General features: G+C 43.2%; 3 protein-coding genes across 3 annotated transcripts; 1 reads left to right on the top strand and 2 right to left on the bottom strand.

The window, feature by feature from the left end:
* The first annotated feature begins 38,811 nt into the window (after positions 1–38,811).
* LOC128713473 (protein tweety) lies at positions 38,812–58,018 on the top strand. The gene is made up of 5 exons (XM_053808332.1): positions 38,812–39,583; positions 49,025–49,549; positions 49,617–49,721; positions 49,786–49,889; positions 57,422–58,018. The coding sequence occupies exons 1-5, from the start codon at positions 38,812–38,814 to the stop codon at positions 58,016–58,018; spliced, it is 2,103 nt and encodes a 700-aa protein (XP_053664307.1).
* Positions 58,019–59,562: 1,544 nt separating this feature from the next.
* Positions 59,563–68,863, bottom strand: LOC128714673 (puromycin-sensitive aminopeptidase). The gene is made up of 5 exons (XM_053809549.1): positions 68,791–68,863; positions 67,357–67,970; positions 60,540–62,183; positions 60,185–60,462; positions 59,563–60,124 (listed from the first exon to the last, which is right to left on the bottom strand). Exons 1-5 carry the CDS (start codon positions 68,861–68,863, stop codon positions 59,563–59,565), a joined length of 3,171 nt encoding a protein of 1,056 aa, XP_053665524.1.
* A 6,185-nt stretch (positions 68,864–75,048) lies between these two features.
* On the bottom strand, positions 75,049–141,750 carry LOC128713704 (cyclin-dependent kinase 14). The gene is made up of 9 exons (XM_053808566.1): positions 141,673–141,750; positions 107,631–107,825; positions 92,125–92,321; positions 84,497–84,588; positions 78,469–78,643; positions 75,852–76,113; positions 75,564–75,776; positions 75,311–75,490; positions 75,049–75,217 (listed from the first exon to the last, which is right to left on the bottom strand). The coding sequence occupies exons 1-9, from the start codon at positions 141,740–141,742 to the stop codon at positions 75,144–75,146; spliced, it is 1,458 nt and encodes a 485-aa protein (XP_053664541.1). The 5' UTR covers positions 141,743–141,750; the 3' UTR covers positions 75,049–75,143.
* Positions 141,751–144,179: the final 2,429 nt, after the last annotated feature.

Raw genomic sequence — 144,179 nt, 5'->3', positions numbered from 1 at the left:
GGTTTGCCACTTCCGTTTGACCCACCTGCACCAAGGCTGGTCGTCGTTTAACTGCTCCGATGCTGCCTGTCATCGTATTTTTTTTCCGGTGCAACTGCAGTTGATGCAAGTACATGTCCATTCTCCGATCACCGTTGTAAGTATGGAGGATCGCAAAACCTTGGCATAGACATAAGGCAGAATCGGGTAAACCAATCGGTTTTCGATTTCGCAGATACACGGCGTAGATTTATTTATGCGTTTTTGGAAAACTGTGGCAAGCGGCCGTGGTATGGGTGGGAAATTCCGTACGCTTTCCACGCGTCGCATGGCGGGACGATGGACTAATAAATCCGTTCGCATATACTCACGCACCCCAGCTCCCTTTGTCGCGTGTTGGAAAGCAACCCTTTTCCTCCCTCACATGCTCACCCTTCATCCCTCCCCTCCCCCCGTTCACGGAACCCCTTCCTAGGTCGTTCTCACCTTGGGTTTATTGAGTGCAGTACGGTGTTGCAGCTGCGGTGGCACCGTTGCATCGGCCATTGCGATCGGATGACGGGTGTGGGACGTACGGCAAACGCTACCGAGTGGTGCATCGGGTGCAAGAAATCAGTGCAAGCGTAGTACTTGCAATACTGTACGAGGCTCCGACGAGGCTGCTGCAACCGGGCGCGTTGCAAAAGGATTGCCACCACCACGGTTCCGTTCCGACACCTACCGACAGACACCGAGGACTAGTTTTATGGCGTATCGGGTCTGTACCGTACCGAAAGAGTTACTAGCCGCAACCCGCTAGTTCACGCGCGGAGGAAAAGCGAGCGGACGGTTGGTTTGTTTTGGATTTGTTAGCTTGGTGCGCCCGTTCACGCAGCATCGATCGTACGCAGCGAACACAGCACACACACAGAAAAACCTTCGGGACAAGGTGCTAGGTGGTGGACCAACATAACCTTCCGCGCTCCGATAGTTATGCTGGTGCGGTCACATTCCACCCGTACGGGAAAGAACGGAAAAGGGAAACGATACACCGCGGAATCCGTTGGTTCCGTTATGGGCGAAGGGACACTTTGTTTCAACGTTTTGTTTGCACGTTCTTAAGGGCAACGGTGCACTACTGAGCTACGCACGCGGTACTAAGCCGACATACAGACACAGACACACTACGATCGCACGATGATCGCACGTCAATCGACCGATTGACTTTCGTGCGGGAGCCTTTTGCTGCTGCTACTCGACCATCGAGATACCGATCGTACGGACGATTGCGCTGATTTAATTCAATCATCGGCATGAACTGTTGCTGGGAGTATCACCATGCCGGGACTTGCTTCTTCCCTTCCCAACCGGAGGGTTCTTTTTCTACTTAAAATTGATTGCAATTTGTTGAATTGATTATGTTCATTTTGCAACATTTCGTGCGGCGACTCTGCACGGTGGCACAATCGAAGGGGTTTTTTTACAAAATTCTATTTTATTGGAAATTAGGGCATTCGTTTTTTTAAGTAACAAATTTTAAGTGTAAACTGAACATTTAGTAAGAAATGCATCGAGAAATTATCGAACAATTAAGTTGCTCTAAAAGCGATTAACATTGCTAATGGCCATAAACGCTTTAAGCACCTTCAATCGTACCAACAAACCACATGGATTGCTGTATATTCTCTTGGTTTGCATAAGTTCCCTCCGAATGCGCGCCCCAACGGGCGTCTAAACGAAGGTCAAATTTGCGCCAAAGCCATTAAGCCTTAGATATAATTATGCATCATTTCGCTTTCAGGCAGGTGACTAATACTGTGCTGGCCAAAACAAGTATGCTGAGGAAAAATCCCTGCAAAAAGCACAAGCACGCGTGGTTGGTTGAACTGTGGTACGGAAATATACGGCACGATAAAGACATCATTCTAACCCGACCACAAAACTAACCCAACCTACCGCTAAATGACAACTCAATGTTAAGAGTCGCTCATGTAATTAAAAGTGAAGCAGAAAGATAATGGCCACATTCGATCGTGTGTGACTTCCGCTTTATGCCGGTAAGGTGATAAGGCAAAAATGGGAAGTCCGAAAAGAAACCCAAGATTAGCACCGTTCGCTCAAACCTGGTGGGCCAAACCACTGCCCTCCGAGAAGAGGACAGTCAACCATATTGGAGCAAAGCAGCTAATTTTCGAAAGTGCCAATTTGGCCAATCAAGATGTGGCGTTGACCATCGAAACAATTAGCCGCCCGTGTCCGTGACATCCATCGCCGGGTGCGTCCCGTCCCGTACACACCTGGTGTCTGAGCGGTGACTAAACATTGCCTGCCGAACACCGATGAAAACGTTCGACGAGCATCGATCAATGGAAATTCGACGCAAACAGCGGACGCACGCGCGTAGAAAGCAAACAAAACGGGTCGCCCGGTACCGGTGAAGAGGATGCGCGCACTGGGCGCTGTTTGTTAGACGATGTTTGGTCACGGTTTGGCAGAGACCTTGACGCGTGTACGTACCGTGCGAGAAGATGTACCGTACGGCACGGGGTGGTTTTGGCAGGGGTGGCGCACATTTATCTCGCGGATGTTCCCACCCCAAAGCGGACAATATGTGTGTGTGTGGATGTCGTCGTGTTGGGAACATCTTATGCCGGATTTTATTACGTTTTTGAATATCAATATTGTTTGACTTGCGGCTGCTACGAGAGGTCACTGATAGGTTGCGTTGCGGTGGGAGAATCGTTGTTGGGATGTGTGAAAGTCACAGCGGGAATAAGTCACATGAAATTACAATTATTACCAAACGTCGCGATCGCTCTTGAGCGTATCATGAGGATGGAGCTGCTCTGTACGTTCGAGAATGCCTTTATTAGAGACATGTTTGGTTCACAGCTCAGCTAAGAGTGACATCAAGTGTGCACGGTGTACATACTGCTAAGCTCATTTACGACCCACAACCACCGTCACGTTCTTAAGCCGTCCGGAACTGTCTGCCAGCTATATCTCCACCGAGCGATCTAACACACCACAGCGATCATCGAGTGGCGACGGTAATAATCATGATGGATTCTCTATTTTATTTCTTCCTCCTGTCCCCCTCCAATTCACCTGATCAACCCCGCCTGAGTACCGGCCACTGTTTGCTGTTTGCCAGCAAACGCTGCACGTACGTGGGGGATTCTCTCGTTATCTGCGGGAGCGCAGATTTTGCAGTGCACCGAGCCATCATTCGACCCGGGGCAGTTCCATCCATCACCGCGAAGGTTACGGAACGGTGGTGGCTTTCACTTTCCGACCGAGCTGCGGGACCTCCGGTGGGCATCAGCATTAGAGAACTGCATGGAACTCTACAACAGCAAACAGCACGCGGTATATATGGAGATCGTTTGGAGCAGCGGAGATCGGACGGCGCAAGTGCACTGAATTAGACCTACCACACAAAACGGTTATGTTTGCATGGCCATGGCTTTCCTTCCAATCCTCACGCGGTTCGCTCGGAGGGCTCGGTGTCCGTAGCGCAAGGCTCTAATTGAATCAATTACGCTACGATGTGCGCGTGTGTCCTTGCACACTTTTCGGACTGACAGACTCACTCCATCACGAGCAGGTGAGATGAGTTTTCCTTACAACTCCACGGTGGAGTTATGGACGAGCGTAGCCTTCGTACCCTTGTTCGATGAAAACGTCAATAACTTCGCCCCCCCCCACCCGTTATTGGTGTATAGATTTTTCATCTACAGCAAACCAATCCACTTCGGGCGCTCTACCTCACATCCCGCTCCATCTCCCTGTCACGAAACAGTTATGAACACTTCTGTTCGATTTGTCGAAGGTGAAGGAGAGTATGTTGGCCACCTTGGCCAACACAAGTAGTGTACCGAGTCCTTAGGCCGGTGACAGTGGTAAGTACGCCGCCTGGGACACACACACACACGCGGTCAAACCATCGCGATGCCGTGGCGGGTCTGCGATGTGGATGATGCGGTGTATTCATTACCTTCAGATTCCGTTGATGTGTAATTGCACCTTGGCGAAGGTACATTTTCTGGCGACGGCTCAGAACGATCACATGCAGATGGTTTCACGCACTCGCACCCACCGGCATTGTCCACTGGCCGCACATTTTAGAACACATCCAAGCACGCACGACAATGTTGAGCGGGTTCAAAAGTGGACTGAATTTTGCAAAACCCCGTTATCCATTCGCCGGCAGCCTAGATGTCGCCCCTGCGCGAAGCATTTCACAAAACGATGCTAATTACTTTGCCCAACTCTCTAAGATCAGTTGTGCTTCGGCGTTTTTTTTTCCTTACGCAATTGCTTTCCAACACACACACACGCCGACCTCCGAGGGCGATGCTTCGGGACCATCCACCAACACACGGACACATGCCGACTTGACCAAACGTCGTTCAAATTGGCGCATTCGTAGGCGCAAACCATCCGATGTTCCGTTCGGTTGGGTTGGGCGAAGGGTGAGTTTTATCAACATAAATATATGGAAACGATAGCTTGAGACACACACTCACACATGCAACCATTCATGGGACAAATAATGTTCGGTATCACAGCTACCGCAGGTGGCCAGATCGGTATCAGATCAGGGACCATTTGCGCAAACACTTCGCGCCGTAAGGTCAACCCGTCCGTTCGGCCGTTATGTTTGGTCAGCGATCGTCGTGAGTCCGCGGGCAACAGTGGCGCGAGGATTTTCGGACGAAGAATTTGCCGACCACGCGGCCCCACCTAATGGTCCTAATGGGGAGCAAATGCCCAAGGTTTGGGGGGATTTCCAGCTCCAGCGCGTGGACATTTGGTTTGGCGGTGCTGCTTATGTTCAACACTGTTGGGACACTTGATCGATCGCCACCGTTGGCAATGTAATAAATGCTAACGGCAATGCAAGGCCGTATCATTCTTTGTGCGCAAAAGAACTTGATTTTGTACTCGTGACGAAACTGTACTTCGAGGAGATCGCCTTCAAACTGCCCAGGGGAAAATTGGGCGCTACTGTCATGTTGAGAGATCATGATTTTACGGTAAGAAATGTTAATATCTTGCCATTTTAGCCACGCTTTATTCGCATCTTTCAACTGCCGGAAGTTACTCTCGAGACAAATTCCTTCACGCATTACACTACGTAATAAAAGAAGTAATCTTCAATCGCTTTCTTATCGCTGACTGCGCTTTGTTCGATTGTTTGCTTATTGTGTGCATGATCGTCTTTTATTACCATTATCTCTTAAGCTCGCGTTCACACACGCATAACACGAAAACATCCAAAAAATCAGGGAGCCATAAAAGATCCGACCACTTTCGTGGGCAAATGGGCGGAAAATTGAGTCGAATTTATAGCACCGTGCGGTGTCGGTGGTGAATTGTGTCGTTATTTTCAATTCTGTTTGTTTTGGGGTTTTTCGCAGGTTCCGCTGGTTTTGTTGTGATTTGTTTCTGTCTGGTTTTTCTGTGATCTGTTTTGGTTTGACGGTTGGTTGCACATTGGGTGATCATAGCTTTTACAGGGCTTTTCCGTGCGCGGAAGGATGTACTTAGACGAACTGTTTGAATCTTTTGAGCTCTTTTTTACAACATAGTTTTACAATGTTTACTAATTTGGGGATCATTTAAAGATGAATGTGTTTCATTTATGATGTGCCAAGAATTACAACATCTGCTATAGAATCAAAATTTCAATCTTTCTTAAAGGCATTCCATTCCATTCTCAATAATATCCTTCAGTTGGAAATGTAAAATGTAAGCGCACATTCATGACCGCTGGCAACCTTCCACCGTACGGCAGCTGAATGGACAATTTATACGGTGACAACGATCGGATTCGTGGCTTTGTGCAGCCGGATTTTCCTTCCCCATTGCGCAGACCAATGCAACGTGGTGCACATGGTTCGGTGAGCCGTAAAGATGAACACCAAACACCGGGAATGGAATGTGTTTGCGCTTGGCGTGTATGGCATCTGCATCTGAGCTCCCCGTCCGATGCTGTTCCCGCTGCGTACTCTCCGCACTTCGCCTCAGCTCATAATTCGTGGTACGAGTTCGGTTACGAAACGTCACAGCAAAACCCGTATTAGTACTTGCCGCCTGCTAATAACCGTATCGTTACCGTACCGTTCGCAAAACGATTCGCTGCTTTGATTATGTTGTCTGTTGGCGAGTCTCTGCGGTGTCCCATCATCATCGGTTGGATGCTAGCTTAGCTTTTGTTTAGCGAATAGGACGCGGAAAAGCGTTTGCAGTGACAAGCGAGTGAAGATAAATCCATCTGCACCGTCGTGTATCATTTACACACGTGTGGCGGATCAAATTACAACAAAGACGCACAGAAGCAATGGGATATGTTTGCGGAAAATGTGTGTCTAAACGGGAGTGAAAGGGTGTTTTCATTTTCATTTCGCTGGGCGAACCTTGCCGATGAAAGGGAAAAGTGGTGAACACGCCGCACAGACACGGCAGTGTGGGGCATATTATATGAGGTTAAACCATTTATCTGTTTTTTGTTTGAATTTTTGCTCCACCAGCGTCTCGGCCTGGTGTAGGAAGGTGGGAGGTACTTGAACTCAAGACTCCGGTGGCAAAGAAAAGCTCAAAAGGACGTAGTGCCTGAAGAATCAGCTTGGTCCACAAACCTGCTGACTTAGAAACCTGTTTACCGAGCCCGTTCGTTTTCGGCTCAAGGTGGTTGGTGCACTATTGCAGGGCGCCATGAAGAACCCCCTAGCCGATGGAGGGCCATTGGGTGGACCTGGCAAATGTGATTCGCCATATGTTTTTTCCCTTTGGATTTGCAGTTTTGCTCAGTGGCAATCAATGCATTGCGCAGCAATTAAAATCTATTTAAGACTTCTTTGAAATGGACCTCGCACGTCGCGTAGGGAATAGAGACGATATAAATCAATCAACCATTAAATGTGTTCGTTACACTGCAGCTTTGCAGTGCACTCGAGGTTGCTGTATTGTATGAAAATAATTTTCCGTATTTTAAAAACGTTTTGCATCGAGCGCGTAGTCTTCCGTTGAGAAAAATAAACAACCGAAGCCCCCTGGAGGAGTGCCCGGCCGAACTGCACACACTCCTCTTCATTGCGAATTCATGCCCGAAGGCGCGGAAAATTTTATCTGACAGATCTGAGCGCAATTCGCTTGCCGTGCTACCGATTTTCGTCATCCTACCGGTGACACTGTCGTGCTGGTGAGCCCGCCAGTGTCGCCTAATGTATCGCTGCCGGGCAGACACGGGAGCCAGCCTGCACATGGATGGCATTCGGGCATACCGTGGATGTAGCTACGTACGGTGCTGTGCACCGGCAGCTCCTGCGGGCTTATGCAATGCCGTTAAATACTCACCAATACTGCCACTCCGACGCAGCGCAAGTGATTGCACTTTATTATGCTTCTAATCGATCTTGTTTGCAGCGACGACAGTGGCCACAAAACAGCACCACGGTGGCGACATTCTAATCCGCAGGCGCACTCTTCCAACCCGCCGACGGACTTCGGCAGTGGCTCTCCACAAACGGGTTTGATGCAAATGCGAACGACAATTCAACAAACGTGCAATCGTTCTCAGTGCTGCGGTACTTCAAACCCCCGCTCAAGCGGGTTCCAACACCCGAGCTGGAACGAAAGACTTGCAACCGGCGGACGGCGTGCTGAGTGCAAGCGACGAACCCGCTGCGTTTGAAGATGGGCAAGCGCGTCGCGTGTGAAGGGTTTTCGGGCTTTATCATGTGGCCGGGCGTAAGCATTTTCTTCTGCTCGATTGTACTTAGCGTGTAATACTTTGAATCGAATCGTTTAATGCATGGGTGTTGTGGCGCTGTGGTGTTGCACACATAAGGAAATGTACGCTCGATGATGAAATTACCGATTTTCTCATCACGCGCGAAGGATCGTTGACAGTGCTGTATGTGTGTTAAGGTGAAGTATGAAACGATAATTGATCGTTAACTTAGTTTGCTAAGGAGGTGTTTAAAGATTAGGAAATTGTGTCAATGTTAACTGTTGATGTTAAACAACATTCTTCTGATTTCGTAATATTTTAAAACGTTTGCCAAACAATCTAATTTTCTTGCTCCGTTTCTCGATGCGTAAGCCCGTGTTGTTATAATGCATGAAATCGTCACCGTATGATGAGTTCCCTGTTCTTCATTAACCTTGACGCTGTGTGCGGAGTGAACCTTCTCGAAACTTTTTCGTCGTTGTTTTAGAAATAAGATCATTTCAAGGAAAAAATGTCCCCCAATGGATGCCACTGATATGGAACGTTTTTTTTTCTTCGTTTTGTTTTGTCAAAACCCATTTCAATACAGAATGGTACATCACCACGCGTACCACGTACTTGTTCTCGCATGTTCTCCCTTATTATGTTGTTGTTTTGTCGTGCCCAAAACATTCTGTCTAGACCAATCTCTGGTGTACACGGCTTTTTTTTCTTGTTGTGTACGGGATGAAAAAAATGATCTTCTTAAAGAAAAAAATGTACTGTTAACAGAACCTGTTTTCTAGCACACATTATCATAATCTCTTATCGTTTCTGTGCTTTTCTTGTTCTCTTTTCTGTGCTGCTTTCATAATTTTTTAGCGACATTAGGAAATGTGTTCGCAGACCACTTTATGTCACTTTATGAGCGTTTCCTTCGACCTCAAAAAGGGTAGCGGAAACGGGTGGCAGTATGGCAAATAATACGGTTGAATTCTTTTTCTTTACGGTCGTTTGGCGACGGATGATGATGCTTCCTTCGCGCAGCACCGCCAGCCCCTGGCCGGGAACAGACAAAACTGTCGCTCGGTTTGTTTGTCGATATGTTTCGAAGTCATTTTACTAATGACTGTCATCATTCGGGTGTACAATCAGTCAGCGCTGTCATCGATATAAACGGAACGCGATGACCTCAGCGTGTTCCGTGTCGCGAACCTTTTGGGCTCCACCCTTTCGAGTGGGGTGGGTTCTTTAAGAAAAGTCGTCAGCAAAACCGTTTCCAACCTCATCCCATCCGCCTTCAACCGATACGACCCAGCGATGCTGATTCACGGAGGAAAGCTTCATGAATGAAGTTACTTGGCTTAACATAACATAATGCGAATGATTCTAGCGCATAACTCATCCAGCAGCATGTGGCCAAAACAATGCTGAAGCAATTACAACTGTGCTGATTGAAATATTAAGATTTATTTTATATGCACCCGTTACACATGTTCGTGACCTTGTTATTTCTTTTTAAATAAGTACCCTACAAGCTATTAAGAAACGCATCCCTCATGCCTCACAATGGGGTATGAAATATGTTGCTTGTTGAAAAATTAACCCCGCTTCCTACACACACTATCTTAAGTTCTCCTCTCAGTCACTGCCTTTTAAGCGGATAGGTCAGTGTGTTATCGTACCGATTGCTCGATCGGAGACTTCATTCATTCAAGAAACAGCAACGTTTACAGTGGCGACGAACCTTCCTTGATGTTTTTTTCCTCTCTCTCTCTCTCGTTTGCCGTACACTACACTGCGCCTTGTTGGTAAGATGGGAAAAAAAATTTCGTCGATTCGCTGATAAGTTACGACAGGCAGAGCAGATTGCAATGGGAGTGAAGAAAAAATATAAGTGAGCTGTCTTGAAGGAGGCACTCTACTTAAGAGTCTTCGGATTGAGACGATTGCTACTAGAAATTATTCAAGGGCACTAAGGCGGTTGGAACGTGGAAAAGTTTTCCAAAACAAAGAGGATTTTGTTGGTTTTAGCGGTTTTTACTTAAACTTTTAATTGACAAATTGAAATTGTCCTGTGAAAACAAAATCTGTCACAATTTCACTCGCTTGAATGTCCCTATTTCAAACAGGTCTAGAAGTAGATGCACCCCTAGATGATCGTGGTGTGGTCTTACAGGAGCGCAAAGCTGCCTTAAAGAAGCAATAATTCAACAAAATACATAAACTCTTGCTCGTACTGGACGGTACGGTTGGCAACGGTCAGTGTAAAGAAGTTACCTACTTCGAATTCAATTATCTCCACCCATCTTGCGTTCGGAACGGATCGCAACTTAAGTGATCCTTGGATTGTGGTTGGTGCGGGTTTTACAGTATGAGCTTCTTCGGAACGATCAGACCATCCTCTGACCCGGTTATTGCAGGACGTTCTTTATGTACAGCGAAACGCCCAGAGGTTAAAGTGTTATGAAACAGTCGCGAATGTTGACGGTCAGATGGTCGGTCGGCTATGTTTGTGGTGCAGTAGAGAGTGTTCATACGTGACCGTAAGACAGGTTACCGTAAGAGAAGCAACTGCGCATGAGTCCGACGCATGAGTCAGGGAAATGCGACCATTAACTGACCGCTACATAACCGCACAGGCGATCAAACGGATCTAGGGGATGTATGCTGAGGTAAGATGCTGTAGGTGGTCGGCGTTTACCAGTTGACCTTGGCGAAATGGTAGATGATGATGAAGTATGATTTGTCATCATCAGAAGACCCACTGACCTTCAGCTTGGTCAGCCGGAAGGTGGTTTTTGGAATGCGTATATTCAAATTGTGTCCCATATTCCAGTTTCCGGACACATTCTGCTACAACAAGCCAAAAAAAGAACCACAAACCGGCCAAGCAAGATGTCCGAAATCACAAGTTCATTGAACGAATTGGCACGATACGGGTTTTTTTTTGGTTGTCGATGACTGGTTTGGGTTTACTGTAAACAGATACTTGATATTTCGGGACTAGGCGGGTTGACTAGCGCGAGCAGGAAAGAAAGTAAAAGTTATTTATTTTAGCAAAACCGGATGGTACCAAAGAAGGCGTTTGCTAAACAACGATCGCGCTGAAGGTCAGTAGCGTGTCTAGGAGTTCGGGACGTGGGTGATAGGAAATACATGTCAAACCCGACTTAGACGAAGCTACCAAAAAAAGAGTTATTAATGATCATTGTTTGCTTTACCATTAGACTACGTCCCAACGCTAACGCTCAGAGGTTATTGAACATGCTAAGGTCGTGCTAAGAAGACGAAACGTATGCTTAATATGTCACCATTAACGAAGTTAACAACAATTCGTAGAGTTTTGAGCAAGATTTTGTTTGCACCTTATCGTATTTTGCTAAAATTTTACCTTGACGCAACGCTAGGCTAGGGCCGGATGCTTCAGGCATGTACCATCCCGTGCTCGTAACGGCAGTGCATTCGATTAACATAAATTGCCCAAGCGAATGCAGCATCGTGAGCGGATCTCATCCCTTCGACACTAGGAATGTGAACCACCGCATGGCGGAAGCATCGGCCAAGTGGACACAAACAACACGTGATAGGACCGGTTCCTGACCGTCAACGTGATCGATAGCGCCTCCCGGCCCCGATGCTTTACACGTTTGGGGAATTTCGATTAGTACAATTTGTTTATATTTGTCGATTACTCAGACCGCCCTTTGAGCGGTTCCGGCATGCGGCCGCCTGCTATAGGCGGTTATTTGGGATAAAATCCCACCGAGCGATTTGTCCCAAGGTTTTGGGGTAGCGTATGGAGCAAACTCACAAAATAATAAAAACTACATCCCCCGGTTGCATCGATCGCGTGCCGGTAGTGAATCAAATAGCCTCAGCCTGCTCCATCTCCCGGTCTCGTGACTCATGAACTTGCACTGTCGCACAAGTTGATGGTTGAGATTTAGCTCGCCCTTAGTCGCCGTTGCACATCAGCAAACTGTCGTTTCGGTTTGTCGCGGTAAGTGCAGTAAAGTACCAGTGATTAACCTTGGCTAGAGTTTTCTACTCTCACCGTACCGTACCCGCCTGGCAGTTGCGCAATGGTGCAGATGGGGCGAGACGACTGAGCCGAGGCCGGCTGGTTGACAAATCAATCAAAAGCCCTCCCGTTTTGTGTGGAGGTTGCCGCTTTTGTTTTTCTCAGAACAGTTAAGTTTATGAGTATGATTGATTATTATAGATTAGGAAGGTTTTCTATTGCTAATTACTTTTGGTTAGTCGTTATTGTGCGATGTAATGAAACTTAGTAATGCATGGAAATTGAAGGGCTCAATCTTCTACATCTATCTGGAACAACCAAATATTGTTTCACTTAATGAAAATCTATTTAAGCAATATGAATGAATATTCATGAACTAAAATTTTAAGCCATTAATCTTTATAAAAAAAATAATTTAAATGACTTTTAGTTAGGTTTAGTTAATGGAGGGGAATGATCAATTATTTAAATATCTGAAGAATAACTTTTCATAACTTAATAAGAGAGAGCTTGTAAAGAAATTGTTTGACGATGGCTTAATCAAAAATATTATTTTGTTTCTAGTATTGTTTTCTTTAGCATATAAACCATCATCATCATTTCAATTAATCTAGGTTATATAACTTAAGCACATACCTTTGATTCTACACCTCAGAATCTACAATCTGTGTAGTACACAGCCTTTTTTTGGGAAATTTTCTCTTCCGTCAAGTCACTACCGTTCACGGAAGAACACGAAACCAACCACCAAAACACTTTTACTTCACAAAAACACTCTCTGCACCCGCGTTTTGACTAGCTTTTTTTATCCCGATGATCTATTTTCAGCCTTTGCGTTCCCGACGAAATAGGAATAGCTAGAAATCGGCAGACAAACACTACTTCGCAGCTTCGTCGTTTTATGAAATTCGAATCACACTTGTACTTGCTTCTACTGAAACGGTTGCACCCTAAAAGTAACTCTGGCGAACTGTACTTGATCTCCCTGATCGTTACAACTTCCTATAGTCAACACTGTTTGCAGCATCTCACACATTAGCACCAGCAAACCACTAAACCGTTTGAAGCGAAACAAGGCGAGCGATGAAAAGGCCTCCGGATCCTCCTAGTTGTGGCACGTTCCATTCAACAATGGCTACCTCACTACCGATACTGTTTGGGACGATGCAAAATAGGCGAAAATCCTGCACAGCGTACGAATTACACACGAAGATCACTGGTACGGTCGCTTCCCGTATGTGCATCGACGACAATAATTGACAACAGTGCGTTCAGAACTCGACTGGGGTCTACGAGCGGAAGTGATCCTGGTTTATATTCCCTCAATCTATTCTGGATAGATGGAAGCAGTATGCATCACTTCATCCACTGTCGCCCTTTTGGCCTTTCGGTTGGGATTTCCCGTCTGCCAAATATCTAGCGCCTACCGACTGGAGCGCACTGTCGCGATAAACTGTGGCACTCGACCTTCGCAAACATCCACTTTATAATAAACGATGTTCCCAGATGTTCTGCACCTGTTTGCCAGATGGATGATCCTGGAATGGGTCGTTTTCGATCCACCGCGAATTCGCGATTTGCTAATGATTGCGTCCACTCGGCGAAACGGCAAACGGTTGAATGAACGTATCCGAGATCCTGTCGTGCGTCGGATCCGCGCACAAAAAACCCGAAACGCAACGCTGCTCGCACACACTCAAGGCTCCAGCGTCTCGGCCAACGTCTTCGACTCGTCCAACGCGCAACGGCTTACCGACTGACGATCGAGCAGTAGTCGGTTTTGATGGGCCGTTTTCGAGGTGGCTTCACGTACCGAGCATCGGCGTCCGACAGGAGAGGGAGGCAAATGTATGTGCTTTCGGGCACGCCAAAGCTCACAAAGCTCGGCTCGTCAGAACATGACGCGCGTTGGTGTGAAAGGGAGCGAAACCGTGCAGCGATCGCACCTGAACCAGCGAGTGTAAGCGAAATGCCTGCGAGTGAGTGCCATCCCGCCCCACCGCCACTAAGTAGTACGAGCAACGACAAACAAAAAGCACTGCACAGCAATTGAATCCGAAGTCGAAGTACTTAGAGCTTTAAGGTGAGTGGTGCCCGTGGTGAGTGACTGCTCCCCAAACGCGGGAAAAAAGTTCAATGAAAAATTCATCATCCTCCGCGATGAGTGGTCGGCTCGGTGTCGTGAGCGACCGCGGTTTCACTCGTGGAGGCGCCGAGTTGTTTCTACGCCCGTTCTGCCAATGCGCGAACGGTGAGAACAAACGCGTGCGGCACGATCGTGTTGCCTGGTGCCGAATGGCGTGCGTCAACCGATTCGGCTGCGCGGGTGGCGGAAACCCATTATCAGTGTGTGAAACCAGTACTATCTATCGCTTGTTGATTGATTTCGGATAGCTTTTGGTGTCGGGTGGGGCCACAACCCCGCTTACCCGCTGGATGGGGTGGGTGGGAAATTTACTGTCCACCTTGAATTGTTTGTGCAGCGGGGGATTGCTTCCGGGATGGCTAGAAAGATGCGAGATGCCGTTACTGTCGCGGCGGTGGCTTACCGGGGGCGCGGTGGAAGATGATCGGGCTTTACGGTGTGCGTTGCGTCATGGTTCTTTTCTAACGTCTCAAGCACGTTGGGTTCGGTCGGACGTCGCGATGCGTACCGCAAAGTGATCGGACAGCAATCGACACCAGGACCAGCCGTTTCGCATTTGATGTGGGGTTTATTTGACATCTCGGCCAACCGACGTCAGCGAGCGTTTTGTTTGTTTGCTCGATTGTGGATGTGAAGAGAAATTTTCCAACCGACTGATCATCTTGATTGCCTTTGTTTGTCTAGCAGCTTCTTGGGTGCCGTACCTCGCCGTAGGGTAATCCCAACGTCGGTAATTATACTTTGGTGTTGTTACCGGGAACGATAAATTGTTTGTTCGTTTGAACTCTTCTGAATAAGGAGAATCACTACGAGAAGAGTATTGATTTATTAGTCGCTGATATGGATACGGAAAGGGTCCGATATGATCGTCAAACCAGATGCATAATAATGGAAAATTTATCTACACATTCTGCCGTTTTTGTTCACGTTACCAAGCGAAACGCATTTCTGATTAATCATGCTGTATGATAAAGCCCAGGCGTAATAGTTAGAACATCGCATAACGATTGAGACAATTGTTTGATAACCCGATAACCTAGTTGATCACTAAACAGGGGTTCAAAATTGATTATGATCTTTAAAATGTAATGGTCAAACATGACAACGTAATAAATATAAGTTCTTGACAAAATGAACCATAATAACAAATGATTCAGGGTTTGGTCTAACTCACCGAAGATCGAGAATAGAATCTCTTTTGGAGGGGATCGTTTGATAAAACTTAGTCAAGTAAGGCATTGTAAGGCTGGACTCTTAGTTCACCTGTTGGTATAGAAGTTTGGAAGATATCCTCCTGGGTGAGATGACTCTTTGCTCATCCATTCATACAGAAGTTTGCTCTTGAGTCAGATGACTCTTAGGTTATGTATTCATATACAAAGCATTGATTGGGTCTATGTACCTTACGCCTGATTTAATTCACACGAATTGCCAAATCGAGAGGAAGATCTAGTAGATCGAAGCCAAGAAGAAATATTTCCCCAAATTTTGACGACTGAATACACGTGAATATAAAGTAATTACATCCTTTTCAATCTTAATATTTTCGTAATATGAAACAAATGTGAATTGATGAAATACTTGATGCACGTCTGACGATAGCTCGATAACGATAGCTCTTCCGTACGTCAATCATGATTTGGTGATAATGTTAGTGAGGAAGTGAATTCTTCATCTATTTGCATCGCGTACGATTGCTCCGGGCGGGAAAGTACCTTATTCCCAGCGCCCATTCATTGTTACGGAAACTCCCACTTAACGCAAGGGTGGAAGATCAATTTGCTTCCAGGCACCAGCAGGTAGCGACTTTGCGTACGATCAATCTGTTGCCAGCAGCGATAGCGCGCCGTCGTGATGACGCTAAGCCGGAACGATAAGGGCAATTAGTGCAATGCATTTAGATATCATTTTCCGGACTGATGATTCCGTAGAAGCATAGCAAAAAAGGTGTTTGTTGGTTGTGCGTACCTAAGTACAGGTGTAGATGATTTATCTTTTAACCACTTCGATTTATCATAGACTTTGTATATTCTTCATTTAAAACATGTGGAAGGTAAGCAAACAGCTGTTCATGCGGCACGCAATGGAGTTGCAACTTCTGTTCTGATTCCAGTGCAGGACAGGATTGCGTAAGCGTACGCATTAGAGGCCATGGCAATGCCGAAACAGAAATAGGGGAGCTTTGATGGTACTTTCACGTACTGCACCCGTCCCGGCATCCTTCATCTCCGTCCCGCCAGACAGCACGATCCGTGGGGTCAGTAGGACCACCGAGCGCAATGTGGGTCAAATGATCTTGCGCGGAAAGTTATCTAACGCACCGCATCGACGATGTTGCATTTGTCAGTCAGCGAAAAATGTGCGAAACGAAAGGTTGCATGCGTTCGGTCGCAAGCACGAACCAAACGCGGGTAGAAGGGGAGAATGTTTGGTGATGCAAGGTGCAAGTGCATATGCTTTCGTTTTTGCAGTGCGCCGCGATCTGGGAAACAGTGCCTCGGTTAGGAAGGACGGTCAAATGCTGGCAAATGGCCACCCGAACGGTTTGCACGGTGACGACAAAATACTGGTTTTCTGGAACGGACAGACGGCGTCATCCGAATGTGCAGCTGGCAGCAGCATCAGCAGCAGTGCACTAGCGGCGTGATTTCTGTTTTATCACTTTACAGCCCTCCCTCTAGGTGGCCTCTGGTGCAGTGATAGAAATGCATCGATTAATGCAGTCGACCGCCGGCAAGGGTAAATGATTGACGAATTTTGAAATGTTTGCGCCACGGCTTTGCTGCGATGATATTAATAAAAGCTACAGGAAACGTGTTGCAAGGTTTCCTTTTGCGACCGACTTGGAAAGTAAAGCAAAGCTTTCAAAACTCTATTTTTAACAGGGTAGCAAATAGCCGTTAAGGAGACTGTACTAGAGCATAAGTGTTTTTTTCTTGACACATATTTTTTTATCCAGAAATCAGCAAACCACAAACGGAGATCAATGCTCACAACCGGTATTCTATCGTACTGTAAACTGGTTTACTGATTGACTGATTGTGCTTGTCATTGTTTGGTGAGATTTTCGTTTTGATCTCTTTTTTCGTTTCCTCTTTGCCCTGTCAGCGGACAGATGATGGATTAATATATTTTAATAAACGTCAACGCCTTTAATAATTAATGATAAGACTTAGTGCTCTTTTGACGTATTTATTAACTGGAATTCTTTGAATTCTTCTAGTAGATGAATTTTTATGAAAATGTTATCCATAAGCAACTAAAGCATAATTTATGCTTTTAAATAAATCATAATTCGATCAATATGAATACACCCCTTAAGTACTTGATCCTATTTCGTTCTGATTAAACACACACACATCAACGAAATAAAAAATCATCCGGAAGTAGGTGTCTTGTCAAGTTCGTATCCTTGAGGACACTCACATTCCGTTATCATATTTAAATTTCAATTGTGTTTCTTTTTTTATTCGGCAAACTCCTCCGGGTACGGGTCAGGTGTCAAAATCCAGTTCCATGGTAGAATGGTTACGCCAAATGGAATAGAGTGTCGCGAAAGGCAATAGATCAATGATCGTAATGCGAGAAGGGTATCCACGCGATCGTAAAGTATCAGGAAGGGATTGTGGGTTCAACTTTTCCTGTTCGGTCAATTAGCGAGTGAACGAAGCCGGCGGTGCGATGCTGAAGATTTGGCCGATGCTAACAAGCATACATTCTGGCAGTTGTGTGATCGATGGCACGTTGGGTGGCAGGAAGATGATCTCATCTCATATGCGTACGGTTGCAGTTTTATTTTCGCCTGCTGTCCAATCGACGCGACGGTGAAATATGGACGGTTTTCTATTTGATGCCGGGCAATAGTGTCATCAAAAGTCTTCCTCGTTTGTTCCGCCCAAAACGGATGACTCATTAGATTTTAGGATGTTTTAGTGTGACAAAAAAAGGAAAATGATTCTTTATACCTTCTGATTTTTATAAACCAGCAATTTCGAACAATTATCAACAAACGGCATGAACAATCCACAATCAAACGCTTCACCCAAGTGTGGGGTCATTGGCGATGCAACGGTGGTGATGGACGAACGATCAAAGTAGCCTTAATCGGTCACACCCAGCGGCTCATCTTTGCTTAACCTCAAACAACCAGGCATACAAACATGAATGGAGCCCACCCTTTTGGTCCGTTCGCGTCTGCACTGTGTGTGGTGATATAATGTACGCGAGCGCGAGTACTTGCGCGGCAGCACACGCCACGGATTGTGCCCGGGTCCGGTCGACGGGTCGGCAGTATTAATCCAAATGGATCTCCAACTCGCACCCCACCCAACCCCACCCGAGAAAGGTTCATCGCTTCGGCGTGATCGTTGTTAGGCGAGACGATGTTGGGTGGCACGCGCGAAACCACTTGCATTAGGAGGAAAATGCCATTACGGGCCGTTCATTACTATGGCAACATTAACCATAGCCAGCCGGTGATGGTGGTGGTAGTGTCGAAAGTTAGTGTGCCTGGTCGAAGTGTGCCGTATGCCGTGCACAGTGTCAAAGTGTTGAGCAAAATCGGTACACTTTGCCTAGTTTGCGGGGCGCACTTGTTTTTATTTTCTTCACCCGGGTCTTTCGTACCTTTGCTGCGCTGTTGGGTTACTTTCGATTTCGTTTCGGACGCTCTTTGGGGCATGTTTGCGACATGCGTCATACGCCTGACCTGACACCTCTGTAGCGCATGCAAAAACGAGTGCACGGCCACATGTCGTCCGAAGCCATTTAATTGAGAAATTGGAGATCCGATGTCAACTGATCCTCCTCCGCGATACGGTAAAGCCGTTGTCTAAGCTTAAGCTCAGTATTTGACCTTTTGCATGCTGGCGTTGAGGCTTGTCTTGTTTTAACGAAAGCATCAGCCGATTTGGGCGAGTAACGAGGGTGGAAATAATCCTTTTTGTCCACCGAACAGTGGTCGAATAGAATTTATTCCAACTACAACAATTAATTCCATAAAGTGTTCCTCCAATAAAAATTTTGAAACTTTGCATAATTAAATTGTCAAATAAGTAAGAATAAGAGTGATAAAAATAAAAGTTTATTAAATATTAGCCTTGTACTGCTTGTAGTAGCAAAATCTCAACGATTGCTATAATCAATTAACTTCGACTAATGCAGTTACTAATACATTTTTAAATAGTCATAAAACATGGAAAATTTAAATAAACAATGAGGAATTATAAGGAACAACCTAAAAATACCGAATATTAAATAACAAATGGAATAAACTGTTAAATAACAACAATTAATAAGACAATATTGCAATAATATCTACACCGTCATCAACCGAAGGTAAAAAAGACAAAAAAGGAGTGTGACACGTATGATCTACAAATACCACATAAATTAAATAACTTTACCAGGGAGTGTGTACCAGTGGCAAATCTTACCCAGGAACGCACGCCCAAAGTGCGTCCTTTGCCCGCGTCCAACGCATACTGTCACACGGCAGTTACCTTGGAAATGCCGCCGAAAATACTCGCCGTGATCAACCCCAACTGCTGCTGCGTACTTCTCGTGCGCCAAAGTTCAAGAGCATCTCATCTCCGGTTCGGTGGTGCAAGCTCCGGGTGGAATGCCGCGAGGTATTGGGCGCGGGCGGCCAGCTTGAACAGCTTGTACGTCTGGCAACTCGACAAACCGCCGGACCGGTTTCGGTCGCGCCACGAGCAAGTGTCTTCTCCTCACTTAGCGTAAACCTGCTGGTTATTGCTTGCGCATTGTTCACTTTCGTTGGGGGTTCCTCCACCGCTAAGCCGTTGAGACTGTGCCCCAAACACGATCCCTACATTAGCTTACCGTCCGCACGGTTGACGATGATGCATGTGTCATTTTCCTGAGCATTTGTTTGCAAGCTCCGGGTAAATATCGCGATCGTGCATCCGACCCGGGGTTCTGTTGGTGGGAGATTGGTGACAGATTTACGTCCCATCTAAGCATAGGTCACGTTGTGCTACGGGTCAGGTTGTTAAATCGGGTCGACTCTCTCTCGCCCTCACACGGACTTCCATCGGGCCCACTGTCGAGTGCCCAACGTTGCCCGGAGGTTCCGTTCGGCCGAAGTTACAGCTGCTCGAGGAAATGGTTCACATTTCATTTTGGGCGAGCGTTGCCGGTGGCGCTCGCCAAGGTTAGCTGTCGTTGATGTGCGTGCGTGAGTGGATCGCCGGCTTGTACACGTGCGGGCGGCGTACTGCTGCCGGTGATGAAATAGAACATGCTTCATTTGGCTTACTACACTCCCTGGTAAAGTTATTTAAATTGATGAGCGTTTTTTTTGCTGTTGTTGTCTGTGTACAGGTAAATGCAAAAGTAAACGAGCTTTGCAAAAGAGGGTGTAGAAATGGTTTCGCCACGATGGGCACATTCGTTAATGTTTGGGGCCATAGTTTCCGCTGGTTGACACATGTTTCTAGTTTGCTTACGAGGCGAGGGAAAGATGTTGCAGGGTTTATTTCTTACATGCATTCGGATCGACACTTTGCCCATGGAGATTGAGAAGAATGTTTAAAAAATTTGTCAATAAAAAAATTAATATTACCCGCCGAGGCACCCCATTTCACATCCAATGTGCCAAATATTTTCTCGTTTTGCAATGTTGACTTAATAGCTTGCATAGCCCCCTGTCGGTAGATTACGCTGCTGGTACATTGCGCAAAGACGATGTACCGCACCGAATGTATCTAAAACACTCGGCCGAATCGAGACAAGTAATTGTGAAAATTACAACGAAACCGTCGCTCATCACGCAGCCACTCATCAGCCTGCACTGTACAACAATGGTTTCAAAAAAGCTTACCCTAATCACATTACAAGCGCAGTTTAGCAAAATTACAATACCGGCCCCGGTTGGCCGGCAGTACCAAACCAGAAGCATCCGAATTTCCTCACGCACTCACGGTCGCAAAGCGCAAAGAGCGAGAGCCACCGGAGCGAGCGCGCTTCATTAATCATCTAATCATCCGCAGCTTACTGTGTGACCTACAAAAGGGGTATTCCTTGCTGGCTTGTGTGGCCCGTACGGACATTCGAGTGTGGCCGTTGCAATAAACGTTAAATAAATGTGCTCGATACACATCTGCCTAATCTCTCATTGCGCGTTGCGTAGTGAATTTCTTCAGATTTAACTTCACGAAACATGGCCACAATGTTGGGACGCAGCCGAGTTTTTGCACTCGCGCTGCTTGCTATCGCAATCATCTCCGGTGTTTGTGTGGTGTTTGGTAGAAGGAGCAAGAAAGAAACATTTACCTAAATTTGTCATCAATAAAGGTGGTAGCTTATGTTTATCCAGGCTATATTTGTCCTTTGAGAGCGATAAAAATAACCCCCACAGGTCCCCCCTGGTGGGAGCAAAAACCATCCCTGGAGGTATAGTTAACTCATGTTGAGATTATGAAATGGAACGCTTCTTGTTTTTGTCTTGCTCCAAACAGCTGCATTAACGGTGGGTTTTACCTATCCTGCGCAAACATGAGCTTTTATGAGCTCTCCGCCGTCAGCTGGATGAAGCAGTAAGCTATCATGACTCCTTTTTCATGACTCCACGCATGCACATAAACCACTCATGCTCTTTGCGTTTGCAGCCAGAAGATTCATTGCAATTTGCTGCCGTGTGTTTGCTTGATTTGCGAACTACCATCCAACTGCAACGGCTCAAGCCGCACGCCTAGCGCCGGCAAGAAAAGTAGCCTACCGATGTGCGCCGGTGCAGCAACAGGTGGAAAAATTGGTCCAAAATGGAAAGGGAAATAACGGCGAAGAAGCGAAACATAGAAAAAAAACAAACCCAAACCAACATGAAATCCATTCCTACGGGGGAGTCACCACACTTTGTGCGGCAATTACTTTTTCGAGGTTAGAGCGATAGAAGCGAGCTTTTCGCAATGACACATACCGTTCGTGTGGTTTGCTGTGGACCGCGTCTAGTCCCAACTGGATCAGGGACGGAAGAGTTCCCTAAATGAAAAAAAAGGAAAACTTAAAAGATAATAAGAAAAGCACATGCACAACATCATGCTTGCGATGGGAGTGCACACGAAGAAATAAAGGTAACAGCACGAAAAAAAGGACACCTCGCCTGAGCATGGCGAGATAATTAGAGAAGAAAAATGTACGTTAATCACAGCGCGCGTGGTCAATCCAATTGACGGCACCCGGTACGGGATCAACCTCCCGTGCAATTGGAAGGAAAGGTGGAATGGGTACCGCCAAGGGTAATAGGGTTTTGTTTTATGCTGCACTTTCGAGACGATTAGACGACATGTTTGCGGTCAAATGGGGTTAATATGGTAGCAAAGAGAAGGGCCGATGACGCGTTGCTATTATTTGCCGAAGTCACCTTGCTGTGGTTTCTATGAATGGACATGGTACTTTTTTGCTTGCCATGTACAGCAGGTACTATGCTCTTGGTCAATCTTGGCTTTATGCGCCGGTCTACACTAACAATTCAGCACACTGCAAAAAGGCGCCCTTTCCAAATGTTGGCTAAATTGGCTTCAATGGAGCTAGCGTGTTAGGCATCATGTTGATTGAGCAGTCAATTCGTGTGCGGTTGTGTTATTTACAGGAATGTAAAACGATACACCATTGCTCCGGATGTGATTATAATTTTGCATTTCTAAAACACTCATTCGATTTTCGACAAAATTTGCCCAAACACAGTGCATTGACTCTTTTGAGCAAACCTTTTCTCGCAAAACCCTCAAATCCACATCGTTCGTGTCCTTCCCGCAGCTAAATCAAACACACATTTGCGTGTGTCACCTGCGCGGAAGGTCGTCGGATCGTGTGGCCGTTATGTTGCAATACGTATTTGTGTTTGCAATTTGTTTGTTTTTTTTTGCTGCGTTCGCGCACTAACGGAAAACAGTGCCAAATTAATCGAACAAACATGAAGCACCGGCTAGCGGCAGCCGGTTCGAGTTGGAGAACCTTACAGTACCGTATGTACCTTACCTTGGCAGTGATCGTCAAGCGGAAGCTTTATGTTTACTCATGCAAACCTAATGGTACAAATCTGATTCGCCTTCGGACGGGTTGTCCGAGGCAGGCTAGCTGTAATGTGATATTTTTCGGCATTGTCGCGCGGGAACACTTGACCGTGAAAAGTTTGGGAGCTGGAGTTACAAATAAATTCCACAATCAACACGATGAATGTTGTCTATTCCAGAGATTTTATTTCAATTTTTGTGATCTGTTTACTTGTTTGGTGGCGAATCAAAGTGAATAGATCCAAGAAAAAGAATTATTAATATTGATATCAATAGTATCTGGTTTTATTGTAGCGATATTACTGAGTAATAACACACAATCGAGCTTAAACATAACTAAATTCTGTTAAGCTTACAAATAAACATTCAACTTCATTCGGAAGTCAAGCAATCCCTTTACCGCACATTGTAAGTATTTGCCAACAGCGACACCAACACTGGGCGCATACATACATTACACACACAGCATGAAAGCTCTTTACACGTACCAACAGAAACATAAAACAATGAACCTTCCCCGTTCCATATGTTGTGAAGCGAAGAAAAATGCCATTTCCCAGCATCCATTCCTGCAACAGCGCAAACGTTTCGAGTGGTGTTGGGTGAAAATTTGTCAAGTGAGAATTAATTGGGTCTGCCGTCAGGCGTCACAATTCGTGCCCGTTTAGATCGTTTCCGGTTACTGACTTCGTTAACTCACCCATCCCTATCCCCCACTCTCCCGCGGGGGCCTCCCACACACGCACATGGACGACTTTTTTTTGCAGGATGCTGTTGTGTTAATCCCATTTCAACCGTTCCAGCTAGGAACAAAAACGAACCAAACAGCAATCGCTTCAAATCGTGGAGCGTGAAATAATGGATTCGTACGAAACTTTGCCTCATGATTCGAGAACGTACCAACGTGTGCAGTATGGCTGACGGTTAAAAAGAATCCCCGGCATGAGAAATACACCGGGAATCGCATTTTTCCCCGAAACGGGTTCGCAATGTCGCACGCAGCTGATGCTGTGCGGTGGGTGCGAGAAGTCGGTCCCGGTTCGCCTTGGGGTTGTATTTTCACCAGCAAACCTCAGTTTGGAAGCAAAATATTTCCCCCCCGAAAAAAAGGGATACCTATCGGTTCATGAAACATTGGCGAGGGTGCGACACTGGCCAGAACAAACTGGCGCTGGTACGGTGCGGAAAAAGAAGGCGTCCACGGCAGCAGTCCGGGTCCACACACATGTCCGCCAGGGGATTGAGCTGTCGTCGTGGCAAATGATGAAACGCTTTGATGTTTCACCAACGGAGGGTGACTTTTTGGCGTTTGCCTAAATTTCGTCCCCGGTAACCGTTCGGGCATTTTGGGCAAGCGGTCAGCATTGAGGACTCGACCACCTGCCGGGGGACATGCGTGTGTTTAAGGTGTGTAAATTGCAGCCATGTGCGAAACGGGTGTGAAATGGGCGATGTACGGTAAAACTTCCATTTTGTCCCCGGAACGGGTTCGTACGCATGGTTGGGCAGAAAATTGGTTTTAGTCTGTACGGGCAGATTAACGCACGAGCTGGCAATGATTGCAGTTTATTTATTGGAAATTTTTATTTTTATCTTTTTTTTTTACAAATTTTAAGCCCTTTTCTGTAGTACAAAATGTAAGAAATACATTAAGGAAAATTTGTGTATCGTAACGGGTTGCCTCTCACGTTAGGTGGAAAAATTACACGCGAGTGTACATGACAGCTTCATCGGCTGAATAATTGTGCGTTTGTATGACCCTTTCGGGAGCAAATTCTGTATGCTGTACAGTGTAAGAAGGGTAAGAGATCGTTTGTTTTTTTTTTCACGGTGCTATTTTTCCCTCGATGCAATATGTGACTTCTCGTGTTGGACTTTCAAAAGAAAAGTCATACCATTCCCCCGTTGGTGATACTCCGAGACAGGCCGTCAAGGAAAATCTTTTTCCCAAAAATCTAGTCCATTTGTACCTTGAAACCCCTTCCTGTCCCCTGTCATCATCTCACAAAGCAGCCGTAAAGTGCACACGGTTCGTTCCCATCCAAGGACAACACTAATCGCCCGCCGAAAAGAATGTAACGACAATATTTTGACAAATTAAACTTCGATTTCATTCATTTCAAAGTGTCGTAAAACTTTAAATTTATGACTTTTCACATTTATGCGAACAGGGCCAGGCAAGCACAGGGAATCACGGTGTGCTTTTTTTTCGCCTCTTCCCCGGCCAGTATCGATCAGCAAAGAGCTAGTCCCGGGGCATGTACCGATGTCGTGCCGATGTTTTGGGTTTGATGACGGCGGAGTTTTCCGGTTTTGTAATTGGTAGGTGCCAGCCAGTTGAAGTGCCTCTAGCTTCAATAATAAGCAACCGGTAACACTGTTTTCCCATACGTCCCACTGGGTTTTCGGGATTGGTGCGAGGTTATTCGGTGTAATGTGATGTACCTTTTTGCGAGCCCTTTCCGGTGCCGGGGTCTAGCCGAAAGGGGGTTCAGTTAGTTCGGGAGTGAATTAATAAAGCAAAATTAGTTTCCATCTATTATGATAATGGGTTGTTGTTAGCGTTTGTTGCGCTGAGGGCTTTTGTAAAATGGTTAAATGTGTTTAATAAATCGGCAACATGAGCGCTGGAGCGGTGTGAGAGTGATAGCCTCTTATTTATTGTGAGCTGTTCCGGTTTGGTAAGAGGGTAAGTGTTCGATTAAGGTAAAGTGTTGTCAAAGGCGTTATCAATCGAAACTGCAAATTGGAGAGGTAGTTTTGTTTGATTCTGATGGAGATTTTAGAAACGTCCAATATTGTGTAAGGTTTCATCTTCTTTTTTTAAACTTATTTTATAGTTCCCATGAAACAAGAAACATTTTTCCTACGGTTATTTAAAGTTTAAGAGACAGTTTAATTTTATCGTTTTAATGCATTTATATAAAAAAATTAAACTGTTTAAAAACTGTTTGAAATTCTGTTAAAATATTCCAGAAAATTCTGAAAAGTAAGATTTATGACATTATTGTTAACAATCAACACTAAAAAGCACAAGAAGTGTACATAAAATATAATTTATTTCACCTCCAGGGATCGGTTCAGAAATACAAAACAACATTGAAAAAAAAAACAACATTATACGCAAGCCATCACATTTGTCACATTTTGTGTGAACATTAGTGTTTTGCAATGGGAATCAATAAAATGTGCCAATCCAGCCCCTAACACAGTTTTTGCAATATCGGAATCGCAAAAAAAAACATATTGCGCAAGGGCGTGTACGGTAGGACACATAAATTGATGAAGCACGGTGACAGTGAGTTCACATTAGCACGAGTTTATTGAGCGTTCGGTACATTTGCACCCGGGTAGGTAAATCAATTTCCCGGACTGAGAAACCTTTGTGAAAACCACGAAACGATGCACTATTTGCACGTGCAGTGTGTATTGTGGACGGTGGGCTGGATGAGTTCTCACTCCAGCCGGAAGCAGGAGCCGATCTAATTGAGAGGGTTTTAGATCGTTCGCTGTGCTGTGCATGCTTCTAATTACTACTCCAATGATTCTCGATTTGTAGAGCGAGCGGTATCGCCGATCGGATCGAGATGTGATTGAATGCACCTAGACGCACCTACCATTCATAAATTCTATGCTTGTGAATGCGGAATCGCGCTGATGGATAAGCGGAAATTGACGTGGGCAATGTTCTAACCAGTGGAATTAGTGGCGGCAACACTCGCGCCTGCTCCAGTTCGTGTGCAGATGATATTACAGTCATTTTTTATGATCATCTGTTGCTAGAATCGTTTCGCGTCTCACTTGAAGACTGTGAAGACGCACTTCGATACAGGCTTTATCAACAACAGCGATGGTCTCTCACCTACTCGATGCGAACTGTAGCTTCCTTCGTGTGTGCGTGTATTTACCCAACGAATTACAATCTGCCCGAATGTCCGGTTGAGTTCATCACTCGAAATTACAAATCCGAACAGTAGGTAAACACCACCGTACACGTAATCTTGCAACCGATTACAAATGATTCCGGATGTCAATTACAACGCAGCATCGTGTCCTTGGCGTGTTCTGACAACTCGTTTGTTCATTGTTCGCCATGAATTATGGATATTTCGATGCTTGCCTTCCGCCCAAATGCTCACGACGGCTTTCATGTGTCAACAAAACATTAACTTTACCTTCCCGAAAGCTGCTTCCAAGAGGGAATCAGGCTCTGGCTCATTAAAAAATGACACAATGTGTTTACATACGGGTTTTTTTTAACTAATAACGCCAAAACGTGCCTTCAAAAGGGGTATCAAGGGTTAGTTGGCTTAGTGAATCGAACTCGCAGCTACATCCACTACACGTCGCAAAAGTCCCGGGAGACTTCCAGCGAAAGGTGCATCGCAAACATGCCACATTTACAGGGCACACCGAAAGTGACAACAAATTAAGGGTAGTTATGCTTGTAATTATCCGGGGTTCCAGCACATTAGGGGTTCGCCCGGGGTTTGATGGGCCAGTTGTTATGGAAATGCCGCCCGATATATTGAGCACGGTTACATTCCAGTGTTCGGCCGCGTCTGTACGTGTATCTTTTGTATTAATTTTCCACTAGTTACCCTTTTTTTTGTCGCCCAATGCAAACACGATGCTGGTCGCGCGAACGAATTCATGGAAAATTCATGGAAAATCAAATAAAATCAAAACATCGCTCTATTCGATGGAGATTTATGCTAATTGAAACCGTCTGTGTTTGCGTTCGGGAACGAAAGGTTCGTTTGGCACGGTGTTTGTGGTTCGCGCTGGAAGAGCACACGGCCAACGGAGAAATTCGGCACCAAAATATGAGATTCGCTTTGAATGAATTCTCCGACGCAAAGCAGGGCGAAAAAAAATACATAACCCGAACTGCAGTTGACGTTTGATGAGCCCACAGATGGACAAACAACATATTTGACATGTTCCGGATGGAGTGGTATAGAGAAGGGGTGATGAATACGGACCAGGGGCACGGAGAAGAGAAGCGTTCAGGTTGAATCCTGAAAGGGATACCCGTTTTGCAAACATGCCAGTCCTAGGAAAAAAGCCCCGGGACCGTTTAATGGTTTGACTTTACAGATCGGTGCTGTTTTCTTTCCCTTCTTCGATCATTCCTTCGTACGGCAGGACAATTCCTTTTTTCGTTCGATATCGATCCCATACCCGGTGCGGGCTTTTGGAAATTAGTTCCCAAATCAACCCCACCAAATGCTTGCTTTAACCTTTACACACCGAGAAGTTTTTCTGAGCTGGAAAGGGTGCACTATTGGAGATTAAGAAAAGAGACACACAAAAAACCGCCCCATGTATCCTTTATCTCAGGAAGAGTGCCGAAAAGTTGATCTTGACTTTTATTAAAAACCCACACCGAAAACTCTCGTGCTGGGCCAGGCCGTGGCGCTTAATAATAATGTTACGGTGGCAATTAGATGCCGGGAGGATGCTTTTCGCTCCCACAAACCCCTTCTTTTCCCCAACCCTTTCCCAATCGTCGTGGTCAATCTGAACGAGTCAAAATTAATTAATTTTGACGCAAAAAACCTGATACCACACCGGAACTAATTTTGTGCGTCGTGCGAGCGGGACGGACAGCAATCGGGGCCGGAGATTATGTTTTTGGCTTTATCAAATATGAAACCTTGGATGGAAAATTATTCGCCGTGTCTTTCCGGACGTGTAAACCGTTGGCCACGCTGACACCCTTCAAGGCAGATGAGCCAGCGGGATCTCAGTGCCCGCAGTGCGAGAATGGTTAGGATAAATGATAAAGCAGCATAAAAGATAAGGGTTTTTTCATCATCATTCGGTCTAGTTACGGGTAGCGGGATGGATGTCGGATGACTGCTGAATTTAAAAGGGGGCCAAACGAGAACCGGATCCGTGGTGCTGTGACTTTTCCCGTGCAATTGACACGTGACCATAACTGATTTGTTTATATTGAGCTCGTATGAGCTGAACGGATTTGCGGAAGGATCTGTTTTAAAGGAGGGAAGTGTGGCTGTTGAACCGTTTGTCCATATACCACGAAGGGTGTGAATTGTTTGGTATTAGCATCCTGAATTTCTGATTTGTTATTTCAAGAACTCTTGTAGATTAAAGTGTTTAGTTAAGGTACTATTTAAAATAAATGCTCAAAACAACATTCTTCTCAAAAATTCGATAAAGGAGTAGAGAGTTCGTTGATAACTGCCAGCGAGTCAGCAGATAATTGTATCATATTTTATTGCTGCCTAATTGTTTCAACCACCCCAGGCTACAACGGCCATGATAATTGGACACAAATGTGTCTGAAACTCCGTGCAGAATTGTCAAAGCTGCATCACTAATGTCGATCGTCGGGATGCTCATCGCTGCGCGCAATATTACGCTTCATTATGCTTTATTAGTCAGGGTATAATTCATTGCAGTATCGCCATCGAACAGGCGAACGGGATTCAGACCAAACCGAAGCACGTGGTGTGGTAACGGACCAATAAAATCCAGAATGGATGAGACATTTCGGCTGCGGCACAGTGTGGCATCTACTTCAGCCCGCTTGTACGTTTGATCCTGTTAATACGGTTCGGTGTACAGGTTTCCCATTTTATTATTATCGTTTTTTTTTTGAACATATAATCTTCCCCAGAAAGACCGATCTTCAAACGAGACACTCGGTACGGCGACGTGTGCCACATCAGTTGGTGCAATATCCTTTCTTGCACCCTAACTCCCTATTCCACGTCCAGCCGCTGCCGGATGCTGAAATGTCATTTGCAAGCGTCACACTTTCGATTTCACTTCAAACTGTGACCGACCGGCAGTGTGGGTAGATGCGGGTAAGAGTAAGAAAATAATACGGCCTGCAGTGGACGGACGACGCTTGGTGGGATGGGTGGAGAGAACTGTTACTGACGTTTATGTTGAACGATGTCATCATGACAGTTGGACGGCGAGGAGGATGCGGCGGTCGGAGAGACATATTGGAATAAATGACACAGATTTTCATGTGTTCTCGCAGGCAAGGGCTTGCTTGGCATGCTTAGGAACCGTGGACACACAAAAATGTGTCCAAGACAGCACACGGTGTTTATCGAGGGTGAGTACGGGAAATCAAACGATTTTTAATTTCTGATGACAATTGATGCGATTTGTTGCCATTTGTGTGTGACAGGATCATTTCCGTCGTGTAGTTAGATTGGATCGACCAGGTGCGGAGTTTGAAGCTGAGAAGAAAATGGAGGAATTCACATTGATGAATATTTGGCGGATGTTTATCAATCACTTATGATTGCTACATAGTAGGAACAGTTCAAGTATTTGTTGGCTCCGAGCGCGAAATAATTAAAAATATAATATGCAAAATGCATTTAATCAGCGAGCAGTTAGAGACTTCACAAAAGGATATTATTTTCACCTAACATTGATATCAAGAGTATTACGGTGGTGAATATTGTCTTCCAGATATTCTCCCTAAAACTAAAAGATCGACTAGTCCCATTCATTGAAATCGGATTTTTGGAGGACTCTTGGAGTTCCATTGCTTGCACATCTTCTTCAACTTCAATCTTCAATTATTGCCAGACGTACCAGACTTGTAAGATGGACAGCAGACTCCCTTAATCCTAGTGCTAGAGAACACAATCCACGACTCGGTGGTGAAAATTTCGGGGACCATCTTCTGTAAGTCCATTTAAAATCTGGTATGATGTCATAGACATTACCGGTTTACGACATTCTTTCATACCAGATACTTACAAGAGGATCAAGTGTTAATGTGTTTGAAGCCCAATTAACAAATCCCACACAAAAGAACTGTGGTCAAAACTGGGATTGTGTACAACCGATATGATACTGTTACTCTCATATACCTCAGAGAATGGATTTCGTTCGAAATTCGCTTATAATATGCAATTCTCACAAATAAAATCGACCAACACCAGTTAAATTTCAACAAAAAAAAAAAACGAAATAACAGCATTGTTCAGCAATACTCCACAAAAAGCGAACCAACCACACAACCTCACGTTGCAATTTTCGATGCAGTTTTGTTTTCTTTTGCGATGCAGTAAAATCGCACCATGCCGAAAAACCACAAACTACCCCACATTGTGGCTGGGAACGGGTGGCATCATCCGTTCCGAGTGCTGGACCGAAGGAATCCGGCTGCACAAAGGTGAACCCACATTTTCATGCACGTGTTCCGGCATCTTTTCGTGTGTGTGCTCTCTGGTCGAATGCAGATTGCAATAGAGTAGGCCTACTACGGTAACATTTACCATTTGTAGGAGAATCATTATCCAAACAAGCGTTTCATCGTGCTATGGTCGAAAAGATAACAACGATCGGTATGTAAAAGTGTCTATCGTTCAGGAATATGAACATCCGGGGTGTGGTTCTTTTTTTCTTGCTGATGCACCACATTGAGTTTTATATGTTTTTGTGGCAAAACAAAATCGTTAAGTGCTCCGATAATGTAAGTGCTCCACAAAGGAGAAGAGGAAAGTTAAAAAAAGGAAAAACATGATATTTAAAAATTGTATTTTTTTTAACTATACTTTTTTCCACGTGATAAATTCATTTTCCATTGTCCCGCACACAGAGATGCATGGAAAAAGAGTCCGGTGTTTATTTGCTCCATTTTCGCAAACGGTTCTGGGGGTATTGAATTTTCATTTCAAACCGATCATTTGCCAGCTGAAAATTTGTCAGGTGGCCAATGGTTTGTGAAACGGGTTTTTATGCCCCGTTTTTTCCCCCCACTCACCAGGTTTTCCATCCTCACTACAGTCTGGAAAATGTGCAGTGGAGCGTTACCATTTAAGGTACTATTTTTCGGCAGTCCATCGATTGGATTGGGCGCCGTTTTGCGGTGTTCATATTTGTGCCTCACCTGTGCAAATGTTAAAATGATTTTTTTTATTTGACTACAGTGGCCACTTTCAGTGCAGTTTTTGGTTTCAGTTCAAGTGTGCGTTGATTTGTTTTTTTTTGCCTTTGGACAAAGGACAAATGAGTGCACTGAAATATGGCTGCATATGCGGTTCAATTTAACAGTTCAGTTAATACTGCCGAAAATTGTTTGCTGTTGGCTTTTGTACGCTTTTGTGCTCGTGTTTTTACAGCCATTGGGCTTTAATTTTCATTTTGTTTAATCGACTTTCCATTTCGTTTGTCACTCGTTTTATTCATTTTCCAGCGTCAAAAATTTGGTTTTAACTTAAACCAGAGAGAAGGAGGGAAAGTGTATTGATATATTTCGATGAAATTGTTTGTTTTTGATTACGTTTTGCTTTGAAGAATAATTAAATGTAATACCCTTCATGGAATAAACCGGGACGATCGGGACAGCAACATCGAGCACATTCGTTACTAATCGTAAGCTGAGTACCATAAATATGTCTTTACGATCCACTGTTGCTATTTTCGTACTGAAATATTCATAGCCCGATATCATTCCCCCTCTAGCGCAGGTGCCACCGAGCTGCTCTGAAGCCTTATTTACCGTGCCACTTAGCACTTCTTATGAAACATCATTCTAGCTTCACTGATCCACACCTTCTCGATCAGGGGTGGATCGATCAATCGAAATATCTGTGGTGGAAGTCACTTCTCACAAGTGTCCCTCTTTCCTGCGAAGGATTACATCGAAACAATGCGAGAGCAAACTTGTAATTATTTCTTAGAAAATATTGCCGCTACCGTGCCGTGATAGTTTACTCGCAGTTGGGTGTAAATTTGCGTTGGACATTTCTTATAGATGTGTTACAACACAGGTCACATCGCCTACAGTGAACTGTAATGAAAAAAGAAATAACCCGTGTATGTGCTAAATCTCGATGCATAAGGAACACCACAAACACACACACAATGTGCCAACTCACACACGGCCAACAACGGCATGTCTGGTGTGTCGTATGCCTCACGAGTCCATAAGGGTAAGGGACTGTTTTTCTTTGATGATTTCCGTCCCATTGCAGCTATCTTCCAGCGACCCTGACAGTGAACCCGGGTGGTGATCATAATCAACACTCTTCTCGACATCGTGCCAATTTTCTAGCGTGTGTGTGTGTGTGTGTGCGGAGAGGATATAAACTCTCCCCGATTCGGTGACTTTTGCCGTAGCGCTAGAATTACACCAACATTCGGTGCACAGCGTTTACGAGGTACTACGGGAACTAGGGGACTTGTGGCTCAGACACCGCATCACCGCACCGAGACGAAAAAGCATCTGTTACACAGCCATTTAGAGGGAGCTAATAGATCGAGCCAATTGTACCACGGTTCTTGGTGGAATCGTCCTTTTCATCCCTTCGATGTTACGTTCCACGGACAAAGGGAGTAACTCGAGGTGTGAGTCGAGGCAGAACGCACAAAGGGTGGACTCGCTCGACTGGAATCAAATGAAGAGTTATGAAACGAATTATGCTAGCATGTATGAATGAGTTTTATTAAAAAAAATATCCGTTTTTCTCCCATTGGCCTTCGGTAATTGGAGCTAATGATCAATTTCCGATGGGCTTTTGTAGGTGAAGATAATTAGCTTTTGCGAAAAGGGACAGCAGAACGCATCCCGAACATCCTTTGCCCGCCGTCTGCCACCCGATTGCAAGAAAATGCGTCATTAACGGCAAGCTGTCAATCGCTGCCGAATGCTGCCAAAAAGCCTTTCCAGGGCAAAACTTCCACAACCGCAACACTAAATTAAGATTCATTTGCGTACCACCGCCGCATGCTGGGAGTTTCGGAACGTTCTTCTCGAAGAATAATTACCATCCTAAGCACTTTTCTGTGATGGTTTTGTGCACGATGCGCCGCGATGTCCTCGAGACCGGCCACCACCTTTGGCAGTCCGTCAGGGACAGCTCTCGCTCTATCTTTCTCGCTTTCTTCGTGCTTTGCTCACGCTCACGTAAAACGCTAATTAAATGCAAATTTTCGGACGATCAATTTCCATTCAATACCGTAACGGGTATTGTTTTCTTCGTCGGTTGGGATCGGGCATCCATCATTTTTGACGCCCGACGCCAGATCCGATGTCTGCCTCGAGCAGGGAAAACAGAACGGCCGGGCCGGCATTGTCGGGTGGGGTGGGTGACTCCGCATATGGACGCCCCTTAAATATTTCTCCTGTTTTGTGACCAATTTCCCAATCTGTGGACGGTCTGGAGATGGGATGGATGACGTGGGTTGAGTTTCTTCTTGGAATGAAGTGATGAAAACCAAATCGACACGATTTGCAGTGGACAATAAAATGGGCTTTCTCGACTGTGGCAAATATTGTGTGTTCCTCCCTGCCATTTCGGCCATCGATCATCGACAATTGGAAAGCAAACATTTTAACCCAAAAACCGAAATGATCCGCTGGATTTCGGTTCAAGCGGCATGAGTAATTTTCACTATAGCGAGAAAGGTTTTTGCCTGATTGTTGGTAACAATAGATTTTTAAGGGGAAACTGCATCCTGCAGCAGTTGTTGCAAATAATGCACGTAAAGTAATGAGATTGATGATGTAACGGTCGTCAAATTAGTGATGATGTGCAGATTTGGTAATTAATTATTGAATTTATGTATCTGTTTGTTAGCAGCTACTGCCAATTGACAATTGAGGTACGAAGCATCTTGTGACAAATTCTATACTGATGTTAGGACTATGAGGAGACAGGACTTTATTCAACAGACATGCAGAAAACTGTATTAATTAAAACTTACCTTAGCTAAATAATAATCCATTAGAATACATGGACAATCTTCCTGTCATTTAGACGATGAAATTGAATGTTAGTACATTATAAAGTCTTAAAATGAGTAAGAAAATAAAAGAGTCTCTGGACTGCCTCAGTTATACTCAGGCAACCAATCTTTGAAGAAACCAATCAGTCCTCATATATTTGTTTCTACAAGCACAAAGTAACGTAACTACAAGTTTAATGGATGAAAAATAAATCATTCCATCTATCAGGAACACGACCGGGCATAGATTGTACATAAGAACGTTGCGCAAAAAACGAATGTCTCACTTTTATGAAGTTTCTTTTTATGGGACAATTAATTTCTTCCTCGATACGTCAGCGGGGTGAAAAAAAGCGCTGAAAGGCATCTCGTTTTATGGTTCTGCCAAAGCCTTTCCGCGCTACACATAATTTCACCGTTTGCCAACCCGTACCCGGTTTGGCGAACACTCGAGGCGCTTTTCATTTCGCAACCGTGCGTCTTCGCATGAGTGGATGAAAGAAATTCTATTAAAACACGGCACCGGAACTTTTGATGCAAAAAAAAAAAAAACATAAAAACCCAACCTGACAGGAGTTTTTTTCCCCCCCCCGACATCCATGCTACTCCCCTTGGAGGGTGGGCTACCATAGCGAAAGCAAGTGCTCGGAAAAGAATCGCGAAAGTGAAATTAAATTATGCTGTTCTTCATCACCATACTCGAGTGACAGTGAGTTCTCGTAGCATGGGTGGAAAAGCGAATGACACACAGTGGAGTAATGGGGTGGTAGGACAAAAAAGGGGGAGGTTTGTTTTTCACCAGGTATATAAATTTGCTGTTGGAAAATTTTGAATAGAATTTTTTTCTTCTCGCTCGCTTACTTGCATGTCAAAGTATGTGGAAAATACGGTGCCACAATTTTCCAAGCAGCTCGCACACAGTAACTCAACAGCAGCACTAATACAGTGGCAAGCAGAAGCGAGAATAAACCGGAGCGTTGCGTGTGTGTGTGGGTGAATTTTTCCCATTCGTTCCTTTACTACAGTAAAAGTAACTTCTCCATCCGGAGCTGGGAAGCTCAATTTTCTCTTAATGCCATCAGTCAGATCGTTTCGCTGCGATTCCGTGAATTCCACCGGCCCACCAACCAATTTCCCATCAACCTCACTGTGTATCGAAAGAGCCAAGCATACGGCACCATGATACCGAACCGTGCAGCAGTAACCGAAATGCGAAACGGGAACGGAACCGAAACGGCGAAAGATTATACGGCGACATCTGGTTTAGACATCTTTTAATAAAATTTTCATTTTTATTGCTATTTAAGAGGGATGATAAAATATATTATTATTACAAAAGTTGAAATAATAATAACGTCGTCGGGTACGATGACGATGGCAATAATAATAGGTTGACGAGCTTTTGGGCGGGCAGGCCGGAAGCTGGTATACTTTCCGATTTTCCTTTTTCTCTCGTGTCCTTTTGTGGGGTGGGCGCGCGAGTCGGTAGCTGGAAAATCGGGAAGAACCTGAACGGCTACGGATGGAGAAAGTAACATGGTATTCCGAAGTTTCCGCTATGGAAAAAAGAACTGTTGTCCATTTGCTTTGTTCTGGGTTTGGGGCAAAATAAACACATATCTATTCAATATGCTTCTCAATTGGACGACTTATCGTGTATCCTTTAGCGGGATTTATTTATGATTTAAAAAAGGATGACAGAATTAACAGGGAAAAGAGAGCTTGAGAGCCATTAAAACCCCGATTTGTTTGCTGATAGAGTGAGTCACAGATTTTTGGGGTAATCGAATGTTTTACACATGAATATTGTCCTGTCTTTTTAAATTTTATATTAAGAGATTTATTATACTAAATTCTGAGCTTTACACTTAAAAACTTTGGCTAAGTAAAGAATGGAAAGAACAGATTTCATCATGACTTCATAGGCTAACATTGTAAACCCCAACATCCGGCTGTTCATTTTGATGTTATTTGTGGGAATGGCGGTCAATAATACCATCACACATCGTCGAAACACTCTAAACCCTTACCGTCCATTATATGTCGATGATTGGGTATTATTATTTCATCCCTAACCGAACCAACCCGTCCTACAATCACATGCGTCACATGATATACGTACTCGGGCAGAAATAATACATAAAATTCATATTATTATTCTCTTCACCGTGCATTGTTCGGCCTCAAGTGGAATATTCAAAATGTGGGCCACATACACACAGACACGCGCATAGCTTAGGGCAATAAAACATCATGACAACCGGTAGGACACTCAATCCTCGATAAATGCTGACAACAACTGTGATAACGTGGATGAGATTACGATATTTTTCAATCACCAACATCCAATGTTTCCCCTTCGGGGCTCGCCCCCAACACATGCATGATGGTATGTTTTTTGCGAGATAAAAATAATAGACATATTTCTATTCTATGTATTAAAACCGTACCAGCAAAGCAGAAGTTCCGCTGGGGATGCAGCAAAAAAGCATGCTGTGTATGTGCGTGCGAAGAAGCGAGAGGAAAAACGGGACGTGAAAGAGACGGCACGTGCAGTGATCCTATCTCGGGCGGATAAAGTTAAATGAGATTATGCAAAACCCTATCCCGAAACGTGCTCAAGTGGGCTCCACCAGAGCGCTGAAGTGGATGACAATCGAATGCGGTGGAGAGAAAATGGCGAGTGCGCGCGGAAGTGTGACGCCATTTCTCTTTTTCTCCAAGTATCTGCTACCACAAAGCGCCGAAAGGATGAATTCTAAGTACATTAAGGCGTGCATATGCGCGAAGCGAAGAGGGCGAGTCGCAGGGTGGCAAAAAATGGCTCCCAATATCGATGGCAACCCCATCCCCAAAAGGCAGTCCGTGGCGCATGTTGTGCGGTCGTGTGTAGGTTTCGCACTATATTTCATCCCGATTCCATTTCGTGCAGCTCGTCGTAGGGACAAAACCGACAAAACAGCAAAACAGAAAAAAAGAACTGGCAAAAAGGAACACGCTATTTTTGTGGAAAAATTCCTCCAGATAAGGATGGAACTCCCCTGCCCTCCGTAACACAACCAGAAGGTAATAAGACCAGGGGGTAAATAAAACGCACCGACCCCGTACGAGGGAAACAAAGATGGCGCCGCTTACGGTGGAGACGAAAGGTTCCTTCACGCGCGTTTGCTTCCATTTGACAATGTTTGTATGCTGCACGGGCTCCTGTTTTTGTGGAGGAATTGCTCGGCGCACATAATCCGGCTGGTGGAAAGCGCAAGGAAAACAGCCGGCAAATGCCGATCAACCATAGCAGAATGAAGTCCTTCTGGGAAGGGGTTTTTTTCTCGTTTGTTTACTCTGGTGGAAAATTGCGGGGAGTCATCATCTTCCTTCGGCAGGAGTGTGTAGAAAATAAAAATGAAATCCTTACGAGCAAAGGATGCTGTGCGGTGATAGCAAGGCTCCGCCCATTTTCGTTCCTCCAGCGCACCTTTATGTACATACATAACGCCAGGATATTCGACGGATGCGAGAGAGATCGATTTTTCGCCCTTGTTCCAACGATCAGTCGTCCTTTTCATCCCTCCACAGCCTGCATATGGAAAAGGAGGTGGGGATTGAACGAATGAATTCTGATGACGATGATGATGATGCCTGATGGGCTTGAAGAACGAATAAGGATAATGGTAGGGTGAGAGATTGTGCATAACGTTCGCAGGACGACTGCTTCACAAGGGTGATGAATATGAATTGAGGCGTCCTTTTCGTCCTCGAAGCGCACGGCGTCATCATCATTGCCGTCGTCATCGACGGTCTGTAGGCACCTTGGTCGAATTGGAAACGAAATGCAACCGGTGTGGCCTATAGGATATGGTTGTTACACAAACCATTCGCTAGCGTGGAGTCGTCCCGTTCGGTGCGCTGTACAATTACGCGAAACGTAGAAACGCAGTTCTTACAAATAGATGGTGATTAATCTTTGGTGGAAAAACAATCCGTTCGTGGGTGAACGTTTTGCCAGCATTGTGGAGGTGATTGTGTTTCCTTTTAAAGAAAAAATGTGCAATTTTATGATGTTTAAGAGCAAAGAAAAATAAAGTGCAAAAAAGTCCTCAAGCGAGTGCGAAAAGAGAGAATAATACAATTTCCATGGTGAATTGATACGTGCAGTTCTGTGTTGTTGTGAGCAGTAGGCCTTGAAGTGACACGAGTGATCATGTCCGCTGCTATGTCGACAGCATTCATGGTGGACAGTATCCTGCAGGATAAGGACTCCCCGACCGAACAAGTGACCCGCTGTACGGAAGGTTCAAGTCCGGTCGGAGTTCCACCCGGTGCCTCCAACGGGGACGCTGGTTCGCTAGCTTCCATCTCGGACAGTGACGAGTTTGACGAGCCCAAAGACTCCAGCAGCCTGTGCGACTCGCCGAAAAGTTTCCACAGCCTGCACCATCACCATAGCCATCTGCATCACCCATCGGGTGATCATCAGCTGCATCTGCATCACCATCATCACCATTTGCTTTCCCAGCATCATCACAATCACCATTCGTCGTCGTACTCGGACGACGAGGTACCGGCGGGACCTCCGTCCATCAATGGTGGCTCGATTGTGAGGAGACCGGCCACATTCCGACCCCATCCGGACGATGGTGGCGTTTCGCTGGTGCAGATGGATTACTGCTGTGCCAAGTGTGGCCACTGTCAGGCGGAACTGAACCCTGGCAGCCGGGCCAGTCCAGCGAGAGCCGGAGATAGGCGGAGTTCGGAGGGGGAGCATAACAACAACAATGGCAGCAGTAAGGAGGAAAGTGTACCGGACGCTGACGGTGGCAGTGAGTACGAGTTTCGGTGCGAAAAGTGCGGGTTCGGGGAGTACGTCATTCCGGGGAAGCAGACAATCCTGAAGGAAAGCAGCAAACCCGTGCTCAAGTTTAGTGTGTCCGCAATTCTGGGCGACAAAAAGGATTGCGTTAAAGTTAGGAATGGTAAGTTGTTACGGGCTGTGCCTGGGAAACGTAGTGGCATGATGTTGTATGTGGAATATCCGTTTGATAAGTGATTGATCATTGATAGACAGTGTTGCCTAAATGAATATCTGAACTTTCCAATCTCCAAATTATTGGAAGCTAAAGTCTTAAGGGTTCTCTAGCTCAAGAGTGCTTTGATTGAGGGAGTTTCATGACTGATCATCTATAATGTTACAATACCTTAATACTTTCAATTAATTCTGTACTAGATTAATAATGTCAAGTCCTAATTCATGAGAATTCATGAAAATTAAAGCATGACCTTCAACCCACAAAATGAAATATCTCTCTTTAATTCTTTCCCTCACCTTGAACACATGTACTGAGCCGTGATGCTACACAGTGTTTAACACAAAAAGCAGATTGTTTCTCGCAGAGCACGATCATCATCAGCCACTAGTTTGATTTTCCACCGGATGTGCCTGAAAAAGACGCATTTCCCGTACCAGTGGTTTCCTCATTGTCCTGTATCCATGGATAGAGCCACGGTCGGCTCCAACTAGAACGCCAGTGATTATAGCAAGCGTGGCATGAGGATATCTCTTTTGTCCCGAAGTGCATCCACATGTGCTGTGGAAATTATCAGACCCGACGGGTGGGTCGATCGAACGCATTATCCGATTGGTGTGGCGTAATTATTATGATCTGATTTCATTTCCCGTCCGTCGTGGACGTGGCGTCTGTGGTCACGTATGTGGATACGGTAAAGGATGCACCTTTGCTTATCCCATCCCAGTGAGCAGCAGTGGCATCACCGTCAGATACGCGTGTAAGCGTAGCTGATGAACAAGCAGCCCAAGCACATACCGGCGCACTACCGTCTGGTCTTGCAACGTTCACGCTCGGAGTACGCACCAACGAGGGAATCCCGATGCGTCTGCATCGGGCTGCATGCGACTGGGGGCCACTACCACCGGTTGCATCACAATTTCAATTATGTCCAACGTTGCTCATTTATCGATGCACTACTGCTTGAGGTACTGGTGACCGCTTCGGACATTCGTCCGGGGACGTTGCACGGGAACAATGAAGCAGTTTATCATCCATGCGGCCCATTGGTGGACAAGCTTCCAGTTGTTCTCCAGCGGTTTTTTTTCTGTCACCCCTGCATCGGCAGAACGCACTCCGAGTTCTCCGGACTCCGGTACGGACGAGAATAATTTATATGCAATTAACACCTCATTTATACAAATAGATGAACACAGCGCACTGCACTGCAGTCGATAATCAGTTGAGTGTGGTGTGGTTTTGACCAACCGGTCAACGTTTTGTGGGATGCCGACAATTGGCGAAACGTCAATTGGTGGTATTGGTTTGATTGGTTCGTTTGATTTTTATCGGTTCTTACTCATTTCCTCAAATGTGTTGCGCATGGAAAATGCACCGATGCGACAATGGAAATCAGAGGTGGAGGCCGGAGGTTCAACATTATGAGCAGAATACTTTGCTGTTGGGGCGGGCATTGGGAGGCTACCGGGGACGCGGGAATGTTGGAAACAAACAGGATACAATCAACGTCATCCGGAATGGATGGTTGACGTAATTCTCGCTTACAGCATTCATAATTGTTTGAATTGTTACATTGCAATAAATATTCTGCTGAGAGAGTAACTTTTATCAGCTTTTCTGAAATATTTTTCAAATTGTAATTAATGATTGATTTAATATTCTTTAAAATCTCCCTAATAACTAAATATTTCAAGTTATTTTATGGACTTCGAATATAAATCTTTTAGATAAAAAGGGTTCTTTTAGACATAAAGGGGGTTGAAAAAGGTTTCAAATGAAATAAAAACAATAGTTTTCCTCCGCTATGTAGCTATAGTATATATGTTTTTAATTAATTAGAAGGTCACATATGTTTCAAAGATAAAAATAATTTTTAGTCTTAAGTTAGTGTTTCATTTAAAACTTATAATGTACTTATATGAACAGTGCTTCTGGTAGTAAGTGCAACGATGATCTTAAGGCAATAGAAACAATATCAAATCTTATATGGAGATGCGTTCGCTCATACGCAGAACTGATCATCTATTAAAATAAAGAATACCCAATCCAGTTGTAGAGATTCATGAAAAAATATTCACATGAAACACCTGTCTTGAAAAATATCAATTCGGAATGAATAAGTTACAATTACTGCCTTGAAGGCCTTTAACCTTAAGGCCTTCAATAGCCTTAACCTCAATTAATGTATCGTATGATTAGTGAAACATAATTATTAATTTACTGAAGAGTTCTTCAAATTCATCTCAAATACAAAAAAAGTGACAGTATGTATAATGCTAGAGCAACTTCGTAGAATTTTTTCAATAACTTTTTTTCTTCTTGGATGTTTGTTATAAAAATAATCAAGCGTAGACGAGCAATAGAGTGAAGTATTTAAACTGCTTATGATGTCTCTGACGGAAAAACACTATTAAATCATACCGTACGGTTCTTATAATAATGTTCGCCAATCGATAAAAATTCATATCCATCACTTACTAGTCCATCAACAAACGATTTTCTCTGCTGCGACCAGCGATCGAACAAACTGTGCTTTTGGAAATCCATCCACCACTCCACCAAAGCCACGTCCATCCAAGCTAAACAAGCCACCAACGCGCTGGCTCAGGCACTCAGGAAATTGATTATGTGCTACCGATAATTTATACCACACTTAGTTCCACCTCCAAGCATCCCGCTCAAACGCCGCACCCGTCTCGGTGTAGCATTAATTTCTTTGCCCAAAAACCCATCAAAAGTGTCACACCGAGCACGGAGCGGTCGGAGGCTGGCGAAAAGCTAATTTATATCGCTTTGATTTTCATCCCAACGCTGGAAAAAGGTGATGATGTTGGACTGGCTGGCTTTTGGTTTGCTTTCTTTTTCACTTCACGCCAAACAATTTGCTTTGGGCGCAAGGAGATTTCGGCCTTCGTGGGGTTTGGGGGTAAATATGGATTCAATGATTCTTATGCGCTCGTTTATGATTATGAACGTCTGCAAGTGACAACCGACGAGGGACGGTCGAGATCGATTTTCACACACAAAGGCGAAGGAAACGCGGGGAAGAGCAGGAAAACCGACCATCATCATCTTCGAAGCTGGCAGTTTTCGCTGATGGTGTGTACCTTCCATGTTGGGTGCCTAGCGTTTCCGTTGGTCCTGGTAGGCTTTGCGGACGTTTTTCCGGACGTCGTACGGAAATGTGTTACATGTGTCCTTAGACGTGATGCTTGGTGCTGTTCTGGTTTTTGCACAGTGTGCGCGGGCACATGAAATTATAAACACATCTAGCGACGAAACCCGATGACCACATAATGGCTTCGTCCGAAATTGAGTCCGTCTGGCACGGACCGATTCGAAGCGAAAGGGGCTACCGAAAAGGTCGAAAAATTGCTCACTTCTTGGACCCAAAAAATCCACACCCACAGTCGCCGGGGCTTAAGAAGCAACTCTAGGGCACGGTATTTAACGTGCCGCGCTGGGGTTGCAGAAAGGCAAAGGCGGTAGAAAATCACATCCGGCGTATGAACATGTTCGCACTGCTAACGAGCTGTGTGTTTCCCCCCCCCTGAATTTTCCTCGCACGGGACCCCTTCGAGAGGTTTCTCGTTCGTTCCTCATGTGCCCGGCACCACGACACGAACACGATGCCAATTTCATCGACAACTCAACTTTCCCGCCATGGACGCGTCGAACGATCCTCTAAGTGAGCTGCCAGCTGACGCAAATTATATTATTTTCCACCCTTGACGACAACGGGCGCCGCCCGGTGCTGGGTTTCGGTCGGAAATAAGGGAAATCTTTGCCACCGTTGGTCGTTTGTTTTCGGCACTCTCGGTGTGTTTGCTTTTTTCTTCTACCTTCTCCTTTTGCTGGCAGGCAACCGAAAAAGGAAGCTCACAGAATTTCCCAAACCCAGCCACCCAGGGGGATTTGTGGGATCGAACGCATACGGCACAGGGTGGCGGGACCGACGCGTTACGGAGTAAGGGTTTGACTTTATGTCTTTTGGACTAGCGCTGCGGTGGAGAATGGGCAAGCGACTAAAGCCGATTTTGTGGAGTCGAAATCTGGTACAGTTTACGTGCTAAGTGTTTTTCTCGTTTAACTCAATTTAGGACGAGCATATGTTCCACCCCAGCCAAAATCTCGATGGTGGAAGCATCCTTCCACTTCGGTTCCCCATCCCGTCGATGTGTGCGCAAATAGAGAATTTGGTTTGAATATTTGAAGCCAACGGGAAGAAACTTAAAGCGGAAAACTTGGCAATGGCGGTAATGATTACGACGATCGTTGTTCCTCCCTCTCCGTTTACTACTATCTCTCTCACTTGCAGTCACTTTTGTCACACAATAACGTAGAAAAGTGCGCGGAACCATTTTTCCCGAGCACCGAGATCGATATTTGGACGAGACACAACACCGCTGGAAAATGGGAAAAGTTTCATCTTGCCGAATGAAAAGTTTTTTTTCCGTCACGAAACAAAATGACAATATACATTCAAGATTTCCTTTAGCTGAGGGGCCCGGGGGCTCGAGAAAAGTTTTCCTCCCAGCCGAGAGATTTAAATGAGTAAATGATCTGTTTATGACTGTTTGCAAAGCTGTATCAGTGTATCAACATTTACCGTGCCCAAAACATTGCAGCAAATAAAATACGGATTGTTTCGGAACACCAAAGCAGCGCATTAAAGTGTACGATCAGCGCCTTTAAAACTAAATCCTCCCGGCGTGGCAAAACGCGACCGCGCGTAAAGTGATTTAAATGATTCAATTTATCCAAACCTCCGACCAAGCTCGAAACCGAGCCCACCGTCCAGTTGTTGCGGTTTTTGCATCCGATTATTTACGGTGGTGTAAAAAGAGGAATCAAAACCAATGCTTGTAAATGCCCATTTGATGGAATGCTGATATGGGAGTGATAAAAACCGACCGTAACTGCTGGAGGATGAGGTGTTGATGCTCCCGGTTCGAGCCTACATGATTGTAATGAATATTTATAACGTGGCCGCATGTCCCTCGGGACAGTATGACATGGAGCAAAAATAATTCATTTAAATTGTTCTCTACTCGGGTTTTATTAAAAAAAAGTAACTGTTTTCCAAAGCTCTTATTGTTTTTTTTTTGGGCTTTGCTTTTGATAGCATTTTTGATGGATTTTTAAGAGACTTTTGTAGGTTTTGTTTGTTTTTTTTTTGTGTCATTCATGTTTTAATTTGCTTTTGCCATTTTTTATATGTTCTTGTTTATGTTATACGTTTATATTGTTTTACTCTTTACTATTTATGTTTTTTTTTTGTTTTTAAGTTTAATGGTATGTTTTTTTCAATTATTTTTGTCTTCTTTCCTTCGCTTTGGTTGTTTTCATGCTGCTTTGTATTTTGTATTACAATAACAACTTCAACTTCTAACGAGATTTTAATTTTGTTCATTTTGTTTGAATACATTTTAGTTTTTTACCAATTTTTTAAACAATTAATACATTGAAAGGATCTCATTTTACTTTTGTCCTCGTTAGCTAACCCCTTACTACGAACGATTCTGGAAGCTCTCCAGGCTGCGGCATTTGTTGTACACGTGAACCAGAGCACACAAAAAAACCAGAACAACACTTTGAATGATGTTCTCCGAAGTGGGTAACATGGGTTGTTTTTTTGGGTTGTAATTTTTTCGCCAAAAGTCATCACATTCCACCGCCCATTCCCCGTAGCTCGGCAACCAATTGGGCAACAATGGGTAGTTATGTAGGCTGTTGAAGCGTGTTGTTTGGCTGCGATGCGATGCATATAAATTATATCACTGTAATTTGTTATTGTAATACACGCCGGTCACCGGGCCGGATGGGCCGGTGGAAATGGGAAAATGTGAAGCACATACATTCCACGGCAACAGTGTGGTTTTTTGGGGAGAAATGAAGACTTCACACCGGGTTTAAAGGGGTAAAGAGAAGGGGGAGCGAACCGGGAACGTGCTGTCAATTTGGTCCACGAATGAGACGCCATTTATATTGTCCACCGGAAAAGGGGAGCTGGGAGGGGTGTTTCCGCACACAAAATGTCTCGTTGTGTAGTTTGTGGTCAACCAGCGATAAAAACACGGAAATGATGTGCTTAATTAATTGCATATTAATTATGCTATGAATGTGCAAACATTATGCTGGCACGATGTTGAAGTGCATTATGTGCTTAAGTTAAGGATGGAGGACTCCCCCATTTGGAGTCAAGTTTCCATGTTCGGATTGACGTCAGAGAGTGGTTGACATTAGTTCTTGTTGGGCAGAATTTTGGGGAATTTGTAGATTATTTCTAAAACTTGCTTAAGCGACGCACGGACAGGTTCTGAGCATGCGAAGGTCTTTCCCTTATTCATGGCGACTAAAACGGTCAAGTAAATCATACCTGCAGTACTTCAATTTATCATTCAGTGGGATTAAAATAACAATTTCCTGTAGGCTGTACAGACACAAAGTAATGCTCGATTATATTGTGCCAGCATAAAAAAAAAACATAAAAATGGGGCGTTTATCAATTGATCATATAACTGCTTTTAATCACCTCGACACGCCACATTGACAGTTTGGTCTTCGATGGTTCCGTCGGTTAGTCTTTTAGCCCTCCGTCGTTCGACACTTTCGCCACGCCTTCCCGTGCGTCTGAGAGGATATTTTTTTGTTGCGTAAATCAGTAAAAACACTAACGAACGCTGAAGAACAATAAAAAATATGCCACGCACACGGCCCATCAAACAACAATAATCGTTAAATCGTTGGAAAATGTGCAATAAACCGAAGGTGCGGAAGTGGTATGTACCGTTCCTGTCGGTCGGTCGCCACCACCAAACATTTGATTGAAGACCCTTTCAGGGCCGTCGCTGAGCCAGGCGGGATCATCGATCGAACCGAAGCGTGCAGTGCCGTACCCGCCCCGGTGCGACCAACACACCGTCGGTTAATAGCGGGCTCTAAACGACCCGAACCGTACTGATCGTACAATAATAACATTTCAGCAGCCCAGCAACATCCTCCTGCTGGTATTTGCCCGCAGACCGAGGAAAAACACGCATCCCATGGCGGCAGAAAGAAAATCCCTTTCGGGGTTTCGCTGCCGTCGGAGGGTGAATACAGCTGGAAAGGACAACAACTCACCGATGGTGTGCGTCTATTGGCATCGAGCAACGATTGGCAATGTTTCCGGGCAATAGAGACAATAATTTAAACATGATTATAATCCAATGTTTTTACAGCCCAGCTCAACCTCCCGGCGGGTTGTTCCGCTGGTTACACTCACTTACTTTTATCAGTGGCAGTTCGGGTTTGTGTCTAAGTTCTCGGTACGATCGTTAGCCAGCAAACCCTGGCTTCACCTGGCCATGGTGGCTTTTGTTTTTGTTACAGATTAGGACCAGATGATGATGGAAAATTGAGCAACTTCGGTACCATCGGGCACAGGAGTTGACGCTTGGCGGAGAAAAAGGTTCTCTAACGGGTTTTTTTTTCTATTGTGCAGTATTGTGTGATCGGTTGGTGCCTACAAAAGTGGTCTAAATGCGGTATTTTGAATGCTTTGTATGTGAGTTAAAATACAACGACATGGAAAAATGCCTGTTTTCTTGAATATGGGAAAGAGGTCATGCTCATTATTTACACAATATTTAGATCAAGTAATCATATTCTTTATAGTTATCACTGTATTTACAAACAATTCTATCGAGATTTGAATCCAGACATTGAGCAGCAATAATTAGAACAGCCTCAGATTTATTTCAAATGTCAGAATTTTATGTCTTGCCCTGCCTGTCTAAAGTATAATCTACTCTTGAATGGTCCAAGTTATTTTCTCTTTGTACTTTGGAGGTCTATTAGAGACCTTCTAATCTTTACAAGTCCAATCTGTGACTTCTCCAATTATACTTCATGTGGTTTAAGCAGGATGAACCATTTACTCACGTATTTAGCTCGTTTGTTCAGCCTTTAATGACACAAATATGACAAGAAAACTCTAAAGCAAGTATGAAATCAAATCCAAAAATATCTCCCAATGCGTGTCAGTCCTCTTCAAACATTGCACCCCGGTTTAGAGGCAATTTAAAAAAAAAAAAAGCTGACACAATCCTGAAGCGTTCATTTTGTATTTGAAACATGTTAATTTCTTCTCGCCCATCCCCGCAAGTTCCCGAGATGCCGCCACTTCGCATCCTGTTTGACAGCAACGCTCAAGGCAATAGGAGCGAAACGATCGTTCGGCACGATTCCAGTGCTCCATATCGGTTTCCAAACACGGGGTGAAAGTTATCCGACAATGTTTCCAACAAATCATCTGCCGACGTCAGCCTCGAAACATCACCTTTTGATGGAATAGTCAGGGCACTGGCAGGCAGGTTTGTTAACTGCCTCAAACCTAACAGTTGGGTTTTTGGGAGGAAATTTAGCGTAACATGCAATAACAAAGGTTTGTTGGATGGGAGCAGCATGTCAGCGCTATCCATCTGTAACTGTCGGTGGACGGAGAACATCCTGCCGGGGTGTAAGTGTTGAAAGGATTAGGAAGAAAACTTGGAGGTGCTCCGACCGTGCGAAGTGGATAATTGGAATGTTTGCCAACAAAACAAACTCCACCTTCTTGGAACACACGCCAACCAATGGAAATGCTGCCCAGTGTGTTGCGCGTTGATGGAGTCCCGAAAGATATGAGCATATCAAATTCATAATCTACCCATACGAGTGCGAATCACACGCACGTGCAAAGGAGAGTTCTTGACAAACTCACGCCACGCAAGCCGTATCTTCGAGCGTGTCTCCTAAGAATGGGGAAGCAATTGCGTTGCTTCGTCGCTTCCCATCGGCGGAACGGGTTGTCGTGGACGGCTAAGACGGATATGAGGTCTTCCGTCAGGTTTTAGCGCGTCCCCGACAAGGTGTTAACGCGGAAGTTTTTATGTGAAAACTTTGCGCCAACCGTTAACGTGTCGCGTCGCGCACCCAACGGACTCGTAAAAGGTGGACGTTAAGCAAACCGGAGCAGCAGTTACCTTCTAGAAGTACAGCTGCACATGGTCACCGAGACATGTGGGATAGTTAAGATTCGGGCATACACAACATGCGAAACATTTCCGGAAACATTTAGCGCAATGGTGGCAAATTTGGGGCACAAAAAAAATCTAAAGCACCGAGCAGATGTGTGTCACATTTGTAAGGGGAATTAATTTCAGTACAAACAACTCGGGGATTTCCTGCATGAAGTTGTTATGAACGTTATGAACCGGCGGAGATTTCAACGCACTTTGAACTTGGTGCGAGGTGCTCGTTACCGGTTCGTAGGTTAAATTAGTCCACCAAGCAATCTTCTAGAATCGTTTATGAACCAACGGAATGGGACCTCATCGTGTATCGTACGCTTTGCTTCCTTTGCAGAATTTATTCAACCACAGCACCTTTGGCCTTACATTCAGCAGAACCTGATCCAACAGAACCACTTAGCGAACCCGGCCTTCCTGGGTGCCCATCCGCACCACCCGCATCATCCACACCAGCAGCATCCCCATCATCACCATCATCATCCTCACCACCCGCATCATCACCAGGCTGGCCCACCTCATCCACTGTCGCCTCATCACCCGCAACAGCAGCAGCAGCAGCAGCATCTTACCGTCGGACCGAACGGCAGTCCGACCGGGCATCCGGTCAACAGCAATGGGGCCCATCCGCATCACCTGAACAATAGCAGCAGTAACAGTGCGAGCGAGTCTGGCAGCCTACCGAACAGCCCGGACCTGCAGGAACCGTCCGCCCAGGTGGTGGTGGCACTTCAACAGCCGAGAGATAATAAAATCATTGCGAAACCACTTCCGAGCCGACCGACACCGTTCCTGCACCACAGCCTCAACCATCCGCATCTGCACTCGCTGCTGGCCCACTGTCGCAATCCCTACATACCGGGTAAGTAGTTTAAGCGGATCGCACCTTACCAAACGCGTCCCATCTTACCGAGATCGTCTTCTTGCAGGTGGACCACAGGTTTTCCCACTACCGCCGGGGCAAGGTTTTCCGTGGGCACACTCCACCCGAGGGAAACCCCGGCGGGGGATGATGCGTCGGGCAGTATTTTCCGGTAAGTTACAGTCACCGTCGGACGGGAAAGCGCAACTTTCAAACTTTCGAACCTTCGTTCACAGACTCCCAGCGGAAAGGGCTGGAAAAGCGATTTCAGCTGCAGAAGTACATCAGCAAACCGGATCGGAAGAAGCTCGCGGAACGGCTCGGTCTTAAGGACTCTCAGGTAAGCAGGTGGATCATGATTTATTCATGCCGGTGGTTGGTCTCGCCGGACTGCCCCACTGCTGGACGGGCCCATATTAGTAAACCACAAATAATGGGACATTTTAGCAAATCACATCATATTCGATGATGGGAAATTTAAGGCCACTTTTCTTGCTTAGGGAAACAGTTTGCTCCGTACACAGTTTTAAGCTCCGCCCTGGTAGAAATCCGAGATGGAGAGGCGACAAAAAAAAAAAACAGCTCCAAATCTACGCACGAAAAAAGAAAGATGGTAGAATGGAGGTAAAAGCGGGCGCCTCGTTATGTACTGTGGAGATGAGTCTTGGGAAAATTTTCGTATAAAAGTTTTTCAGATGAAAAAAAAAGAATGAAGCCAGAAGCAAGCGAGATAAAGAGCGTGCAATGGTTTCGAGGTAGAAAGGGACGAAAAGCCATTTTTCAGCTCCATTTCCACACACCATTCAAATGCGCAGACGCCTACGTAGGAGGGAAAATCGTGGGACCGCTATTCGTCTTTTATGCTCTCTCGCTCCCCACGAAAACCCTGACGAAACACACCGAAAAGGAGTTGCTGATCGTTGTAGTTGCTGTTGTGTGCAGGAGTTTTCAGGGTAAAACTTTGAACCTTCCAATGGAGAAAAGTTTGACCGAAAAAATGGTGGAGTTTTGTGTTCTGTGGGTATCGCTATCGGTCTCCAACTTGAACGGCGCACTGATTAATGGTCAAAGGCAAAGGTTCGTGTTCGGTTGTTAATGGGTTTTTATCGCCATCGCAGTAGGCGGTGTGGTAGGTAATTAAATGAACTATTTTTGAAAGATTCAATTTGGTTGTAAATAAAATATTTAAATAACAATAATCAATATCGAGCTCTCGATTTCTCGATGAGATTCTCCTCCAGACGAAGCACGTTGCATGATTAATGATTTTCACCGTTGATTTCGGTGGCCACTTTTCTCTCCCCGAGTCTGCTAAAGACTTTGCTGAAAAATGGACCACCTTCAAGGAAAGTCCCAGCGTGACCACATTCACGAAGGAAAATCTATTCCGCCTTTTTTTGCTTCTGCATCAGCCCACAAACCCTAACACTGCTTTCCCGTGCGCCTCCCGATGATAATCTGCACCGTAATTCGGTTGGCACTCGACTGGAAAAAGACCAGAAAACCAAAAGCCATTAACTTCATGCACCGAAACCCAACACGGCTGTGAAAACCGGTGGAAGGAACCGAAATTGAAAAGTTTTGCCCTGGCGTGGTGTGGAAACAGGGAAACCCTGGTGGAAGCGGGGGGTGGTGGGACAACAACAGCAACAACAACAAAAAAAAAACAATCAACCAGTGTACGACATGACAAATAAAGAAGCGATTATTTCCTACTTCGCTTGCCTGCAAGCAGGATAAATCTCACTGTGTCCGCACAAAAAGCAGGGACGATTTTCTTCTCCTTTTTTCCCGTTTTGTTTTGGGCCGGTTTGCTCACACGTATAGTCCATGTGCATGCACACACATACAAGCCGTGCGCACGCTTCCGAAGACTCACACACTCGTGAGCACTCCGCGTCTGGAGATGACATTTTTCCAACTTTGATAATGCTTTTCCGTTTTTTCTTGTATTCCTTCGCCGCTTGGGTGGCGAACACTAACCCCCTTTTTGGGCGGAACGCTCGCAGAAGAAAAACCCGCACGGTACGAGTCCTTATGTGCTTGAGCAGGCTCAGAGAATAGCAAGCGGGAAAATTGATTTAATCCGATTGTTATCGGATAGAAGCGTAATGAATATTTTCCGCAACCATTTCCTTCCAGTCAGATTGTTCTCTTTTGCTCTCTCTCTCTCTCTTTTTATCTCTCCGGTTCGATTGCATTGTGTGTGAGTGCGAAGAGGAATGATCGCTCGTGAGCCCGTTTTCTCTCACTATGTGCTCACTGTTAGTGAGTAAAGGGGTGGCAAAGAAGATGAGGGTGGAAAATGAAATAATCTCATTGATGATCATGATCCGTGAAATGATTCCAGAAATTACGTTCCGTTTTTTTTTTCTTCAGCGCCGTGTGATTTTCTTCCACTGGAAAAAAAACAACTTCTCTTTTCGATAAAAGGAAGATGAAGGAATGTTTCAATAAATTCATGAATATCTGCCCTTCCGGCCATTAGGGGAAGGGCCCTGGGGCTCTGGCAATGGTGCCGGTTGTGGAGCAACGGAAATTATTCGTTCATTAATTTTTCAATCTTTATCGCTTTATCGGTCCTCATGGCCTTTCCGGTTAGGGGTTGAAAGTTTCCTTATCTAAGGAATGGGAAATTCTTTTAAATAATTATTAGTGGAAATAGTTTTTTTTATTAAATCGGTAGAGGTTGAATTTGGTTTCATTATCACTACGGAAGAAGTAAATATTTGAATTTACGATAAAGAATTGAATTTAACATTGTAGTAAAGTATGCTTTGTATGCAAACAATTAAGAAATAAGATCCGTTTTAGTTTTTAAAACTTATCTTATTTTTAAAATATATTGGAAACACTTTGATAAAAATATTATCATACCAAGAAATTCATGTTTGAAATATTTATGATATACTTTTTGAAGAGTTCCCGGAAAAATTTCGTACACTTTTGTTGAATTATTGAAAAGATCTCTTTAATAGTGTACGATTATGGTGTATTTGCTTCGTTTGGCTTCTTCACGAGCGAGTAATCTTAATCCTCTATCTATTATAAGGTAAAGTTCAACCGCAACCAACAATAAAGCAAGTGATTGTCGATTAACACACCACTGGCGAATATCTTGATAACAAACATCGGTCTGCCCTGGAGACAGATTAGCCACTCCCAATGTCCTGATCGACAGCATACGTTTCTGGCATAACAAATTTATGCTTAATGGACCATTTCCATACGCAATACGTTGCCGCACGTGGCGGCAAAAGAGCCGCTTGCTGGAAATCTGTACCGCAAACCAAGCAATGAAAACAACAGGACAGGGAAGGAAAAGCCAACAACAACAAAAAAAAGGAGAAAACAACCACAAACGTCTGTCTGGATGAGGATAAGCATCACTGCAATTGATTACCACCCTCGGCAATGGCAGCGAGGGTTGAGAATTCTCAAATATTTACTTGTCATTGCCGTCGGGCGACGACGTTCCGCCTGTTCGGTTCCGATTGTTATCCACAACACCCTTGCAAGCGAGTGGTTAGAATTTTCACCACCTTACCCAGGGGGGGTGTTATGCGATGTGTGTGCGTGTTTATTTACAATAGTAAGCCCTGGCGGAATGGTTTAGTGTTGAAGGTTTGCAATGTAAATTTGACGAGCGGTAAAGTGCTCCCGAGATTATCTGATTATCCTTTTTCGAGTGGAAGTTCCTTAGCCTGCCCGTACCTTGTTCCTGCGATCCCTGTGGGAAACGGATTGCTCCGTGCGTCGTTAACGCCGTCCCGTTGATGCAATGATTGATTGGCTGGAAAGAAACCGCTGCAGAAGCGCACCGAATTGCAACACAGTCCCAGCAACCCGGGTGACTCCGTGGAACGAATGTAATTGATTTTCTCATTGCCTTGGCGATGACAAATGAGACCACAAGGTGCTGTGACATGAAAAAAGGACTCGGGATGCAGCTGAACGGAGCCCGTGCTCCTTCATTCACTTGGTGGGCTCGATAACCACGATGACACTGCAACGGGACATCCTTTTTTCCTCGGTCTCACTCCACACGATGCTTCGGTTCCACGTTGTCTCTGGGTGGAAAAATGTCATGTCATCGGATGAAAGGGGCATCACATCACTAAACAAAACATTAAACTTTGTCCAAATTCATCGATCACATTTGCACACTGCGGTGCAGAGAATTCACGTCTTCACGGTTACGTCACGGTTGGAAAGTGTTGTAATTGGGCAGTTGAGCGTTACCATTTTGTCACACATTTTATTCCAGCCGGATGCGTTTGAATGCCGGCGGAGGTAATGCTAGCAGTTGAACAGGATGGATGAGAAATTGAGATGTACATGGACTGAAGTGTCATCGCTATTATTTTGACTAGTACAAAAGAAACAGCATCATTTACAGAGGATGTAACACTAATTCTTCGTTGGTATTTCAGAATAGGAGATCTTCTACTTTAATACGCTTTACTCTGGAATTCTTTATACTGGAGACTACTTGGATGAAATACTACCGACGGAGATACCTTGAGAATTCTTGTCGCTTGTCCAACACATATCCACTGTCTATCACTCTGCTGTGTCCAAGACATACCTCAGAAGGTCCTCAATAGTGAGTCTTGAAGACACTAGAATAAACTTCAGCACAGGGGCATAAGCAACATCATACAGGAGAGGATCGTCCACTATTCCGGGGGGAGCCTCGAGAAGTAAGGAGTCCCGTGCACATATAATACCTGAAGAACCTGCTCCAACCTCCAAGTCCTAAGAGCCATTGGGCTTGGAGCCTTTAAGGAGCTCCAGATATCCATTTGTTAATAGCTATTTCTAGTGAGATTTCATTCCAATTGGCTATCTACGAGATCAACCTATTTAAGATATAGAGACTAATAAGAGTTCTACCTTACTCACCACGCCATTCACCCGATGTAATCATGATGTGATCTTCAGTTTTTCTAAAAAAAACCCCAAATCCATCTTCCAAACAGAAAAAAAATCCCTTAATCCATGTGCGCAACAAGATCGCTATTAGACACAAATTTCTCCCCCAAACGACCAGTTTCATGGTTCGGCTTCCTGCAAAGCAAACATAGCCATCCACCCATCGAGCATCATTAATTGTGACGCATCATACCTCCTACGAAACCTACCGACAGCGTCCGCATGAAGTGGAAAGTTTGCGAGCGGTTGATTCGTTGTACAGTTTGTCAAACCAATCACGGTGAAATCGGTACAGCATTTGCGTCAACTTGCGATTGTCGGGCTGGCGTCTCAAGGGGGCTTAAAGGAGGTCCGCATGACGTAGAACCGCACCGTCCGAGTTCATCGCCCAACGCAACGAACTCCAACGCAAGAGAGTTATGAGGCTGTGCTTGCTCGGATGCTGGCTGATTAAATCATTCTTAATCGATGTGGGAAGGGCTTAAGTATCGAATTGGTTGTTAATTAAATAACACAAATAATTCTCACGCTTTTAACAGTTTCGTCAAAACAAAACGTAACATGCGAAGAAGCGATTGACGAGGTGTTAAGAGACTTTGGGTGTTTAACTGCTGCTGTATTTATTTGAAGAAAAGGACTTTGTTTAAGTCCGTTCGTTTGCTGTAAGTTTTCCACAGTCTGTGAATTGTCCTGTAAGATCAGAACGGTAGAAAACTCTTCGAACAAATCCACCCTGAACGAGGGTCATTAGTGAACCGAATGGACAAATATAATCTAAGCTCTCGCTTATGATGCTCGCCCTACTACGCCGCCGGTCGGTCTGTTTCGTTTACCGGCGCCTAGTCCACAACGAGCAACCCCCGCCACAACGGGGGATGATGCCCTTGGGAACGGACTCTGGTGACGGTGCTCCGGAAAGCGTAATTGTCACCCGGAAAAGTGTCTGCCGATGACAGTTACGAGAAAAGGCGGGAATGTATTGCTTTGAATTATATGCGGCACGCACGCATTTACACCTCGCGCGTATCCAGCGCCCTGAAATTTCCGTTTTTGGATTTGCAAACTCGCCCACCCCACCCCGACCCGGGTGTAGTAAAAGTGTCGCCCCTGCCCGTCGGGATGGTGTACTGGGCCCACTGGGGACAAAACACCACCACGTTGTGCCATGACTCTCTCGTTCCAGTCGCTCGGCCTGTGCGGAAGCAGCATCGTTTGTGCCCGAAGCCTTTTTCACCACCGGCCACCAGGAGCGGTAGTAGTGGGCATGTTTTTCTACACTGTATCCGTTCGCACCTCGAGGACCGAACCGTTTGCTGGGAGTTTTGCCAGGCCGCTGTCCGGCTGGTACGGGGTTTGTCTTTGCACTGTCGTTGTCGTTTAGCTTGCGTGCGAACGGCGCGCTGGGAAGCTTCTTCTCGGAGGCCGGCGTGGGATCCACGGGATTTCCGGATCTGTTTATGAGTAATTGCAATTTCCTGCACCCCTTTTGCTTGCAACCATGTCGCTGACTTTTCGATGCAAACAGTTTTCGGGTGCGAACATTTGTGTTACAAAGTGTAAGATAGCCGAACGCTGTCGACATAGTCATAGAGGGTAGGTTGTGTGTGTGTGTGTGTGGGAGTTTTTTCTATATATTTATCATCCACCACAACCGAAGGATAACATTTTAGTACACAGTATTGCTGCACTAAAGTGTCTCGCCAACACGTGGCCGAGAACGAAGCGAACGATGAGAAGAAAACGGCTTTGGAGTGAGTAGAACTTGGGAAAAAAACAATCGATAAACGCCAGATACACACCCAAACCTCTCCGTTCTGCCCTTAAATGTGCAAAAGTTTCAAGTATGCACCCGCATGTGTGTGTGTGTGTTGGTGTGCGGAAACCGAACCCATCATCCCCATCCCGGCCGGAGTTTGATTTTGACGTTTTGCACGGGGCAACTCTTGATTGAATTTCTAGCAAAAATGTAAACGGACGGCAGCAGCCCAGCGCCTTCCCATGTGCCCATTAATGGAGCGAACAAATAAAACCTGGCAGCAGACCGAGCATCGGTAGAACGTTCGGTTACAGTGCCGCATGAAATTTGAGCGCGGTTAAATAAAAGCGAAAGAAATGTGGAAACAACGAATCCGTTACCACAAATGTGCAATTTGCGAGTGTCGACGATGCGGTGTGGAGGACCGTTGGAGGAAGGGTTTTTGGGGGTTAGCACACAAATTGCCAAGTAATTTGATGACCTATGGGAAACGGTCGATAATGGCAAAGTCAAATACACTTAAAGCGCACCTACACACACACACATAATCTCAGCTCACGGGTTGATAACTTTGTCTACGGGAAGGACACTGTGGAATAGTTAGGGTTTGATCTAATTTGTTCTTTGTGGAGTGACTTTGATGGATAGAGCAACAAGAAGAATATGGAATGATGGTTTTTGATGCTTATTTAATATGATTTCAAAGTAGAATCTCATTATTCTATTCCTTTAAGTTGGGTAAACAACTAAATAGTTTACTTGTGTATTCCGCCAGAGGGCAGAGTGGAGTCTTCCAGAGTCTTCACATCCAAGAAGAAGGCAATGAAGAAGAAGAAAAATAAGAAGAAGAGGAAGAAGAATAAGGGAAAGAATACGAAGAAGAAGAATAAAATACAGAAGAAGAAGGAGAAGAAGAAGAGGAAGAAGAAGAAAAGGAAGACGGGGAAAAAGTAGCAGGAGAAGAGGAAGAAATTGATCCTCAACGCTATTTGTATAAGGTCATGTGAGGCACAGCTCAGAAGTTCTACCAAACTTACTTATCGCGGTCTTGGGCTGGTGGTGGAGTCCTCTCATAGTCGTGCCCTTTTGAAATTTTGAAGAAGTTTCTAGGTTATGACACTACTCAACAACGCACCTTAAATTAAATCTTTCACAACTCTTCTCTCTCACTGCTTAAACAGGTGAAAATATGGTTTCAGAACCGACGCATGAAGTGGCGCAACTCGAAGGAACGCGAGCTGCTAGCGAATGGCGGCTCCCGGGATCAAACACTCCCGAACAAAAACAATCCCAACCCGGACCTATCGGATGCGCGTACCGACCGACAGACTTCGCTTTCGCCTCCCCCACCCGGATCGCCGCCACAAGGCTCAACCCCGCTAGATAGTCAACCACCGCCGCCCGCACATCCACCCCCATCGACAACCCCATCAGGCTCACCCAAACCCGCCCCGCCACCAATGCTTACCTTCAAGTCCAAATTTGAGCTGCTGAAACCATCCGCCGTCGCCGGATCGGGGGGAGATTTTAAGTTCGATTTTGAGGAGCAACCACAGGGAAATCGTTCGACCGGTGGTACTGGAGGACATTTCCCGATGGGTGGATTCTACCCACCGCTCGGAGGGGAACGGGGTGACTCGGCCGCTGTTGGAGGTTCGGGACGCTCGAACAGTAGCGCGTCGTCGGATCTACAGACGGGACCGACGCCCATGTATTACGATGAGTACGAATCGGCCGGCGACTCGGATGACAGCGACGAGGAAATCAATGTCACGTGACCTGATACAAGTGACGATGAGCTAACGATCGATTGTGAGAAGATGTAAATAGAAGGAAAGAATTTGCATAAAATGTACGAGTTGTGGTGGAGTATCATAAGAAAACTAACGAGTGCAGGGTTTTGCAAGGCCAGAGGCAGCGAAGGTGCCTGGACGTAGGCGGGAATCTGTCAGCCGTAACTAAGAACCAGTCTTGTAGTTACTAAGTATTTATTGCGACCCTTAAACAAATTGTACATGGTTTAAAACTTCTTTCAACCAATTCAATCAATCACAGCATACGATTCGGTGGTCGGTGGATTGCCGATGGAAAGAATACACAGTCAAATATATGTAATTCCTGCACTAAGTCGAACAAAAACACTCAACCAAATGGGGTCAAATGTTGTCTTGTGCTGAAAGAAACATTTTTATCAAAAATACTTTCTGCATGTGTTTAGGGAGCACATAATTCTTGAAGGAATTTTTGAATGATTGAATGCGTACTGTGGTCTGATGTGATCTGACATAATTGTTTATATTTTCATTTTCTTCCATACTTACGCAATGTAAGCCGGTTTTGTTGTGGATAGAAACAACACAATTCAAAAATGTGAACGACCAGAACGACATCTCACCAGTAGGTGGCGCTGCCTGCAACAACGGTCAGTTGAAAGATAGATGGCGCTAACGAAAACGTTAGACTGTGGTGATTTCCGAGGACATAATGCAAATAATGTACATTTAATTACACGAAGCTAAAAATTAACTTTAAATGAATGGAAAGCACTTTAAGCTGTTTCTGTGACGTAAAGTAGTTTTATTGCTTATTAAAAAATAGATACACAAATTAAACATGCCCAATTGTCCAGCATTTCTGGGGGATCATTCTATTACAAAACAATCTAACGAGTCCTTTAGGATATTTCATTCACCGCATGAAGGACGAACGAAAATGGTCCCTAGTCCCTAGAGTAGGCGATCTTGTTCAACCCACCATCATAAGGTTTTACATAACGTGGTCAAAGTCTTTACTTTTATTGCTTACGTTATCGTGCTGCGGTTTATTGAACGCAAAATCATACAATAATATTTCCTTAAGCATGTGTTATTCAGGTGTTCTCCCTAACATTGTATTCTACTACCGTTGCCTGCGGTTTCGTGATCGCTCAACGTACACACTCTCACACCTAACTTTGGCTTAAATGCTAAACGAGGACAGGGACCACGGGACGTCGTGCAACACCGTCGTCGCACAGAAACATCAATCCAGAAAAAATGAATCTAGAGGCAAAAATGCTCCTACTACAAAAACTACAGATGCATGAGTGTATGCACAACGGAAAAATGGTCGAACGTAACATCAATAAAGAACAAAGAAAAATAAACAACATAACAGACAAACAAACGATTATTTAGTACATATTGTACTAGCACATATAAATGGCACGCCTTTCATCGTGTCCGACCGAATCCCTCTCTTTCATTCCCCCCATATCTCTCGCTCCGATGAAATCGTCGTCCTTTTTCTGTTTTTTGTAAGCTCGCTAGAGGAAGTCAACAACTTACTGTTGCTTCTGCTGTTTCAGATAGGCCGAAATAGCGTCCAGATCACGCTTCATCCAGTCCGCGTTCAGTCGAATGGTTTCGATCGACTGTGACACGGTACGCTCGGTACCGGGGAACTCGTGCTCCCGGAAGAACCGTTCCACCTCCTGGGCCCGCTCCTCGGTGGAGAAGTTCTCCGTCAGGTACTTGATCAGACGTGCCAGCAGGAATCCGCCCTCGTACTGGTTTAGCAGCACCTGCCAGTGTTCGCAGAAGTAGTCCCACGCCATGTCGCGTCCCTTCGGGTTAAGGGCAACCGATACGATGACGAACACGGCGTCCTGAGCGCGCACCTCCTCCGACATTGCGAAATCGATCACCTTCCGCAAGATGTCAACATTGCCGATCGAACCGAGCGCGCGCGAGATGCGATCCTTTTCCTCGTGCAAATCGGTCGCACGGTACAGTCGCAGCATTTCGTCATATGTTGCGAGATCACCGTTCTGTAATACTGCCCTGTAGCAGGTGCTCCGAAGATCCGCTGGCAGGACGCGCTTGTTTTGTGCGTGTTCTTCAAACCTGACGATGGAGTAAAACGAATAAGTGACTGTACAAATACCACATACTACTCTTGCATACCTTCTCTTAGCTTCTGCAACAGTTTTCGTACATCCGAACGATACCAGTCGACCGAGGACGAGCGAACGAAGCAGCGTATCGAGATGACTCTCGCCGGGCTTTACATCCCAGCCCAGCTTCTCGGCGACCGGTTGATAAAGACGCACGCCGTACTCGCCAAACTGCTTCTCGGCAGGTGTGTGGGCCAGAAGAAGCTGCAGTTTTGCCAAACAGTTCGAAATTGACGACCACACGGTGTAATTGTTTTCGTTCCGGTACGCATCGATTACCTTCAAGGCCTGCGAGGAAAAGAGATTTAAAAAAACACTTAATATTAGTTGCCTTCGTAACGATCGCACTGTTGCTGCATACTCACATCAACGGTGGCACTCTTTCCGGCCTGCACCAACGCAAACAGATCGTCAATCAGTCCCAGCCGGTCGAGCGGTGGCAGTGTCATATTCTTAATGGCTGGTAGAAACTGTTCCAGCATCTCGGCTGGATACTGCGTGCGATAGTATCCGATCGTGCCAGGGTTGATCTTTACCCAGTCCTGTTCTCCAACGCCCTCGACCGTGATTTCCGCATTGGACGATTCCAACACCGTCGTGACGGCATTTACCGATGACGGTGTAGAAACGTTTATCGGAATAAGCCAAAGCGATTGTTCCGGCGCTTCACACCCATCAGCACAGAACTTCGATTGAGCGATGTTCAGCAGGCGACGATTTCCTTCGAGCTGCTTGGAGGACAGTACTTGCACCACGGGGAAACCCATTCGCTGAATCCAGGTCGACATGACGGCACCGACCGGTTTGCTGCTCACCTCTTGCAGTGCGTTCCACAGGTCTTCGGTTTTCGTATTGCTGTACTGATGCCGCGTCAGGTACAGATGCATGCCCCGCTTAAAGTCCTCATCGCCGATGTAGTGGTGCAGCATCCGAATTACGCTAGCACCCTTGTTGTAACTAATCTCGTCGAAGATCTCGTCTATCTCGGATGGGTGTCCTACCGGTACCTCGATCGGGTGCGAGTTCCGCAAACAGTCGTGCTCCAGCGCTCGCGTATACATGTCCGTCACAAACTGCGTCCAGATATCGTAGTCCGGGAAGAGATGATCGACACACAGGAACTCCACGAACGAAGCGTATCCTTCGTTCAGCCACAAGTGCGTCCACCACTCCATCGTCACCAAATTACCGAACCACTGATGCGCAATCTCATGACCCACGGTTAGCGCGATCGATTGCTTCCGAATGAGGGACGTGTTTTCCGGATCGACCAACACGAACGTTTCACGGTACGTGATCAATCCCCAGTTTTCCATCGCACCCGCGGAAAAATCCGAAATAGCAATCAGATCCATTTTCGGCAGTGGATAGGCAATGTTAAAGTAGTCCTTGTAGTACGGCAGCACCTTCGTCGCTACGTCCAGCGCAAACCGGCCCTGTTCACGCTTGCCAACGGGTGTGTACACTCGCACCAACACACCATCAGCCGATTTATCCTCGACATAATCGTATTCGCCCACTACAACTGCCACCAGATAGGTGGACATGATCGGGGTCCGATCGAAGGCTACCAGTACGGAGTCGTCCTTGTCTCCTGAGGGTTGCTCACGTACAACCGGCATGTTTGACAGGGCTACCAGATTTTGCGGCACAACCAGCGAAATGTCGAACGTGGCCTTAATGGCCGGTTCGTCCCAGCAAGGAAAGCATCGCCGCGCGTCCGTTGCCTCGAATTGCGTTACGCCCGCGTATCGTTCTTCACCGGTCGGTGAGAAGTATTTGCTGCGATAGAAACCCTTCATCTTGTCGTTTAACTCGCCACTGAATTCAACCGCCAGTTTCGCCGTACCGGCCGGAATTTCCGTACCGAAGACGAAGCACGCCGTTTCTTGGTCCGCATTGAACTGTATGTCCTGGGCGGTAAGTTTATGTTCGTTGAAACTAACGTTCGCCGTGCTTATCTTCAGATCCAGTGCATTTAACGTGATGCGATCCGTTGCCGATAAAACCTGTAAAGAGAGATAAGATATAAATAAGCGATTAATACAAAGTTCTGCTATTCTTCGTGAGAGTTCTTTGAATATTTAAATTTAAAGACAGGAAATTTGAAAGAAATGGATGAAAGGGTTTAAACGTTTTTGCTTCACCTTGCACCCACAAATTGCCAAACCAAGACGCCACCAAGGAGACACTAGACTTGACGTGTAACCGCCAAAACGGTACTTGCCGTAAACAAACTGTCCCAAACAGTTATTGCCCTATCATCATATGATAGAAAAGAAAAAAAAAAACATTCCATTCCAACTCAGCAAAGCAGCTTAATATCAACGGTAAAAAAGTGTCATTCCTTGAGGTGCATTGCAGAAAAAAAGAATTGGGAGCAAACGTCCCCGCAATTTGGTTTCATTCTGCACAGTGCACATCGCGTATAATGACAAGTCAACAATTTATTTTCGTCCATCCGCTAGCAGTACCAAATGGGGTGGTCAAATGTTTGCGTTGTCTGACAAGGTCGTTTACCTTGCCGATTGGCTCCACCAACGCAACCGTATCGCAACAACCAGGGGGAAAAAGGTAGAGACGACCATGTCGCCACCCGGCGCATCGCCCACAGGAACATCATCACCCAAGCTGACGAAGGAAAATGGGGTGTAATGTGTAATAGGAAAATGTAATTTAACGGTGAAAACAGCAAACTATCCTATTTCATTTAATTTTAATAATAATCGTATTTCTTTTTTTCAATCAAAACAGAAAATTCTGTTTACCGCTTGGTGCTGCATTACTTATTTTTCTACCCAACGCACAGGCCTGATCTACATCAGGTTGGTTGGCTACGGCAGACTTTTGCTTTCGTTTCATTCATTTAACTTTTTTTTCGCTTGTTCATTTCATTCTTCTCTTGGCTACATCGTTCTTCCACTCAAACACAGCCGTTCTGGGCCATTCCTGACCGTGTCGAGCGAGGGACAACAAGAAGAAACACTTCCAAATTTACTGCCTCGTGTTTTTTTTTGTGTGTTGTGCCGCTGTTTATTGTCGACAATACCTACACACATACGCACATGGCGACTGCTTCATTATTCCCGATTCACCTCATCTTGCCTGATTATTCGCGGAGACACAATCGCCAAATGATATTACACAAAACCTGTTTCGGAACGAGCGTCCCGTCGTAATGCCACGACCAGTTGGACGTTTTTCATCGTGCGTTCGGTTGCGAGCGGATAGTGTTCGAGGTTCGTAAGAATAGCCAGCAACAATCTGCAAGATACTGCTCGTTCTCTTCATTGATAATCCGCGATCGCCAGTGCTTCACAAGTGATCATAAGGAAACGGAACTCAACAACTCAACTCAGCATAACTCAACAACTAATGACAATAAAACCCATACACCAAATAATTATTTACAATTACAGGCTGTTATCCATCTAATTTGGCCATTTTTTATCAGAATTCGTTTGTCCCATTATTTTTTTCTCTAACGCCAACATCTTACAAAAAACACAAGATGAACATATGAAAAATTCAATTTCTCATGATTTTTGCTAAAGATCGAAGAGGATTGATCACACGAGGCGCACAGCGAAGAAAGATATTTTATGATTAACAAATTAGGCGGGAAGTAAACCATAATTTAAATCAGCAAAGGTTACATTCAGCCCCAAAGGTACCACGGTATTGAAGAAGCGCCAGACTTTGGTGAAAGTAAAAGAAGGAGAAAGGTTTGATCGGTCTTTGCTTGCCGAACAGGAAGTGATCTTTCCTAGAAACCTACCATTTTGCAGTGGAGAATATACCCCAGGTCAAACAACTTATAGCTAATAGGCCAATAAATGAACCTTTCAAGGCACTTCAGATGTGAATGTGAGGAAGAGTTGTCTGCGTTGTTTGCAAACCAACAATTCCTATTGCAAACGTATACAGCAAACATGCTTATATAGCAAAATTACATGACAATAGCGCGATAAAGGTATGCAAACATTTTTTTCATTAAACTAATCGCAGATGTTGTAAAGGGCATCTACAAAAAATAGACAGGTTCATTAATATCTAAGGAATGGATTGGTGATCATGTTTGTGCCTAAATTAATGGCGACTATCTCATTAGTGGAGCATTCGAAGAAAACAAGCCTCAAGGATCCCAAACAACCCGCTATCATTGACCAAAACGTCGTCAGGTCATTACAGGAGAGAAGTCTTCACAATATTAGTGAACGATCGTTTATCTGCAAAAATCCACAATCCTCAAGAGCATCACCGGCGGTTGGTCGAAATGAACTGATGCTGTCCACACATTAGAAAACACCCAAAAACACATTATTATGGACAGGGTCGGAAGTTAATCCAGGGAGATTCCAGTTCCAAGAAAACATAATGATCTCCTCAAAGCAAGAAATATTCATTCGTTGTCCAGGAAGCTTTATCTGTGTGGCTAATTGTCGTTGTTAGTTATTCCCGCGCCGACACACGGTTGAGAGGTGGATTAATTTTGTTCCACTACCGGACGTGTTTTGTCGGCAGCCACGCGCGTTGGAGTCACGAAGGTGCACAAAGCATCCCACCGCTTTACCCGACCCCAAAAGGCGAATGCGAATAGCTGCCAATCTTTTGCGGCTCATTTTTCTACACCCCCACGGACAGAGAGTGACGAGGGTTTGGACGTGGTTGTGTTTGATTTATGTTGTACAATCTCTTCCTGGACTTTGGGTAGCCCCGGACCCGGTTGGCTAATTTCGCCAAACCGCAAACTATGCGGAACACCTTAGTACCAACCTCACACTGTGTGCGCGATTCAATCAGCCAACCGCCACACAGCGGGAAAGGGTCTAAACAGGACAAACAAACAAAAAAAAGTTGCACCTATCCCACGCAAAGTATGGTCACGGAATCCAATGGGGTATACCCACACGGGCGGTGTGTTGATAGAAACAACATCAACGATGCCGCTCGTTCCTGAACCGGTCCTCAGCAAATCTAAGTGACATGGCCCGTGTAGCTTTGCACAACAACGGACGCAAGATTTAAAAGCATAAAATGTAAATGTAGCATGTGTAGCATACGCAGTGCGATCCTTCTCTTCGACATCACCAGCAATGTTGCGCTAGGGGAAGGCGATCGCGATTGGGGGAGGTTCTCATATACCGCGCCTTAAATGTCACTTTGCAACAGTGTTTTCGGTGCGATTCGCGATCAACTTGCACGTGTTGGTGGTGCTGGTGGGGTGAGCAAATACATTCACAATTCGAATCCCGATGCCGATTTGCCGTATGCTGCCCGAACATCCCACCCCACATACGTCAGCCATATGATCGAATTCGATCGTGCTCGTTGCATCACACTCCGTACACGCTGCTACTCCCAACTTCCAACTCGCTTCCTTTTCGCGAAAGGTTTCTTTGGGATTGCTTATTATTTTACCTTTCCCTCGCTGGTGTGCACGAGTTTTCTCTTTCCTCAGCTGGTACAGCCGAGCATACATCTGTTTCGTTATGCTAATTCGCTTCGGGGACCGGGTACCGTTATGTTGTTTTATTTACGAGCATTTACCGTTGCAAATCCCTCATCCGAGCTCCTCCCCTACGTGTACCGCGCCCTTTCCGCGATTTTGAGATTATGTGTAGGTGCGTGTATGAATGTTGCATTTGTTTATTTTTTTCCGCTTTGTGCTTTTCACTTTTCGCTTACCCCCAACTGGTTGGGAAGGGTGAGAATAGTTCGATCGACGATCGGTTACGGTATATTAGTATTGGATCGAGGCGGACCCTCCATGAAGGCCAATTCCATATGTTCTGAGGTCGTGAGGTAAAACCTGATACCCAAGCCAAGAAGGAAACATGAAAAAGGTCAATAGTTTTCAAGTGGAATGCAACAAAACCGCGTACCCGTAGGAGCTTTTACCGATTATCTTTCCATGATCTTTGTAAAGAATGATTCAAAAAAATAAAAATAAAACCGCGGAATAAGTAATATAATATAACAATATTCCTTTCGTCATCGACACACCAACCTCAAGAGATCTAGGCCTGCCATTTCTGACTTTTTTGACTTTATTTACCCGTAGCGGGATAGTCAGTCCTGCGTATGGGGTATGGTCTAAATGGGATTTTGGACCGGTCCTGTCGTGTGACGACCTGCACCTCCGATCAGCACCAAGGAACAAGAAATCTACCCTGTAATTAAATGAATAAATAAATAAACATGGACACATGTCCACACGTCGAAGAAGCTAATATTCAAGACACCATTGCCGCCACCTTCGTCAAATTATTTGCCAAAGGCACAACTTTTCCTACTGGCGATCACACGTGGGGTAAGTTTTTTCGTTTCGATTTGGCCATTACTTTTCCGCCACTTTCTACGATAAACAGTTATAACGGCCACACAAACACACGTTGGAAAGGGTAACACTGTTTACGATGGGTTTGTGAGCGGTGTTTTTCCCGAGAGTTTCTTTTTTGTTGCCTTGTGCTGAGTTAAAGTGCAGGACGAAGCGTTTGTTTGCAGTAAGCGCCACAGGGAGTAATCATATGCCACTGCATTGCGTTGCTCCCAGACGGTCCCGTATTCGAAGGTCGCTGAACTAATATGAAACATTTGGTGCAGAGGAATTTTATCGATTGTCAATTCAATTTGGCAAGGGCGTGGGCAAGGGTTAAATCACATTACATTATGGACCATATTTTAGATGATATTTTGAATACTTCTCACCAAAAATAGACGCATATTTCAGGCACTTTTAACTGAATCAAACGTTTTATATCACCTGTTACAGCCAGCAATGGTTATGACTAAATAGCCATGACATATGACAATGTAATTCTCACTGAAGTGCCTTCAACAAAAATTGCCATCTACAATAATAGTCCACTTCCTTTAGCAAATATTGTCGGCAATAAGAGAAGATAACACAACAAAAAAAACATCCTCATCTTATCTAACAGCGTCGGCGGCTAGGTAAAATAGCGTCAAATCACCCATAAATACAGTAAAAGGTACTGTAGTTTGCCTTGTCTTTCATCTACAGTGGAGCACGTTTTTCATTTCCTTCCATGTGCACTGGATAAAAATGGCTACTCTATGTGGCGCGATACACGTTGACCACTTTACCCGGAGATTAACCGATGATAAGATGTGCACCTTCATCTGCACTGGTCCCCCCATATCCCCAAGAACACTCACCTTCAGGTCAACCGTCGTGGAGCCCTCGAACGTTAGCGCCGTCAGGTTGGGTTTCAGCCTCAGCTCGTAGTGCTCCGGTACCACATTGTTTGGTAGGCGCTGGAACTCGGGCTTCCCGCCGGTACCGGTGGCTGCGGACATTTTGTATTCACTTTTTTCGGACACGTCACTGATGCTGTTACAGTTTGTCGTGGTGTTGGTGGTGATGTTGCGTCGTTCGAACGGATAATGTGCCGCTACAGAACCCGTAGAAAGGACGACACTTGGCTTATCACGCCCGACAGCAAATGAAACCGGGCGGGTAGAATGATTCACCGAACGCACCACCACTGCGGCTACTGCCGGAGGAAACACTCGCGGGCCAGAAATAACAAAGCAACCGTTGCCTGTTGACCGTCCACCAGCGATTAGCGGTGATTGCTGCCACGAGGTGACGGACGCACGATGCACGCACGGAATGGAGGGAGTGTTTCGTTCACGCAATGGGCACCGCTGCCACGCCGACGTTGGACTTGGTGACGTGACCGACAATGATGATAGGGAACTGTACTGTTGTTTCACGGTGACGGTATCGTTCCGTCGGGCACTGCTTTGACACGCTGCTGTTGTGGCCGCTGTGTGAGATGGAGTTTGTTAATAGGGCGCTATAGAGAAGAAGACGAAGGCTTTCGAGCTGGTCGAGCGCGGAAAGGGTAGTTAATGGCAGACCAGAATGATTTTATCGAGGAACTGCACGGAGCACGGAGGGAAAACAAGACCGAGAAAAGACCAGCCAACTCTTCTTCAGCGTTCGATACACTCTGCCCAACACAGCCGCACTATTGCTAGCGCACTGTCAAACATGAACCGGGAGAGCGAAAGCCAAAAAATCGTGAGAAAATGAGAGAGATCGCGATTTACAGTGGTAGTCACACCAACTTGCTTACAGGCGCAGTCGAAACAAAATTTGTGCAATTTGTGTAACTTATTTGCATTATTACAATTAGAAGCTACAGCATGTTTGTGTCGCTTTTGTTTTCAACATCATTCAATGTGGAATAAATTTAACCTAATACGAAATTTACACAAATAAATAACTAAACTTGACTCATGCGCACTACTAAGTGTAAATATACCTTAATATATTAACGGGAAAAATGGGAGAGAGCGCATAGGTAAATTATTGCGCAAGAGAGATTTTTTTGGTCAGCTGTCAAAGCTGGAGATGTTTTTAATGTTGTTTACACTTTACGGTCTATGTTAAATTTCGTGGATGGTGGAAAATAAACATTAAACAATAACATATTGCAATAGGCGAAATGAGAAACCACACAACCTCCAGTTTCATTTAAGGCTAATGTTGTTGCCAGGGCGTGAGCAGCAGGAAAAATCATTCGTGCTCAGCCACGAAGACGTTATCAATGTGTATCGTGAGAATAGAAACACCATACGCACCTAAAGCAAGCCGTTCAACTGTTGATGCGAGTCGAAGAGCGTTCGGACGTGATACTTGATAAAAGCAAAACATTTGCAGTATCGAAAAGCTGAAAACGAAGGTATTAAACTACTGAAAACACTTTACAAACAGAAAAACCGACAAACAGCAACACGCAACTTACCGTAATTGTTTACCAAACCCGGCAAAAGTTGCGTGAAAGTTGACAGCAAACGTCAGTTCAGGCATAAACAACGCACGGTGCACAGCGCTGAACAAAAGGACATAACATTTTATGCATTGGATTTTGTATAAGCTAAAAAATGGGTTTTTGCAAAATAAAGTTTAAAGTAGAGATTTTTTTTAACAGTTTATGCACTGAGACCGAACCAATAAAAACATGCTCTAAAGACAAAAAAACAAAAAAAACGTAAAACGCGTCATCAAAATACAGCAGCACATCGTACAGAGTTCATTGAATTGTTCGTATTTATTTCATTCATTTAATTATTTACTCACTTCGCCTTGTTAGTTCCTGCCTCCATTCCGACAGGACTCCATTCACATCATCCTCAAATGGATTTTAGTCGTCATATATATACTTTTTTTCATTTAAAGTTTCATAAATAAACAATATTTGCCTGTTTTGTTTCCTTTTTTTGCTTCTCCTCTGCAACTCCGCTGCTTGTTCCATCGCTTACTGAATTCACCCACAGCGCTACTATCATTTCCTGTTTCCAGTGTTTTGTATTTCACTTTACTCATTTCCATCATTCTTTTTTCTCGGTTTGCATGTATTAAAAACTATTTACAAAACTATGTTAAACTTCCTTCCGGTGTTGGGCTGTGCATCGGGTTTTACTGTTCTTCCTAGATTTAAACTGATTGATTTATCATTTGAATGTTGTTTTGCTTCATACCGTGTCTCGTGTTAGAGTGGCATGCTTCCAGTGTTAAGCAGCTGGAGAGAACATTAGAAACATGGCAAAATAAACAGTACAGCCCGTCTTCTAGGCCAAACCAAACGGATCGCAATTATTACTTATGTTCTAGCGGAAAGGCTGTGGAGACTCGTCGCATGACTTTCGTTTTGTTTGCGCGAGTCAGATTTCGTTCAACAATAGCGATACCCTCCACTCAGCAGCATGTAGTTAGTGCGCCACGTGTTCGGACGCGGCAGCCGTTACCGATACGCGCGCGTAACGCAGGTGTGCTGAGGATCATGCATAAGCTGCCCTTCTGAGAGACACTTGTGTTTTCAGTAAAACTATGGACGAAATTTGTGGGATGGGACGTGCATATTTATGTGTGTGTGTGTTTGTGTCTGTGTATGTTGGCGTTAAAAAATCGTTTCTCTTACAAGCGTGCTAATGTTGCGCCGGTGATGGATAGGATAGCGTTCTTACAACCTGATTGCGCTTCTTGCGTTTCATCAACCACCCAGCCAGCGCATCCCTTACAGACAATAAGGCTCTTTCAAACGGTTAAGAATTGTGGTAAGTGTGCGTAAAAGCAAGTGCGATTAGCTTCACCGCGACAATCAATCACTTCTTTCCGGGGACGGTATTGAGAGTGTTGGGAATACGAAACAGAAACGAACACAAATACAACGCAAAGTGGCACATTGGTTGGGTTGAAGATATGAGCGAACCAAGTTTAATTAGCTTTCGGTTTGGCCGCGTGCTTTGAAGCTAATCCATTACATCACTCATCGTCCGCCCCAACCAATCCTTCTCATTTGTATCATCCGCTACGGAGCTAATGTAACCATGTCACTAATATACGAAGCGCTTGCGCAATTGAATTGTTCGATTACTGCTGTCGAGGCATCAGTCAAATGTCTACTAAAGATTGATTATTTCGCTACGTCTATTGTATTGTTTCTGTTTGCGAGTTGCGTATCCTTGTGGAAGATTTCTTCTAGGTGCTGCTTGTCACTACTATCGAATCGTGAATAGTCCGTAATGTAACTTGTTTTTGGGGGAGGAGAGGGTTGGACTTTAGATTTTATCATTTTCCCACCAGCTTCTAGTTCGGAATGCTACATAACTGTATATCTCTGCTTGATTCTGCTGTACTGCCTACTGCTAGTTGTTACTATTATCATGAAACTTGAGAAAGGTTTCTCAGGAACAATAAACGAATCGACACTAGAGTGCTGGCGCCGTTATGTGCCCTTTAGTGTTGTTAGTTTTGATCTACTATGTTTGCTGTATACTGCGCATTGTTTGCACTCCGTTCAAACGTACAAATTCCAGGCATAAACACTGTTAAAACTCAGGTCAAACTATTTGAAGTGGTACTTTATACGCAAGTCAACATAAGCAATGAAACATAAATGTGACCATCTTTTTGTAATACCTCGGTCTCTACAGTTTCAATTCTTACTAAAGGTTATCAAAATTCTTAAAAAATAATAACTTTTCATGGCTTGGCATGGTTTATTTCCGTTGTCGCCGATTTTACCCATCTCAATCACTCTTTAAGTCGCTTTCGCAAACGTTCACCCACACAGATATTCCGTTTCCTTGTACACTTATATTATTACTAATTTGTTTTGTTCTTTTCATGCATTCCTTATGTAAACTTGCACACACTTTTAAAGTCACATTTCGACGAGGGTTTGGCCCCGTGGGTGACTGAATAGGGGACAAGGAAATGTAATGGAGTGAGCGAACAAAACAAAAAACCTTATCTTGTCTCAATAGCAAATACGACGGTACGCGCTCACTCATTTCGGACGACTCTTACAGCGTGAAAAACGTGAACGAATATAGTGGCTCGCCTTACTTAAACGCCAAAAGGTCGGAAAAATACAAATACTTCACAGATCGCATTTTCACACATTTGCTACCCCCTGCTGCTAGAACGATTTCTACTCTCTTTCTCTCAATATGCTGGTATCGCGTAAATACTTATAAACCTGCCTGTGCTTTCTGTGTATTGTATTTGATTACTTATTACTTACTCAAAATCCTCCATTTTTCACTGTCCGCTGTCTTGTTTTTTTTTTTATTTGTTCCGTCTGCTCTCGTGTCTTTTGCTTCAATATCACATTTACTTCAGAACCAAATCAATCTTATTAAACTATCAAAAATTCAAACATTCATACATCTAAAGTCGGTTTAGTTCTGTACGATTAATCGTCTCTACCCGAAAAAGAGAACGCATTTTAGCCCGTTTGGCGGGGTGTGTTGTGTGGTTTGCTTCTAGTTCTACACCTACAGAAAAATGTGTGCCTCTAGAACCACCATCGGATTTGATTTTAAACTCCTAGTTGCACCTTCACAAACGGTATGCTATCATTACGTTCAACGACACTCTGAGGTGCTTAGCTTGCTTAGCGCTACGAACTCTTTTTTCTATCGTGTTCCAGTTTCCCTTCGTTCTGGATTATGCTATGTATGATTGGAGTATGAACAACTGGTGATTACTCCCGTTCCGAATTCGAACAAGTTTTTTAAACGATCGGTAGGTAAGAAAAATCTTCCACTAAAGAGGAATTACACGCAAGGTTTGAATAGATGGAAATGAAATGTAAATTTTTGTTCTGCTATTCTGGGAGTTTATAACGTCCGCAGGACGATGCGTTGATTTGTATTCTTTTGTTTTATCTAGAATGACGATGGCAAATCTACATTCCTACTTTTTAATTGGATTTTTCTTTAAGAAGTTCATTTTGTTACGAGTGCTAGAGCCATTACTGCTCATTTACAACTAGTTCTGTTTCAGTTGTTTACCAATGAGCAGTCAGTAATCGTTACTCTATCGGTCTATTCTACGTTTTATCTACTTTTAAAGTACCATTATTATGGTTCTGTTCTATTTGTTTTCCTTATTTTTTGTTTCCGTTCACTTTTATTTCAACTACTTGAAATTTGATTTGCGTTTATTGTTTTAGAAGTGTTTCGTCAATCAAGTTTTGCTACTCTACTGACCACCACGATAGTCACGAGAATTTCTATTATGGGTAATACTTAACAAACGGCTCAAAATGGCTCACACAGAATTAGGACAACAATGAAGAGGATAATTACTATCACTAGAACCACGGAGTTGTATATTCCAGACAGCATTCCCTGGCGTTAGTCAGTGGCTTGATTTTACTTGTATTACAATTTTCATACAATTGCTACTTGCCAAACTGCAAAACAACTCAATGTATTGCGCTCGAACTCAAGCTAAAGGATAGTGTTTTGCTTTGTTTGGATATATGGTTGTCACCATTATTATTTTGATTATCTGTTATGATTGAACTGTACCAACAATGGGGAGGAAAAGATTCTAACATCATGTAACTGCATCCGTTTCACCATTGGATCCCTGAGAGGAAACGAATTTTTCTTCCTTGCTTCTTTGAATATATTTACGTGCAATAGCAGAAACAGGAACGAGGGTTAATACAAAACATAAACTATATTAAACGAAACGATTAGAAACAAGGTCAAACTCAAGTCAGTCGTGCTTAAGGAAAAAATCAATAAAAAAGATAATTCTGCTGCGTATAGTTTAAAGATTGTTTATTTCGTGTCGGCGTGTGTTTGTTTTTGTCTATCTTCAATAACGTTACTCACATAGCTCGCATCTTTCAGTACATCATTTTAATAATAAACATTTTTTTCCTTATCTTAATCATAACTCAAGCCCATAAAACAAATTTACTATGCGTTATATCAATACTTTTCCATTGATTTACTTCTAATTTTCCACGATTGTTATTACCAGGAAAGGTGGAAAAAAATCTACATACGACGCGATGCGATCACCCAAGCGAATCGTTTTCCGAATAATACCGGTGATCTAATGAGGCGCTAAACGGTAGCATCCGCGTATTACGGAAAAAAAGATTGGGCTACACGCTAAAGATGAGTAAAAATAAAAGAAAATGGAAGAACCAACTTAAGCTATACATTTCTCAATCGAACGGATACGTGTATCTATGTAAAAAAACTGAACCTAATAACGGATTTCCTAAAAATCAAGGCAAAATAGATTGGGAATACTTCAATGTGTGGATCTTGTGGATTAACGAATCCACCATCACCCATCCGTGCATCACTTTTAACTCGGTAATATTTTCCACTAAATGCAGCAAACTGTGTAAATGGTGTGTTGGTGGAAATATTGCCAGCGTACAGAGGATTCCGCGTAAATAATGGCCTGAAAACGTAATTATTTAATACATCGTGTTTAGGCCTAGCAGCTCGTTTCACGTTTTTGAACGATGAATGATGAGAGAGGAAAAAGGACCTTGTCTACCGACATAGCATTTGGGTCAATTCGTATGTTTGCTAGATTCACAGCCTGCGGATAGGCAACACAACTGTGAAAGCACAATACATTCTCCGTTTCTCTACTTTCAATCAAGATGTCGAAAGGACAACAATAGAAAACCGAACGAGCATATGGAGCATTCAATTCGTTACCGGCTCGTTTTAATAAGTCTGTAGCACAGTACAATTAGGGTTTAAAATAATGTTTCTACTCAATTTCACGTGAGTCGAAAAAAAGATACAACCGATATAAACATAATATCGTGATTGGCGGACAATATCACCAACGCTTCTACTACATTTCACCCATACGCAATAGTTTTGTACATCATGCAGTGTAAACTAAACCAGTGGTTAAAAAAAATGTTGTAGTTCAACCAAATTGCGTTTTGCAACATTCCCTAGCAAAATAAAACAAACAAACAAAATTATACAAATTCGGCTTCCTCTCTGTCATTTTCCCATTCAACAGTACAGGACGGGATGAAGAACCAAAAACCACATGCATTGGGAAAAAGGTGAAACATCAATTTGCGATGTTGTGGGTGTATGAATGAATTGATCACATCCTTTAGCTTCACTTTGGTTCCCGAGGACAGCAATTGTTTGCGTGGCGCATTTTTCTTCTCTTCATTCGACCGTGCACTAGTGAGAGGCTATCATTTTTGCGTTTTTGTTGTGTGCCTTTGCATCGTTTTGCAAAATGCAACAATTTGAGGATATCTACCGTTTTTGATTTTACTTTCACTACGTTCCGGCATGGCATCTGTTCCTTTCTTTTTACTCATTCTGTTCTGCGATGCGGACACGAATCGTACCTACATTTCATGTATCGCAGTATTTGCTAAGACTTTTGGCCTTCTTGGCTTTTCCTCAACCATTTACGGAAATACCCACACTCACACACTCAGGTGACTGGTGATGGATAACGCCTATCCCGTGCACTGTATTGACTGCCCTATGCCAAGCACGCCCGGTTGTAAATGGTGTGTAATTCATCTTCTTCCACTGCGTCTTCTGCTAACCAGCGACGCAGGTAATCACATTAACTACTAACAATAATAACGTATTGCATCTAGGGTTTTACTTTGTCTTAACTCTCATGCTCGGTGCCCATGGTGGCGGTTCGGTTCCGGATGCAAGTAAATACCTTCCACGGTGAAGATGGATAGTTCTGAAATGAAAGAAGAACAGTTGAATTATTCGAATGCCAACCAAGTTGGGGAAGAGTGATGTTCGTCTATCTAATTGTACACATGCAACATACCATCCGGCAGTTCGTATAGCTTTTTTGGCAACGACGCGAAATACCGATGGCGCAGAGCCTCATCCGCGCTTATCCGGTTGTCCGGATTAAGCTGCAGGAACGAGGTAGCCATCGTTTCGCCCTCGTTGATGTCGTACAACCGGGGAAAGCTCAATCCCAGTTTGCGGGGTTTGAAAAAGCCTACGAGAAGGATCGTAACAACATTACATTAATATGGAGTGACCAAGCGTATCAACGTAAAGCATAACCATACCTAACATTTGTAGCTTATACCCCGGTAAATGCGTTACCCCTGGCCACGTATCCTCCGTCGGTGTGCCGAGAATTTTGAAGATCTTATCCAACTGATCATACGTATCGCGAATGCCGGGGAATGTCGGCATACCGGTGATCATCTCCACAAAGATGCATCCCACACCCCAGATGTCGAGTGAGGTGGAGTACTCTGTGCTACCGAGCAGCACATCTGCAAAAGGAAAAAAAAATAGAGCATGTAGTAAACAAAACCGCTTCTCGCTGCATCGGGCATAACAAAACTTACCTGGAGGCCGGTACCATAGTGTGACGACTTCGTGCGAGTAGGTATGACTGGGAACACTCTTAGCACGGGCTAGTCCGAAATCGGCCAGCTTCAGCTCACCCATCTCGCTGATGAGGAGGTTTTGAGGCTTCACATCGCGATGCAGCACCCTTCGCTTATGGCAATACGAAAGCCCTCGCAGCAGCTGGAACAGAAACAGTCGCACGTTTCGGTGATCGAGCCCACCCGGATGTCGTTCCATGTACTGCGACAAGTCCGTATTCTAAAAGGTGAAAAGGACAGTACCGATAAACGTTATTAATGTAAACAAATCAAACTGGCAGGAGGTGGACAGGAATGATGGTTCAGCTCCCTTACCCTTACTGCCATGTACTAATTAGTATGAATAATTAAAACAAAACCTAATGCGGCTGAATTACCGCGGGCGAACACATTTGCCTCCGACTACGGGCAGTATGATCAGGAGTGTAGTGGTGGTTCGAAACCATAAATTACAGTTTCCATCGAAGCCACCCTATTCCTATCTTCCTATCAAAGGTAAGGTTTCCCCGATTGGTCTCGAATACCTGGTAGTGCCGTTGCCCTAATTATTAATTTAATTCAATTAATTGCCGTTGCCGTTATCCATGTTCGACAGCAAACACACACCGTTCGTTCAACGCTTAGCACACATACAATCACCTCCAGCAATGGGGAAGACAGAGCAAGTGTTTTCTAGTTCCAAATTGTGTGTCAGTTTCTTCCGTTCGAGCGAGTCGGCAGTCCCAAGGCGAAATCTTTCAGAACCGCTAGAAGTTATGGGGAACGCTCATTCGAACAGGATGTTAAAATCAATAAGGAATACAATGGGGAAGGAAGAACAGGTGCGTGATAAATGGTGAATATCAGTATGTATGCATCCAACAGGAGAGAGCGAAATGTTCAGGTCTCCCCGTTAATAGCAGTTGGGGCTGACAATGTAACAAGAGGAAGGAATACTTGATGCAATCTTGTTGTTCTATGCCATATCCTTCTCTTTGTTTCTAGCTGAAGCTGAACTTGTAATTTATGTACTCGTTTCCACCTTTACAGCAACTGCTGGTGCTTCCTTGCTAGAGTTTGTGCATAAGCTCCACCGCTGAGCAAGATGTACACAAACAAAAGCGACCCATTGTTTCCTTTGGGTTTGCTGATGCTACAACTTACTCACCATGGCATCTTGGAAACGGAGAGTCATAAAAAAATCGGAACACCTATCGCAATCAGTCCGGAGAAAACCTAATGCAAGCGAGGCAACCTAGTACCTGTGGACATGGATCTGTACGGAAGGTAAGACTTGCCTCATATCAACGATGAATTATGGGTGCGCTTGTTTCGGTTTGTATGTGGGGCATCGGAATTGTTGGTTTTGTACCAAACCCGATAAACATCCACCGCCCCCCCGCAAAAGCGCAGGACACAACAATGCTGGGAGTGTGTCATGTGGTGTAAACAATTTATGTTTTTTCCCCGTTGGCTTTTTTTCCGCACCGACACTGTTTAGATGATTTATTGCGGACGGGAAAACAAACCAATCTGTCAACCGCAGCAATTGAGCAATGGATGTGGTAATAATTGGTGTAGTAGAAAAATAAAGGCGAAACAACGAGCAGTTTATTAGGAGCGTTTTAAATTTCGTTCAGTAAGCTGATTGAAAACAAATGGGCCATTAATTTTTATACGGCATTTGCAAAATTTTGTTTTTTTTTATTGAATCTTTAGGTTTTCGTTTCTTTGTTAGGTTCGTCCGTATGATTAACCATTTTTCACAATCAACTGTGGAAAACGATCTGTAGCTGGAACAGCCAGTGTGCAACGTAGTGTCTCAATCGGTTCTGGCACGGTTGGACCCTTTCTTCTCGATTCTACCGATAATGATTACAAAACGGGAAAAAAATAAAACAATAGATACCGGGTGCACAGTTGGCAATTGTTCACAGCATGTTCCCAAAGCGGGAGAATGAGAACCGTTCGCCGAAACACCAAAACACGCAGCACCGGCAGACAATAAATCACACCCGAACGGAGAGGAAAATTGATGCTGAGCTGCGAAACCGGAGAATGTCCGCGCTGCCAGGGAAAGGTGCTTAGAAATTCATGACGAATTCCCATCTCGACCCATATTCCGCACCATCAGAACGCCACACTGTTGCTGCCGAATGCTGCTGCTACTGCTACTAAGCTTCCTTCGAGTTTTCCACTAGCCAGTTAGACATTCCCACACCAACGGGGAAAGGCAATAAATAAAATGTACTGAACGTTCTCCCCTCCGGTGGTGTTCCACCGCGTGTGGCGCTATTCCCTGCAGTATGGAGAACCCATCATGCATTCCCGACATACTTTGCCATCTCCTCCAGCCCGGAAAACACGCAACACGACAAGCACGTCTCGCTTTCTTGAACTAGAGGGAGCTTTAGTAAAACGAATGACTTCAACAACTAATAAAAGGTAATAAATAAGTACTAAACCGTGGTGAGGTTAGAAAATGATCAAATAATACCGCCGGATTCTTCAAGTGCTGGCAACTACTCCACCGCCGGGTATTCGTGGTGGATTGTACCGGAGCTTGAAAACTTGCTGCTCGAAGCGTACTACTTACCACAAACTCGAAGACGAACGTGAGCGTTTCGCGCGTGTGCACGATGTCGTGCAGGGTCACGATGTTCGAATGTTTCAGTTCCTTCAGCAGGGATGCTTCGCGTATGGCCGTGAACGGTGCACCTTCCTCTTCCTGTAACCTGATTTCCTTTAATGCTACCACTTGATTTGTTAAACTGAAACGATAGAAAGGCACGAGACGGGAAATTAGCTTCCGTTTTGATGCTGCAGGTGTGATGGTGAAGATGAATTAATGTTCACTGCCGGACGGACAATAAGTTATGTGTGTGAGGGACTAAGGCGAATAAAAAAAAGAAGCATACAAAAACGTGCCCCAAAGGCATTCCGATTCGTGTGCAACGGTGTCGTTATCCTTTATCCGACCTAAATTCGATTAGAACGCTTCAAGATTGATGGCAGCCGGTTTGGAGATAAATGACGATCACTTTATTTTGCAAAAGTGTATGATATTTGGCTGTGCTCGCTGTACCGCTTCAATGGCTGTGGGCTAAACAACGATGGCTGGTAGCAATACATTCTTCGCCGGACAACAAATGCTCGCATCCCTTCTGCTGTCAAATTTTACAGCTTCACTTGAAATGGAATAAGTTTCCGAATTTGGTAGCCCCAGCGGACACGACTCGGTTCACTGTCAGATACAATCCACAAGAAAATTAGTTCTTCACTGTAGTTGCCCACCGTCCGCCATCCCCGGGTCCGTCTATTCCATCGTAACTTTTGTCGTCGTATGAATTTGGAAACTTTTGACAGAAATGTCTGCGTAACGACCAAATTCTCGCTCCCCTCATGGCGCAAAGTTTGTTGCTTAAGGAATGCCAACATAAAAATCCTGTCCACACAAGAAACAGGTTAAAGTTCGGTGGTAAAGGTTATAAAGAAAACCGAACCCATCCTAAACACAGTACAAAACAGCAGAGAGATACCAGTTTTGTTGAAGAATTCCGACCAAGCACAAAAAATAACCAAAAATACGGACAAATATTCGTCCCATGGAGAAGAGCCAGACTAAGCATCTCGAGCAGCAGGTTAAAACTTATCGATTTTCGCACAGCCTTGGGTCACCGAACGGAGCAAAACAACAGGCATGAGTAGTGGGGTGGGGGTGGGCAAACAATTTCACGAATGTTGCCTGCGTGTGTACGAAGGGAGAGAAAATGAGAGCAGAAAATGAAGGGATTATATGGTACACGTTCGGTGCACCATTTGGCACAGCATTCTTCGGGCCAGCAGTGGCATGAAAGAAGTTTTCCAAAGGCATCTCGAAGTGTGTCATCGGCTGGCCGGGTTGACATTGGGCGGCACACATTTTGTGAGTGTGTGAGCGCAAACATTCCGGTGAAAAAAGTCCCCATCGCCAACCCGGCGGGGCCATCATCAATGTCGTATTCCATTTGGGGAGATTGCTGCAGGAAAATGGTGCTTTTGGAGGGATCGAAATATGAAGCTTGATTGGAACGGTCAAGGGTGCAGGAACAAAAAAAAGGGAAACGATTCTCAATAACTAGGTCACCAGAATACGGTTTTGCATATACGTCCAACAAAGATGAAAAAATGATCATATTTAAAAAAATAAGCTCATATGTTTGTTGTTTGCACAAGATTTTTTTATAACAGGAAACGACAATTTATTAGTGCAAAATACAAAAATGAAAGCAGCAATCGGAAATTTCAAATAATATCAACAAGAACCCTAAAAGTTCCAACAATGGGGGCCAAAAACAATGAAAAAACCTTATTTGCATATCTTTAACTTTATCAGAAAAGATAACATCGATACATTCAAACACCCTCACAACAGGTATGGAAACAAATCGCTTCTTTGTTCCGAAGAATTTCGGCCAATACCAACCTCATTTGCTGGTCTAATCGCTTAATTCCCTTCTGCTCTCATTTCCAATTAATCCTCCGACTGCTTACCTTCGTTGTAATAATACACTAGACGACTTGCACACCATCTTCTTTCACCAAACGCAGTCAATTCCATCGATTGGATGGTCTAATAATCATTGATTAGTAGCGTCAGCAATGAAGCTGGACGGCAAAGACAAAAACAAACAACGCACAAATAACTTCAATGTTCCGAAGAGAAACTTGACAAACCAAACCCAAACGCACCTTACTGTGGAAGCATTTTCCAAACATCCCGTCCTTGGATTTCGATATGAATCAGACGAATGTCATTTGAGGATTAAGCGACTTATTGTTGCTTTCCTGTTTGGCGCGAAAGGTCTCGGACGAGCTGTGATCGAAGTTAAGGCAACGATCAACCCCTGGCTCACCATTGTTTATGATCCATTCGTTGCACTAATCCTGCGAGAGCGTTCATCGAGTGCTAAGGCAGGATTAAGAAGCTGCCCGATACCGGACTGTTTCACTGAACTTGTACCGGGTAATCGGGCTGGTGGAAGTAATCAACAGGAACGCATTCGTCGGTAGGCTGTTTGAGGCACCATCCTTAACGCCGTTGTAGTGGCATGCGACCCCATCAGGAACGTCTTCCTGATGACTTCATTGGCTGGAGAGTTGCGAGGAGTTCGCAGCAAGCAGATTGAGACGAGTTGACAAGCCATTATCATCCAACCGTTACGATTCGATGGCTTTCCGCTGAGATCGAACGATGCTGAAGGATGGGAGCAGCAAGAAATGATTCTTTTGTTTCTCCATTCGTCGTCTTTGTTTTGCTTCGGTGAGATCACAACAACGACAACGAGCCAACTGTCGGCTTGGTGAACCGAAAAGCACGTAACGTAGGCAACAAAATTAATTTCAACCATTTTCGGATAACGGTACGAGTTGCTGGCTAGCTGGTGGGAGATGTTTTTGTTATTTTCTCCCCCGATTATGTTGCCTCCCTTGCGCGGGAATAGAAATGCTGTGAGTCGCGTAATGTCTTTCGCTAGCTTGAAAAAATAAATCTTGTCCTTTTTCCATTAATAAACTTCATGATTTGATGTCCTATTTTGGGTCGAAGTAATAATTCCCACATTCAACGCATATTTTTATGACAAATCATTTACTACCGGAAACACAATGGGACCGGTTTCGGTGCGTCCGTGGGTCGTCTTTTGTTCAAATTCCTAATGAACAATCAAGATTCCTAATGATAGGACCCATAACGTAGACACAAAGGATCAGTTCAGTAAACTGCTTCACTGTTTTAGGACGAATTAATAGTTTCGATAGATTATTCTACTGAAATTAAAATACTTTTCTACAGCTTCACCGTGGAAGCAATGATCCGTTCAATGGCGTTAATGACTTCTGCCGTTCGAAGTACGGAACTGTCATTAATCACTTCGGCTAAGCCCGTTATAGGACTAGTTTCGTACTATGATTCGTTCTATCTTTCTTCAAGATTGCCGGTAGCACGTTAGACAAACGAAAGGAAATATCGATCGATGCATGATTACTGTCATGGTCGGCTAAGATAGAATACAGCGAAAAGGCAAGAATAACAAACAAACAAAGTAACGGCCACATCATCATTAAACTGCGAAAAAAGCCTTGAGTTTAACCGATAAATCTGATTTAACAAATAATAAGCATCGTATTGTTTGCAATATTGATCAGCAGGACCTAAAGAAAGGTTTATGCACCTAATTTCCAAAAGAAAAGAACAAGATTCTTTTCATCCACACCATTTCCAAATGCGTATCGTAAAAATGAACCTTTCATCTGTTCAGTAGCTCAACAAAAATACCCTTCTATTTGGTTTCGATCAAAAGTTCCCGCGAAACGAAGAAAAGAAAACTATAAAAGCAGACCAATCACAAGAGTTACGTTTCTACGGGAAAGTTTCTTCTACACTCTTCACTCGCAAAAGACAATGTTTTGCGTTGCCGCTCGCCTCCTTTAAACACAATAAACTTTATCGCTCGCAAAACGGCAAAATCCCGTCGGGCGAGGGTCTATTTGTGGGGGAGAGTGAGAAAGGCGGAAGCCAATTTCAACATTATGCGGTTTGTTGCAGCAGCAAACTTTGGCAGCTTTTTGCCTCTGGTGCTGTGTGCTGTCCCTTCATCCGTATCATCAGCTGCGGGTGACCTTTTTTGCGTGAGGAATATCAAACAAATGCTAACGGAAAACTAAATCGTTGATAAAATGCTGGCCGTGGGGAAAGCGGGGGACGCACTACGAATACAGAATGTCGCCGAATGAAGATTGACGTCGATAGTGTCGTAGAGGTTGAAAGGAGAACCGCATTATACACACACACACACTGGGGAACGTACGTCTGCTTAGTCGCGATTTAGAAATTTCGATTCGTTTGTTGGTGAAGCTGATTTGGAAAAAAGGCACTAAAACGAGGAAAAGCGCAAAGGTCAATGCAGTTTTTATAGACGACACAAGAAACTCCGCACCACAACTCCCATCGTCCACACCCAAAACATAGATTTGAACGTTTCTGCTCGATCATAAATACCGGACGCACCGGTATCTAGCTTCGGCGGACATGCTTCTGCTTGACAAAGCGAATATTTATCGTGCTAGGGTACGTGTTGTGTGTTGCGGTGATTGCAAAATGTTCACAGTTTTATTGATCTTTTCACTCAATCGAACAAAACGATGGCAAACTGCACGCTCTCCAGAGCAGTTACATGGCAGGAAATGCTTCAAACAACGTCCATCAAAAAACGATTTATGATGCAAACTTCTTTTTTTCTGTCTTGTGATGAAACAGCTCTTTAATGTACAGCGTGGATGTACATTAAGCATAATGTTTTCCTTATGCTTCCCTGTTCAAATGTATGCGCCTTGAATAAAGATTTATTGTTTGTTTTTCTCCTCGAATGCTCCGAGATGTTTGCGAGTTTGAGAAAACTCTTCTGCATGGAATAGTACTCTTTCCATTAGCTGCAACAATACATAACCAGATAATGTAGCAGCCAGGATACATGGAATGATACTCATGAGAATACAACAGAAAACATTGCGCACACAAAAATAGACATTAAGACAAAACGTAAGCATAATTTATGAAGTTTCATCGGCACAAGCTGTATGTTATGAACCATCAGACTTGTAGCAAACAATGCATGAAAATATGAAGATATCTTGATAAAGTAACTACTTCAATCGTAGGATAAATGTTGCGAAAATATGAACCCTTTTGCGTAGAATATTGAATATTTCTACAACCTTTATTACAAACGACTTCCATCTCAATATTCGCACATTGTTCTTTCCATTTTTTCATACGCAAAGCAATCCATTTAGATGGCGCTCAGAATGACATTCTTTCAATCGACATGTTTTCGACTACGTTATCAAGAAAACAAAAAAAAACTCATCTCACCGTGCCAGTATTGACACACGCATGCCAACAGTCGAGCCAAAAAAAAAAAGCGTCTCCAAGCGTAGCCTTCGTTTTATGGAGGTCGATTTTCATAAATAATGCAATAAAATTTAAATTTCTTTATGGCCTCGCTTTCACTGCTCGCTGGGTACGGTGGTATTGGATCACCCTATCTGCTCTTTCTTTTTTTATTTCCTCAATTGCCCTTACCCGAATGCCCATGGGGAGTATTCCGGGTGGACAAATATCGTTGGCAAATTGTCCAGGATTAGGTCAGAATACGTGCTCATGTCACCGTGTACGACGGTATAACTACTGGCATTTAGGACTTTTGGGCCAATGGAAAAGATTGGCTGTTATGCGTGTGAAGATGGTAGAAAGGATGACAAAATGTGAACGCATTGTTGTGTGTTGTGTGTGTCCGTGTGTTTTATCGATCAACGCACGAGCGGAATACAATGACGGGAACACCCGTTGTATTTTTAAGAGGTAATTGATTTTCCATTAAACTGAATCAAAATCAGGACACCTTTTTCTCTTGATCTAATTTGAGCTTAGTCTTGTTCCTAGAAATGACACACTAACCACAGTTAACGGTGCATTTTCTATCTTTCTCGCTCCATTTATACATGTATAAGTTTAATTAGTTAAACGAAAATATACACAGTAATAATTTCTTATAACTAAAGTAATTGATCTGGAGTATACTTACTTGCTATAACCCTTAAATACCGTTGCGTAGGATCCTTCACCGAGTTGCTCTAGTTTAATATAAGCATCTGATTTGCCGAATGGCGAGTCACCCTGCGAATGAAAGTAAAAACAAGAGTTATTAACTCTTCTGTTGCAAGAAGGTATCATATAATGCATTACAGTTCTGTAAAGCAAAACCTTTATACGCAAACAGCAAAACCCCATGGAGACGCCTGGTATGTCATGCCCGATGAGAAAAGAAAGCCTTTCGTGGAAAATAACGGTCTCAGTTGAAAACATGGGGCAATAGTTTAACATTTCTTATGTTACGAAAGCAAACGGAAACCTTACAGTATGGTTAGTAGCAGCGAAGATACATAAAAAATGTAAAGTTAAATATCCAGCGGACCGTAGCTTGATGAAACTTTTAGCACTACTATCGTCGGACAGGAATGTTAGAGACGGAAAAGGTTTGGGCAAACCCATCACGTAAAGCTTCATGCTGAACTACTGAAACTGTTCCGTTCTTACTGACCCGAACAGATACGGTTCGTTGGATAAACGAAAGCGATGCGTAAAAATGCCAGATCCAAATTCGGAACAGCTTTAACCATTTATCCAACGCAGACAGGCTGACGCACTTCAGAACAGAGAATGAGTGGTAAAAGATGGCGTGAATTTTATTTAGGAATTTGTCTGGTGTTTGAGAAACCTTGCTTTACGCAGCAAATCCGTTCAATACGATGTTTAGCAAAAAAGTTCCATAAAGAATCTCCAAAAGCTGCACCTTTCTTCGGAAGTTCAAATATCAAGAGGAGCGTGATTTAGAGTTCATGCAGCAGTGAACATCTGTTCAGTTGTTTATTGTTTTTTGTAAAGAAAAATAGTAAACGGATGACATATCTCACGTTGATGTAGGGTTAACGGTAGGTAGCTTTGTTAACTTTATTTGCGCAATTTTATTTATTTTCTTAATTTGTTTTAAATTTTCTTAACTTTTCAATATTTTCTATAAGCAAAAAAGGTCTTTTCTTATCAAACTAAGAAAACTTAAAATATTATAATGAGATTAATGTTAGTAAAAGCATTTGTTTGGATGCAGCTGAATCCAGCAGAATGAATAAACATCATTTGAATTTAAAGCTTTTCAACTGTACCACACCCATTTGCTACAATGCTTCTTCAATGCCGCACAGAACACTTTTCACCTGCAATACAAAATTCCGATGAAAATGACCCTATAACTTCCCTCCATCAACAACAACCGCGGGTTACTCAATCGTGCCATTCGCTCGTTACTTTGTTGCAACGGAATTACTTCCGGTTTTCGGTAGCTGAGTAAGCAAAAGGAAAAATGGTAACCTCTCCAAAAGTCAACTGCAGCGTCCACAGATCGACAGTGTGGTGTTGCAAGCAGCAAAGGAAAAGCAAACCATCTCCTACAAAGTGGGCCCCATTTGCTCACCACTCGAAGCTGAAGCATTTCTCTAGGGGTGGTTCGTCGGACCGTCACCAAAAGTGGTCTCCTCTTGGTGGCCCAGCAGGACACATACTGGTGCAGGACACATGACGGGGGTCAGTATATGAAAAGAAACTCTAAAACGAACACAAACCGTGATGCATATCTTCCAAGAAAATGCACTAGGACATAAAATATTCTTCAACTAAGCTGTAGTTGTTTGTTTATATACAAGAATTTCAATTGTAAAATACCTATTACATAAAAAATTGTATGTAACAAGCTCTTTGTCATATATCTTCAAATCTCTTTAGATAACAATAGGGTAATTTTGAGGATACATCACAGTATGGATCTAACTGCGGAATGTTTATACGCCAAATATTTCATCTTAACCGTACACTTACACAGCAACACTGTGCAATTTGCTCTGCTTTGGCAAAGATTTACTGTTTGACACTTTTTGGTGGCAAAGCGTTGTTGTTGTCTACCTTGCACCAAATGCATTGCCACCACAACCAATAGCATCGTAAGGTCACGTTATCCGAAGACGACCCACCACACCATCGTAAGGATCGGAAAAAGAAACCTTTGCTCCGGTCGGTTAGGATTGTGGCGTGATCGGTAAATATTTACGTTGTAAAACTTATTCCATTGCTTGCTGTAAATTTCCGCTTGACTGAAAGCCCCGGTTTAACCCCGTCTTAGCACCAGAGCAAGAGTCGGTGTGCTGGTAAAGAAAAATAGATGCCTTCACCCTCGAACCACCCTCGATGGATCAGAGTTCGGGGGGCGTTAGAAAGCTTGGAAAACGTTTTCATTTCCGCACCGAGCATGAGAGCCAGGGTGGGAACAAAATTGGATCCTTTTAACAATGAACCATTGAGTGCTACCATGTGAACGGAAGGTGGCACGCTGCTGTATAAAGCGAAACTGCATCCGTTGCAATCTGCTACTGCCACATAAAGGAGCAAGATCACGACCGGTCACGGACAGATAGAGATCTCTTGGTTGCAATATCTTTCTGGCAAGATATATTACCACTGTGAACCTTTTTGGCCGAAAAAGTGGGAGAAAAGCTCTCCATTACCGCGAATGGCCACTATGTTACACCACCACTTTTACATAGGAGTACACACAACGTAATACGACGGCGACGACAATATGTGTTGACACAATTCTGTTGGCACAAAACGGGGTGTCGTCGTGTCGACGGTGGTTGCTCTGTTTGTTCGTATATTAACGCCCCAGGATAAGCCAGAAATGTTAACGTATTTCAAGTTTCGGAGAAGTGAAAGCAAAGCAGTTTACTGTTATGATGTTTGGTCGGTAAATTTTACCCACAACTTGGTCTGTTTGCACCGAAGGAGATTGAGCTTTTGGTATGATTTTATTCGTGTCGCAGAGTGGACATTGGAACACAAAATTACTATTGGAGTTTTATGTTAGCTTTTTTACGGGAATATATAACGAAAAAAACAGGACACATCGCAGCAGAAAATCAAATTAACTTCACTAACATCATAATGTAATTTTTATTTTAAAGAATTGTTAAGAATTTTCACACATTCTAAAAAGATTTAACGATCATTATCGCCATTGACTATTCCCAATCGAAATTTGTCGAATGCTTTTCCTGTGATACCCTTAGCATTATACATGACTATTTCTTGTATTGTTCTGTTCAAAATCGCTTGCCCAAGTTATGCAAAATATTACAAATATTACACTAAGTTGCTGCTGTTTTTGCATTTCATTTGACGTACCCGAAAGGACGCAGGAAACCCGGACAGTACAGAAACGAGTAAAGTGTTTCCATGGTTGATGACTCGAGTTTTACCGTAGCTGGACATTGAAGTACATCCCTCCGGGGACTGAAGCACGAACTTTCGTTTCGAGAAAATAATTTTTGCATTTCCATTTTTCAACAGAAGTAACACTGCCGGACCAAAAACCATTTCCAGCTCTTTTTTTTCTCCCCCGAGAGGACGAAACGAGAAGCAAGAGTGCTAATAATGGACGCTAAAATTAGCAGCAAAATGGAACAGTAATGAATATGCTAATACTCCGCACATAACTGAGGGGTGAGCTTAGGGATAAATTTTGTTACATTCTCATGCTGTTTCGCAACGAAAAGAGAGCTTTTGCTGGTTGTAATTTTGAGGTCCACAAAGTGGTATCTTATATACCAGTGTGATAGTGGAAAGCATAATTGACATATTAATTTCTATGGTGAAATTATTTTCATGTGTAATTCGTAATAATGTCCCATGAAATATAAATTGCGCTCAGTTGATATAAATGAAAACAAAAGATATAAAAAAAGTTGTAATGCCATATGCACATTTATTTTTGGATCAAATTCCATTGAAGTTCAACAGTCACGAACATATTTGCATCATTGTTTGTTCAAGGTATAAATGTCTACGCCACCTTCACAGAAGCAACGCCACAAATACATCCAAACGAACAACCCATGGAAAAGTACTTGCCAAAGTTGATGAGAATGAATATAATCCATCATATAGTTTTTTTTTTTTTTTTCAAAATGGATTTCAAATTAAAAGGTCATCATTTTAAGCTTGATTGGTACGACAATCGCCTTTCGTATGTGTTGTGTGTGGTTCGGAGAAACGTTATATATCGTTTTAATAATACATGACCACCAACATAAGAGAACGCTTAGAATAAGAGCCCGTTTAGGGGGAAAAACGTCACCCGCGACAGCTGAGATTAGCAATTTGATTCCTGTACGATGAGCAGCACGCAAGCGACGAGAAAGTTTGTTTCATCGTCATCAGTACGCGGAAGTGAAATTTAATTTCCATCACGCACCACCAGCAGGACGGGCCTTTCGATCCAACACGACCAAGCTGGAAAGGCAAACGTTGCCGGAAACCGCAAAACCCCCGAAAGGACTCGCTAAGGTCGTTAAGATCAGTCGAGCTTGAAGTGTGACTTCTGGGTGCTGGTGAAGTACGTTCGTATGCGTGTGCATGGATAAATCGTCCACTTAAGGGCCATGAAATAGGTCACGAGCTCGTGTAGTACCGACAAACATGTGCTCGGCCGATAGGCTGGGATGCCATGGCGGAGTGGATTTGATTGAAAATGATGCGGTTTTCCCCCCATGGGAAGAGACGACCGAAGGGGAAGAAGGCCCCGTTTGTGGGTGGCGTACCGAAAACTCCTGCGGTAATTTTGAACGCCAGTTCCCACTTTATTGTTATTATTATTATTATTAGAGACCAAAGCTATCTACAACCCATGAAGCGCATAAAATTATGCATAAAATGAGTATTACCATCGCTGCTGCTATTAACATTATTCAAGGGATCTGTTTTGACAAGTGTAAGGACAAGCCGCTATGCGGTTGTATGCTCACTCGCACACATGGTAAGGCTCTTCACATTTACCCCCAGGTGAGCAAAACTTTCTCTATGTCGCTTACGAAATATTTCCACCCCGACACCGTTGATTGTCTAGAGACTCGTGGAAGGTTTATGGCGTCTTCTAATTGTGTATGATGCTGCGTGAGCAGGGAGAGAAATATGAAGCCGCTTCAGAAGCTAATGACGCTAATACGTGAAATTGCATAAAATAATGCTTTGAAGAAACGAATACTATCTTAGCGAATGTATAATTAAATACACATTGCAGTTATCAATTTTATATTTGACGAAGTACCAGGCGTCTCCATGAAAATTTACTATAAAAAAATTATTCCGAACAAAGAGTAAAAAATATTCTGTCACGAATGACTAACAGAAAAATATTCCCATTCAGTTCACCACTTTATTCGTCATTCAAATTGAAAGCAGCTTTGCGATCAATTCCTCTCCACAAACTCTACCAGTTTGTTATCAAAAAGCAGTCAGCACCAGGTTTTACTCCCCACACACACACATACACACCCACACACAATAGTATTTTGGTGGGCAATGAAATTCAATTTTTCCCTTCCCGAAGATAAATTCTGATTGCAAAGCATATTCAAATATTTTTCCCACTATCACATCCCGCAGGATTGCACAACGGCAGTTGATTTTTATTCCGGTTCGTCGAGTCGAACCAGCGACGCGGCGGTCGAGTCTTACGTTTGAACCGTTTGTGAAAGGTTGCTTAAGCTTTCGCAGCATTGGCCAAGCACCAGCGAATGTGTTCATGAAAATCACATACCACTAAAGCTTCTTTAAGAGAGCCCTTTATGCTCGTCGGGTGACGGTGAAGCAAACTTTACTTGAGGCAACTTATTTTCTCCTTTGCTTGCGCCTTTTGTTAACGTACGGTTTTGGGTTGCATTTACTTTAACTTTTTTTGTGAATTTCCTGCTTTTTGATGTGGTGGTGTTTCTACCCGTAAACAGTTGCAAGCAAACGATGAAGGAAGAAATAGTAACTTCCTTCGTTTGCTTGAATTGATGTTGTGAAAGCGAAAAGAAAAAAAAACGATAAAATGGAACAGAAAGAATTGCCAACGCGTTTTCTGCAAGTTCGGGTACGAAAATATCACAAAGACTTCCTTGAAGAGATGGTAAACGAACTGGAAAACTTTCCCAACCACTCAAAGTAAATGTAAAAAAGTTAAGCACTCTTGCTGAATGAATTTCTTTTGCCGCACAATCAACCTTTGGTTGGCACCTTCAAACAATTGTAGTTGATTGAACTGCATCCAACGTAAAGAAGAATGAATTGTTGTCAAACTCATAACATAAGTTAGTAAATTTGTTATTAAACCGAGCAGTTAAAAGCCTTAATGTTATCAACAATGCTAAATAAGTCTTTAAACAAAGTCTGCAACAGTCTATGTTTCATTTGTAACATAACTTCAACCAATGCAAAGTGTTCTCATCTTAACTAAGCAAACATAAATCCACGCACCAAGGTTGTTCGTCAGAAACAAAAAAAAAACTGAAAGTCAGATAACGAAACTACCTCGGAAGCGTTGTTGTGCATCATTTATGAGACAAGATTCGTGCCCATGCATAACTATCTTCCTTTTTCCATTTTTGGTTGAAATGCTCTGATAAGTTTTTTTCTTGGTTTTTCTTTTCCTTCACATATAACGCACACTGGTTCATAGTTTATGATGATTTTTCCCCCAGTAAATCTTTATGAATTGTGTGTTTGATACAGTAAACACGGTATTGTACTAAGTACAGAGCGTTTACTTTACGTGTTAGAAGATGGAAAGAAGATTGATTAAAATCGATAAAAAGGTGAGAAAATTTTCAATCACGAAAAAGTTTCTAACAACAAAAGTAAAACTGCTACATTGCAGCCAGATTGTTATAATAGTTTAAAACAAACACACAACACAGCATACCATACATAGAGAGAATAAGTGTTTTACTTACACCCTACCAAAACAAAGCACACAAATGCACCATCCATTTTTATCAACCTCTAGTAGCATTATACTGTTTGCCTGTCGGTTATAAAATCCCTATCATCAGCTATGCAGCCACCAGTAATAGGAAAAACCAACAAAAGCGTAAAAAATAAAATGACAGTCACAAAACGGTCCTGCTACTGCAGACAAACTTTGGGTATGTTTTCGTATGCAAATGAACGAAAGGGGCCAGAAAACGTCAAAATGAATGAACGGGATTTTTCCACATTTTTCATCGTCAGTGCTCTTTTTAGCACAGCAAGGCTAATGCGGAATGGTGAGAGGGGCTTTTCTCCCTGGACGAATAGGTCATCATTTGTCGTGCCATCATTTTCAAACCGGAACGTGTGGAGAGGATTTAAAACAGAAAGTATGTGTATATATTTTGCAAAAAATAGAGACTGTCAGAGAACGTTTCGACAGTAAGGCACAATAAGCTCACACGATGTTCTGTCGGGGAAAGTATGCCACGTTTGTGTGCGTTGACTCTATGAAAGTACTTTATCCTGTCGGGACCTGTATCTTTTTTGGAAGTGTTCAGCAGCGAACACACGGTATACATTTTTTAAAACATCCCCAAAACATTTTGCGAGACACACTAAGTGTTTCAAAACATATTCTACACCAACCGTCAGAAAGTTGACTGTTTTTGAATGTGAATGATTAATAGTGGCTTTCTGCAGTATTTTTGGAGCTTTTGCTAAGGGCCACTTTAGCTTCCTCGCACATACCTAAATAGAAAGACGCACCTGAATGGTACATCCACCCGCTTGTCAAGAAAATGGTATTTAACTTACCCCGAATGCACTAAACCGTTTTCTTCTCGGGTGCGGGTCATGCTTGTTCAAGAACACTTCGGATTTCGGCCGGGGTGGCTTCTTAGGTCGCATTATCACACGTGTTTCCTCCCGGATGTCGTCGTCCAGCAGCTTGCTGTCGGACGATACCGATAACTGCCGATGGACGCGTTCGTGATCGCTTACTCTGTTCCAATCTGAAAGAAAAAGAGCGAAGAAAATCGTGAGCATAGTTAACTAATCGCATCGATCCAACGTTCTGTTGAGGAAAACACTTTCGAACAGTCCAACTTTTCACTGAATTATGACGTTTTGATTACTTCATCACTTTCAAACTTCATGTTACTGATTCCATCCCACGACAAACAAACTACACTCCGTATTATTTACTCATCACTACACACCAGCTGCAGCCGCTGCTGTCGGGCTGTAAAGTATACGCAGTTAAACAATTTGCCAACTCGAATGTACAAGTTGCACGTTACTCAAACACTATCGATAGAGAATGCTTGCGACGATAGCAACACGAAGGTACGGCAGTAGTTCATCAAAGCAAAACACTAACCAAACGCATTTGCATTACGAACTACGGCGGTATAGCGTATATTCGCCCGTTCAACCATTTCTTCAACTTCACCATTTCTAAGCCCAACACACCCCCAACCAACCGGGTGGACAAATATTTATCTTATAACCTCGCTCGAAATTCACTCAGCTTAATTTGTTTGCAGTATCAACTACCAACGCTGTTAGGTACCGATGGTTCCCGATAGAGGCACCACAGGCTCTGGAGTTATCCCAAGAACTGGATTATAACAACATTTGCCTCTTTCAAAGCTCCCCAACCATCCCTTCCCCCCCATCATATCAACTAAAGTTCAAGTCTAAGAAAGCTTTCGTACCGCAGCAGCACCAGCAAAGACGTTGCCGAGTGCATTTTACTACGCTTACCATCGGGGATTTATGTTACCAATCATGGGTTTGGGTTCGGGGAAAATTGTAACGGGAGCTAAATTTAATTCGCACCGTTGCCGGAAGTGATTTTTCCCTCTCCCCCGGTCGTTAGCGAAAGGAAATTCGCTTCGCAACGATACAGGATTATGATAGCTCGTGGTGATGATGGAAGAAATTGAATCCTGGAAGGTACAATCTGTTGGCAAGTGGCAAGCGCACCAAGCTTTCGAAGTTGAGAGCTTTTACTCGGAAGGTATTATTCTTCACCAAAGATGCAAAAAAATTCACTAGAAACGGAAGCGCAAAAACAACCAAATTTTTAATTGCTTTTAGAGATTTTTATTTATGACATGATTTATTTTTTATTCAAAAATACTTTTGATCTTTACACTCTTGATGACGGTTTAAAAATGAGAAAAATATAACCAAGATACAAAATTCCCACAGGTAATGGTAAAACTGATTCCCAATTGAGTGTGAAATTAATCGAATACGGAACCGGGATCCGTCAGTGGATTCTACAAATCGGGTTTTCAGCCGGGAAAATCTACCACAACCATTCACGTGCAACGCAGCGGTGATCTAAGCCACTGAATATCAAACCGCTAACGAACAGCAATCCCATAAATCACCATAAGCATGGGAAACATACTGAGCGACCATCCAACATGCGCAACGTCCAAGCACCAACCACCGGGTTTTGGTCGTGATGTTGTGCAAACCAAAAAAAAACGATTTCTCCAACCCAGCACATTCCGACAAATCAATTTCACTGCCCATTTGGCTTCAAATATAGCGAACCACGGTTCCAATGGCGCTGGGTTCCCGGTCCAAGCTCTCTACTATTTGTGTACCGATCCGCAATAAATTTCCATTACCGTGGATTATTGATTAATTTTTAATGCTCCCCGCAACTTCTGGTGGTACTGCGATTCCGCACGTTGGCCCTTCTACCATAGAAAAAAAGAGACAAGAAGGTAAGCTTCTTAATGGGTCGCTTCAATCGATAACAGAATCGAAAATAGAAGACAATTTCCATGCAAGGGAAAATACAATTTTCGGTTCTTGATAATCTGGCGAACGACGCTGGCTTGCTCGACGGTCGACTTTTTAAACGATAAATAATTAAATCGTGCTGCTTTTAAGCGGTTCGACTCGACGTGGATAAGGAAATGTATAAGAGGTAAGTGTTAATAATGAACAAAGTGTGCACAAATTAAATTTTACAGACTCCAACTGAGTGATAATTAATCGCTGGTAAGGTCATCATTCCGATTGATATATTCAAGATAAGCTACCCAATCCATTGAATAAAAATCTCACAGGAAGCAAAAATGGTAAAGTAAATACCGTCAGCTTGTGAGATCCGCGAAGCAGGAAATGAAGAACGACGGCTGCAATAAAAATGACAATTAATGCGCACACGTTTAAGTCGACCATTTTGTCCTTTAACATTCTTTCTTTTGTCCTTCCTTCCATACTTTTCTGCTTCCAAGCGAATGCAATGGAGAATTGTCGTGTTGACCAGCCGTAAGCTAGCCCGGCCAAACATTTCAAATGACCTATTTACCTCGCTGTGAGGTGTTTATAGGTAGAATGACCATTTTCAACAGACACATTTTACTCTGGGGAATAAAAATTAGCTATTCCAAATGGCGACGAAAACGCACACAAAATAGCTCGTAATATTGGGGCAAAACATAAAAGGTGTCACGGGGTACTAAGTGGAGTGCAAATGGTGCCTTCAAATGGTTCCAATAAACCGAATGGGCATCGTTTTCGCTTGTCGCGTATCTTTTTTCTGTTTAGGATGAGCTCTTTTTTCTAGCTGCGGTTTAAAAAAAACTCATCGTAAAGTCAGAAACATTCGTCGGTCAGAGGGAGTAGCATCTGTTCCGAAGGTGAACCAATCTCACTTTTTGCCAGATCTGTTTTGAATCATTTTTATTTCAGGCAGGAAAGAAGGAAGCCTGAATTCGAAATGTTCGCACGGTGACATTTTTTTAATGGCTTGGTGTGTTGTAATGGGGTGTGTGGAGCTGTTTCCGAATAGCATCGTTAAAATTAAATAAACATTAAAAACAAATCCCACAGTGATGTTCAGATAGCTTTTAAATAGCAATAGAAAAACACACGGGAGATGAAGTTATATAAAAATGAACCTCTGTCTAAACTTTCTTTACCAAATTGTGAGATGCGAGCCTAACTAACTTCATTACAGTTCATCAAACAAACTCATCTCTTAAAAACCGAGCTAATTTACATTATATAAATTGAAAAAAGAATTTTTGTAACTATTTTTACGTTGTATAACTTTATGTTTGTATTAAATAATTATGTTTATTTTAATTTTTTATGGAACTAACTTTCAAAACATTTCCAACCCCTTGGTTTGGCGTGAAAGGATTGAGTCGGAAAACATTATGTCGGCGTTTCTTTCTGCATCTTCTTCAATTCCCGATTAACTCGTCCGTACGACGATCCTTAATGCCGACAACGGATGGCCCCAGCGTACACGGGCAACACGAGAACCAGATCATTTGGTCACAGATGACGGACACTTTTGGCCAACCGTTTCCCAGCAACGGCTCATCGTAAAGGTCGGGAACGGTACGGTCTCGGCCCGCATAGCGGAGCCCATTTCCCATTGGCTGCAGCATTGTAAAAAATAATGACCATTCACAAAATGATCCTTCCGTTTCTGTTTTCCTTCCTGATGTTTTTTTTTCTCTTTCACTTCCCTTACAAAGGGACGGGAAACCCTCAGGGGGAGAGAGATTTCATTCCAAAAGGATCTCCATTTCCACCACATGCATCACAAAGCCGAACAGACACATTGTCCATGGCCGCTTGACGATTTGAACCGTTATGTGGTTTTTCTATGCCAGAGTTCGTTCAACACCACACCCTCTTGGGTGGGGTTTTCGGGTGGCTTTTTTTGTCCGGTTCATCCTCAAACGCCACTAGAAGCCATGACTATCATCTTCACACATCATTCTCAGTGGCCGTCGGGCATCAGTGCCACTCGGTACCAAATGCGTTCGTTTCGCGCCTCATCGATAGTCCAGAACTCCATTTCCTTGCTAACCTTTTGCCTGGTTCGGGATAATGCCCCGGTGAATGCTATTTTCTCATTTTATCTTCTACCATCTGGGACAATGTCGGAAAGGAGCGTGCGGCTAGGCCACGGAATGACCGCTAAGCGGATAGATGATGCAGACAATGTGAGTGAAGGGCAGTAGCAGCTCACCCACCTCCTTTTGCTAGGGGCCAAAACATCGAGAAACATTCATCTACACTCGACCCCATTTCCGGCGGCCATATTGTTCCCGGTAAGGAATCGTTGGCGTTCGCTGCACGGGAAGCAACACATTTCAGTGTGCTGGAACCGAAACGAACCCGATTGTCATGAAAGTGGTAACCATTTTCACCAATTTTGTCGTAGAATGGGAGCCATTTTCTTTCCAGTGTCTGTGACGCTTTATAACGCCTCTCTTTGATGAGGTGTACAACAACAGGATGGTTGTTCTATTCAGCAAAGAACGAAACCTGACACCCGGTCACTAAAAAACAATGTGCTATGGGTGTATCGTATGATCGTAAACGAGCATATGATGTTGCAGAAACATATTTTTTAGATATGTTGTAAGTAGTAGATCTTCAACATCTTCAAAAACAGGCGACTTAAAATGACTTTAAGAAAAAATTGAAGCAAAAAAACTTGCATAATACACTTCTACTAACGAAAGCTTTCGCTGATATTGGTTTACTCACACACCCATTCTGGCCTCGAAAAATGTACATCACAAAAAAGAACATCACAAAAATGGCAAACTTTTGCACAAAAAGGCGCACATAAAGAACTTTCAGTGTTGGGCGTTTATCAGTCCCCTGCATTCTTCTTGTTCTACGCAAAATCGTGTTAACCAACCTAATGGTAGCCCGCGGCTGTAACACCATTCTCTTTTAGTGGTAAATTTAAACAATAAAAAAAACTTGTAGAAACCGTGAAGCCCTCACTGAAAGGTACAGGAAAGCTTACACATTCATTAAAATAAAACACACACACCACGAGCAAGATGAGGCCACACATAAAACGCTCCTCTTAAACTCAATAACGCTACTCCATCAGACCGGGAAATGTAGAGCTTCTGCTGTTTGCTGCACATCGTCCGCACCGTATACTGGCAGTTTAAGGTTCATAACGGGCATAACGGGTATGATTTATTCATACAAATTGTTTCACCCGGCTGAGAGAGTCGGTGGGACTACCGAAAGAATCCAGGACTACCGAAAATTGCGCGACTCCCGCACATCACCAACGCTTTGGGTGGGGGGAGGCTAAATGGAAGAAAATGCCTTTGCCAACCATAAGTAAAACGACGTAAAATATAATGTACTACACCCGAAACCGCTGCCAGTTAACGACCTTCACCCACATGTGTTTCTGGAATCCCGGTAACACCAAATGCTCTGCCGCCTGGTAACAATGTTCCCGTTACAAAAGCCCTTCAAAACTGTAGCGAAGAATTTAACTGTGTCATGATTTATTTAATTTTTTAACATGCTTTTTGGAGCTTTTTTTATAACAGGCCGGGAAGTGTTGGCGAAACTAATTTACATGGAAAATTCATCACCGGCTCTCTATCGGTCTGCTGTACGAGATACAGAAAACCAGCAATAGTACAGCCCACGGCGGGATTATTGCCACCGAGAAATTAGGTCACTAACGCCATTTCCGGGTTCCTATTATCCCGACAGTTTCGCATCAAGTTGTTCCGCTTTACAGCTACGAGTGTTTTCTGTTTTATTTCTCGTTTGCACACTACTGCCCTCCAAGCCAATGGTGGTGCATATTTAAACAGAGCTTAACTTACGTCCAACGGCGCGAGACACCCTTTCGCTGAGCCTGGCGACACCCCATTCTGAAGCAAACCAGCTATACCGAAACGTGCAGAACGAACTGCTCCGTTCACCGCACTGCATAAAGTTGTGACATTTTATTGTACCGCGACCGCTCACCCCCACAAAACGTGCCATCCACGAGGCAGGAGAACAAAAAATCATCCGCTCCACGCACAATGCCAGCGCACCGACCGGAAGCGGAACGAACGGAAGTGTCTGACTCAGGCTTGCAATGAGTCTTGTTTTCTTGTGCCCGTTGGAGAAATAGCGTGAGCCCGTCTCGCGCTGATCCCTGATCGTTGTCGGTGGGTTTTGTTTTTTTTTCTCGTCGCCGCATCGAAAGCACCGTGTAACAATGCAATTTTGCACAATGGGCAGAAGGAAAGTGATGTCATTGCATCCGGGAGTGTGCACGCGTTGGGCATACCATTTCCCCAGCGAGCGCGTGCTCGTCTGCTGCCGGTGTTTTGTGTTCTTTGACTGTTTCGGTACGATGCGGAGGTAAAAAATTGCAAACAGAAAAAAAAATGGTGGAAACTACACCAAATGCACACAGGACAATTTAATGTGCGCCGCGAAAGGGTTAGTATTTCTCTTTTTTTTGTGTCCACGAAGGTTGATAATAAAAGAGTTGTTTTATAAGCATAAAGATAGTAAAGAATACGACTCTCGTCTGATGAGAGTTCAAGTCACCCATGTAACTGTTGATAAGTGTGTGGAATTGGGAATATGTAACAAGCTGTCGTATGCAATGGGTTTAAATGATTTTGCGATCGAACACAATATGAATCAAACCATTTTTAATTAATACAAATATTTGATAAAATATTATAGGTCCTTTGATTATTTAATCCTTTGACCTTTTGTGCTAATTTTTTTAGGACTCGCTACTACAATTGTCACCCATTTATTTGGGGGCCTAAAGTGCCGATATAATGAAGTGAGAAGCATTATTAACATCAATAAAAAAGCCCCAACATAATTATGGTAATATTATCGAATATTAAATAAAATGCTATAAAGCACATAATTGCCTACCCTGAAAGTCTACGTTGTTTCCAGATACTTTTCAATCTACCAAAATTGCAACTGCAGCTTGCCGGATATCCTGCCGCACGCCCGAAGGCACACCGAAGGATAGTGCGGCGCCGGTTTTAATTTCCACGGATGCATCCGTCGTCCCAGAGCGTTGCGACTCGTAAAGTGGCTTGATGTACGATTGTGTCCATAGCGAGTGCTTTTATTCGTACGGGTTTAGTCTCTCCCGCGATCGCCTGCTTTCTAGCAGCGAAATTGTTTTTATTAAACTTTTTCACTTCCAAGTAAACATAGTTGTCCTCTGTTGCATGGAGCGCGCACTGTACACGTTCGCGCGAACGGAACGCTAGTCGCCAGTTGTTGACTTTATTTGCCAACTTTGTTAGAATGTCTTTCACTTGCATTGTGCAACCGTAAATTGGGTCAATTTATAGGGTACTGTTAAGAAACACACATATTTTCCTTTCCTAATGAAGATGATAAGCATACGAGAGAATTGTTTACTTTGCTCTCCTAGTTGTATTTTAGTTACAATGGAAATAAAATTTGATTCACTCCATTAACGAAATTACATATTAAATTTATTGAACTTTCATCAGTTTATTGCTCAAATGGCCAAGTGATATTGCGTTGTGAAAAAAATTGGCGACACGCAAAAACATTTCCAAGTGAAACTACCCAAATCAAAAGCTCAATGCCAAAATCGATTGCATTAATCGGGACACAATCTCATTTGCATAGACATCTACGCAGCAACGAAAACATGGCTCCATCGACGAAGGACGTGTAACCAAACACGCCAATAACAAATTATGGTAAACATAAAGTCATATCGAATGAACATTTTCACCAGCGCTGTCGACGCAGCAGTTCGAGGAAAGCTGTCGTAATATATTTTGTCAAAATGTCGCTCAAATGATTGAGAAAATCACCACCCAAAAGATTTCACCACAGTCTATGGTGGAGTTTTAACGCTCGTTACCAACCTGAAAATCGATAGCTGTGAAATCCATACACGATTTCATGGACATCCGGGTGGCAATTGTCAGGGCGAGGTTGACCTCCAACAGCGTGTCTCCGGGTTGGGGATTCGTTCTTTTAATCGAGAATGTTCCGGCAGCGATTGGATATCATCCATTTCAATCTTAATGATGCTGACAACATACTGCTGCTAAGGCACGGATGTCGTAGAACGTATTTTTCGAGGAGTGTTCCGCCGTGCAGATCGGATAATTTGAAAGGAATGAAAATTTATATTACAGTAATTCATAAGTATGTGCGCATTCTATCGTAACGAAGGTCCCAGGAGACTTTCGTGCTAGACAATTGCTAGTCGGTTGATGGTCGGGAGGTAGAATAATGATCAGGATGGAAGTCATCATTTCCGAACCATAACGAAGCCGTGGAAACGTTGTTGTCATTCAGTAAACCATGGTCACGTCTCGGTTGGCCGATAAAGACATCATCGTAAAGCTTGTGGTGATATCTCGGTGTACTCTGCTGGATGTGACTATTTACTGATCGATATTGTTAACAATATTATATAAACGTCATCGTATGTTCTGAGAGATTTAAGCACAAATCGCAACAATGTTTAATCTTTAAAGAGATTTTCTTTTCATTAACTTTCATTTAAACGATGATTAAAATCCGTATGCTTGGTCCTTTGTCATAACATAACGTACTGTACTTTCCTTCAAAACTCTCAACAAACCCTGTTTGGCAATCAGAAACTTTATTGATTGCTGCAGTTTGGGTCGGATAACATTTCACTGATTAGATTATGTACAACTAATGTAGAAACATGCACACGCGTACAAGCAACACGCGGCGGTAAGACACATCCACCCCCAAATCAACGTTGCATGCATCGCAAAGCCCGAAATCAATTCAATTGAGTGATCGATTCCTGTGGGAGCCCATCCGAACTGTCCCAGGGAAAGTTTGCCAAAGTGGAAAACCATAGAGTGCTCGCCTTAACATTTCGGTTCCGAAATATATTTCCCATCCAATCAAAACGAGAAGAGAACATTCCGCCAGTGAATTGGCTGAAGGATTCCTTCGTCTACCGGGGAGGCGTACAGGTAAATTGAAGTTCGCGTATGAAGAAGTGAAGAAAAAAAAACACACAATCCCCACTACAAATCCAGCCCAAACCCTAAGGAACCCGGTGTTGTCTTCTAGGAATGGAATTGAATTTGAACAACCGAACCTATCAGTCACACCCGCTCCACGTCAATGGCGCGTGCGGAACCCGAACATAAGCGTCCGGTATCTCTCCCGGGACACGGGTTGGGTACCCACTAGGGTACACACCGTATCGATTCAGCGAAGGGCTGTGTTTTCGAATCGATTTTTCGATTTCATTTCCGCACCGCACAACCATTTCACCCGTCTTCAAGTTAGATCGTTGGGTGGCAGAGCGAAGAAAAAAATCTCAATCTGCTACAAAGAAAGCCGCACGTGAGACTGATTTCGGGGGGAAATGTTAACTCCTACCAAAGACACCACCACCATTCAAAGAGGTTCCGCATCACGTGCCAAAGCCAATCACGGTGCTGTCTTGTTCGTTTCGCAAATCACGTGTCAAAAAGTGCGTATTAATAAAGATTGATCCGATGAATAATTGATGTCTTGGTTGAATTTTAGCCGATGGAGGCGGACAATCCGGACGACGCCAGGCAGTTGTTTGTGTTGTGTGTTCTTGTTGTAAAAATATGTAACAAGTTGTCACACATTACAGGTGTGAATGGGAAGATATTTTGTGTTTACAACAAGCAACATAAGTGAAACATTGTTGCTTTGTTGCCGTATGAACAATAAATTGAAATAAACCATTTATCATTCCATTAAGCATAAGCTGTACAATGTTTCATTCGCATAATTAAGCACAAAACAAAACAGAGCAGATGCAACAACAAGCCGCCTTCGGGAAGCCAGGATTACCGAACGAAGAAGTTTCTGCAGATGCCGAAAAACGAGTTGCCACCAGCATTCTGCCCAACAGCTGTAACTATTGCAAAGTTCACAGCGCACTTAATACCTCCAACTTTCAAACCGTTTCCTATGCATATAAATTTACGTGTTCAAAGTGGAGCACCAAGTTTGCCTGTGCTTACAAACTTCACACCAGCTACACTTAACAAACTACAGCCGACTTTAGACACAGCCTGCCCGTGTGTCTGTTTGGATTTTGTCACCAGCATCTTGAACACCAACTTACAATATTAAACTGGGCGTTCGCGTTATCCTACGGGACAACTTTTGCCTCACTGTGTCCACCGCCGCTTCCCGAGCGAGATTACTTAGTACTTAGGTAATAACTTTTCCCCCTGGAGCAGAGGCCGAAAATGATATTTCAGAGATGTGCTTTTGAAGTGTGTAAAGACCAAACGGCACAGTCACCAACAGAGTCTATCAAGTGTCCTGCAGCCGGCCGACCGGAAATACGCAGCGCACAGAACGTCAAGTGGAAGGTTAAGCATGAAGCAAGATGCTAGCAAATATGAAAATGGAATCGTGTCCCTACTTGAAGGCGCCCAGCAGAAACTTTAATCAAGCGACAGCGAAAGGTACAAACAACTTCTGATTTTCATTACAGGACAGCAGAATATTGCATTACGATACTAGCGTAGGCATGGAACCGACGGTTCACCGAAGCGTGCAGATATTCAAGAGAACTCCACAACATAAAACCAGTCTAGACCGGTTTTATGCTCCCACTGTCTCCATGGCGGACAGGTGGGCAGCGAGGTGGCCGGGTTTGTGGAAATCTTGTTTGAAGTACCAACGATGCTCCCGCCAAGCCATTCTTCTCCAGCGATTTAGAACATTTTAACAGGCTATGGTTTTTATTTTCGATTTTTGGCTTTTTTCTTGTCGATGTTGTTTAGCAAACGAGGAAAAATGTCTATTTAACGAGTTTTGGCACGAGACGCTACCGAAGTGGTATACGTGTGAGCATTGCTGCCTTTTTAGCGCTGCAAAACAGCACAAAAAAAAAGTTGAACATCAGATGAACTTTTCTTTTTGTGTCGCTACTACCATCCCCTGTGGGAATTGTTTCTACCCACGAAAAGACAACCGTTGATGCGATTAGTGTTTACATGCTCCGGGAACCGCTCATTTCTAGTTGGCTTTTTCCGAGGAATTCCAAGCATCAAAGCAGAACGTACGTGCGCTGGGAGAACAGGAAAACTTTTTCTCGTCCAGCGATTGCATGATAAAACTTTCACGGTAAAAGTCACAGCGCGATGGCCAAACCCCGCCCCGGGCCGAGACACACATCGTAATACAAATTCTAATTTGAAAATGGCATCGAGCAATAACAGTGCCAAACAACGACGATATCACCGACATCCCCGCACTACGCGCGTCTGTGGCACGAAGTCGTTAGTTTTAATGTTCGATCGGTAACGAAAATAAATGTTGCACTAATGGAATGGTTTCTTGGTGATTCGAGTGTTTGCTTAAAATTAAAATTAATGATCGTGCATGTGGAAAACATTTTTGTTTTACTTATATGTTTTTGTGATAAGAATGTAGTAAAATTGATTTTAAATATTCGTGAGTCTTTGGTAAACAATATTCAGCAATTCAGCGGAGTGGATTTTCATCAACCAATTTTCATACACCAAAGTAAAACATTTCAAACGAACATGACCGAACGGAATGAATTGAATGCAAAATTAATGAACACAAAGCACTTAACGTGCTTCCAATTAGATTGCGAACCAACTACCGGGCGCCTCCATTCGCGTTCATCCAGGCGCGTTAGCTTTCGTGGAGATTCTTTCGAAAGCGAACCGCACACGAACTCGGCAACCGGGCAAACTACCACCAGGTGATTAATTTAAATTAATGAAACGAGAAACCATTGAGCGCGCAGGCAAAATTGAGTCGTTACGAGCGTGACATCTAGAAACTTCACAAACCGCGTGTAAAACAAAATCTGGCCGAATCTTTCCGACCGGTGGTCACGCGGTGGATCAAAGTGCGATTTCATGTGCCAGCGCCGTGTTGTGCCGAATGATAAAAGATAACCTACCCTGCCAGAAGCAGTAAAAGCAGGCACAGGTAGTTTACCAGCCCGACTTAAGAAAGGATCAGTTTTTTGGTCAGGAAAATGGCCCATCAAATCGTGCGTTTACTAACTTGTTGAGCAAAGCGTGCCAAGCGCCAGCAAGCAAACGGTCGGTTCTAACGGTTAAGCTTGACTTCGAGAATGTGCGTGACACGCCTTCGCATAAACCGTGTCAGGTAGCGTTGAAAGGAAAGCACGGGCGACAAACGCTGCACAACCTGACGCCCGGTGTGAAAAGTTGTTCAAAACAACCATAAATAAAATTCCACCTAAACGACGCACCGTAAATCTGGTGACCTTCTCCCCGCTGCCGGCACATTCTCCGCGTACTTCAATCACGGTGCAGTGTAAAGAAAAGACCTTTTAACACCGAACTAGTGTAATTTTGCCCGGGGAGGTAAGCTACATTTCACCAAAAATTATTTACATTCTCAAGTACCACGTCCGGCAGGAAAGATGTTCTTTAGTTATGACTTTAAGAGATACTCAAAATCATAACAAAAGTAGCAACAACTTTCGGAATAAAAAGTTTACTGTTTATTGTTCCACCGCTTGGCAAAAATAAAAATAGATTTTTTATATTCATAGCAAAAAATCGAACATTTGGTTCGCAAAGTTATAGCCAAACGTTAAATACTTTACGCAAACAGTCACCCATTAAACGTTAACGACACTTTTCAACTGCTTCATTGCGATATGGGAACGGAGCTTTGATACTTTACAGAGGTTTTTTTTGTTTGGGCTCTTGCCCAGTTTAGGGACCCCACAAAAGCTCCCACACAGCTTCAAGCATTGTAAATTGTGTAGAAAGGGACTAGAACTGCGCTGTGTTGGTTGCCACTGTGACGTAACGCCTGAGCCCGGTAGGCTTGATAAACAGGGTTTAATTAATTCCTCCCGCAAAAAAAGTAGTCCACGCAAATTCTACTCTTTTTTCACTCTTTCTTTACGCTAAACATTACGCGACGCCGTATCGCCATACAAAACAACAAGGTGCCAAAAACATGCATAACATTCAGACGGCAAAGAACCTTCGCGAACGAAAGAAGGCGCTCGATTTACACACGCACAAACGGCAAAATGAGAGGACTATTTGCGGGGAAAGGCTTTCGCGCTGGGGTTGGAAATGAAAGTTTATTGCCCAGTAGCAACGCCGTCCGTTTCCGGTGGTTTGGGAAATAATTCTTCACGACGCCAAACTTAGCGACCTAACGATGGTGGTGCGTAGTTGCGTTAAGTTTCCGCTCACGTAAGGTGTCGTTTGAAGCAAATTGATTAGTTGCCGTTCAAAAGCCGGGTGGTGTGCTTAGGGAAAGCGATAATAAAGCATGATAACTTTAATTAAGGAGCCGAGTTAACGCAGGCAACAAATCTATTGCCAGACAAATGTTTTGTATTATTTGCGCAATACATTCACGAACGCTTGAGATTTATTAGTTAGCATTTTGAGCTTTACCCATACATTCATTCGTATGAATTACATAGAGCTTTCGTATGAAAAATAGGCAAAGAAAAGGTATTTTATCATCTTCTGATGTAAGGAGTAGCAAACGAAATAAATTGAATATTTAAGAATATATTTTAGTCTGCCCGGTGCGACATTTAGCAGATAAAAGCAAATAGAAGCAAAAAAAAAATCAATGAGCAGCACAACGCAACTACGATATCAACGACGAGAAATGACGGGACAACTAGACGCCAGTTATTTACTGGATCGTTGTGACTTACAACCCTTAGCGACATTCGCGCACACAATGGTCGCAAGGTCCTCAAATGGTTGTGCGACGGTGTGTAGCAGGATGAAATATTGTCACCCATTCACTTTCATTAGATTCAGTTAGCCGTCCTTGGCGTCTGGATTGGTGTGCTTTTTTGTTGTTGTTGTTGTTGTTGTGCTTCTGGACCAGGACAACAGTTTTCCAGGCACCCTTTCGTGGTGACGCAAAACCCCGAACCACTTTGCACATATTTCTTGGCTTCGTATCAATGTTGCTGGATGCCTAGAACATTCTTAGCCATGCACACGAAGCTCGGGTTGCTTTCGCCATGTGTACGGTTTATGTATGTTGGCGCTGTGTTGCGATAAAGTTATGCGACTTGAGCCATAATCATAAATTTATTTGCTCGGATAAAAATATCCTGATGGCCGGAGCCATTGTGATTGCCGCATACGAAACATCGCCTCGTATCGATATCGTAACGGAAAAGAACTGAAAATCACTCCGATGGTTGACTTTTGTTGGGCTGCGAGCACGTGAAAAACGAAGTTATGACGGGCATAATGTACAGCTTTATGCATAACATTTCCAAGAGTATCGAGAACAAAGAGTGACTTACACAATTCAATATACTTTGACGAGTACGGACGACAATGGAAAAAGAGGAGTTTTACACGAAAAAGTACGATTAGGAAAATATATTTTAACGAACGATTTGGACGAAAACGGCATCTTCAACGAAATCGTCTCTACACTAACTGGCGAAAAATCGATGCACAACATCCCAAGCACGGGAGTACGCCATATTTTTCCAGGCTCCTTTTGTGATAAAGTTTAGTCCCCGGTAAGAGAGACAGACACGTGACCACTTTTTATTATTGTTATTGCTATTTCAAAGTGTTATTATTGGCTCCCTTCGGCGAATGGGGTGGATCATCAAACAGCCCAAAGAACCTAACGCGTACGAACCAAGAGTTTTCGTTTCGTAATCGTGATTGTAATTTGTTCGCTTCAACGAAACTAAAACAAAAGCGAAAGCACAATGCAGCCACAAGAAACCTCCGAATCCTTGGGTGTGGGTGTGTATGTGTGCGTGTCTGTGCTGAAGTTTGGAAGAATTCTTCGCTTTTTCTACGTAGTAATTTTGGACAGAATTTCAAAGAAGCTAACCGGTAACATACAAAAAAAAGTTGGAAAAACCATTAGCACTTCCTGAGCATCGTCACCTTCTTGCAGCCCGAACATGGTTGGCCGCTGTCAGCGATGTATTTACTCGCAGTAACGCAAGACACCTCAAGACATTCGCTTCCCCAACTCACTAAAACCTGTGCGAAGATAATAGTGGTGTATGGGAAAACTTTTACCCGACGGACCCTCTCCGATTTCGCTTTTGTGTTTCAGGCCGAAAATGGGTTCGCAAACAAAAACGGTGTGTTTAAGCAGGAAAACAGATTAGTGTGACAGGCCATTTTTTCCGGCCCACCATCATCAGAGCTGAACAGGAAGTTTGTCCTGCCAGTGCAGACATCGATCGTGATTGTGGTGATGAAAATCCTTCAAAAACTCGTCGCGAAATCTTGAAAGTGAAAACGGCGGAAGGATTCTTTGTCTGTGGTGTCAAGTTTTCCTACTAAAAATCGAAAGCACCGCACATGAATCGGATTTTTTTTAGGATTTTTCTTTATTTTTGGCGGATTCTTGACTGTTTGGAAAATCTTCTTTTGCTCCTTAACATTAAGCGAGCTGTCAGGTAAGCTGCCCTATGGTGCATACTTCCTGCGCGAGACAAACACGACTTAGATACTTACGTTTGCTGTAAGACTTATCGGCCGGGATGTTGCCGTTTGGTTCCAGTCGGTCGAGGCACTCCTCGGATGTGTAACCGTTGAAGGGCACTTTACCGCCACGATTGTGACCATGTCCGTGGTGATGATGGTGATGATGCGGATGGTGATGGTGGTTGTTTTGTTGCGTCGAGTCGTCGCTTTCCTCGCGCGATATCGCTGTAAAGAGTAAAAAAAAAAAGATGAAACATGAAACCATTATTCATTACTATTATGCAGAATTACTTAATATTCAAAATAAAGTTACTAATAAACAATGCAGAAGCCATTTTTTTAACCCCTCTTTTTAAATTAAACTCATGAGTGCCAACGGCTCAATTAGATGTGCTTCATACAATGACAAACGGTTACAAAAAAATACTTTCCACGTCGACTTAACATAGCACGCAGACCTGCATAACGCACTACTACATGTAATAGCAAGAACCATTGCGAAAAACACCCTCCGATTAGCCATTTAGCAAGTACTTCGGATTTTGAAGCGCAAAAGAGCGAATCAGCAAAAAAAAAAAACAAATAATTGTTTCCAAGAGCACCAGCGGTATAATTCACAATATAACGATACAAAAACTGGGACTATAAAAAATAACGACATTCCCATTGCAAGGACACACGACAACAAGCAAAGACTTCAACAGCGCTCGTATCAGGCAGTACACTCGGTTTTTTTGTTGTTGTTTTACTGTTTGAATGTTGCGTTTTATCCTTCTTCCAGTAGGTTGAACCACTTTTCACTTCACGCGTGGAAGACTTCATCAGCATTCATCAACGTGAGCGCCACGGTCTTCGGCGGGCATGGATTTTCTGTCAACCCACCGTCGTACAGACGCCTCGGGTAGGAACGTTGATTAATGACACTTCCTTTCTTGCTGTGGTGCAAAAATAACGTACGCCGCCATGTTTCCAACACATCCTTTTGCTTGTGTTTAAGTGTCCGTTTTCGTTAACACGCTTGGTTTGCAACACTTCTTTCATATAAAAACATAAGCATCACAGCTTCAGTTTTACGTTCAGCTTAACAGAGATGAGTTAGAAGTGCTAAATGTCAAAATGTATTTTTTTTTCATGTTTAAAACACTTGATCATTTAAAATAAAAAAGAAATGATTTTTCAGATAACAAAAACAAAAACTGTTCAGAGTAATTGAAAAATGTTGGCCTACACCAACACACTACAACACAGAGTGGAAATGTAAAGCAAAACTAAACCGTTTTGCTGTGGACTAATGAACTACTACACTTTCTTTTATTACGCTATATACATAAACACTTGACCTTAAGATACCGTTTTTGCTTTTATTACCTTGATCCTTTTACTCTGCAAACTACCTCGCTAAGTCCTTGAACGTTGCCGAGGTCGAGTAACGCACCTGTATTCAACAGTGACGAGACGACGAACGTCTATTGTACGTAGCATCCACGGGTGCAAGGTAAAAAAATGTCACATCTAGCTAAATGTAAGCCCACGAGGACACACGGAAAACCAACATGGCAAGAAGCTCCTCAAACTGGAAGACTTCGGGCCATTTCCCAGACCACAAAACCAGAAGGTAGGTTGTATGGAAGAAAGAAAACTGCATGAATGAATAATCGTCTCCACGGGGCAATCGAGAACCGCGCGTTTTCATAGCAAACGGGGTTCATGGTCCGGTGTTTCCGGCCACTGTGGTTCTGAAGATGACAGCATGATACGGCAGGATCGAGCCAAATTGGCCTATCAGGGATTTCACGGGCTAGTGTAATGCCCCGTGTGTCCTTAGTTATCTATCTAACGAGCTGCGGGTGTTGGCAGAGCATCGGTCCGACGACGAGGTAGCGCAGGTTTCTGGTTCAGTCCTGGGCGTGACCAAGCGGAAACCAAAAACTGGGTCAATTACTGGGCAACAGCCGACCAGGCAAAGACAGCAGAAGAGAGACAGAGTTTGCAGTGTCATCGAACACCGACCGGTCGTCCCGGGTGCATTTCGGGATGTGCCCGGGATATAATCCAGGCAGATGTCGACGTGGCGGTATTAGGATGATGGAAATTTAAATTTAAATGGATTTACACCGCCTTCACTGGGTACGATGGATACGGTGTGGGGATTTCGCTGTCACTGCTAGGTAATCTACGGAGCAGGACTCGATTACTGCCATGGGTAGCACACGTTATGAGTGCGAGTGAAACCGTTTCCGGTGCTAACGATTGCTCCGGTTACTGGAGCCCCCAATACACTGACCCGAGCGCAACGAAGTAATGAACTTTCTCTCGCTCCTTTCGTGCGAATGTGTTAAATGCCGCAGCCGTTTCTGGCCTGTATGCAGTTCATTTTCAACACTTCGCTGGGTCCTTGACATAGAAACCCAGCCCGGAAGCGCTGAGACGTACAAGCATCGCAACGGATGTGAACTATACCATCAATCCGGCCGGATGGGGCTGACTGTACTGAACCAACAAAAATAGGACGCGTGTACACATCCCACATCGGCCATTACAGCGAAAAGCGAGTAAACAAAAACGGATCTAGGACGCCGAGCATTGGAAATGTGAAGGATGCTGCAGAAATCAGCACAGAACCTATGCAAACAACGTCAGCCATGCTGTGAAATGGCCACTTTCAACTGGCAAAATTGCATACAAGGGAAAAACCCGTGCCCAGAGGATGGACATTTGGGTAACGTACGGTAAGCAGATAAATTTATTCAGATGGATATACTAACAACTATCGACGGCCACAACGTACCAAGTGCTTTGGTTCTTCTCATGCGCGGTAAAAGGTCAGCACGGGGAAAACTTTATACAACCAAACGTTGTTAGTAAGCATTTCTTCCAAGCGTCGTAATCCAATATTTGGTTGCATATAAACGAATGAAACAACACTAAAACTTAAATTCACTTCTGATTGGCTTCACTCAACTCACACCACCCTATCTGCTGCACGGTCTTACCCATGTTGTCCCTTGGCTAAGCCACCACCAATACGTGCTTTAATCATTTTGGGACGATGTGGAAAACAGGAAAATCAAATTTCCAAATCTGGCCATTCCATCGCTTTTCGGTGCTTCGGCACGACTACAAAGGTTGGACAGTTGATTAGTTTATAGCTATTGTTGTGCGAGCTAAAGTTTGCCCCAAACCTTACGTGTGTATATTTGTACGCTTTAAGCATTGATCCCACCCACCCTGAACAGGAGCATCAAAATCAAAGAAAATCTTCTATTAAATTACTGTCGATTCCATTGATGTCTTTGGAGCTGTACTAATTTGACCAGGCTCTTTCCGATGACTATCTGTACACTCGCTTCTTTTCTTCCTTATCGCTCCATCAAACCGGCAAGCCAGTTAAACCATTCAAGGATAACGACAGTGGCCCGTTTCGAACGATCGGAGAAGAAATTGCACATGGCATTTCTCTTGCATCGTGAAAATAACATGCCGGGGAGTTTATTCGTTAAGAGGACTTTCATCTTAACTTTCCATGACAAACTTTATTAGAACTTTGTACTTCGTCCCCGGTTCATGGGACCGTTGTTCGTTATGGCGTTGTTTTCGAGTCGGTGCCTCTGTTAATTGCGGAATATTGTGAATAAAACATGCTCTATTCAGCAGCAGAGTCCATTAAATCTGCACTCTAAGAATCTCGGTTTTTGCTCGTTACTCGGAAGGTTCTGGTCGTTTTCCATTGTTCGCAAGCGAGCCAACACGCTACTGTAAGACTGTACGTAAATTTTCGTATTCGAATCAGCAATATCGTCTAGCGTCAATCGAGATATCGAGACGGGCAGTTGTTTTATGAAACCAGTTTTTGAAAAAGTAATTCCACCCATCTCTTGGACCCTAAGCGCCAGCGGGCAATAGCAGTACATCTCCGCCTGCCAATCGACCAGTTTGGTCAGCTTTGTCTGGTACGTGATCGACTCCTTCGACTGGGTAGAAGTAATTGGTGGTCTACAAATTACTCTCATTTCGGCACTGCATGCCTTCCGGATTGGATCCAGCTTACTTTTTTGTTCCTGTATTATGACAGCCACAAAACTCGGGAGAATAACCGACGGGATGTATTTTGTTAGGATCTCATTTTGTACGGATGCTTGGGGCGTATTGAAGCTGGTGGTGTTAGGAGTCAAATCCTTACCATAAATAGCCGGCGGTCCAACCATTCGATTACGTTTTCTGGTTGCTGCCCAAACTGCAATAAGCATTCCCACCAGAGCACGACCGGTCTCGTAGGCAAAGTTGGTTTCCTTTGTTTCCTGACCGAAACGTGATCCAACTTGACAACGAGAAAAAGACCCATACCGTACTGCTATCATGTACCGACAGAAACGTCAGACGAAAGTTAAATGGGTGGTGAAAATCATTTCCTTGCGCGTGCAACACTGACGGACACAATGAATAAAGCAGTACGGGTGTGATTATGTCTTCAGCAACGCCACAATCATCTTCATAAATCACGAACAACACGGTCGTGTTCACGGTTCATTCTCCTCTTCGCGAAAACTTGTCATATTCGTCCATTTTGTGAGACATCCGGCGTTGTGTTGGAATGCCTCTTTTCACTCCCACACTCCTGGCCCAACCTCACCCGCGGGAAATGTTTAATTGAAAAGTGGAAAATTAACTTCACAAACTGCTGTCAAACGATTGTATTTTAATTAACCACTCATTCGGAATCGCTTGCTGGCGATGGTTGCTCCCAGCGGATCTTTTGCGGTTTGACGATTTGGAAGTTTTCGTAGCCCGTGGCAGTGAAGTGGCAACAATACACCATCCGATGGGTAGAAGCGCGAACGCTTGTATCAAAAGTCATCATTACGGACGTTTAGGCGAACAACTCTTTCGCCCGTTTCGCCGGCTTAGCGCGCAAGATCCATCTTTACAGCATCCACAAACCCATAGCGACCGCGACCGGGGTACCATGTTTTGCGAGATGTAATACTACTTAGAAGAAAGTTAGTGGTAGCACTTAGTGGCAGCGAAACCATCGAGCCACGGGTCACGAAAGACGAGCGTTATTGCATGACTTCATTCGATGCCGTCCCCAACCACCTACAACACCAGCTTTGTAGTACTGTGAAGATGTAGCGCCAGAGCATTATGAGTGGGAAATAATTTTCCAGACGGAAAATTCAATAACTAGCAAACATTGTTCAAACGGCAGCCGCGACGTGAGGTGATGTAAAATGAGACGTTATGTCGAAGTTGAGAAAGTTTGTCAATGAAGTTTAATGGCTGTTGTCATCAGATGACAATTACGGTTTATGATTCGAGCATGACAAAAGTCATCTTATTACCGGTAATGATGCGTTGGATGCTGACTGTACCTATGTATATCGTAATTCGCGAAGAAGAATGTCTTGTACATGTTTTTAAGTCAACAAAAAATCAATATCTTCTTAAATTCCCGGTACAAAATAACACAGAAACAGATTCAATTAGACAATTGCTTGGAATTAATGTATAAGTACTCATTCATTTGTCTTACTAAGCTAAGTTAGACCCCTTAAAGAAGGGTCCATGCCAAAGCAATCACAAAGCTTTTGGAGGTTTAAAACATCATTAATTTTCGCAATGAATGATGGCTTCATATGCAAACCGAGCTAATGTACTATGTGTCCAAATTGAGCTTGAAACAATGCCACGGCAGAGGACGAGACGATTAAATTACCATTTCATCGTAGCATCGACTCAATACAAATCCTAATGCTAGATTCAATCCTGCTACCACATTTGCTGACTCACATTCATTTGTACGCCACAAATGGTTGCTTCCTGTTGCCCATCGTCACGTGGACCTCGGCGTAAGCACTAGCGATCGGGCGTGCACACAAACACACCGGCGGATTACCCCGTGTAACGTAATTGCAAAAAGTAATTAAACTAATTGCAATTAGTCTAATTGCTGTGAATCAATTTATTTATGTCACACGTTGACAATGGCAACACGGTTCAAGGGCCCCAGTGCAGTGTTCCTTTTTGGGCGGTTTCGCTGTTCCGCTATTATTTTGCTGTCCTGTTTCCTTTCCCGAACATGGAATCCTCGCGCACGGTTCATCTATTTGTTTGATATTAAACAAATCATGTCGCAACGGAAAGATACAAGATAATAGAAACTTTTTTTAACAGCGAAATATGTGAAGTTGGTAGTATGAATAAAAGCAGAATCATTAAAATTGTGACATATTTATTACAGAACTTCGTAAAAAAAGATAATTTTCTTACCTAACTTTAATTTCATCAAAAATACACAATTGTAACCCCAAAGAAGAGTGAAACATTAAGCATTTGGCAACCTATAGCTAAACTGAACATATCTCCATCGTAGTGGTTTAATAACTTCCGCATCGATTAGCAAATGAAGCAGCATGACAAGCGAGAATGTGGAGCAAAAAGCGTTTGACAAACGCTCCCATATGCAACTGTTGAAAGATACTAGATATATAAACCAATCTCAATGGCTTTTGGAGTATGCAGATTTCCACCAAATATGCCCCACTAATGTGCACGTTGATTTCCAGTTATTGATATGGAATTCCACAGTGACGTGAATTTCCGACGCTGAGAGTGTAGGTTTCAACGTTGCGTCACCATGATGTGATGGGTCGCAGCTCCGATTTTAATTAAAAGACCCCACACTGGCGTATCTGCTAACCGCAACACCGATGCCACCGAGTGCAGATTTATTCGACATTCCGCTGTTGCCAGCAACAGTAGTGCAAAACGTTTTTCGCCCTATGCAACATTGTATGGGATAAGCGTACTGCCAGCCAGATGGTACAGCTGAGGTGATCGTGATGCTTTGATTATATGCAGAGAGTTTGCTCACTAGCGAAAGGTGGAAGATTTCACATTCAACAGCAACTGATGGCAAGAAACATTCTCCACTCACCGCATCGTATGTCACGTGAAGCGTAACACGCGAGATGTTTGGCGGTTGCGGTAATGTTTGGACCATCATGATAGCTATTTCTTCAAGATTTTTTTTAAAGATCGCCCCGATCATTCTTTCTCCATAGCAAATCATTCTTACTCCATAGAGTTCTTATTTTATATTCGCAATTTCTCACAATAATTTCAATACTATGAAACTGTTTCGACATAACCTCTCATTTCGCCTGCTGTTGTGTAATTCCGAGTAGCTTATTATTCTTTCGTTTGTAGTCCGTTTTGTGATTTATGAACATGCTTTCTTATCGCAACGCTGTTTCATTATTAATTCCAACGCCATATTTAGATGCTTGACTGACCTTAAGGACCTCTGAACTTCTGATTGTTGAGATTTCCAGATGCTGTTACGGTTTACTTCCACCAATAATTTCCTGATGAAATTAAATATCAAAAGAGAGCAGTCGCGTTTGTCGTCGATAGGACGAGATTTCTTTTTTGTTCTTTGCTATCCTTGATTCCGTGAACTTCACTGATAACCTTCTCCACAAAACAATCGTATGTGTATAAAATACTAATAAATGAAAGGCCAAGCCACCGTTCTGGTTGAAGGTTACATCAATATTCTAAGCACGTATTAGCGCGCAGCGCTGTGCCGTGCCAGAAATATTGAACTTGCTTCAAAGTGTTTCGTTTCGGTTAATTATGATGGCTACTCTCCGTCATGGTTTTGCCGTTTATACCAAAGCAATTAAATTGCGAGCTACCGAAAATCGATCGTGAATGTATATTTGTGATTTGTTGGGTTAATCCGAAAATATGCAAGCTAATAATTGGTATTTATACTCCTTTTGATATTGGATGAAAATCTGATCAACGCTGTAGTTGGTGAAAAAATAGGAAACGCCCATGAATAAAACATTAACCGATTTTATCCAATTTTATTAGTCTGCATAACTATAATGGTATAAATTAAAAGCATTAACTTTCATTTTCATTATCATAAGCAGATGTGAAAACCGATAATGCAATTTAATAATTTGAGTAAGCACACAGCATGCTACACAGCACCACTGCAATACTTTATTCAATTAATAAAGACACACTCGTAAAACAAACTGCGTGCAAATTTGAACACACATGCGGGTGAGCATAAAAGCCTGCACAAATTGTTAGCCATTCACATGCGTTAGCCGATGGTGGTATCATTTTGCTTCGAACAATATTTTAAATTAACTTAATTAGCACATAAATCCATTCATGCGGGCTGCATCACTTCAATATCAACACCCTTCCAGTGCCAAACAATGTTGAATCAGACGCGAAAACTACAACAACAAAAAGAATACATAATCACAATTTCAATTGACCATGCTTTTGTTGTACCGCACGTTGCAAGCGAATATGGTTTTGTGTATAGTATGGTTAGTATAATTGAAAACAATGGGAAAATTGCTGCCGGCTGTCCGGAAATTACGACAACGAAAATCACTTCAAACACAGTCTTCAGAGAGTTGCTAAAATTTGGTCAATTTATTTTCCGCCATGCCGTGGGAATTTCTTCACTTGGATCATCTTAAACCACATCATCATCCCGCGGGTTTTTTCTTTTTAAAATCTTATTTAACAATTGTAAGCAAAAGCGAAACGGAAACGGTTCGATCCCGAATAAACTAATCAATCAATCAAACGAGAGCACCTTATGCTAGCGGCTCTTTATGCACAATTTAATCTGCGTCCAGCACATGCCACCATGTTCTCCAGCGCAACAAACCTTCCTTTACCATGGAAATGGTTTTCTTACTCACTAGAAACGTCTTCCGAACGTGCCAGCATTCCAGCAAAAACCATTTATTGACATCTACTACAGCATGGGAGGACTGGGTAAGAGCAGTCTTTGAAGGATTGCGAAGGACTTCAACACCTTCCAAGCCGTACCGGGCGCCCGTTATCCTACGCCCCGGCACATTTTCATCATGTAACAGCACTCACCAGCAGATGGTCGTAATCGTTGCGCAAGCACATTTGCGTGGTGATGTTGTGTGGAAAGTTATGGCTGCCTGCCCGAAAAACAGTGCGAGTTCGGGAATGGCGCTTCGGCAGAAAACCGCCAGGCTGGGATTTGTTGTCGTTTCCGTAACGGCCACTGTTTGATTAGACCAATCAATGTTTATTGGAACAGCTGCGGCACACCGCAATTGCGTACAGCCATGAACAATAGCGTGGGTTTTTGTTCCTTCTTTTGGTAAATTATCGGACACAACGATTTCTTCCCGAGCATTCGTAAAAAAGTTGTTTGCAAAGAACAAAGTTTAAGAAAAGTGGAGATTTCTACATTATCAAGGAATGAATTCCATATTGAAATATTAGCATTGGTTCTAAATATTCTGCTATACGCTGCTATCAACTTAGATTGCTAGAATTACGTGCCTTACCTTTGAATAATAAAAAGGAAACTCTCATTAATTTGCCGTAAATAAACTACGGTGGCGTAAATATAACAACAAATCAGATAGGTTCAAGTGTAACACCCTGATTTTGGTATGAATAGAAGTTTACAAGCTGGAAACGGCGAGTAAAATGGGTTCCATTTAACGCCCCACCAGTAACCCACACAGAGGCTTTCTTTTCTGCAAGCAAACAGGTTGCACTGCCACCATCATCGGCACCACAATTTCTATCAGCGACTAAGAGTCCTACCGCACGAGTGCACGATGGTGGCAGAGGACGTGCGCCCATAAGCATAGCCGTGAAATGAGCCATCGCGAACTTACTTCTGCGGATCTTTCGCTACTCTTTCAAACCTTCTAAGGCGTTGCTGAAAGTAAAAAAAGCACACAGTGGCGGAAAAACGCCCCATTAATACCGTAATCAAGTTCGCGGAACACAGCCATCCTGCGTACGGAGATTTCACCTTTTTCTCTGGCTCCGCTTTTGAGGGGCTCAAGGTTTTCGGCTGCTCCTGCCCAAGGTGAAGTAAATTGGGAAGAATGAAAAAGGCCCTAGAAGCAGCCTTAGGACACGTTCCGTTGATTCCATGTTTCGAATACGCCGGTAGTACGTACGCGGAACGCAAAATGACGCAAGAAAAGCGAAAACAAGTCATTACGGATTCTTACGGTTTCGTCGGGAAATCACTGCGGAGAGGGGGGAGACCTGACGATGGGCGACGATCTACGTGCGTGACACACACGTGGAAGGTTTCTGGCTGGTTTTGAATGTTCGAAGGGGATGAGAAGCTTTTCCTCGCAAAAATAAAAGACTTTTTCAACCACATGCGAAAGATTTTCGGCGGTGGTGTGGCGTTTTGACGACGCGCTCTATGGTGACATTTCACATCAAATACCCTGGCATTGTAAAGTGACGCACATTACGTTAGCGCTCGTTCACACTGGTATATATCCTGAACACCCGGAAAGCAGAAGCTCGGTTGTTATTACTATTATGCTAATTTAACATAAGAACTCGAGTAATGTATTGTGCCTCTGTGGTTGCGTTTTTCTTCTCCTTTCCACCACCAGGCTTTATTGTTATTCACTGTTTGTGACAGGCGACAAAATAAGGACTTTTCTTTCCTCACACGCTGGGTGGTCTACAATTCGGTTTGTACTGTACACATACGTGTCTTTTTTCAGACGCTCTAGCTGTATATGTTTATATCCTTCTTGGGGAAACCGGTTTTTTTTATTCTTTGCCCAACCTTGTAGATTTGTTTTTCCAAGAAAAACATAGCGCGAGCTCTAGCGTAGCATGTGGTGCTAAATCAACGCGTGTGGTGCGTTGTGCTACAGTCTCCGAAATGGCGTTGAAACGTGCTAAATTGATGTTAATACTTTGATAGGATTTTTGCTTATTTCTATCCTTCATATCAACATTGAACGGCAGAATGATTAAACTGGCCATTGAAATCAGCACAATATAAATAAATGATTTAATTTCATTTAAACATTATGAAAATATTTACCACCGAAAGAAGAATACTTGATTATTCATCCTGTGCAACAGTCAAAAGTAATACTTTACCATTTGAAAGCAGGGAGCATAAAGTTGCTACCAACAATAATTGAATTACAGATCATTGCTAAAGGCAATGAAAAAGTTTCTACATCCCGGCAAAACCCACAAGAAGTGAGGCCATCATCGGCAAACCGAGCATCAGAAACTCCTCGACACAACATCTCTGTCCATCCTTACCGCATACGTCATTAATAGCAATGGGGCATTTTATTTGCCCGCCGGGGATTTTGTCGTCGAATAGTAATACGGTACTGTGCAGTGCTAACAGGCTGCAGGAAGGAAGTAAGGATTGCTTTTCAGTGATATTTTGACAGCTGCAAGGGAGTGAGAAAGATCATTTCCTGTGGTTATCTTCATCCGACGATGATCCATTTATCATAAAGAGGATTCATCTTTCCAACAATCAGCAGCAAGAAACGGTTCTTAATAGTTTTCCACAACAAAAAACGACTGTGATAAATTTTGCAACAAAGTAGAAAAAATAACGTCAAAAAAGTTCAAACCAACGGAGACAACATTCAACCACTTTACTGTTTTAAATCCCATTTTCTATCCGTTGATCAAAAATCGAAGCGATGAAGTAAGGAACACGCACAATCTGCTCAACGATGAGTGGAAATAAACCATTTAGCAAGCGTAGAATCCTTGTATCGACAAAAGCACCTGTATTGACTCTTTCGCCCCAATAATCCCCCAAGGACGCTGGGCATTCGATGATACGCGGTGTGCTGTCAGTGAGGTAGATCATCCCAAAAGTTAGAAAGCTTAAGCTTAAGCCGGTATGTGTCAAATAATCGAGCAGATTTCGAGTGGCGAATCGGTAACGGGTTGCATCAATCACATATGGACATAGATTTTTGACATAAAGAATGACATTAGGTATTCTGTACCGAGATTTTCAGGATATTTATTTTTTATTTTAGTTTAAAATTGTATCTACATTTTTTATATACATAGATACTTATAATAATTAACCGTATTTATACCTCAGTCAATTAAGCCGTCTCAACAAAAAAAAAGCCGGTTCAAAACCTTTATCAGCTTATTAATCCTACTCGGTATTACATGTCTTTCAAAAGATTGGTTCAAGCATGTTCAAACCGTTTTTTATACTCATACTTATGGGAATACGTAAATACAAGCTAAGAAATTTCCTCAAGTATCGTGAGTCAAAAACAATTTTATGTGATTTATAAAGGATGAAATTCCTTTATTTCAACATTAAAAAAAAACATTCAACTTAAAAAAAAAATATAAATTGTTGAGTCGAGCGAAGAACTCAAGAATTCAATCCGATGCTGACAACTAACCCGTCACCCGTCACGCCACATGTTAAAAAAATCAAAGGATTATATCTAATTCGCTCTTTCGTTCTCATTCGTTTAAATACTGTGATTAAAGAAACATCACAGTTTTGTTGTGTTGTGTAAGTAGTGTTCAAAGTAGGCGGTGTAGTTGGTATGCGATCCGTACGTAGCTAAAACTGGTGTATAAATAAAAGGAGAAATCACATGCATGTCGCATTTTCGAGTGTTCAGTGTGTTAACTGACAAACGTTCGAGTTTGAAGCATGATCCTTAGAACGACGTTGCGAATATATCCGAAGCATTTTACTGTATCAACGATGAAGAACATGGCAAGTGGAAGACACTGATACGGCCGGACTCGAAGAATATAATCCAGATCATGACGGTCATGGTGCGGCACTAAAAAAACTTTTTTAAACAGTGATTGACCATCGAAGCAGCCTATAATGCTGATAGATTGATAAGAGCTGGACGAATTATTTGCTGGCTTCCCGTCAGTATGGTTATGACGTTCTCATTACGAGCGATGATTGCTGTACCATGAGTAAGCCAGAGATCGAGAAGTATAAGGAACGGACGTTCATGGCTTTGAAGAGAAGAGCTATAACGAACTAACTGGCAACGCTTAGAGTACGGAGGTTTCGTTGAACATGTATTTCCATACACCTTGCGCTGTCGTGTGAAAACTTCTTCGAATCATTCCCCTCGTGCTATAGCTGTATTAAGGAAGGACACCAATCAAAGAAGCATACTTCAGCCAAAGAAATTGTATAGCACTCTCAAGCATCCCATTTTCCAAAACTGACATTCCAAATGGTGCAGGTAATTAAGATCTCTGTTTATTCTTAAGAGCGCATGCTTAATTTTAAAGCAGTCGGTGAATCTCAAATCTAACAGAATGCCAGGGTCTTTTATATAAAATTCCATGTACAACGGTAAACCGCAACGGGTTTAATTAAAGTAAAGGACTACAAAATGTTAGTTACTCTAGATCGCTTAGTTTGGGTTCCGTGTTGTTGAAGTTTGACATCAAACGGTAAAAATGTATAAATGCAGGAAACAGTTCCATGAAGTAGAAAGTAATACATCACCATATTTTTTAAAAGGATAGAAGCTACGAGGGTGAGCTAAATTAAATGAGCTTTCGCATCACAACGCAACAACAAACGGTATGTTCATATTCTGTATGCTATTATAATCGAGAGAAATAATCGGAGGACGCAAACTTCGGTTCAGTTTAAAGCATAATTTATGTTTCGTGTTATTTTCAAGGCAATATTTAAGTGATGTTTAGACTTTATAAACTGTGAACTGGAAAACTGCAAGTAAATTGAAATAATAATTTACCTTTTTTGATAAATTTTTTTTGACTGATTTTTTTATAAAAATAATTATTGTTAAACACCAGAACACCAGAAATTAAAAAAAAAAACTTATTAATCATGCGTATTTATGTATTTTTTTTTTCTTTTTTAGCATCCTAAGCCTATGGGAAATATGGCCTAACCTAGTTTAAACCTGCTAGAAAAATGCTTTGTTTTGATATTTGTCGAGCAGCTGTCGAGCACTTTCATAAGCAAAACAATCTAACCATCGATTCCCAGGCTTATCTGGCTTGGCAGTTTGTATGGGGAGCTGTAAGCTTTTAAGCCTGGAAACGTCAAAACGCATACAAAAAACTGGCTTATCCCGTGATCTACCCCAGTTCTGGTTAAGTGGACAGGGAAAGGGACTTTTGCCGCATTAACTGCTTGAAAGTTGAAAGTGTATTGTTTTTTTTTTGTTCTTCTTTTGCTTTCGTAATTTAGTTCGACGTTTGGAGGAAAGTTGTTTCTTCGCTCCAAATCATACCGACAGTCGGTTCGATTTTCTACCCATATATTTATTTTCCCGAACCGTACTGTTTTACCGAAGTTGATGCACTCTCCCAAAACAGAACGTAGCAGAACAGGATATTTATTTTCACAGTGGCCCAAAGTATGCACTCTTCTTTTCGACGAAGCGGAAAGCCATTTCAACACAATTAAAATTCCATTAAAAGTTACTCTTTCAAATGCGTCCGTTTGCCGATGCTCTTTTCGATCGTATTGCACCAGCTTCACTCGGTGCAATTTGTCTCTCGGTGGTACTTTCAGTGGTTGGTAAAGCTGATTATTGCACAATTTAACACACCGCCCAGCACAATTGCAGTTTAGAAATGTACTTCAATGCACGGGTGTTTGCTTCAATTCATGTCCCAGGCACATTATTATTCACCAGTAAACTAATGGTCAACCGGTTGATAATCTATCTTACCCTGAGATAATCTTTTCACAATCATCACCACAACCTTCATTACGAGCGATCAGATTTGACGTTTTAATTACTAACTTCCACTTTACAGCTACGATAATATCATCATAGCGTAGACAGCCTACACACGCGTTAAACCTTCGTTAACGCCAACAACCGTGCCTAGCAGGAATCGTGGACAAGCATCACACTATAGCAACATAGTGTCCTAAACCGTGGATATGGAACCTCAGAGGAAATTGCTAATTTCCATTCCAATACCACACAATCCTGCTCCAACACCATCGCCTAGTCATGGCCCTATACGCTGGATGCTGGAAATAACCCACAGTGTGCATCAATGTGTGATAATCTCAAATCCCAAATCCCATCGATCCATGCAAGTTTCTAATCAACTCAAAACCGTAGCGTTGCAACTAAACTGCTGTCAGGGTTCTGCGGTTATCGCCTCGTCAAAAAATGGGTACATGCATGCATGCAATATGCGCTACACCGTGGGGACGGGTGAAAATCCCTGCAAACCGCACATCACACATTCTGCATCCAACGACGAACAGTGTCTGGGACGCTACGGCTAAAAGGTGCGAGATAAATAAATCAATTTCGCGGGACATGATTCTAATAAATTTTACACCGGATTAGACACACACGCACGCACACACACAAAGAGCGGCTAGTCTCATGCTGTGCCTTTTTGTCAGTTGCCAACCCAGTATCAATGGACATGTTCATATGCTACAACATCCCAGGGTTTTGCGTTGGATGAATTTATGCGACGGAGTAAACGACACAATTGTAGCTCTTTCGTTTGTTCTTGTTTTTTCGCTGCAGTCTCTGCTAGCTGCTGGCCTGGTTTGTAACTGTTGCTAGTGCGACAACGAAACGCACGGCCGGCTCAGCCGACATACAACTTGCCCCCAGCAGGTGATCGTAAATTGATTCAATTCAAATTTATGCTACACACCCTTCTCGCCGTACCAATGATGCCACGTACTACACACTACACCACAAATGAACCACGGCTACACTGACAGCGAGTACTCACTCACTACTGTTTCTGCCTTTCTCCCACACATACACGAGCACCGGTTTATGCTCGAACGGAAAAAAACAGTGACACAACCAACGAACCAACTCATCATCAGTGGATAGGGAATCTTCTGTACGGAGCAGAGAACGAGCAGGGTGGTCTGACACCGAACACACCTTCACGACACAGGTGGGTTTAGCATAAATTTTCCAATCAAACGGCCAAGCTGTGGGATCGAGTTTGCTAACCGAATACTGCCAACAATATGCACTACATGGCGGGAACCGTATTCCAGGGGAGTATCATAAATGCAGCACAATCACCCATGTACAGTATGGCTGATCGGGAAAAAAGGGAGCAAAACCTTCGTTGCAGTTCGCAAAAAACCCGTCTAGTCGTCTAGTCTGGCTGTGTACACAGGACCGCGGCCCAGGAGATCGGTTTTTTGTTTTGTTTTGAACGATTTTATTACGTTACCATACAACCAATATGTTAGCATACAAGAAGCGAAACAATGCGTGGTTCGGGCGGGAGACAGAACTACTGCATTTTGGCCAAATTCAAATTCTAATCGAAGCGAAGCTTTTGCGATAGTACAAGTTTTGTAAGGGGCCATAGAAAATGAATTCATTTTCTAAAAAAAATGTGTAGAAAAAGGTTCATACAAATGCAGCAGACTGTAATAATTTAAAAAGTATTCCAATTTGTAACTATCAAAAGCATTCCCTAAATCGTAAATATAATGAATCGTCTGTCTTCTACTAAGACTAATCTACTTAGGCCACACGTTAGAGCAAATACACCCAAGAAGCTCGACCGTTTTCTCGCTCTCGAATAAACAACGGATTTAGATTCAAATTTGTCTTTCGCGCACGGGTTTTCTAATTTATGTACTAATCTGCTGCAGATTCACACACCAGTTCCCACCACATCCGATCCGTGCCCGAGCGAAATGATAGGGTTAATGTTAACAAAAATACAATATTCTTCGACCTTGCCGCCACATCTGGGTAAATAGTAGCTGCAGCAAATTGACGGTACTCCTTCGCACACAGCAATTATGTAGAAGAAGGGGGCAATAAAATTTTAATTACCTGATAATTATGCCTCTTGAAAACAAACAGAACACAGTGCAGTACTTACGCGGTGGTCATTCACTGCTCCTGTACTGTTACAACTGCAAAACAGTTATTTTTCGTTCGACCAAACATCCGAAAGGTCGGCGAATTTCCAACGAAGTAAACACACTCATCGGAAGCAACATGGAAACGCCAAAATCTTGTGGAACGGACAACGAAACTGCCCGAACGGTAGCGACTCATGAAGACACTCACGGGATCTACAGAATCATGCTGCGATGAAAGTGAAATAAAATCACTTATCTACCCTGGCAAGTAACCAAATGTTGAGGAAATATTTCCTCCATCTCCCAAAAACCCCAACCGGCTGCATTCCTCCCAGGGCAGCACTGTTACAGTACCTAATCCACCTATCCGGCGGCACCCCTCATTGGTCGGCAGTGGGCGGTGTACGTAAACAGATACAGATCGGAAGCACTGTTTAAATATGCAAATACCGAGGGCGGCAATTTTGGGGGCGAGCAATGGACGGTGTTTGGAAATGGATTTTAATGAATTCTTAGCGTCTTCGCCGAAGTGTGTGCTAAAGTGAGCTAAACTGGTGTGGTCTAACGAACGTGCAAACTGCCACCCGGTTGGACGCTACTACAGTCAGGTGTGTCCGAATGTGCACGCATTGATAAGTCGATGGAACACTTGCTAGGGGTTGCCAGGGAAAAGTATGTTTTAAGCTGTTACAAAATCTCACAATTATCGTTTAAAGCATGCAATCCGCATTACAAATTCCCTAAAATAATGCCATTCGTTCAACAAAACATCGTTTATACAATGACTTTTGCGGGGGAAAATTTGGAAATGTTATCATTAAAGTATTTTTCTGTACAAATTGCTAATTAACTGAATTGTTCCATGAACATATCGAACGAACTACTTGCTTTCGGTGTAAAACTACACCACGGACATAAACCAGCAGCATAGAAGGATGGCTTGATCGGACGGGACAGTGTCCTTAAATGTTCCCCCGAGGAGTGTTTAAGGATGAACATGGAAAACCTTTTCCCCCCAACATACTCACGCATTCGAAGCGAGAGACCCCCGGTTCAATTTCTCTTCCAACACAGCATAACCCTATTGATTCGTAAAGTTCGACCATGATGAAAAATTTCCCTTCTCGACGAGCGTAAATTGTTTGCCATTGGCAAAAAAATGATACCCTAATAGGATTCACGTTTTTACCGATCTACCATCAATTCGATGTCTGTTCGAAGCGTAAAAACTTCCCATAATGTAACGACACCATAAACGACACGATGTGCAGGGAGTGATGAAATAAATGTCTCCGGAAAAAAGCACTGTACATTTATTGTACACGTTCCGGGGAATGTTTTCGGTCTAATACATGGGAACAGTGGCAACCCGGAGCATATGGTGCAAAAGAAAAACTCTTGCTCAGCCAGGGGAAAGGGGCCGCGTAACGAACGATCAAGCACTTCCGAATAAATTGTGCAATTGTTTTAGGTCGCTAGCAGTGATGATGTTGATTCCGTGCTCTGTATGTACTACAATGTTTCTGTTACGCTTTCGGTTCCGGGAAGAAAATGTTATTATATTCTAGTTTATGTTACAACACACCGAAACATCGATGAACATTTCGCTTATGAACAACTAGAGAATACACAGATAAGCAATGCTTGACCTACTTCTCGGAAGGCAAATCTAGCGCTGAAGGGCATACCGATTCTACCGGTCGTATGAATAATTCAAGCGATTGTTTCCTTTTCTTTCTATTTCCCGATTTCGCGTTCACCATCGGCAAAAACGTCAGGGAAAATGGGAAAACCCCACCGTTTAGGCAAATGGTTTGCTTTCCACTCGAGAGCGCGCAATGTTGCGGAGAAAGGTGATATGGAAATGGCAACATTACCATACAAGCGACAAAACATAAAAATATTCCTTCCGCGAACACTGTTCCATTCGGACTAGTAATTCCGTGAAACAAAATGATCCAGATTTCCAGATTATCTCTTTATTTCATCGCACGTGTCTTGCGTGAAAAAAAACTCACCCTCAACCCACACATGATCTTCTCGAGACAGAATGCACAATACGAAACATGAAGAATTTATTTATGTATTCATTAATCGAAAAATACGATTCTAATATGTTCTATAACTTCCATACACCAGCGGAGTACAATGGTTATTTTATCCTTTCAAAATTTTGCCCATTTCTATGATGCTATAAAAGATTCGTTTCCCTTATGAAAGTCTTCAGTTCAAACGAAACTTGAGGCACAATTCATACAACAGATGATCTCCATCAAAAGGCAAAGATAAAGATAGACCATTAAACAACTGGACAGCCGTGCTCGGTGGTATCAGCCAGCGAACCAAGCGACTTCTCGGCTTTCCGAACTGAACTAAATCAAACATGATAAATGCGTTACGTGGATCATTGGGATCATTTTTCATGGACAACTACCCTTTTTCTCTTCCGTTTTGTTCATGCTCGGATTACATTTATTCACGATATCGTTCTACAATTTCTCATCGGCTAGGCAACGGTATGACACTCGTCGGAGTACACATTGTTGCAATGACTTTAAATCCCTTCTGTCCAGCCATTGCTACCGCAACCATTTTCCTCCGGGAGAATTAGAATTGGCCCGCAGTATCTGTACACCCGCCAGTTCGAACTGAACCAAAGATAAACTCTGACGCAACTGAACAGACCGGTCAAAGGTCCTTTTCCACCAAACGGCTCCCCGGTGAGTAAAGCGATTCATTTCAACGCCTCCTGTCCTTAAGCCGCTGTTGGTTTTGGGGTGGTTGAAAAATGACTTTTTTATGATAATTACAAAACCCCAATTCCGACCCGCACTCTCTCTCACTAATCACTGCTTGGACGCTTGGCTCACAGAAGCTCAAGCGAAGAACCGCTTAACAGTAGCAGCTTTAGTGTCAAGCGAAAACGATTTTTCTGCCCTTCTTTCGGTGGATAAATTCTTAACATAAACAGACAATAGCGTTGGTTTGCGATTGCGTGGCAATAAGTTTGAAGATTTCGTTTGAAAAAGGACAATAATTCTATGCTGCTTTACGAAAGGCAATATTTTAATAAAACAAACATTATCATGTTTAAATTTAAACAGAACGCAGCTTCATTCGTTATGAAAAAATATCACCTCTTGAGAGGATCATCAGAAATTGTAGATTATAGACAGATAAAAAAACAGAGAAAATCCTTCAGAACACTTTGAAAAATGTAAATATTTGTTGTAAATAACAAATCGTGTAAGCTTAACAGGCAAACAAAAGCAAAGAACCCTGGAGGAGAAAAACGGTTAGCTCCCGATCGCAATGCATAAGCAGCACGCGATATCCTTGATGGAATCTTCAATCACTAAACGCTTCGTTGACAGTTCCGAAGACGAATTTCCGTCGCATTCACCACCGTAAGCAGCAGCTGGTAGCTTAGGGATGTAAATCTAGGGGTGAAAATGTTTCATTGCAAGAGTTTTCATCGATTTAAATCGTTCGCGATACGGCGGGATCCGGGGAGCGCCACGAACGGGGACTCGATTTTCATTTTCATTTTCCCAATCATCGTGCGTGGAAAGTATAGGGGAGGCACACACAAAAAAGGGCACATTTTTTCCTTCTTGTCACCCACCACCACCGCTTGTGTAAATGTTTGCGGGTGAGTGGGTTTATGGAGAAGAAAAATTGCTCCTCTATGATGCGCGAGGATTATCATTTAATGAAGGGTAGTGAAAATCTCTCCCCTACTGCTTATTTCCGCCATTGCTCCGGGAGCAAACACACAATCCACAGCACTTGCCAAACTCTCCCACCGCACAGAAGGGGGATGCAAACAAACGTCAAGCCAGCAGCAGAAATCGGTTTGACCGCGGGAAAAATCCACTCACATAACCCAGCGGAACGGCAGAAGCGAAGAAGCCCACGGTTTATCCCTCATCCAACGAAACAATGTTGCGCTGACGTCTTTGCCGAAAACTTTGGGGGACTCCCATTACACCCTCCTGCCTGGTTCGGCTTTCACCCCATGACGAATTCAACACGACTTCACGACAAGAGATAAAACCATTTATTACACAATTTTCATTGGATGTTTTCAATGTGCTTCAGAGCACGCGCTTGCCACCCCTTCCCGGCGGCTTGAGGTGAAACCAAACTGTCTGTTTATGAGGGGACGACAAATTCTACGCGAAAGAAAATGTTTGTCCACCCATCTTCAGTTGAAGGCTTTCAGTTTTCTTTAAGAGACGTTCACTAAAACGATGGAACAAGGATTTACCCAAATCGATTCCGAGCCTAGTTCTCGGGAAAATATATCAACCCGACAACTGCCATCATGTTGGGTTGGGATATGGCAAAGGAAAATAGTACGGATATTATCGGTCCTATAAAAATGAGCAAATAGCGATGGTAAATGGTTTCTTCTGCGAACTGTCCCAAGGATAGTCACGATGGATGGTGTATGCTGCCTAAAATGTGTATGCAATCATCAATCATTTTTGCGTTTTTCTTTTTGTTTGCAAAGAGAAAAATTGTACCAAAAATCAGCAATACAAAGCACAGCCTATCCCACAATATCATCGCTAAAGCGATAGATAAAAACCAGTTTTTACTGATCTGTATGCCACCGACGTATTTTTCTTTGTAAAATCCCTGGTTCCCGATAATATTCGTAGCCCATCATATGCCATGTTAAAGACTAAACATTAATACCCTTCAACTTTATTTCTTCCGTCATGTTCCGAATTTTTCCAAACATCTAAATCAATGACTAACCTCTTTGACTATACCACACATATCAAATTACACACATTTTCCGCCACAATTTGTCTGCAGCAGCCGGAGCAACAGCGTAAAATGAGCGTAAAAACCATTAACTCAAGATGGCGGAAGTTAATTGTTGTTTGTGATTCGTATTACTCAACCATGAAAGGATAAGAGTGATCTCACCATAAGGACTTTTTCCATCCACGAGAATGACGAACTGCACATTCATGTAGCGAACGTACGGTACGTTCAACTCTTCACGCAAATACTTTTATTCTAACAACACTCTGCAGACGAAACTGAATGCTTAGCATGAATGTTTCATTTCATACTGAACACACGGACGCATTTGCGTAGTATCGTATACCTTCATTACTGGAGATGCAGGCCTAACGGAGAAGACTTTAACGTTTGTTAGTTACGAGGCACTTAAAACTGCGGCCTTAGTCGAGCTGATGGAAATTGTCCACAAAAAAGAGGCTTGATTGCTTCTTTACTGCATATGCGCAAGGCTATAACGAGTTGAATGTATAAGTGCATATTCAATAGTCTTACATATACCACAGCACACTACTGTGATTGAGTGTTCTTAGAAAAGTATAAGCTGACATTAAGCTACATCCGCTACATCCCTCGACAGTAACACCTTTAAGTGAACAAAATATGTATCCAATTCGCAGCTTACAATGGAGCTTTTCAACCAACATCAGAAGCCACACCGGATCTTATCAGAGACCATCATAAACATTCATCGACGCTGTCCCTTGGGGTTCTTTGTTCCCTACCGCTGTTAAAAACGGCTGAAAATGACATTCATCATTCGCCAACAGGAGGGTTGCGGCATTAAAACGCACTTGACGTTAGGTTGGGGAGAAGCATCGTATACCTCCGCCCCAGATGACAGGTTGACACGAAATGAATGGATGTTTGAATGAACGGTTGAAGATGGCTTTAGTGCCATTCTCATAAAGAGCTACTTGCTTTTTGAAACTGTCTCTCCGCGAATGTTGTTTTACACGTCGCCAACGTATGCTATTATGCCAGAAGGCGCATCAAAAGTAGAGCTTTATGATGAAAATTTGCCCTTTTTCCAATTATCCATTCAGCGGAGGTAATATAAACATAATGAACCGATAAGTGTCGGGCATGTAAGGTAGAAGATATGGATCGATCTTTGACAGATGATTTAAAGTAAGAAACATCTCGCATGAACTAACAAAACCGATTGATAAAATTGTGTTTTGTTATAAAACTGTTGTATTAATATAAGTGTGTTCAATTGAATAGCATCTTTCAAAAGCTAAATTATTCAGCTCAAAAATTCTTTTAAAAATTTCAATGCAATCAAGATACTGTGAGGGAAAAATTCCATTGTTCATGCGCTTTTCATTCACAGCACAAAAGAATCGAAAAACATAACAATAAAGATGAATCAATTGTCACTCGACGAGTTTTTCACTTGTGAAATTAGAAAAGTTTTTCCATCTACCATTGCCGTATGGCCAATAGCGCACAGCGAACCAAACCGAAAGAGCAGTGATAAAGTTTTGACAAACGTTTTCCAACTGACAGGATGTTGGCTTTGTGTAGTGCTTAAAAGCTTGTTTCGTGCACACACACGCACACACAAAAAGTCGCAAATCGACTGTGTCCGGTCTGATAAATGTTCAACGAAACGATTCAACATGTAAACGAACTTTCGAGTGAATGAATGAAGATATCATTCTGCTCAAGCAGAAAGCAATTAAAATATGTACCATGAAGCACAGTTTGTTTGTTTGTTTTGATGTTTCGGAGTTACGTCGTACCATTGCCGCTTATCACACACCACATGTTGATATCTTTGGTTTACTCACCTGAAATGAAAATAAAAAAAAAAATTAGATTCCATGAACCAAAGAGGAAAATTATGACAAGCGTTAAAAAAGAGCAACAGGAAGCATTTATTTCATTTTACACAAAAGAGCTACAAAGGTATCATACGAATTTCAGTTCACCCGTTGCAACTATTATTTCCCCAATATATAAAGAACAAAGTGCAATTGCACAAGCAGCATAAGTGTTGCAGTGAACCACCCAGCAGTCAAGCGATAGGATGTTGAACAGCTTGTTTATAAGTATTTTTGACATTAAAATCACATTACGGCCACATGCATCGTCCAATATCGTTCAGGGCCCAGAAGCGGTCGATGATGACAAAATCTGACCTTTCTCATCCGTTTGCTTTCACTCCCGTTTACTATGTTGGATGGATTTTTTCCCTTGCTCCACGTACATCTTCATGGGAAACGAGTTGACACTGCTATCACTTGCACCGTTGGCTGTCCAACAATGTTATTGAGTTTGTGTGCCAGTACAAAGTGGAAATAAAGTACGACATCTAGCGACCTTCATTGACAGCTTAATAGGCATCACGAATATTCATGCTGCTGGTGGGAAAACATTATTGACAGCTTAAATGATCAGACGTGACATTTTACGACGATTAATCAAAACAGTGGTTTGATGTTTGGCAAACGTTTGCAGTAATTGTATGATCATAGTAATCAATACATCACTTGCCCAAATAATATTTTAATAAGAAAACTGTTCAGAGAAAGTTAAACAATATTTGGCCAATACAATACAATATTTCATTTAATATAATTGCTAAACTTACTGAAAAACATGAGATAAAGGAAGTCTAACATTGGATGATACTATAATTTAAAAACTAATAATTGTACCTTGATTTAATTTCTCAAAGGCAGACAGATTATGCAACTCGTCAAAAAAACACTAAATTTACCACGCTAGCATGAAAAACCTTCCAACCGATACTAATCCAATAAAATATGTTCGTTCGTTTAGGTTGGCTCTGCAGGCTAGACATCCACATTGCCGGTACAGTGTTTTGGCCATAATTCTTGCTGCCACCGGAAACGATGGTGCATCTTCTTCGCTCTGGATGGATCTTGTCAAACCCGATTTGCTCAACCACCGATCACTGCCGTATAAACCCGGAAAACAGAAACCTAGACCGAGAGTCGGGCATTTTGCTTTTCTTCTCCCAATCGCCAAAGCTTACGATCTCATGCAGATGCAGTGTCGCTTCGCACACTTAAAAAAAAAGATCACGGGGTATATGCTATTTTTCCTTCACACGAAACCACTCCGTTGGGATCCGATCCGAAGCCACACAGTAGCAAATTTGTATTTTTTTTCCTTTCGAGGTTTGTACGGGTGAAAAGCGTTCGACAAGCTGTCATGAATAATTCAAGCTCACACGCAAACTTCCTTTAAATCCCTGTCTGCGGAAAGCAGGCCAGATTCTGGCGAAAGACACACTGGCGAAAGCATACATAATGGCAATAGACGTAACAGTTGAGGGAAAAAAATAAAGCCTAAAAGAGAAAACCGGACAAAGCGTGTGTAGAAATTTTCTTTCCAACTTAGCAAAAGTTGTTTTTGGGGGATTTTTCCTGTGCAAAAAATGAGCTTCAGTGGTGCTCTTTGGTTCGTACGAACTAATGTCATTAAAATTGGCTCATAAATGCACTGCTATTCTAAGCGAGAGACCGAAATTTGCATTAAACAAACTAAAATTAAGAAGATTATAAGGAACTTTTCACGATTTCCAACAGCCGAAGGAAAATACTGATTACTTTCTATCTAGGCACAAAACTGACATAAAGTACTTTCGATTAGTTGTGCAAATAGCATTAAAAATCATTAACGTTTGCCCATAACACCATTACCCAAAACAACACACGAAGACATAAAGATAGCGCCTCTCTAAAACCACTCAATCAACCAATCAATCAATTCTGATCAATCCCATCAGCAAAGGTTCTTCAAACACCTTCATGGCAGGTCAACATAATTTTCCCATCACCACCAGGGAGAAAGTGCAGCCCACTAGGGGTATGCGATGCTTTTCACACGACAGGTTGCGGCAACATTATTGACACTGATAAAGCAATACGTATAAACCCCCAACGCCTGCACGGTCCAGTATAAATGACACTCTCCATGACTTATTTGCATAAAAGTGCTGCCGGAGAGCGATGGTTTGTGGCAGTGCGGAGGTCGGGATTCACTTCTCTTCCATGCTCAACTGACCCCTAGCTGTCAATGACCTTCTGACAGAGGGCAACAATAAAACACGAAAAAAATGGAAACAAAAAAGCTATATGTTTATGGGGTGCAAACTTTCACACAAGCACACACTTTCGTAGAGGTCGGCAACAAACGGACTCGAATGGGTTGATCGATTTTCCATCACGCTCACGTGCAAGGGAACCGAACGTTCGCGTAATGGGACATGTTGAACAACATTCCGCTCCGTTCTTGCCACCCACCCGCATTCAACATGTCCGAACAGGCGGATGAAACCTGTTCGCAATCAGGAGGCACCGTGCTGAGGTGCAAAATTCATTCAACCATGTTTGCGTTGTGATTGCAGGTGACATAAAATATTCACAACATGTTGCAAAACTTTCGACGCACACCTCCCTATATCCTTTTTGGGGTCGAAACCCGGGAATGAGAGGCACCGGTTAGTGATATATCAACCTGACCAACAGGATAGATGCAGTCGCTTGCCAAGCTGAATATATTTATCCACTAAAGAATTCATAATTTCCATTCGCTTGGTAAAATTTTCTCACTTTTTGTCCACTCATAATACCCAACAGTATTTGCAATGGTGGGGAGAATACGTAGAACGTCCTTTAGCGATAAATTTAAATTCAGAACACATAACTTACTTTGCGATTGCATCAATTAATAATTTAGTTATCGCAACAGAAATTGATTTGCATTCGAATACTGTGCAACTGAAAGCAGTTCAACTTCAGTACAAAAATTGATAGTTCCTTTAAGCTTTGTTTAAAGTTAGGAAACTTACAACTATTCGGGAAAGAGTACATCGAAAAACAAAAGATTATGTAGCCAACACAATTACATTTTTAAAGATTTTATGGAATGTGGAAAACAACAAAATTGCCGAACAACTAAATTTAGCATATTTTTTTAATGCGCTTTAATAACTTCACAGCCATATTTAAAGGTGATGCTATTACAACTGCTACTGTGCATTAAACCGTACACAAGCGTACAGTTTAAAGTAGCTACAATTCAACCGAAGTTAGTTCTAAGACTGTCGGCGCAATTCACCAACGCATATGCCAGCGAAAGCCTGAAGCTTCTACTGAATGTTTTGCAATCAATATTTTATGATGGTACATAATTTGAAGGCACACATCAAAGACATGTTTCATCCAGATCGCTTGCCAGCCAGCCAACGTATGCAGATGATTCGATGTTCCGGTCGCCAAAGTGCACGCCTCGCATATTTGAGAATTTTGGAAGGGAAAATGGCCACGAGTGTGCGTGGTTTTGAATATTTGATTCCACCACCATCGGGCCCACATGGCTTTTAACGTTGCTGCTGCTTCAGGGTAATAGAATTTAATATCGACGCACGCCAACAAAAAAAAAACTGTACTATAAAACGAGACGATGTCAGTTTAAGGATATGTCAGAATATGTGAGTTATTGTTATTTGGAGGATATAGACGGCGTTGCCACGTTTTAACAGAAACATGGATACTTCGTACAGGGCATTACGAATCAGTAGCACGAAATGAAATTTGAACAAAACTCAAACATTGAAGACAACGAAAAACGGCCAACATCGTTGAAGTATATTTAATGCCAAGGTCCTTGCTGTACGGTCCATACAAACTGATCCAGTATGGAGTGAAAATTCGTGACTTAAAACCACAAACAACACACTGTGTCGAAACTAAAATCCGAAGCTTACCCTTTCTCGTTTTTCACACGCAATCCTTTCTGCCATTTCTTCTCCAATTTCTCGCACTACTGCGTCGCCCTGAGATCAAATTAGTTCAATTTACCGAAAAGCACTCCAGCACGTTCCGCATACGACCACACCGGATACACACACACGGCCCGGTTTTTGTGTACGCTCAAAGTAATCGGTGTCTTTTCCGGAGTGACTAGCAACCGACCAAACCACAATCTGCACCAAAATCACGCGTTTGCCTTAAACATGGTCTTGGTTGATGATATAAACATATCAAAACAAGGCTTTTGTATCTGCGGTGATACGAGCACTTCGGATGAAGCTTCGCTGAGGTGAAAAACTGAAGCAAGAATTTGGTCTCTCGAGGCACCACAGAATCGTACACGTACATTCTCAACCGACTCACTTCTAGTGAGGTAGGATGAACGTATTTTTCAAGCTATGATGATCAGTCAGAAACAGGTACTAGGTGAGAATTCGTTTGGTGAAAACTGTACAACGCGCTCCGTACAGCAAGGCAAGGAAGGACATATGTTTTTTTCGTGATAACAACCGTAAGCTGGAGAAGAATGCCTGTATGGATGAGGCCCAAAAAAAAATTCTAACTGAACAAGCTCTGTTTTTACGCTTCAGAAGAATGAGGGCAAACAACGGCACTTGTTATTCGACAACAACGCCAAACAACGGCTGCTGCAGCTACTAATGAACAGACGACAAGAGTTATATTCTAAAGCATTTTTGGTCTTTTCTTTTTCAAACAAACAACCCCTCGCTAGAACACTGACGAACATGATATTAGATTCGCAAAATTTGAAGACCCATTACAGCTTCACCACCTTCACCACTCAACGATCCCACAAGGTACGTGGTAAAGTCCCCGGTAGTCCCCAAAACTACTGCACTGACATTAGGGTTTGCTGTTTGCTTAAAGTCCTTGTTTGACACAAGTGCCTACATCAACGGTCGCATTGCCCCGCTTCGCACTTCATCTCGGTTATTCAGGTGATTTTTATGCGAGAACACGTTTCTCACAACAAAAAGCATGTTCTCCGCATTCGTAAGGCATTCTCCGGATGCCTTGTAGTGAGTGTAAGGCGCATTCTCGCGTTATTCTTACTGTAAGATACCGAGAAATGTGTGTAGCTATTCAGTTCAAGCTAATATAAGTCAATTTCCTAAGAGATAGCTTTCCCCGCAGTAGATTGTACGCTAAAAAGAAAATGGACATGTTCAATTTAGCCTGTATAGGTGTACGTTACACTCGATTATATTATGGCAACAAACCAATAAAGACGATCGAATGGCATCGACGTATGTAAAATTGGGAACGGCGTGTAGATGCAACTCTCAGCACAGTTTTATTGAATTTCAGTTAAACTATTTCATACTAAGTTCGACCGACTTCAACAGCTTTTAGAAAAATTGGGACAAAAAGTAGAGAAATTTCAGCCACTTTAAAATCTTCTCATCCTAGTCATATGCCTTGGTAATTAATCAAGAATATGTAAATCTATCCTGAACACCAACACAATTTCAGAAAAAAAAACATTTGAACCTTTTAAGCTCAATAATCCGGAATAGAGATATTCTATTATTTACCGACCAATGCGTCATGAAGCGGTGCTTTAAATTAAACCATGCTCTCATTATGTCGTTTCTCTAATCTCACGCAATCAATACGGCCGTGTACGATGCTCAATAACACTGCCCGTAGCGTAACGGACATCGACCCAAAAACCCCCCGTTTTCAAGAAGACCTGTAATCCATATGCTTCCCATATTCACTGGGCCATGTCATGAGGCATACAGCAGCGCGAACGGTGCATTGCTGCATCATCTCCGGGCAAAAGACGCTTGCCATGCACAACAAACATTCCGGTGCGAAGGTTTCTAAATTCAGCTAGCCCTTTCACCGGTTAACATTGAACGCCCCACACGCACACACAAACACACCGAACCCCCACAGTGCAAGACATCAAAGAAACACCAACAACACTTCACTCACAAGACCACCCTCATCCGCGCCATCATCATTCGACGGAGTAAAATGGATGTCCGTTTCCGAAAGCTGGGAACCGAAAAATAGGAAGGGACGAAATACTCCAGCACTCTTGCAATTCACTTCCAGTCGAGACGCTGTTTTGGAAGGGAAGGGGAGAGATCAAATAGACCGATTTCTGCGATGCATATGCGAACGACATGGACCTGCCCGCTCGCCTGTCTACGTTTTATGCACTGCAGCTGGAAACTGCACGCTGAACTGAATGCTCCCGGATCCCCGGCTGCACTCCCGCGTGTGTGGTGTTGGTTGTATGCACTTTATATGCAGGTGTTTTCGTGTTCGTTGCTCACATTATGAATACTTTTAAACACGACATCGATGATGACGATGGTGGACGAGCTGCTGCTGGTCTGAAATGTGCTGGGCTGTTGCCTTTTATCGGGAAAATTGGCAACCCCATCGTACTGCAATCCTCTCATCTTTACAAGTATCGTCCAGACGCGAACAGTACACGACAACGACATCATGCACAATTTATTATACTCTACTCAGGCGGTTTTCCAGAGAATATTTATTTCATTAGGTCCATTTGTCTACATAGGGCACCGACTTCCTGTGGCCCTGTTTGAAGAAGGGATGCAGTTATGCATGCCACCATGAAATAAAAAATAGGGATATTATACCGAGAACAAACGATCGGCAAAGTAAACCGAGTGTGTGGGATGGGATATTTTCACACAAAATTTGCCTTCACACATATTTACTTCCCATAACTCCCAACAACACATAAAGCACACAGTGAGCATGTGTCTTTGGGTGCTTATTTTCAACAACCTGAGCAGTAACAAAACTCAGTACGACATTGTGTTTGTGTTTTATTTTTGCCTCAACGAATATGTTTGAACAACTGTGTCCTCAGCTGTATTCGTCGCATATTTTGCATATGCAAACGAGACCTATAATGAGGTAGTAACGAAACTCCGTTCTGGATATCTTTTTTTTAAATACATATCTGAGAAATGCAGCACGTTGAGTAGTGCCACGTGTTTACAATATAAAAGAACGTGATGCACGTGAATGTGACCTAGCACGACCATCCCCATTCTGCCATTCGATGCGTACCTGAATGGAAAATATTAAAATGATATTCTTGAAATAATGTTTAAGGAAAATATCAAACTAATGTGCACGGTCTACACCAAACTGGCCGCAGAAGTACAGCAGTTATCATCAACTTTCGTCTTCGGGCGATGAGCCGGAGAAGCAATCAACGAACCAACGAAATGCTCCGGCGCATAGATCGTCCACAATCTCCACTCTAGTGAAGCTTCCCATTTCCTTCCGGTCGATGCAGCGCCTCATTCACCAGGGCACCCATTCATCTGTTCACTTCCGTCGTTACACTCGACTGAACGTAACCAACAAGACGCCCCTGAAAATGCGACCAAATGAGGTTATCAGCGCGCGTTAGCATCGATGCTGCTGCAAGCGCTCGAAACTGCACCCGCCGCGGCGTATCTCGAACGTGTCTCGTTCACAGCTCCGGAAGCGGAACGCTGACAGAGGGCGCGTGTTACTGATGCGAAAGGCAGAGAATATTCGGAAATTCCCCCGCACAGTCGCACGGGTGCTTCGCTCTGTCGGCAACGTGTCAATCATAATGCTCTCGCCAAACTAAAACCCTGAAAAAATAAGCAACTTGACCATCGCATTTTCCGCTATATCGCGAAAATGCCACATCATAACTGCTGTCAGGCGGTCAACGGGATATATTTCTATGATGCGATACCATGCCGTTTTTGCCCCGCCGACGGAAGCCTCACAATCGCACGGTGCTGTTTTTGAAATGGAATGCAAAAAATTGACGATCAAAACTGCAATTTTCACCAGTGCGAAGAGTTCGGGCGGAAAAACTGGGAACCACTGCGAAATGGAACAGATTACGCTCAGTCATGCGACACACGACCGTGGTTGGTGGTTGCCGGTGCTCCATTCGGAAGTCGCACAACGATTTTCCACGCGATTTTAACCGTACCGTGTCGTAATTCGAGTGGGAAAATAAAATTACCGACTCGCCAAACAACAGTGAAACTAATTAAAAAGTAATTTGCAAACACTGGAGAGAAGACGACCCGTTCACCTTCCCACTTCCCGTGGAACCACGATTGATAATGCACCACAATTCGTTGGAATGAGGTTTTTTTTTTTGGGAAGGGATGCTAATGGGAGTTAAACACACAGGTGGAAAACAGCAACGTACAGTTGTTGCACGGTGGTTTACATTATTGATGAATGTGCATTCTTATTTGCTTGAAAAGCACAGATAATGATGGCGTTGATGAAAGGGTGGCTTGTTTATTTTCAACCAGAAATTGTGGCGTTCACTTAATGAAGGTCAAATAAACAGGAATAAGCATCTTGGCCCGTGCGCTTTGCACATATTCGGTAGAAAAATTTAGATTTAGTTCATTCAATATTTGCATTCGATTCCACTCGCAAAATAACTCGAGTCTCCATTCGAGCACCAACGAAAACAAAAGCAAACGAGCACAAAGTTAATTAAAAGGTAAAATCCACGGTAAATCCAAAGGTAAAATAAAACGATCCGATCCCTGCGGAAAAGGGGAAAAATGCCTCTCGAGCGAAAACGGACGTGATTTCGCACACGTTTGAATGTGTACGCTGGAGTAAGCAAATCAACTTGTCTGTTAACAATGTGCTTACAAACGGACAGAAACATTAACAGTAACGAAGAGATAATATCCATCGTGAAACCAATAGCCGGTCCTATGCCGTGCACCGAAGTCTGTGTGTGCACCATTTATGTCATCACATCACACAGACAGGTATTTATAGCCGGCCGAAAATTAACAATCTGTGAACATGAAAGTATTCTCGTATCGTCTTTTTTCGTACCTCACAAAATTACACTAGGGGAAAAAGTTGATCTTTTACAAACTTTAAATGTGCCTCAGCATTACATTTGATTGTAAAACGTCAAGTACATACGTCCCGTCCAATCAGCGCACTGGGTGGGGAGTATGGTAAGAGATATTCAGATGCATTCTGCACCGCTTTTACGTTTAATTGCAAGTTTAACAGCGCATCAAAGTCAATTCACTTCACAACAATAAGCAACAATAGCAACAAAACACTACTACAGACTACACACAGATGAACGAATTTGAAAGGGAGTTATGAAACTTTTTTCCTATACACGCACCGACCCACATGCGCAATATCATCCGCATCATCATTATCGCAGCACAGCGGGAAAAACTCTGTGCAGGAAAATTCATTGCACCGCGTAATTGTACTTATTCTGGCTGGTGCATGCAGACTTCGTTAGTGCCGCGAATTGGATTGGAAGCTTTTAATTGAATTACTCTAGCGCACAGCGCACTTCGAAACCCAGCTACCTCGTTTTGATCCGATGCAAACGACTGAAGCTGTGGATTTGCGTGTAGTAAAAGTAAAAAGAGCACGTGTAATGGACCATTACGTATGAAAAAGTGTGCTATTCAACTATTTCAGACCGTACAACAAACCCCAACTCCAGAATCTATGATCAGATAATCAACACTTTTGGGTTCTGAAAATAAGTCCCCAAATCTAACCTCCAGACCATGCCGAAGCAATACATAAACTAGCATAACAAACGATACAAATTTTGTACACATCCATTTCGAGATAAAAATATCAGATATCCTTGCTATTCTATTTTTACCAGCTAAGGGCACTTATACAAATTGCACGATGAGATGGGAAGCAAATACACACAACTATCGATTGAATGATTCGCCACTCCTTGCAACTAGCATTGCCACTTCTTTCGAGTGTACCGGAACTGACCATTTTTCTGACCTCTTTCGGACGTCTTTGGGCAAACTTTCCACCCATTATGTGATTATGCAAACATCATACCAATTCAGCATAGTGCCATTTTAAGGTGAACACAGTAGTTGAGAAAACACCGGGCTGTGAATGAAATTGGATCGGGAAGGAAGTGATCCGCAAGGCATATCATAACATTTTATAAATAAACACTTTTATTGATTCAACTCAAGCAACATGGCTAGGGTTTTCTTTTCTTTCTTTTTCTTTACCTGTATTACTGTATCCACCGATGTTGTTAAAGGGGAGTACTTAGAATTTGCATTCTCCACCATCATGGAGTGAAATTTCACACAATTCTATCCACAGAAAGTGATTTCCTATGGTTTTCCATTGCAGCAAAGGGGGGGGAAAATAAATTTCCAGGAAAAGGAAAACTCCATCGTAAATTGTGGGTTGCTAGTGTAACGCACAAACCACCACCAGAATAACATAAAATGTTGGAACTTTATGATGATCGACGAAAAGAAAATCTCCTTTTCGGAGTAGTCTGGTTTGATGATGTGTATCTTAACACATCGGAAATTTGAACCCCCACAAATACTAGCGCATCATTAGAGAGCAATAAAAAGGCTATCGAATTTGTTTTGCTTAGAATGCACACAGATTGCCTGGTAGATAGTCTATTCTGGTTTCGGGTTTCCATGACCCAATTTTGGAATGGTTTAGAAAAGTTGCAATTGGAATGGGAAATCAAGCGGGAAAAAAGGTTCCAACATGAATTTAAAATTAAATCCATGTGAACATATTCCGATTACAGCCATTTATCAAAATACACTGATTAAAAGTTATGCAAATTTAAAAATTTTGCAGCTCAGAGAATTAAAAATTTAAAAAAAAAACTCGATAAGACCAGCAGAATGATTTAAGAAACTTATGATGCTTGGTAGTACGTAAATTTACTTACATAATCGGCCGAAGCTGTGCGATAATCGCTTTTTTATCTTCTGCAAAGCACCTCCTTTTTTCTCGCGCATGGTTACTCCTAAAAAATTAAAAAAAAGGAAATAAGAAAATATTTTAATTTTAAAGTGGGTTTTTACCATTATTAATACTTTTGTTAGTTGTAAATATTTATCAAAAATGTATGCACAATCGAAACAGCTGTGATTTTTTTTTTCGTTTTTCCCAGAACCAGAAGGAGAAATTATGAAAGTAAGTCGAAATAGTGATGTGCTTAATGTTGCTCAAGTTTCCACCCCAAAATAACGGTTTGCAGTATAACAACAACGATACTAACGTACACCAACCGTTAGGAAAGCTTCCAAGTGTTGCACAATTAGTAAACATTTCCCATTTTTCCACCCAACGGATGCAACGCCCGATTAAAGCGCAATCGTTGGGGAGATTGCTGGGAAAACAAGGTGCACACACAAAAAATCGACTTTAATCTGAGATAGACACGATGGTTGCAAATGGTCCGGAAGAATTTTGAACCAATTGGTTGGGGGATTATACACATTCGGTATGGGAATGTGTGCGAAAGCTACATTATCGTTTCCAATTAATTTAAGCATATAATTAACCAATAATCAGTACGGAAGCGTTACACGCATCAATGCTAATGAACACTAACATGTATTATATTGTTTGGTTCCTCTTCTTACCTATCGTTGTACGGCCATGAGTGGACCAAAAAAAAAAAGGAAATAAAAGAAGCGTAACAAATGAACAAACATAGTTATAGACTATCATCGTTACGCTATTGCACCGATAGCAAGCACAATAAATGACTGATTTGCTTTGAGAGTAGTTCTGCAACTAGTAAGCCGAAACCGACCGAGAATGTTGTTTCCTTCTACGACCGGTTCAAGTTCACTAGCATCACCTACATGATTGTAGGAAGAAAGAGAAGTAAAAAACCCTCATCACACCATATCGCCGTGAAACATCGTGAAACCGTCGCGCTACGGCGGTGGAACGAACAAAATGGATCGTCTATTTCTTCGAGCGATTCGCCCGGCATTGCGTTGTTTGTGTTCCATTCATTGCTAATTATTGCGAAACGCGTCGTGAACTTGAGCTCGGACGGCATACGATGGAATGCACTCAACGGACCAGGGGCAAACACACACTCGCACAGCAAATAGCCTTAATGCATCCTAAATTTGGTGGGTAAACGCAACCACATAACATGGCTGTGTGCGAACCCATTCACGCAGCAGTGGAGACAATCATTCGTTGTCCGATCAATGAAAACACCTCACACATCGGACCGTACCACTGGTGTAACTTGGACTTTTTTTTTGCTTACCAACCACTGTGATCGCATTGAAGGTGCAAAATGCAATCACGGTCGGTCCTGCGAACAAAATGGACCCTACCCTACCCTGGTAAGGTGTGTACGGAGCTCGCGCGCGTAATTGTCGTCAGCATGGCATCGCACGGAATTAAAACGATCAGAACGAACACAAAAAAGGAAGCAATTGTCGAGTTTCAATTTCAAATTCCAAATACCATTACCTCCCTCCCTCGATTTCCACCCCATTGACTCGATCTTTCGAACGGGTTTCATTCTGTTTTACGTGCGGTAAAGTTCACTTTCATAGCGGTCCGTCACTATAACATCGCCACTACTTGCCATGCGAAAGGTCAGATAGATTGGTTGAGCCGTTTGTTACGGGTGCTGATTGACAAGCGGTTGTTGAGTTGGCGGAACGCACTTCATTGAAATTGGTGCAGTGGAAGTGAATTGCAAACAAAAAAAAAAAGAAACAACTCAATCAAACACTGTTCAGCCTCCAACGTATTGTGTGGGTTTGCTACAGTCGAATGTTTAACACAATTTTCCAGGATATGGAACACAATCCACACAATTTTACTGTATTCCTATAGAACACAATGTTTTGGATTATAATACTATTTTTAAAAATAAGTAATTATTTGTTTGTTTGTTCTCTTCTCTTTTCTATTATTTGTAGCATATGTTTCCTGGACCTATTAGACCACAAGAAACATAATTTTAGCGAAAATGAGACAACTGTCAAGAAATTACTTAGTTATTGTAAACGTGACTCCAAACAAACCCTACCAACAAAGACAATTCCTCCAGTACGCTTCTCAGAATACGGAAATATTATTGTTTATTCGTCGACTACTGATCATGCTACCCGAATGGAGTGTCGTACATCTCCCGAGCTTGGGTTGTGTTTATAATCCGGAAATCCAAACACCCCCTTAGCTTCGAACTACCGTCGAAAGATCGATGCTTGCAAGTGCATCTATTACAAAGCAACAGCAGCATTGTGCTGTATATTCAACCGGTAAAGAAAGGGAGTGAAAGAGATCAACGAACGGTACGGCCACAAACATAAAGAGAAAACAAAGCTATCAAATTGCTTTCGCTCAAGGTTGGGATGTATTTATGTTGGTGTTTGCCTTTTCTTAGCTTGGTCATAGAACAGGGAAGAATGT

The sequence above is a fragment of the Anopheles marshallii genome, chromosome 3 (genome assembly GCF_943734725.1).
Source record: "Anopheles marshallii chromosome 3, idAnoMarsDA_429_01, whole genome shotgun sequence".
NCBI lineage: Eukaryota > Metazoa > Arthropoda > Insecta > Diptera > Culicidae > Anopheles > Anopheles marshallii.
This window is presented reverse-complemented; position numbering and strand designations above follow the sequence as displayed.

Bases quoted from the DNA above. Each gene is read 5' to 3' on its own strand.
- LOC128714673 (XM_053809549.1), bottom strand. From the start codon at position 68,863: ATGTTTTGCTTTTATCAAGTATCACGTCCGAACGCTCTTCGACTCGCA. The intron at 60,463-60,539 runs GTGAGTATGCAG...TTTTCCTCGCAG, and splicing joins GAAAGAGTGCCACCGTTGAT to GCCTTGAAGGTAATCGATGC. The intron at 60,125-60,184 runs GTATGCAAGAGT...CTCCATCGTCAG, and splicing joins GTTGCAGAAGCTAAGAGAAG to GTTTGAAGAACACGCACAAA.
- LOC128713473 (XM_053808332.1), top strand. From the start codon at position 38,812: ATGTCCGCTGCTATGTCGACAGCATTCATGGTGGACAGTATCCTGCAG. The intron at 39,584-49,024 runs GTAAGTTGTTAC...CTTCCTTTGCAG, and splicing joins TTGCGTTAAAGTTAGGAATG to AATTTATTCAACCACAGCAC. The intron at 49,550-49,616 runs GTAAGTAGTTTA...GTCTTCTTGCAG, and splicing joins TCGCAATCCCTACATACCGG to GTGGACCACAGGTTTTCCCA.
- LOC128713704 (XM_053808566.1), bottom strand. From the start codon at position 141,742: ATGCGCGAGAAAAAAGGAGGTGCTTTGCAGAAGATAAAAAAGCGATTA. The intron at 84,589-92,124 runs GTAAGTTAAATA...TTTCATTCGCAG, and splicing joins AACGGTTTAGTGCATTCGGG to GGTGACTCGCCATTCGGCAA. The intron at 75,491-75,563 runs GTATGGTTATGC...TCCTTCTCGTAG, and splicing joins GTATAAGCTACAAATGTTAG to GCTTTTTCAAACCCCGCAAA.